The sequence below is a fragment of the Cinclus cinclus genome, chromosome Z (assembly GCF_963662255.1).
Source record: "Cinclus cinclus chromosome Z, bCinCin1.1, whole genome shotgun sequence".
Classification (NCBI taxonomy): domain Eukaryota; kingdom Metazoa; phylum Chordata; class Aves; order Passeriformes; family Cinclidae; genus Cinclus; species Cinclus cinclus.
In genome coordinates this window covers 76249111-76388900 of record NC_085084.1, presented here as the reverse complement: position 1 = coordinate 76388900, position 139790 = coordinate 76249111, and the positions used below count along the sequence as shown (strand labels likewise).

General features: G+C 52.0%; 6 protein-coding genes across 14 annotated transcripts; 1 reads left to right on the top strand and 5 right to left on the bottom strand.

The window, feature by feature from the left end:
- Positions 1 to 15092: 15092 nt before the first annotated feature.
- DNAJB5 (DnaJ heat shock protein family (Hsp40) member B5) lies at positions 15093 to 25752 on the top strand. The gene is made up of 4 exons (XM_062513225.1): positions 15093 to 15160; positions 18130 to 18374; positions 20578 to 21176; positions 25286 to 25752. Exons 1-4 carry the CDS (start codon positions 15093 to 15095, stop codon positions 25517 to 25519), a joined length of 1146 nt encoding a protein of 381 aa, XP_062369209.1. The 3' UTR covers positions 25520 to 25752.
- A 7718-nt stretch (positions 25753 to 33470) lies between these two features.
- VCP (valosin containing protein) lies at positions 33471 to 56431 on the bottom strand. The gene is made up of 17 exons (XM_062513208.1): positions 56327 to 56431; positions 51373 to 51484; positions 50830 to 51002; positions 48890 to 49032; positions 45717 to 45847; positions 43887 to 44018; positions 43382 to 43484; positions 41518 to 41651; positions 41115 to 41250; positions 40014 to 40126; positions 39240 to 39404; positions 39011 to 39133; positions 37735 to 37947; positions 36112 to 36420; positions 35104 to 35259; positions 34634 to 34788; positions 33471 to 34232 (listed from the first exon to the last, which is right to left on the bottom strand). Exons 1-17 carry the CDS (start codon positions 56341 to 56343, stop codon positions 34127 to 34129), a joined length of 2421 nt encoding a protein of 806 aa, XP_062369192.1. The 5' UTR covers positions 56344 to 56431; the 3' UTR covers positions 33471 to 34126.
- Positions 56432 to 58218: 1787 nt separating this feature from the next.
- Positions 58219 to 68002, bottom strand: FANCG (FA complementation group G). The gene is made up of 14 exons (XM_062513196.1): positions 67841 to 68002; positions 67717 to 67768; positions 66078 to 66209; positions 65102 to 65295; positions 64314 to 64467; positions 63041 to 63171; positions 62533 to 62679; positions 61620 to 61780; positions 61328 to 61394; positions 60531 to 60868; positions 60320 to 60375; positions 59602 to 59739; positions 58638 to 58770; positions 58219 to 58381 (listed from the first exon to the last, which is right to left on the bottom strand). The coding sequence occupies exons 1-14, from the start codon at positions 68000 to 68002 to the stop codon at positions 58264 to 58266; spliced, it is 1983 nt and encodes a 660-aa protein (XP_062369180.1). The 3' UTR covers positions 58219 to 58263.
- Positions 68003 to 68591: 589 nt separating this feature from the next.
- PIGO (phosphatidylinositol glycan anchor biosynthesis class O) lies at positions 68592 to 85203 on the bottom strand. Of its 2 annotated transcripts, XM_062512920.1 has the most exons (12): positions 85191 to 85203; positions 84312 to 84805; positions 82278 to 82421; positions 81060 to 81183; positions 79859 to 80018; positions 78776 to 78949; positions 75371 to 76940; positions 74669 to 74872; positions 74193 to 74395; positions 73343 to 73413; positions 72626 to 72742; positions 68592 to 72416 (listed from the first exon to the last, which is right to left on the bottom strand). In XM_062512920.1, exons 2-12 carry the CDS (start codon positions 84802 to 84804, stop codon positions 72335 to 72337), a joined length of 3342 nt encoding a protein of 1113 aa, XP_062368904.1. In that variant the 5' UTR covers position 84805; positions 85191 to 85203; the 3' UTR covers positions 68592 to 72334. The 2 variants fall into 2 exon arrangements, with proteins under 2 accessions (XP_062368904.1, XP_062368905.1); XM_062512921.1 differs by having other exon boundaries at positions 72400 to 72742.
- An 804-nt stretch (positions 85204 to 86007) lies between these two features.
- Positions 86008 to 93466, bottom strand: STOML2 (stomatin like 2). Its single transcript, XM_062512917.1, has 10 exons — positions 93371 to 93466; positions 91481 to 91633; positions 91109 to 91208; positions 90081 to 90139; positions 89726 to 89827; positions 88974 to 89108; positions 87700 to 87844; positions 87295 to 87374; positions 86949 to 87077; positions 86008 to 86265 (listed from the first exon to the last, which is right to left on the bottom strand). The coding sequence occupies exons 1-10, from the start codon at positions 93419 to 93421 to the stop codon at positions 86134 to 86136; spliced, it is 1086 nt and encodes a 361-aa protein (XP_062368901.1). The 5' UTR covers positions 93422 to 93466; the 3' UTR covers positions 86008 to 86133.
- A 141-nt stretch (positions 93467 to 93607) lies between these two features.
- On the bottom strand, positions 93608 to 132177 carry ATOSB (atos homolog B). Of its 8 annotated transcripts, none has more exons than XM_062512972.1 (11): positions 132150 to 132177; positions 126831 to 126927; positions 103131 to 103223; positions 102374 to 102575; positions 99467 to 100745; positions 97813 to 97871; positions 97403 to 97499; positions 96826 to 96984; positions 96369 to 96437; positions 95730 to 95935; positions 93608 to 95431 (listed from the first exon to the last, which is right to left on the bottom strand). In XM_062512972.1, the coding sequence occupies exons 5-11, from the start codon at positions 100577 to 100579 to the stop codon at positions 95278 to 95280; spliced, it is 1857 nt and encodes a 618-aa protein (XP_062368956.1). In that variant the 5' UTR covers positions 100580 to 100745; positions 102374 to 102575; positions 103131 to 103223; positions 126831 to 126927; positions 132150 to 132177; the 3' UTR covers positions 93608 to 95277. The 8 variants fall into 8 exon arrangements, with proteins under 8 accessions (XP_062368956.1, XP_062368954.1, XP_062368950.1 ...); XM_062512970.1 differs by lacking the exon at positions 132150 to 132177 and adding an exon at positions 107952 to 108217; XM_062512966.1 differs by lacking the exons at positions 126831 to 126927; positions 132150 to 132177 and adding exons at positions 107952 to 109389; positions 109857 to 109990.
- Between the last annotated feature and the right edge of the window lie 7613 nt (positions 132178 to 139790).

Below are 139790 nucleotides of genomic sequence, written 5' to 3'. Positions count from 1 at the left end.
CCTGGCACACAACAAAATCAAAGGAAGGAGAAGGGGATACAAAGAAAAAGGGCCTCTGGGACCAATCCCTTCTCCCATGAAGGAAGGGACCTCACCAAATAAGCTATTGCCAAAGCCAAAAGGTACCAAATCTATTTTGTGGGGTCAATCTAGTGCTTTAGGAGCTGGCATCAGGATGAAGAACAAGTGAAGTACTCAGAGCCACACAACTCAAGCTAATACTTTGATTGGGCCACCCTGTCTCATTCACCTGAGGGTTGCCACCCTGCTACTCACTTTGCAAAGATTTTTCCAGCATAACCATAGTACAAACATCCCAATGCAGCTGGCACATGAAGTTGTGGGATTAGGCTGCTCCATGCATGGGGAGCACAAGTGACACCTGTGCCCTCCAGACCATCCAGCCCAGGAGGATGTTTGCTCGGCAGCATCATTTTTAGCTCAGAAAGTCCCCAGCACTTGCACCCAGGAGTCCCATCAGTAGATCTCAATAGGCTACAAGAGCAGGATCATACCTCAGGATGGTTCAGGAAATTAAATTAAAGAAGGGGCTATAACCCAGCATGATTTCACGCCCACATATTCAACAGGGCTTGTCAAATAATCCTAGTTTTATTTTATTACTTTACAAATTCAGTGGCTAAAACACCATCAAGGACATACTAGGCTGCTGTCAGGTCGGGCTGTCATGCCGGGGGAGCACTGGGCAAGGTTGTGGGAACACCAGGCAATGCTGAGGGAGCACCAGGCAACACCAGGGAAGAACCAGGCAATATCAGAGGAGGAGATGGCAATAGCAGGGGAGCCCCATGCAACATCAGATGAGCATCACAAGGCCAGTGACCTGACAGGACCCAGTCCCAGGGACCTCCACCCATCACACTAGCTCCCACATGCAGCAACAATTCTATCACTGCCCAGCACCCTCTGAGATGGTCTGTGCCCAGCACATCCCTAGGCAGGCAGCAAGGTGGGATTCAGAAGCCACAGCATCACCCTGGTTTCATTTCTTGTCTTCTCATCTTCAAAGCAACCTCATGTCCTCTTGCAACACCCTCAGTGTAGCCTGGACATGGCAGTACCAGCACAGAAACAGCTGTACTGGTATGAGAATGGTAATACTGACATGGCAACGCTGTGACAGAGATAAAAATGTCAAGCAGATCCCCTTTTCTGCTTCCCAGAGCAACAGAGCTGCCCCGCCTCCCTTGGATACCTCCAAAGGGTTCTGGGTACCAGACAGGATGAACCCTGCCAGCCTCATCTCCCCTCCTCATTGTCCAGCATTGTGTGAGATGAGTTGCTGGGTCTCAGCCAGGGTCTCACGGTCCTGGCATACAGGGAGCCTGGCAGCAGGCAGATACCCTTTGTGGGTCCCTACAGGGGAAGAACCATGCTCCCACCCCTTACCACTTCCAGAGCAAACGCCTGGTTTGAGGAGCACAAATCTGTAAGATCTGAGAAGATGGTTCCTGTTTTTTTGGCTGCATTTAGATTTTCTCTGCAGCCAGTCCCTCTGAGCTGCCGTAGCTGGCCTGTCGTTCTCGGATACCCTCGCGGTGGGGAGGAAAGGCGCACGGGATATTAGGATTGACCTCCTCACCCCATTTGGATTAAGAGAAGCCTCCCCGGCGGCAGGCAGGGAGGGCAGCCCGAGCATCCCACTCTGCCGGGTAAGGAGATCCGGTGGGGCATCGGAAGTTACACAACCCTGCGCTATGCAGACAAGGCAGCGAGCGCTGCGGGGGCGCACGGCAGCCCCCGCAGTGAATTCCCTGACGTGGCAAACATCTCCCGAAGCCCCCTCCATGCCCACCTGCACACGCAGGCAGGAGCCCACGCACATACGCAGGCAGGAGCCCACACGCCGGCACACGCCTGCCTCTAAAGGAAAAGCCTCGCCGGAGCCAGAGCTGAAATAGTGAATTGCCTCATTCATTCACCCTCTCCGGAAGCTTTGCCCGTACATGCAAACATACGCGCAGGCAGACATGTGTGGCAGACACGTGCGACCATCCCTACGCCCTCCAGGAATTCCGCAAACCCCCTCCACCCTCCCCCCCCCCAGCCAACTTCTTTACCACTCTCTCCAAACTGAAGTATATTCTGCACCTGTGAATGTCCCACTCCCACCAAGAGAACCCCAGGTCCGTAGGAGGGCAGCCCCGACCAGGAATTCATGGTATGGTGGGGGGTCCCATATTCCCTGGTGGGGAAAATGCCCCGTCACGTTTTGGTCACAAATCCAGAAACTCTACCTCCTTCGCACACATAAAAGCATTCCTAGCCACATTTGTCCCCATGGCTCAGTGGAGACCCTTCTACAGGGATGCTGCTGTAGCAAAAACCCTCACCGTGGCTACACAGGTCACTCTGCCCCAAAAACCCGGAGCCAGACCTGGCAGGAGCTGTGTAGGGCCTGGCACATGCATAACAAGGGTGTTGTATATGTGCAAGGCAGGTGTGTGAATGCCCACTGACACATCCACATGGGATGGGTGTGGACAGAAACCTCCACTACTCAGCCAAAAGGTCTGGCCTGGGGTTGTCACACAGCAAGCACTCTCCAGGATGCATAGGCTCACAGGTGCCACAGCACACACCAGTGTGCAACCCCTGGCAGATGCAGTCTGTGCCACATGAGTGTGTACATACCTGACACACTCTGCTGACCCAGCACATACAGGGCATACACAGGCATGGGCAGGCAGCAGTGGGGCAGAGTCATGCCTGCCTGTGCCTCAGCACAGCCTCATTCTGTTAGTATGTCCTCACATAACTCCAGCTGAGTGTGGGACAAGCCACCGCACCAAGCTGGGAGATGGAGCAGATTCAGCTGATTACTTTTCCTAGAATAACTTCAAGTCCCTTGAGGTGCTCAAGAAAACATCCCATCTCCACCTCCCTCGCACTCACTCAGCAGCACCAACCTGCAGAGCAGTGGTGGCAGCCACCACAGTGTGTGCGGCATCCATGAGCACATCATCGCATCCTGGCATAAGACTCTTTCCCAGCCCAGAACCAGGTCACAGGTCCTGGCATCCATGATGCTCAGTTGTCATGACACATCCCCAATCCTATTCTCCCTCCCTTCATACAGGAGTGAGACACTGATGTACGCACAGGTACCCCAGGACCTGCAGGACAGGTACCCAGCTCAGTTCTGACTGACTTTGAGTAATCATATTTTTTCCTCAGACTTACCTAGAATTCGAGACTGGACACAGGACTTGTATGTGACCAGACTGCTGGTTTGTCCTGACCTAGCCTGCTGTCTCCCTTGCTGAACCCTCCTCCTCCATGAACACAGATCATTCAGTCCCATGCCAGGCCCAGCTTGAGCGACACTTTATAAGGAAGGTGATTTGCCAAAGAAGAATCCTGCAAACATCATTGTGTGGCAGCAATCCTGGGTCCTCTTGGAGCAGCTCGGCCTCTCTCCATAGGCCCAGTACATTGAACCTTCTGTGGTTTTGTTCCTTTCTGGCAGGAGCAATTTCTCCTCTCCGCCTCCCTCCCACTCCCCATCCTCTGGGCTGTACTTTCAGTGCTGCTGCCCTTACTGAAAGTTGAAACAAAGCAGGCAATCAATTTGGGACTGATTTTCTGAAGCATTAATTCTTCTATCTCATGTGGAGATGCTGCTGCTCTCCTCATTTACTCCGTAATTACACAGCACTCTAACTTTTCCCTCTCCATGATTTCTCTCCCAGAATCAGAAGTGAAGGGTGTCCAAGTCTCACTTTCACCCACCACCATCCCTGACCAGGCTTGGATGCATTTTCTCTGTATGTACTTGATACTTGGATGTATCAGCTCTATCTTGGGGTCCCACATCATGTGCCAGGCTGAATCCTCTCTGCAGTCCTCACCACAGGAAATAGGACACGGCTTTGGGAATGAGAACCCCAGTGCTTCACACATGGGCCACACAACAGGTCAGCTGTGCAGTGCTTCCAGATATCTTTGCATCCCCAGGGATTTGGCCTCTCTGGAGTCCACTTTGCAGGGCTGCTGGGAAGCACAGATGGGTGCTAGTGAAGGGGCAAACCCCTGTCCTGTCCTTTGGCCTGGGCTGAGAGGAGAATGCAGGGCTTGCTCTGCTCTTGGGGTGTCCTCTCATATCTGTGTTCCAAAGGTGGACAGGCACAGACCCAGGCTCTGCCACTAAACCTGAGTGGTGGAGGTGATGAGCAGGAGCACCATTCCAACCTGAACAAGTGTGGAAGAAACAGGACACTTCAGCAGGTTAGTAGACACCTTGAAGCCCTCTGGACAAGACCAATCTCCTTTTCCCAAGAAAGAGAGCAGCCACTACAGACATGTCTGCCAGGCAGGAGAGCATAACTGCTCAGATACCTCATGATAGGCATCCAGGGAGACCAGATCCAACTGAAACCCCAAAGGACTGCCCTCTGGATCAGAAGGACATGAGAAAGCTACTTGACTTGCAGATGGTGACCTATAACACACTCTTAACCACTCCTCACTTCATACACTGCCTCCACACCCTGCCCCATCTCCCCACCCTCTGTCTCCAAGTAAGAAACAGGCAGAGAGGAAAAGCTTTCTTGCTACAGCATCCAGCCAGACCATTACATGCTCAACTATCCCCTGCCAGCATCCTCAGCTCACTCACTACTGCATCCCCTCCCATTTCAGCATCAAGACTGGCTGGTGTCTTGGGCTCCTGATGCAAAGCTCTAGGCAAGACTGTTCCCTGCCAGGAGCAGATAGTGACCTGGAGATCTGCAGAGCCATCACACGACCAGCACAATGCCACACAGCAAGTCCAAGGGCTGAGAGGCACAAAACCCCATGAGACTGAATGAAGATGCCCAGAGTCAGGCAGCTCCACATGTCTGCTTTTGCTTTTAAAGACAATATAGGGTCACCTCAGCATCCGCTAGCACTCCTTAGGGAGTGCTTAGGAATCTTAACCCTGTTCTTTCTCCTCTATATAGGGTTATAGCTTTACCTGCCCACTATCCATAAGAAGATGGGATACTAAGGAGGCAACAGAATCAGAGAGATTGTAGCTATGGGTAGACAGGGAACCAGACCACTACCACTGCAGCACCAGCAGAATCTTCTGCCCTCAGAAAAACATCAAGTGCATCTCTCTGAGCACTGCCTGCCATGGGGCCAGGGCAGACACAAAGAAGGAGGTTTTGTAGGCAATGGAGAATAGCCAGGACCAAAATAACAGCAAGCTAGCCTGTTCTTTCAGGAAACTATCCTTGCAGACAATCACCATGATATTTTCATTTTTATTCCAGAAGTCACACATTTGGTAGCCCCACAGAGGTATGAAGCTTCCTACAGCAGTCAGCTGGGCACCAGTTGCTGTCCCAATGAACTCCTCACAGCCCATTTGGCATATCAAGAATTAGATACCAGGCAGATCTGCAACAGAAAGGCATCATATGGACACGCTTCCAGTAGATGCAGCAGGGTTTGTCTCCAACCTGGACACTACTCACCTCCAGCTGTGACATGCAGGGACAGCTCCATTGCTGGGAGCACCTGGGGACACCCTTGTCCTGGAAAGGATGTTTCAGGGCCAAAATTTCCTAAATGGGGGGAAGGGGGAGGAGGAACAGGAGAGACACGTGCTTGACACCCAAACACAGCAGGAACAACTTGGTCAAAATGTAACTTGGTCAAAATGTAACTTAGAGAGAGACAAAGAAAGAGACAGAGAGAGAGAGACAGAGATTCCCTAGAGAAACCAAGTAAATATATTGGCCAAAATGTAACTTGGGAGAGACTTGCCCCGGAAGAACCAAGCGTTGCAGGACAACTTTGCTGAGGAAAGCAGGGCAAAGGCTGGAAGCTGAAGCTGAGCCAATCCAAACTTCAGCATGCGTCCTCCACGTGCAGATGGGTCCCCAGGGGTGGCTGATATTATCTGGGCTCCCTGGCACAGCTGGTCTTCCTTCCAGAGAGATGTGGAGGTCAGAGGTGACTTGCAAGGAGGATAACAGGGGCTGTGGGGTACTGTTCATTATCGTCCTGCCTTGCTGGATAGCATCACAACCAGAGTCAAGACAGCCTAGATTCTAGTCCCTTGTCTGCTGCTGATTCTCGCTGCACCTTGGGACAAATTGCCAAATTCCAGCATGCCAAGCTGGGATGGGGACACTGCCTTTCCTCCTTCAACTGCTTGGATACAGGGCTGGCAGAGATGACTCCAGGAGGGGCTTTCCCTGCCCACGAAATCTGCATGCCCAGTTTAGACCTGTGTGTTGGTGGTTCAGCAAGGGACAGAGCAGGCTAGGTCAGGACAAACCAAGGTGTCCAAAGGCAGGATCTGCCTAGAGGAACCTTTCTTTTCCCCAGGCTCTACCACAGAAAAAGCACTGCAACATCCCCCATGCCGTCCTTTCCTCCCACTCACTCCTGCCTTCAGGATTTGCCCCTCCAGGAGAGCACGAGCACAGGTGGGGACAGCAAGGGACTGGAGAAGACCGAGTCCTCCCACACACTGCCACTCAGAGCCGCATACATCTCACCCGCACACTTGGTGTGGGTGGCAGGAGAGCCCTGCTGTGTTCATCCAAGGGGGTTGGCAAAGGTCAGCCCAGGAGATGGTCTCCAGCAAGGGCTGCCTGCCAACCACCGGCTGGGAACCACTCAAGAATAGCGGCAGGAAGGAAAAAAAGAAAGGAGAAAAAAAAAGATGAAAAAGAAAAAATAACCCAGCTGGCAGCACAGACGCTGCCGGGAGAGGAAGCGGCAGGTTGAGACAAGGACATGGCTCATTATGCCACCCCCGCAGGTGCCGAGTGCTGAGCGGAGGGCCGGCTCGGCTGCCACCGGCGGCGCTGGCAGCAGGGAGACAGCGGCCACCACTCTCATCCTCAGCCCCAGCCGGGGAGGACAAACCAAACACCATCATTATGACTGAGAGTAGCTTCCATCCCACCTCCTCCCGCATGGCCTGGGAGGCCAGTCAGGCTCCGGCAGAACAAGGACATGGAAGCTCTGCTGGAACAAGCTCTTCTAGTGCTGCAATGACTGTCCTTGGTGGTTTGCAATGTTAGCATGGATAGAGCCCCAGGCAGCACATGCTGACCTTGTGGCAGATACTGCTCACAGTACGAGACTGCTGGGGACCATTCCCATCTGGTTTATCCCATGCTCAGACTGGGCAGACACAAGCTCACCACATGCTGAGGCTATCAACACAACCAGGATGACTAGGACCTGGTGAGAGCTGGTGATTTCCTCAGAGGACAGGCCAGGGATTGCACGAACCCCAAGGATGCTAGTTCCCAGGTCTCCTGGACAGGGTTCCCCTGCCAGTTCCCCAGCAGCTTCTGAGCTTCTGTAGGACATAAGAGCTCAGCCTGTCCTAGAAGGCGACCCACCAGCATCTCCAGCACCACCAGCAACAAGCTCACACCACAGCCAGGACAGCAGCAGGCAGGGACTGGAGCATGAATCCTACAAAAAAAAAATTAAAAAATTGAGCATAGATTTTCTATCCTTGCAGCCTTTTCCTCCTGCTGCAGCTCAGGGTGCTGGAAAAGGCGGGTGACATCTCTGAGGATGGGAACAGGCAAGGAGAGACAGCACCAAATGCGTGGGTGCTGCTCTTGCTGAGGAGAGCAGAGCGCGCAGACCCTGCTGCTGCCAAGCCCGGTGCTGTCAGATGCATCTCCCCAGCTCACCCAGCCACAGACATTGGAGAGACTTCCCTGTGCTGTGCTGAGCGGGGGAGTCTGAGCAGGACAAGGCAGCAGTGCAGCAAGGAGTCAGTGCCTTATTTCTGCCCCATCTGTTCAGCCACAGAGAGACCCAGATGCAGAAGGAGGTGGAAACAACCTGGGAAAGATCTTTCTTGCAGTGGCATGACACTCGGTTAGGTGGTTGCAGAGCTAAGTGGCCTTCTTCTCTGCTGCAACCTTCAGACACCAGTTAATGATGCTTTTACAGGAAAACAGCCCAGGCTGTGGTTTCCCACCTCCCCATCACCTCTTAGGTCAGGCACAAAGCACCAGGAAGAGCTGAAGCTCCAGGTGAATAGAGTATGCTGCTCACTCCTGCAGTCTGGGAATTTCCTGCACCAGAACCAACATCAGTGGGCTCATCAGCCCTCGGGGATTTCTCTTTTCAGGAATTTGCTCAACTGCCTTTTCATCCCAGACAATTTTCCTTCCTCTTCCCTCCACCACTTCACCTAAGGCCACCATTTCCACAGGTTAATCCCAAACTGCTTCAGAAAATGCGTTAATGTCCTGAAAGGTCACTGCATTTCTGACACGAGATGCCCAATTACAGTAACTCAAGCAACCCTTTCCTGCTCACCTTCCTTCCCCCCACCACACAGGATTTTATTATTCCCCATCATGCCTCCCTCAGTCATCTCTTCCCCCAGACGGAAGAGAGCCAGTTTATGTAATTGTTCCATCTATGGAAACGGCTTCGTACCTTTAATTACTCCTGCCACCCCTCCCTGCACTTTCCCGGCGTGTCTTTAAAAGGGTGCGGATGTGCCAGCAAGGGAGACGGACTGCGAAGGAGGCGCGGTTTTGGTTAAAACACCCTCTGCCCCCAGGAGGGGAGGCTGTGGTCTGCCCTGACCCCGCTCCTGCCCAGCGGGGCCGCAGCCAGCCCCTGGCCCAGAGCCCTTGTTTGTCCCCGGGCAGGCTGCACACCAAGCAGATCATTTGTGAGCACGGGGACGGCCAGCACCAGCTACCCCACCCCGGGGCCTCCAATGCTCCCGGCGATGAAAAGCCAGAACAAAAAGCATTTCCAAGGCCGGGGCATGGGCACGGCGCGGGACACGCAGCACGAGCTTCCCACCCCCCCGCCACGGGGACGGGGCCACCGAACAACACACAGCAAAACAGATGGGCAACAGTAAGTGCTGGTTCAGTACCGCGATGACTCAGCCCCTCCACGGGCAGAGCAGAGAGAACTCCGACTCTCCCAGCTCAGAGGGGCTCCACGGACAGGCCATGGTGGGAAAGGAGGAGCCCAGGTGGTTGTTCACATCCTGCCAGGGGATTCTGGAGAGTCAAAGACCCCAGCACAGTCAGGACAGAGAGACGAATGCTGTGATCAAACCACAATGGACTGCCGAGATGTGAAAGCGCCCTGTTCAAACAATCCATCAGTAAGGAAGCACAAAGAGGTTACAAAAGGACAAACAGCTTCACCCATGAGCTGCAGCACCTGCACAACCAGATGCTTCCCCCTTCAGTCTATGTGCAGGTGTGCAGGCAGGATGCTGTCCCCATGTTCCACACTAACTCGACAGCATCAAGAGATGGGTTTTCTTGTCAACATAGATAGATTTTCCAGGACAAAATCCAGGTCACTGGGTCCAGACAGGTCCTCCAACCAGGAGCCACCACTCTACCACTCTAACTCAGGCTGGGATACTGGAATGATCAAGGGGGAGACTCACATGGCAAAAGCCGAAACACACCCTCACCTCAGAAGGAGACGCGTGACATGGCTTTGCAGAGGGACAGCATGGGCAGTGTGTGTGGCTCAGCTACCCAGCTTCCCTGCTAGCTGGCCACAGATGCTGCAGAGCTGAGATGCACCGATGTCAGAGCAGAAGCTGCTTTAAACACAGACACTGACCCTCCCACTGGACCAGGCCTTTGGAGTCCAGTGGCTTTTCCACAATGAAAAAGCATAGCACAATGTCAGCCCTCACAGCCTCACATGCCTGAAGAGTCTCAGCCATCCTCTGTTGCATAAGGATGCTGGCCCCATCGCACTGGGTGTTGATCTGGATATGGCACTGTTCCTGGGAAGTGGACACACCCATCACCTTGTCACACACCTCAGAGGACCCCACAGAAACACAGAACCAATTAGGCTGGGAAAGACCTTTGAGCTCATGAGTCCAACCCATGACCAAGCACTTCCCAGATCATGGACCAGCTGCCACGTCCAATCTCTCCTTAAAACACCTCCAGGGCAGTTGACTCCACCATCTGGAGTCCACGAATGGGCAGTCCACTCCAATGTCTAATCACCTTTTCTGTGAAGAAATGCTTCCTAATATCCAACCTAAACTTCCTCTGGCACAGGTTGAGGCTTTGTCCTCTTTTCCAGTCCCTGGCTGCCTGAGAGAGGAGACTAACCCAATCTGGACAAAACCTCCTGTGTGGGAGTTGCAGGGAGTGGTAAGGTACCCCCTGAGCCTCCTTTTCTCAAAACACCCCCAGCTCTCTCAGCCAATTCACATAGGACTTGTGCTCCAGAACCTCCACGAGCTCCACTGCCCTTCTCTGGACTCACTCCAACACTGCAATGTCCTTTTTAAGCTCCTCAGGGACTTGCGGTCTCTCTGCCTCCACCAGTCCCACACCTTACGCAGACAGGGCTCTTGAGATGCCTGCACTGCCCTGCATTCCCACAGCACGGCCCCAGTGCTCCAACTCCTTCCAGACACCTTCTCCTGACAGTTCCCACCCTGGATCCAGCCCTCCCAAGTTCTTCCAGGACCTTGAACCTCCTTCAGCAGAGAAGGGTGTGGGGCACAAGTCTGATGAGGAGCAGCAGAGGGAGCTCAGGGTTGTTAGCCTGGAAAATGCTCAAAGGGGAGTCTTAACACTCTCTACAATGACCTGACAGGAGGGCGTAGCCAGGTAGGGGTCGGTTTCTCCTCTCCGGGAACAAGTGACAGGACAAGAGGACAAAGCCTTGACCTGCACCGGGAGAAGTTTACGTTGAAGTTTAGGAAGAATTCTGTCACAGAAGGAGTGATTGGGCGTTGGAATGGGCTGCCCAGGAAGGCTGTGGAGTGATCATCCCTGAAGGTGCTCCTAAAAAGGCTGGACCTGGTACTCAGGGCCATGGTCTGGTTGATAGGGTGGTGCCCGGTCATAGGCTGCACTTGAGCTCAGGAGTCTTTTCCAAGCTCATTCACGCAGGGATTCTGCACCACGACAGCCCTACCTGCACCCTGTCCTGAGGAGCTGCTAGGCCATGGGGGATGGGGAACGGGCCCTGTGTAGCCCCCAACGACCGACAGCATGCTGGGTGCCCCCAGCGGTCTCAGAACCGCCCACGGCCCCCGTGCCACCCCGGGCCAGGTCACAGCCCCCTCTCCCCGAGCCCCCGCACCTGCGGGCGGCGGGGGAGGGGGCGCGCTCACGAACGGCTTGAGGCGCGGCTCCTCGGTGACGTCACGCCTTTCCAGAAGATTCCCCCCGGGGATCCCGCCGCTGCCTGCGAGCGCCCGACCAATCAGAGAGCGTCAAAAGGGCGGTGCAGGCTTGAACTGGCCAATGGAAGGCGGCGACTGGAAGGCGAGCGGGGGAGAGGCGGGCAGGTGAGCGGCGAGGGGGCCGCCTTCGCCCCGCCTCCCCCTTCAGGGATAGCCAATCAACGTGGCGCAGCGCGGCGATGGACAGCCCCCCGGGCCAACGGGGGCGTGGCGCGCGCGGGCGGGACTCCCCTGACGTGGCGGCCGGGGGGCGGGGGCGGGGGCGGCCCAGCGAGCGCGCGGCGCCCCGGGACAGCGGGAGCGGTGAGTGCCGGGGGCCCCCCCCGACCGCCCCCGCACCCCCACACCGAGCCCCCGCACCCCGGCCCCGGCTGTGCCCCTGCGCTGTGGGGTAGCAGGGTGTCACTGTGGGACTGCCGTGGGGTGACAAGTTGTCGCCGTGGGGCTGGGAGGAATTAGTCCCCGTGCCCCGTGGAGCGAAGCGGCTCGCTGTGGGGTTGGGGGTGGGTTCGGGGTCGTGTACCCCACCCTGCGGGTGTAGCAGGGTGTCACTGAGGGGTGGGGCGTCACTCTGCGCCGCGGGGTGACGAGGGGGTGTCACTGTGGGACTGGGCGGGGGTCGGTCCCCCCCACCCCGGGGGTGACAGGGTGCCCCTTGGGACCGGCGGGGTCTTGTCCAGTGCCTGGAGGGGACAGAATGTCACTGTGGGGTGAGGGCAGTGCCCCCGTCTCGGCATTAAGCAGGTGTCGCTGTGGGGTCTGACCCCCTGCCCGAGGGGTGACAGGGTGTCGCTGTGGGGCGTCGCCTCTCTGCGCCCTGCGTTGACGAGTTGTTGCCGTGAAGTTGGGGGCTCCTCAGTCCCCCTGCACTGTGGGGTGGTCGAATATCATTATGGGGCTGGGCAGGGTCCGTCCCTCTGCCCCGACGGATGGGAGGCTGAGGTGGACAGTCCCTCTGCCTGAAGGAGTGACAGGGTGTTACTGTGGGACTGGAGGCGATTGGCCCCTCTGCCCATGAGGTGACAGCATGTCCCTATAGGGCTGGGAAGGGGTGCTTGCCCCTCTGCACCCATGGGGTGACAGTGTGTCCTGATGTGGGGGCTTAAACCTCTGTTTTTGAAATGGCAGAGTGTCCCCGAGGGCTGGCAGGATCTGCCTCTCTGCCCCCAGGGGTGACAGGTTTTTGCTGTGGGTCTGGGAGCTTAACCCCTTTGCCCCGTCATCTATGAGGAACACAGGGTGGCCACCCTGTCCTGTCACCGTGGGGTGACATGAAGTCTCTATGGAGGTGAAGGTGGGGGGAGGAAGGAGTTGGCATCTCTGGCTCTTGTGGGGTGTCAAGGTTTCTTGGTGGGGCTGTGAGTCAGGGTTAACTGGACTGCCCTGTCTGGTGATTTTGTGTCCCTGTGGGTCTGAAGAGTGTATCAGGAAGGGGTTAATCCCCCCCTGCCCCATAACAGAGATAGTGCATCCAAGTGGGGCAGGGAGAGAGAGGGTAACATGCCCTGCCATGGGGCTGCAGTACAGCCCTGTGGTACTGGAGAGGGTGGTGAGGTTTGGGTTAATCCCTCTGTCCTGTTTTACTTTGGAGGCAATAATGTGCTGTGTTTGAGCTGTGTATTGTGGCCTGGAAGGGGTCAACACCCCTCCAGCACCGAACTGGGTACCTGTGTATCCCAGTGGGGCTGAACTGGCTGGTGAGAAAGTTGGTAACCTCCCACCCAGGTGACAGTAAGAGGGTTAGAGGGACCAGCATGGAAGGGGTTAACCCCTGTCCCTAGTCGAGGTGACAGTGTCTCCTGGGAGGGCTGACCAGGAGGAAGGAGTTAACTGACTTTCCTCTTGAGGCAGACAATGGGTCCCAGTGGGGCTGGATCATGGCAAGGGGTCACCCCAGATCCGTGTGGGTCTGTGCACTGGGGCACAACGCATGAGTGAACCTCCATGTGCTTGACAGTCTCTAAAAAGGATAGTGCCTCTGGGCTTGGGAAGGGAATAAGCCCCATCCCTATGAAATTCTTAGCCCCACAGTGGGGCTGGGCAGGGGACATGGGGTGGCGATCTGCAGTGAGGGGGTTTAACCCCTTCCCCATGCCATTGTGAGTATCCTACTAATTCTGGAAACCTAGTACCCTAGGGTACTAGGTACCCTAGTACCCTAGTACCCTACACGGGGAGGCAGCATGGGGGGCTTGACCCTATCTCCTCACAACTGTGAGCAGCTGGAAAGAGAGGAACCTACTTGGGAAGACACTGAGGGGCTTGACCCCATCTCCACTCAAGAGCCAGCACCAGATAGGTCTGGAAAATGGGGGACCCTGTCGGGGGGGATGGCAGGTGGTACTCGACACCATCCCCACGCAGGATGGCTTATTCGTGGCTTATTCGTGGCTGTGGAGATACGGGACCCTCTCTGGGGAAATTCTGAGCGGGGGTCCTGCTCCGTGCCCACGCAGGAGGCAGCCGCCGGCGGGGCTGGCAGCGGGGGCTGTGCTGGCAAAGGCAGCGAGGGGAGGGTTAACCCCGTCCCCACGCAGGTGCCGGCACCCCAGTGGGGCTGTCGGTGGGGAGGGGGAGGCGGGCGGTGCGTGTGGGGGCTCGGGGAGGGGATGATTCATTGCGGGTAGTCATGACATTGCTGCCTGGTTGCCTGCGGCTGCCATCCAGCACGGGCACGGGTGGCTCTGCCTGCCCCGGCGCGACAAGATCCCCAGCAGCTCCCTGACTGAACCCGGGATACGCTACCATGCCGGCCATCCTGCTTTTCTGGAGCCGCGCCGAGAGGTATGCGCTGCCTCGGCACCCGCGCCTCGCCGAACCTGCCCGGCTCGGAGCCCGGCGGGACTCCAGCCCCTGGGGACACAGCGGGATGGGGGCTGTCGCTCGCCCGGCTGTTTCGCTTGCCGCGGGTGGGATGCAGGAGCTACCTGGTGATATCCCTAGTACAGCTGCCTAGTTTTGGTGTAGAGTTTCTGGAGAGGATGCTCTCCCGTGCCCTGCAAGTGAGGTGACAGACGAGGGGACGCGGTGGCATTAGCTTTCTTTGACGTGTCTGAAGGTGACTTCCCAGAAGTAGGTTTTGCGCTGTGGGCTCAGGGGACGCACCGTCCCCGTCCAGCTGCCCTGCCACCACGGGGAGCCCCGGACACCGGACGGGAGTGCAGCACTCAGATCCCTTCTGCCAGGGGACCAGTGCCAGCGTCCGGTGAGGGGGACACAGGGACCCCCATGCATCCGAATGGGAAAAGCTGGGGAGGTGCACATTGGTTAACGTGACTTTTTTCCATATCAACGCCGCCCTACTTTTCTCCCTACCCGATTCGCCTGGCGGGTGCTCAGCCCTGGGCGTCAGCAGAGTCGTTTCTGGGGACACCGGGGGGCTCCTGGCTGTGCTCCCTGCGTTCCTTGGAGGGGGCTGCGTGGGGGACTTGACGGTGCCAGGCAGCTGGGTGCCTTGCGACAGCGGAGAAGAGGAATGCTGACGGATTAAGCAGAAGTGTCTTAATCTGTCGGTTTAACAAGAAAGCGTCAAGAAACCAATTAAAAGGAAAATTACGGCACGGCGAGTGGCTCCATTGAAGGGTCTCTCTGTGCGTGGCTGGGAAGCACACAAAGGACGGCAGCTCCCCGGCGGCACCGCGTCGACCGGAGGAGCCCTTTCGGAGCCATCCTGGGAGTGAGGTCAGAGCCAACCACGGCTGCCGGGCTGGCGAAGAGCTGCCCTTCGGGTGTGCCGGAGGAGGTGGAGGGGGGTATTCACCAGCAGAGCATCCCTTGGCGGCGCCGGCATCCCCGGCACGAGCCAGCACCTTTCGCCCCGCCATCCTCCTCCCGCCCTGCAGTGCCTCCCGGCCGGGCACATAACACCTGCCGCCGCCTGCGGACAGCCGCGATGTTTAAAATAAAACTAGAGCCTTTAAAAATGACAGCTTGGACTATGAATGTGTTCGTAAAGTTTCGGTAAGTGGGTTTCCGCCTCTCGACCTTGTGTCCTCGTTAAACCATCAGCGCCTGTCCCTGGCATCCCACGGTGACCTTGCACCTCGAGATGGAACAAAAAAAAAAACCTTGTGCCGTTGCCAGGATGGGTTTGTTCCCTTAGATGACTGCCGAGCGGGAGAGATTATGTCAAACGATCGCTATTCAGCTGGTGCGCTCGCCCAGTGGTTGCTCCGGCTGATGTCATGTGCGGGGCTGGAACAAAGATTTATTCTTTATTTTATTTTTTTTTTCTTTTGGTGGTTGCAAGAGGAGGATGGAGGCTGGGCTGGCTTGGCAGGGCGCAGGAATGCTTGTGGTTTTCACCAAGGCAGGGTGGCCGTCGCTTCTCTGGGGGCTTCTGATTTGCAAGGGCGATACAGGAATGCCTTTGCCTGCGTGAAACCCCCCCAGTGCTCCCGAGGGGGTTAAATGAGAAGTCAGGAGAGGATGACTGAGCAGAAGGGGGAGAGGATCGGTGGCAAAGCGCAGCTGATCCCAGAGAGGTGGGAGGGAAGGAGGGAGGCTCTGCGGGGACAGAGTCGTGTTTTACCACCATTGTGCATGTGAGCTGAGTATCGGGAGTGTGCCTTAACCCACCGGATCACCCGCCAGCACCTGGTCCTCTCTGGCATGGTAAACCGCAGCACCGGGATACATTTTGGTACAGAAATTCCCTTCCCCGTGCCCAGCTAGCGGAAGGGGTCCTCAGTCAAGTCAGAGGTTCTCATCAGGCATCCCCACCCTGCAAAGACCTCTCAGTGGGCAAGTCCAGATATCTTGTGGGGAGCTTGCCAGTATGGGATGTGTTTCCATAAGAAGTGCTGTGGGGTTTTGGCCAGGTGAGGGTGTCCCAGTGGTGCTTGTCAGGCTGGGCTGTGTGGGGTCAGAGCCAGACACTGTGGTCCCTGGGCAGCAACAGTTGAAGGTTTGTCAGCTCTGTGTTGCTGGAGCGAGGGTGTGATGGTGTTGTCTTTAGCACTGGTTGGTTTGCTCTCACTGTGGGAGGGTGAAATTGTCATCCCAGTACTGGTCTCAGGGAACCTTTGCCCTCCACTGGAGGCTGCTGTGGAGAAGCAGGGTGTTGGAGGTAGGGAGAATGGACCGGATAGCTCTTGGTTCTCCTGCCTGTTGCTCACTCCAGGGTTTCCTGTATCCTCCCTGCCACTTAGGAAGGGCACATGGGGAGGTGGATGTGGGCTGGGGCTGGGGGCAAAGCATCCCCCAGCACCTGCATGGGATGGGTGCTGCTGGCATCTCTGCACGCAGGAGCTGGTATAGAAATGTGCTGGCATCTGGGAGCTGCCCCAGGAGATGCTGTCAGATGCTCTTTATGCCCCCAGGGACCTCCTCCCACTTCTGTGCTGCCTGAGCTGCTATAGTGTTTGCAGATGCCCCCATCCCCCCTGTGTCCTTCAGGGGTGCCTTAGCCCCCCTCCCCATCTACAGCAAAGCTTCTCCTCCATGGCTAGAGCAAAAAAGAGCAAAAGTTGGTGGTTTGGATGGAGGTGGCCAAATATGGGGCCAGTTTCTAAGCTCCTGTAGGTGGTCATTGCCCAAGGCAAGTGTTGTATGCTTGGTGTGGCTCCCAGATGCTTAGAGTAGCACACAGCCATGGGTCCTAGGGGAGCACAACCACCCTTGATGGAGCTGTGGTGGTTTGAAGGTCCCTCTGTGATCTCCAATGGGAGCTCATGGATAGAGTAAGGATGGGGAAAACATCTGGTAGCTTGTATGATGGTGAAGAAAAGGGACAAGGCTCAGATCCCATGCCACAATCTGTCTGCTGGAGTGGCACAGTGGGTTGAGGCAGCTCAGGAGTGTTTGGAGCAAGGATGGGGTGAAACTTGGATTGTAGCAGGAAGCAGGATGTGAGAAGTGGGGGTGCAGGTCTGCTAGGACAGCACCTGGGAGAAGAAAGGTCAGCCCTGAGTGTGAGGGGCTAGGCCAGACCCTGAGGTTCAGGGTGTCAAGTGTTTGCTGTCAGATAATCCGAAGTCGAGGAGCAGTGGGAAACATCCAAGGAGAGGCATGGGACTTGTTAACTTTTGCTTGGAGAAGCAGCCTTGCCATTTCCCCTGGCTGCTCCCTGGGTGGCTGTGACTCCAGCAGTGACTGGGGGATGAATTACGGCCACTGGGTTTTCCATGCCTTAGTATAGGCATGGGCATGGCCTCAGACCCCGCGTGATGGAGCGAGTGAGCCCTGAGTTCCTGGCTTACTGCAAGATCCAGTTGGAGGCTCTCAGGGAGTGCAAGTCAGGCTAGAAAGTGTTGGTTTTTTTTTAAACAGAAAAAAGAAAAAAGCCCTCCCACCATCACAAGATGTTTCTGTCTAACGGCTCCGTTCTCTCTCTGCTAAATACAAATTATGGCTCTGACAGCCGGAGGCGCTTATCTCCAGCTGAATGCCAATTGCTTTCAGGAACAAAATGTTTGAAGTTCCTTTAAGGTGAAGGCACAGTGTGGTCCCTGCCACTGCTTTCAGCCTCCAAAACCTGCTGTCATCACCCCAACTTGGGTCTCAGGTCCGCAGCTGGGAGAGGACCAGGCAAGGGGGTGGACACAGGCCGGCAGCTACATTTGGACATAGCTCAGCCCTCCTGGCTCAGCCAGGGGGGACGGACAGGGACGTGGTCCTGGCCTGACGTTAGCAGTGTCGTGGCCCCTATAATAGCGCTGTGCCCTGACTTGAGCTCTCTCTCCTTGTCAGCCTCAGAGATGAGTCTGTCCATCCCAGCCTTGGGGCTCAGCGGGATAAAACCAGAGCTGGGATACATTCTGGCACTGGGGCTCTGACCTCTGTTGGGAAGCGTGGACTTGAGCTGGCTCTGGTGCTGCTGGCCCGTGGGACACAGGGAGCATCGGCTCCGTGATAAGTGTGTGCCAGTCCTGTCCCCAACTGCCCCTGTGTGATACTCACCTTACGAAGAGCTGTCTCTCTCCTTTCAGGAATAAGTACTCGGCTCCCGGCAGCGTCGCCGTCATGGGGAAGGACTATTACAAGATTTTGGGCATCCAGAGCGGTGCCAATGAAGATGAAATCAAGAAAGCCTATCGGAAAATGGCCCTGAAATATCACCCCGACAAAAATAAAGACCCCAATGCTGAGGAGAAGTTCAAGGAGATTGCAGAGGCTTATGATGTCCTGAGTGACCCCAAGAAACGAGCCGTGTACGACCAGTATGGGGAGGAAGGTAAGGGGATATGCACTGCCCACTGGGAGGCAGGGATGTGGGGTCCAAATCAGTTTTAGAGGTGGGGGAGGGTTTTCACAGAGAGATGTTTCAGTGTTTCATGCCTGCTCCTGAAATGGGACTGGTTGCCAAAGAATCCGAGAGAGTGAAGGCTCCACAGGTGTCAGAAATCACCTCTCATCCCACTCCTCCCCAGGCTGCTTTACTTTTCCAGCTATTTGCCACCTTGCTTCCTGGGGTGGCTGGGCTCTCCCTGCCCTCTGCCCCAAAACTGTGGGTGCCAGCTGAGAAATGGAAGGAGCTCACCTCCTGGGTTATACCTGGGGTAATTTGTTAGCAGTTCTTTAAATGACCTAAATAACACACCAAAGATGTACTGCTCCTGCCCACATTCCCCCTGCACTTGGGCACTGGTCCCACTGTCCTCCTTGGTACAGGCTGACCTACAAGATTCAAAGCTTTTCCCAATTTAAGTAATAGACCCTTGTTTTGAAACCAAGCGGCTGCTGTTGTCTGGTGGTTGGCATGGAGGAGGAGGAGGAGAGGCCTCTCCAAGGCAGGCGGCCTTATTAGTCGATGATGGAAGAGTGCAACTCCATTCGAGGAGAGTGCCGAATAGCATCTGCATTAATCAGCCCAGGACTTGGGTACTTAAAAGAGCAGAAGGTCTGGCAAGAGCAGGCTGCTGGGTGGAAGAGGCAGCTCCTCTCTTGGGCAGGTGCATCCCCTCACAAGCCACCGGCAGAATTAAGCAGCAGTGGGTTAATTGTTGACCTGTTAGTTATGTCAGGGCTATGATGGATGCACCGGGTACAGTGATTTGCTGCCCTGTAAAATGAGAAGAGACTCTCTCAAGTGGGAAATCAGCTTTTCCCAGGAGGCCTCAATGAAATCGGACGCCTCTCAGGCTGGCGTCATGGGATTAAAGGTGAAACCTCCTGGCTGTACAGTCTATTAGGAATGGGGCTCACTGGAGATTTGGCAAAATCCCTGTTGCCTGCAGGCATCTAAAATAAGAGTGAATTAAGGAAGAGGGTAAGAGGTCCCTCGCTGCCCCATTAAGTTCCCCCATGTCCCATCAGTGTTGAACCTCTCATGCTATGACCTTCCCCATACCTTTCATTTCCCATTTTTTCTGGGCAATGAAAATCAGCATTTTGAGGAGTTTCAGGGTCCCACATGCTGTGTTCATAAGGTGAAGAAGGAAACCCACCCAGAATACTGACTTCAGCACTCAGAAGAGACCCCTTAAACTTGCCCTGCTGTGGAAGGGGCATGGGGGGTTGGGACAAAGGACAGCCTGTCAGAAATAGTCCTTCACTGTCACTGGTGTGCCCTGAAAATAGTCCCTGAGCTAGGCTTGGATTAACCCTTCCCAACCCTCCTGGTCAAAAATAGCCTTGCAGAGTATATGTGACCTCTTTGGGGGGCACTTGTCATGTGCATTGACTCCCTGGGACTTGGGATGAGTTGCAGTGACATCAGGCTCAGCCTGAGACATGGCAGGGGAGTTTCCCATTGGAAAGGTTGCCAAATGATCCAGACCTGGAGTTTATCTGGCATTTTATACAGCAAGTGTGCAGGGACCTGCATGCTGACCTGGATGTCTGCTCACCTTCACCTGTCCATAGAATCACGGAGGGTGGAGAAGATCTCTAAGACAATTTAATGAAGCACTGCCATGTTCACCACTGAGCCATGTCCCTAAGTGCCACATCCACACACCTTTTTTAACGCTTCCAAGAATGGTGACTCCATCACTTCCCTGGGCAGCCTGTTCCAATGCCTCACCAAATCTTCTGTGAAGAAATTTTTCCTAATATCCAGGCTCAGAGACAAGGCTATTGGGAGGAGGAAGGAGCCTGCTCACAGGGAAAAATGGATATGGGCTGATCAGGGTATGTTTTAAATTAAAATTAGGTGAATTGAATGGAGAGAATCAAAAAGGTCCTTCAGTAGGGATAAAGGGAGCAAAACCTGAATGGATTCTGAGCTTGCAGAGTGTAGGGCTAGGACTGTGTGTCAAGGATGGAGATGGTACCTTCACGGTGGTTGTGCTAGAGGGGTGATCTGCACAGTCAGGGGAGAGTGGAAGAGCTCCCTGGAGGTGGCAGAGGCCATTCTCTCACTTGGGCAGTGCAGTCCTTGCAGGGCATTCCCCCACAGGCAGCATTCATGTCTCCTCGTCCCCCTTCTCTTCCAGGTCTCAAAACTGGAGGTGGCTCTTCAGGTGGCTCAGGGAACACCTTCCACTACACCTTCCATGGAGACCCTCATGCCACCTTTGCGTCCTTCTTTGGAGGCTCCAACCCTTTTGACATCTTCTTCGCCAGCAGCCGGTCCCGGATGTTCAATGGCTTTGACCAGGAAGACATGGATATGGATGATGACGACGACCCTTTCAGTGCCTTTGGCCGGTTTGGCTTCAATGGCATTAATGGGGTTCACCGGCGGCACCAGGAGTCCCTGCACACGCGGAGGAAGGTCCAGGACCCACCTGTCATCCATGAGCTCAAGGTGTCCCTGGAAGAGATCTACCACGGATCCACCAAGAGGATGAAGATCACTCGCAGAAGGCTCAACGCTGATGGCAGGACCATGCGGACTGAGGACAAGATCCTAAACATTGTCATCAAACGGGGTTGGAAGGAGGGAACCAAAATCACCTTCCCCAAAGAAGGGGATGCCACTCCAGACAACATCCCTGCAGACATCGTCTTCATCCTCAAGGACAAGCCTCACTCGCACTTCAAGAGAGACGGGACAAACGTGATCTACACGGCAAACATCAGTCTTAAAGAGGTGGGTACAGGTGATAAATCCCATGGGATGTGAGGTAGCACTCATTCATGGCATTTGGGCCAAGATAGGAGTTAGTCCTTCTTCTGCTTTGGCTGGGAAACACCAGGTAGGTCACAAAAAAGGAGGCCTACTTGGTCTTGGCTTTGGAGGTGCTTGTCTTCCATACTGGGTGTGAGACACCAATGCTGCAGTCCCTGCTGAACACACCTCACTTCTTGAGCCAATTCAGGTGGTATTTACCCATTTTCTCCCTCCATATGTCTTGTTTTTCTATTTTATTATAGGGTATTTGCATATGTAATGAAGGCCACATCCTCTGTAGGAACAAGGAAAAATCCAGGTTGGGTGGCATCAGCCTGATTCCTGCTTTTCTTGTAGATGAGCCCACTGTGGCTTAGTTACTGCCTAGGGTTGCACCACGTGCCTCTTCCATGGGAAGAGTGCAGGATCACGTGGAGGAAAGTGATCCCTTGTCCCCCCTGAGCAGTGCTTTAGCTGTATTTTGATTCTGGCTTTCCCAGATAAGCAGCCAAATAAATTAAATACCCAGGCAATAAGTAAAACTCAGTACTTCCAGGCTGCCAGTCCTGGAGGTCACAACGGGGTTGGATGAATGCATCAGATCATCCAGCAATCTGCGCGAAGGTGGGAAAGGAAAGGGGAGATTACTTCAGTACAAGATGTGCTGTTCACCACTGCTGCTGTAAAACTACCTTTTAATAAATCCCAGCTGGCAGCTGCATTTAACATTGACATTTTTGGCAGCTGCCATTTGCTGTTCCTTTCAGACGGTAGACGCTGTCTGTCTTCTTAATGAGCTGATTTTTTTTTCCTTCCTGAAGGCAGATTTATGTTCTCAAAAGCATTTAATAGAAATAAGCTCAATGGGCCAGACCTGAGGCAGGAAAACGTGATCTTTTGAAGTGTGCCAGGGAGTCAGGAGAGCTCTACGATAGCTCTGCATCCCAGCTTGGACTGTGACCGGGTGTACTGAGGGCAAAATGCACGTGGGCAAGACATAGCTGGGCACTCTTGAAGCAAACTCAGCTCCATTTAACTTGCAGACTCTGGAGCAGAGTTTCCCTCACAGTGCAAAGTACAGAGGTTTATTCCCGCAGTAGCTGGTTCTCCTGGCTGATCCAGAAATACTTGGAAAAGACTGCCTTATTTATGGAGCTGTGCATGCCATATCTCAGATATTTCCCTCTCTTCATTCCTCTTATCTGTAAAGTTAACCCTGACCTGGCTGTGCTAGTGACCAGACCGTGTTAGACCAAATATGTGCACTGGTCAGGCTGGAAGGACTCTTGCCTGGAGTTGACTTTTAAGCAGCAACTGGAGAAACAGGCTCCAGCTCTGTGTACTGTTGCACTACAAGTGTTGGACACTTGTGAACTTCATGAGCAAGGCCTTCATGCTGGTTGTGGGTTTGCACAATGCAGACACAAAACAGAAAATTGATGGTCCAGGCAAATTCCTTATCTCTTTCAGCTGGAATTTCTGGTCTCTGACCTCCCCCAGCACAAGCCCAACATGCTGGGCATCCTCATGGAGCTGCTGGTCTGGCTGTCATCCCCAGCCTGCTGCTTGCCAGGGCAGTGTGATACTCTGCTGCATTTGTCTTCCAGGAAAAGAAGTTCCTTAAGTGCTCTGGAGCACAAGCAGATGCTGGGAGCTCTCCAGTTCTGTATGCTACCACCTCAGTATGTGACAGAGCACAATTTCTCCATCTCCTCAGCCTCTGGCTGTAGCCTTAGGTCTTTCCTTGTACCTTCTGCCTTGCAAGGCTGCCTTTTCTAGCCCAAGTTTTGGTCTCTGCCACTGCCATGAGAGAATGTAGTGCCATCAGGAAAGCTGGCAGGTGATGGGTGCTGGAGGGCCCTCCCAGCCCTCAAATACTGGCCCTGCTGCGTGCTTGGCCAGGGCAGTACAGGCTTTTTGGCCACCTGTCTGCTGCAGAATCACGGATGTAGGAGTGCTTTTCCGGGGATTCGTTGTCTTCCTTCCTAAAATCAGAGGCATGTGCCAGAGCGTGGAGCCGCAGGGGGAGGAGACACACAGCTCTACCAGCAGCTGCCTCTGCCGGGAAGCAGCGCTGCCGGCAGGGCGTCCTGCCCTCCTGGCTGCTGTCTAACGCCTGCCCTCAGCACCATCCCTACTTTGCATCCTTTACCTGGCGTAACCTTCCTCGAAGCATCCACGCCTCGGCTCATCCCGGCTGGGACGCGGCCGATGGCGATGCCCGCCCTGGCGGCTTCGCTGTGAGTGGAGGAGGACCCACCGGTGACCTAGATAAAGCTCTGCTCGCACAGCACAGTGCTCAAACACAGGGTGATTTCATCCCCAGGGATAAACCAAGCCTCTTTCTAGGATGCAGGGTAGCTCCCATGGTTGCTGGTGTTACTTCAGCAACCGCTTTCCCAAATGCCAGCAAAGTTGAGCAAGAAGAATGAAAAACAGGGACATACGGTGGAGGAGCGATCGCCTCGGATTCTTGCATCTTGGCTCTGGGAAGGAAACATTAAGATCCTGTCTGCCTTCGCTGTTACCGCCCGCTTCTGCTCACATCTCTGCCTGCTTTCCCCATCCTTGTGTTTGCACAGGGAGTTCTTGTTCTCCTTTCTGTTTTGTGGCTGGAGGTGTCCTTTCTTGGCATGCTGCACTGGGCACCAGCGAGCAGGAGGGCTTTGGCATCCTTGACTGAATGCACAGCACAAACCCCTTGATGTTGGAAAGATAAAGATTGTCCTTTGTTTTATTCCCAACCTGCTGGAGATCAGCCAAGCACCTGCTGCTCACACAGAGCTGGTGATGGCATTCTCCTGCAGGCTGAAGACTTCATCCCTGGACGACACCCTGTCCAGGAGGAGGCCTGTGCTGATGAGCCATGCAAAGGAGACAGGACCTTTTTCCCTGTTCTCCACTCAGCAGAGACCCCGAACCAGCTGTGGCACAGATCACACTGCAAACCCTCTGGTTCAAAGCCTTGGTTCAGCTGCAGAAGCCCCAGCAATCATCTCAGAGACAGTGGCCAGCATGAGATGTTTCTCTTGGTGCCTGTGGCTGCTCTGCCTTTGGAGGCTTTTTGTGGGAAGGGGAATGCAGAACATTCACCCACCTACTCCAGAAACTGCAATTCCATCCTTCTCCGCTCCTTTTGCAGGGAGTTTTGGGAGGGCTGGGACCACAGGACCCAGTGCAGAGGGACAAACCTGTGCCAGCCCCCATATGGAAGCTCAAGGCTATAGCTCAGCAACCCCCCAGCCCCCACCCCCTTCCAGAAGCATCGTTCTGCAGTCCTCTCACTCAGCCCTTGCAGAAAGCCTGGAGACGTTCCTGCCCACATGTACGACAGAGCTGTCTGAGTTATTTAAGGACACAAGGATTTTCTTGCTGCATTCCTGCATCACGTGGCTTACCAATGCAGGCCGGTGTGCGGCTGCTGCTGGGAGCTGGGGTACAGCAGGGTGGCACCCCCACACCACCTCCTGACTGTGCAGTGGGGTAGGAGATGGCAACCAGCCACCCCCAGCTCCCAGGGAAGCTCAGTGCCACAGCCATGCCATTGTCCCATCCTGGCATAGCCTTATGGGGGCTGTCTGTGATGGGGATGGGACGTGGGACATGGGCTGTGCTATAGATAACCCCAGCACCAGGCAGAGCTGCCGTGCTCTGGAGGGTGACAGCTGATGGGCTGTGGCAGCATCCCAGGATCTCAGCTGGATTTTCGGCTGCCCGAGGCTGGGCAACGACGCTGGAAAGGGGCTAAATTTAGCCTGTGCTGTTGCTGTGGGTGGCTGGGTGCTTGCTGGTGGTGCCTTCTGGGCAGCCCAGGGGGTAGGGAAGGGAGTTCTTCCCCTGCATGAAAGCTGGGGAACCCCTCTCCTGCAGGGCTCCTGCAGCCCAGTTCACAGTGGTTGGATCAGGCTGGTGCCAGCAGAGAGCTGTGTTCGCACTGCTGAGCTTCACCCAATGCTCTTGGGAAGCATCCAGAGGGAGCTGGGGGGTTCAACAGGGGGAGCAGCCAGTGGGGGGGACAGGGTGTGGCTGTCGGGATGCTTTGGGGTGTCAGCTGCATCTCATGGCCTGTTCCCTCTTGCTCCCTTCAGGCCTTGTGCGGCTGCACAGTGAACATTCCCACCATCGATGGACGGGTGATCCCACTTCCCTGCAACGACATCATCAAGCCAGGGACAGTGAAGAGACTACGTGGGGAGGGGCTGCCCTTCCCCAAGGCCCCCAGCCAGCGAGGAGACTTGATCGTGGAGTTCAAAATCCGCTTCCCAGACAGAATAGCTCCCCAGACAAGACAGATCCTCAAGCAGCACCTCCCATGCTCCTAGAGCCCAGGGACTCTCCTCCAAAGCAGCAATACTCCAAACGCATGTGCCACAGTACCTGGCCTGCACAGAGCCAAGGTGCCACAGCACTTTTAAATGCAAAAAAAAAAAAAAAAAAAAACAAACCAACCCCTCACACTACATTTTTCCCCCAAAAACCCCATTCGACCCACCCCCTATCCATCCATCTTGGCCAGTTTTTTACTCCAGCAACAGGGAGACTCCTGTCTACCACAGCTCTCCCAGCTGCCAAATCTTTTCTTTCTCCCTAGAGGTCCATTTTTTTTGCCTCGCACAAGCGAGAGCCATGGGCCGTTTGCCTGGGGAGGTGTGTCGTGTTGTGGGTTTTTTATGTCACCTGCTTTTCAGGCCACTCTTCCCACAAGAAGCTGGACTTGCTGGGGTCCGGCGCTGTGTAAATAGGACTCCGCAGGATCTGGCTTCCCCGCTGCTGGTTTTTCTCTTCCCCTCTTTGATACTTGCTGCTGTTTGGGGTCCCGGGTGTACCGTGGTGCCAATCACTCCTGCCCGCGGTGGCCCTCCCAGTAGCCGGACAATTTCTCACCTGGGGCCACGGTACCAAGTCCAGCCGTGGTCCACTGTCCTGTGCCAAGCCTACACCGAGCCTCGGCTGTGCCAAACAACGGAGCACGTGGGGATGGTCCATCCAGCCTCCTGCCCCTGCCCGGGGATGTCCCCAGTGCCCCTGGGCAGCACTTGCCTGCACCTGCTGCCCACAGGGCCCCAGCCAGCAGGAGGAGGGGGGAAAGCCCAGGGTGGAGCTTTCTTTTATCAGATGTGTTGAGTTTGCATTGCTGCTTTTATTTTTTAAATACATATATAGAGAGCTCATTAGATAAACTTTGTAAAGGTTTTTCTCTGCCTGTATTGGGGATACTGGCCTGATGCACCCAGGCTTTTTTTGAAAGGGGGATGATTCAGCCACACGAACAGCAAACCCCTGGAGTGGGGTTGTGTGTGCGTGTAGCACTAATCTGGGTGCCTAAGCAGAGCCAAGTGAGCAGAGCTGTGGGTTTCACTAGTGTTTCAGGTCAAATTAGGGATTCTAATAAGAAGAGAGAGGCGTGTGTATATATTTTTCTACAGGGACAATTCATTCAGGAGGACATCAGGGTGGAGCTGGGAGGTGCATGAGGCAGTCTGTTTAGTGGCTACATTTTCAAATACTGTATTTTTTTAAAACCTTTGGATTTCCATCAGGAGAATTTTTATATTTCTTACTTTTCTCAGCCCACTCTGCCTCATGCCCATTTTTTTTCCCAGGAAAGGGCTGCTGTGGAGTGGGAGGCGCATTCCGCCTGGCTTTGTACAGCTCTTCTTTCACCTCAGCACTGCCAAGAAAACCCCTGCCAAAATATTCCCCCAGGAATCTTTTTGTTTGTTTGTTTGTTCGTGTTTTTTTTTTTTTTTTAATTCCTTATAAAATTTACTGACTTGAAGCAGGGGGTCCCTTGTGATGGGGGGAGCTGTGAGTGGGGTGTCTTTGGGACTGGGCATACAGCTGTATGGTGTTACCCTGTGGGGTGAGGAGACCTGTGAGGTGCTGCTGAATCAATCACCTGCTTTGGCCAGTGAGGGGAGGCCTCTAGTTCCCTCCACTGGTCCCTGTGGAGTTCAATGTGGAGAAATGTGGACGAGAAGACAGGCCAGCAAGCAGATGCAAGCTGATTTGTTTTTCTCAGTTTCAATGAGACCTGAATGTTTTATAGTGGGGGTTTTTTTTGTAATTTTCTTTTTTTCTTCTTCTTTTTTTCTTTTTTTTTTTTTGTAATGTCGGTATTGAGAGAAATAAAGAAGTATTTTGAAAAATACACTTTCTCAGGGTGTGTTGTGGTAGGAGGTGCCAGGCTGGGTTCAGCAGGGAGCAGGGACAGGGCTCTGTGCCAGAGTCATTGCCACCACCACCCTGGCCAGGTGCCCTTGAGGCTTGCAGGGAGAGGAAGAAGAAATCTTTGTTTTGGTACTTGGTGCACAGAACCTTCAGTGCCTGATAACAAGGGGAAGGGAATGAATACATTACCTGGTGGGGCACAGAATGTCTGCTCCTCTCATGCATGACCTCAGTTGTGCTGACCACATTGCCAAGGACTGGGAGCAGTGCTGGTGAGGGCCTTTGTCCCCTCAGGGCTCTGGGATGTGGCTAACATGGGCCTTGGGATGGGCACTGAAGGGCTGAAGGGGGAGGCTGGTGAGAGCAGTGCCCATCTCTTTTCAGAAGGGCCCTGGGGCAGGGTGGGAGCCAGAGGCATTGCTGGCACCCACAGAAAGTGCTGCTGATACCAGGGAATGTTTGCACAGCGCTCCTATCAGGAGCAGTGCACAGGTACAGAAGATCAGAGCAAAACCCATGGGACTTGTGCCCAACTCTCAAGTCCAGTGTGTGGCTCAAGAGGGTTTGATTTTGGGTGAGAATAGTCAATAAACTAAACTGGATTATGTTAATTGCTACATAGTACAGTATATAGTTTCCTTGGCCGCTGTATGCCCATTGCCATCACTTGGCACCTTGCCTCTGAATTTGGGTATCTGAACCCAACTCTCCTTTGATTGCCATGTTAGTGAAGGGTGTGCTTTGGTGAAACAAGCCAAGCCCAGCAGTGGTGGAATCAGAACTGATTTCTACATGTGACACCACCACACACCATCTTTCCTGCCCTGAAAGACTCTTAAGAGAGTTGAAGCCCAGGGTCGTGGACTAAACAACCTTAAAGGATTTTTGTGGGTGTGGTCCATTGACAGGGGGAATGATGTCATCATGGAATCAAAGAATGATTTGGGCTGGAAGGGACCTTTAACTCACCTCATTCCAACCCCCTGGACATGGGGAGGGATACCTTCCACTAGACCAGGTTGCTCAAAGCCCCGTCAAACCTGGCCTTCAGCATTTCCAGTGATGGGGTATCCACAGATTTTTCTGGGCAACCTGGGCTAGTGCTTCACATCCTGACAATAAAGGATTTCTTCCTGATATCCAGTTGAACCCCACCCCCACCTTGCACTTTGAAGCCATTACTCTTTGTCCTGTCACTACATGCTCTTGTCAAAAAACTCTCCTCATCCTTCTTATAGGCTTTCTTTAGGCAGTGGAAGGGATAAAAAGACTGGTGTCAAAAAATAGGAAGGGTGATAGGGAGGCAGGGGACCTGGAATGATGTAAGTGGTATGGAATAAGTGGTGGTTTCAGCTGGGTTAGAGTTCAGTTTCTCCCTAGCAGCTGTTTCAGTGCAGTGATTTGGATTCAGTATGACAATAATGTTGATAAAACACTGATGTACCAGTTGTTGCTCAGCAGTGCTTACCCTAACTCAAGGACTGCTCAGTTTCCCATGATCTGCCAGTGAGCAGGTGTGCAAGAAACCAGGAGGGAGCATGGCTAGGAGAGCTGACCCAAACTGCCCAAAGGGATAATCCATGCCATAGAACATCATGGCCAGTGTATAAACTGTGGGCAGAATGAGTGAGTGGCTGCATGGCACTTAGTGAAACCTCAACAGTCCTTTCTGGTGCCCAACAAGGGCCGAGAGGGTGGAATAACAATAGGGTCTAAGCAGAGCCTGTTTGACCAGGTTTGTTTTAAGTATTTGCTGCATTAGTTGAATAGTTTCTGGTCACAAAGCAGTTTTATTTGCACTCGGATTTCCTGTGCGTGTGCTTCCAGGAGCACCTTGCTTGGTGTGTGTCCCCTGTGTGACATTGATCCTCCATGGGGTCTGGGTAAATTGTTCTTTGCAGTAGTGGCTTATAGGTGTCTCTAAGTGCTACATCTGCACCATTCCTGAAAGTTTCCAAGAAGTTGTACAGATCTGCTTCTTAGGAACATAGTTTAATGGTGGACTTTGAAGTGCTGGATTAATTGTTGGACTCAAAGACCTCCAACCTAAATATTCTGTAGTTTGATGATACACATCTTTTAAATACTCCCAGGGATGCACAAAGGCCATGGCAGCCTGTTTCAATGCTTGACAATACCTTCCATGAAGAAATGTATCCTAATATCCAACTTAAACCTTCACTGGCACAACCTGAGGCTATTTCCTCTTGTCCTGTTGCTTGCTGCTTGGGAGAAGAGACTGACTACACCCTCCTTTCAGGTCACTGTAGAGAGTGATCAGGTCCTCCCTGTTTTTCCCCAGGATAAACACCCCCAGCTCCTTCAGCTGTTCCTCACAGGACCTGTGCTCCAGACCCTTCTCCAGCTCTATTGCCCTTCTTGTCCCATCACCTCAGGGTCTTTCTTCTTGCGCAGAGCCCAGAACTGGACACAGCTCTTGGAGCATAGCCTCCCCAGTGTCCAGTACAGAGGGGCAGTCACTGCCCTGGTCCTGCTGGCCACCCCATTGCTGATACATTCAGGATGTCCTTGGCCTTCTTGGCCACCTGGGCACCACTGGCTCATGTTCAGCTGCTGTGGACCAGCACTTCCAGGTTCTTTCCCTCTCAGCAGCTTTCCAGCCACTCTGTCCCAGCCTGGAGCAGCTGGGGTTTGTTGTGACCCAAGGGCAGGACCCAGCACTTGGCCTTGCTGAACCTCACACAACTGGCCTCAGCCCACGGATCTATTGGCACAACAGAATCTGCGTTTGTGAGACAAATCTGATACAAGCACTCAGCACTGCCATTCCCTCTGTATTTCGGGAGCCATCTGTTGGGAACTGTTCATAACTGCACTTTTGGCCTTTTTTTCCTTGGAGACCCAGATGATGGCAGAAACATTTTCCTACATCTCCCTTCTTTTGCAGAATCAGTCATAGAAAGATTTGGGTTGGAAGGGATCCAAAAGCTCATCTCATTCCAAGGTGCCCCAGTTCATGTCCCCACTGCAATGGACTGGGACACCTTCCACTAAACTAGGTTACTCAAAGCCCCGCTCAGCCTGGCCTTGAACATTTCTAGGGATGGGGCATCCACTTCTATAATTCCTTCCTGCCTTCCCTCTTTGGAAGCCCTCCATTCCCCCAGGCTGGTAACAGTGGGAATCCTTTTAGGGAAGAGGGAAGAGATAGGAGTACCTGGTGGTTTCACCTGTGAGAATATGGAAAGGACACAAGAACATGGGAAGGAAAACTGACCTTGACCATAGAGACACAGATATGGGAACTGCAGAGGAAAACAATCACAAATGAGGGTTATTCCAGAGTATTTGCTGCCCAGTCTCCAGTGGGTGGTTTTCCAGGCAGACTCAAAGGGTATAGTATTCCTGATCCTATGGCAAGCGTGAAACTGTGTCAGTGGAGATTTCGGTTTGAAAAGGTTTTTTTGCTTTGAGGGGTTGGTGGGCACTGGAATAACTCTCCAGGGAAGTGGTCACAGCACCAAGCTTGACAAGAGTTGAAGTGTTGGGACAATGCTCTCAGGCGCATGGTGTGTCCCTAGGAGTGTCCAGTGCAGGGCCAGGAGTTGACTCAATGGTCACAATGGATTCATTCCTACTTAGGGTGTTCTGTGATTCCATTTCTACAAGTGAGTGGCAAATCCAATGACCAGGACTAGAAGGGCCCTGCCTCTGTCCTCTATCCCACACAGTGAACCGCAAAGTGGTGGAGCTACACAGGGAAGAAACCATACATATTTCTGGAGAGACAAAGGAACTTTTCAGTGTCCTATGCTCTGCCAGTGAGCAGGTGCACAAGAAGCCAGGAGGGAGCATGGCCAGGAGAGCTGACCCAAACTGCCCAATGGGATATTCCATACTGCAGAACATCATGCCAGGTGTATCAGTCATGGGGTTGTGGCAGGCAGGGTGTGAATGGTACTGATTTGCCAGCTGGGTTCAAACCTCTACAGGAGGGATGCCCTTGGAGTAGGAACATACATACGAAAGTGATACACATGGGGCAGGAAACATCAGTGAGGAGGGCACATCCATAGTGCAGGGGATGCCCATGAATAGCGATAAGGATGTCCTCAGGACAAGGATAGCCATGGGGAGAGGATACACATGGCCTGGGGGGCTCAAGGGGAAGGGATGTCTTGGGGGCCAGTGATGCCAATGGAGCACATCCATACCTGCCTGGAGCAGGATGGGGACCAGCTGAGAGTGGTCACTTGTGGCCCCCTGCTGATTGGAGCACCTGCTGGGCCCAGAGGGTTTTGGGGTGGTGCAGGAGGGTTCCAGTCTCTTGGATCAGGGACCAGCCTCTAACCCAAACACCACTGGGTTTAAAGAGGTCTCCCACCCTGTATCAAGCATGGCTGGACTGTGGCTCCTATTAAATCCAGTGGTCCCCATGGGACCTGACTGCAGGGGTTGTAGGGGCATGAAGGGGTTCTGGGGCCACAGATGGAACCCATTGGGGCACAGGGAGGTGCTGATGTCAGCAAAGGAAGGGGACGCCCTCATCTTCCCCCTCATTAATCCCACACCCTCCTGGGCCAACAGCGTCTTCCTCCCTCTGGCACATTTGGGAGCTGCCCAGTCCCCCAAGCAAGGATCTGGGCAGGGCAGGAGGGTGCTGCAGAAAGGCTCTTGCCCTGGCAGTGACTGACCAGGGTCTCTGCTGGAGGAGTCCTGAAAGGGGCAGGGCAGGGGCCAAACCCAGTGCTTGATACCAGCTGCTTTCCAGGGACTGCTGAGGTTGACAGAGCAGGGGCTGGGAGTGCTGATCTGGGGGACACCCTCAGCCCTCCCACCAGGTTCACACAGCCTCAGAGCAGCGGTAGATGTGAGTGCTGTCCTATCACCAGGAGCCACATCCCACAGATGGCAGGGAAGCAAAGAGGAGGTTTTCCAGCCCCCCTGCTGAATTAAATTAGCATTTGCAACTAGGAGAAGCAGTAGGGAAGGTTTGGGCTGCCAGGAGCTGGGGCACACACCCCTCCATCCCATGCCCTCCTTGCCCCAGCCTCCACAGCAGACAAAGATATCAGGATGGATCGACTTGCTGAGTGGTGATGCTCTCACACTAGCAGGGAGGAAGGAGCTCCTGTACCAAGTCATGGGGAGTCCTGGAGAGCTCCTTTACTGGGTGGCAGAAAGCACCTGGGTCTGGCTCCCTGTGGCCAAAGCAAAGCTGGTATCTCTGCCCCTGCATAGCTCAGGGAGGAGAATCAACCCTAGAGCATCCAAAAACGGGATGGAGTGAGGCAGGGGAAGCACTGGCCCTCCCAGCCTCATCCCTGCTGACAGAAATGTCCCCGCCGGAGCGATTTCCCCAGCAGAAGTGGTGTGAGGACAGGGGCAGTTCCCAAATAGGACAGTGCAGGTGAGCTGCCAGCACCACCTCCTCCCCCCCACGGAGGGTTGTGCTATTTAAACGCAGCATTCCTTATTCCATTGTGCTGATCCCCACGGCTCCACACAAGCCCCTTCCCAGGCCCAGTCCTGTCCTTCTGCCATTAAATCCCCTCCCCTTAAATACAGAGGGCTCGATGGAGCTCTTCAAGATGTGCCAGGCTTTGGGACAGGAGCCCCACAGCCCAGCCCCACAGCTCCTGCTTTCCCTCTCATGGCTCAGCCCCAAAGGCCTGGGAAGACATTCTGCCACACAAACTGTTTTACCCTCCATGCACAAACCCTCAGTTCCTGCATTCCCCAAGAGTTGCTCTGTGCATTCTACTGTGCCTGTTCCCCTCAGCCTGAGGGCTCAGCCATCTCCAGCCTCTTGTCCTGCTCCCTAAAACCCAGGGCTTCCCTGACATAAAACAGCCAAGTACAGCAGAAGGACATTTTTCAGTTCACAGAAGGGAAAATAAAGGAAGCAGCAAGGCAGGGAGGCAAAACTGGTGAAAAGGAAGAAAAACCATGATCATAACCCAACTACTGAGTCTGGATCACAACATAAGGCCAGTTTTCCACCAGAGATCCAAGACAAGCATCAGAAACTGGGACACATGGAATGTGTTCAAGGTCCTCTGTCCCCAGCCACAGTGGTGTCACACTGTGCCACAACCCCAGACACCCAAGAGCACCTTGTGCCTGGATGAGACGGGGATGGTGAAGAGGTCCTTTGCTGCAGAGCCACAGCAGCAAGAGACCTGACAGGTCATGGCCAGCCTTGGAAAACAATAGCAAGTACCTGCTGCCAGGCTCTTCCTGCCAAGCCGGGGCAGGGCAGAGACACTGTCAGCCCCATTTCTTCCATTAGCAGAACTAAGAGCTGCTAAACATGAAGAGCAGCCCTGTCCACAGCAGGGGAACACGCACACAGACCGGCTCCACTGGAGCAAGGAGTGCTCACACAGCATCAGAGAGACAGGTTTAGACAGTGCCAGCACCACACAAATGAACTGCCAGGACCTTGCTAGGGTTTTGTGGGATTTTTATTAATTTTTTTATTATTTTTTTGTGGGGCTTTATTTTTTTTAATACAGGCTAGCGTTGTACCCTTGCTAAAGCTGATTCTGCCACATAAACTAGAACAGAAATTTCTCAGAAATTAAGTCAGTTCCCCTCCTTGTTAATTCACTGTCTGCCTCCCAACTGAACACCGCTCTGGATTTGTGTTTGCAGAAAACATTTCCTGTACAAAGTCTGATGTGCGGCTACACTGTTCTGACTGAGGAATGAAGAAGCCAAGAGTCCACTGAACATTGGATTTTTCCCTGTACAACGTGGCCTGATGTGGAGTTTGGTCCACCGAGGACAACGAGTTAACCGTAGAGATCGTCGTCATTGTCTTCGCTGTACACATTGCCCCCGCTGCCACCTCCCGTGCCTTGGCTTGGACCAGCACCGCCCTGGTTGCCTGATGGGAACCTGCAAGCAGCAGTTCAGGACAGGAGAGAAAAAAAGTTGTTAAAAAGCCTCCTTGCAGCTCAGCACCATCCCCTCCCTCCAAGCAAACCCCCAGTGACAACCAGGATGGGGCAAGGAGGAACGGGATGAAGCCTTAGGAAAAGTCAAAGGGCTCATGGCTGCTGCCTGTTACTTGAGTTAAAGGAAAAAAGGGACTTCATGAGCACCAACAGAGCAGCTACAACCAACCTGCAGCACAGCCTACACCTGCCACACTGTGTAGTGGTGCTCTATGCACTAAGTTGAATGGGAATATGCAGGGCAAAAGAGGTTTGTTGCCCAGAACCCATCAGGAAGTTGCCTCAGTGCTCTGCTCGGAGGCGGCTGAGCCACACTGCCCACCCCTCACACCCCACAGTTACCTGAAGCTGCCAAAGCCACGGCTCTGCTGTAGGGTCTGTGCAAACATCTCGTATTTCCTGATGTCGTTGTCACTGACAGAGCGGCGAGCAAAGCGCATGGCCTCCTCAAAGTGATCCCTGCGGATCTCGGGAACCGGATCGTCCTCCTCCACCTCCTGCAGCAGGACAGAGCGACCAGGTGAGCTGTGTGCCCAAGCTCCACAGGCCCAACAGCTTTCCCTCCCAGGTCAGGAGGCTCCCAATACCCTCCAAGGCGTGGGCTGGAGAGGTGTGCATGAGTCAGGGCTGCAGAAGGCACCTCCTGAGCAATGCTGACCATGAGGCATCTCAGGAGGGTCCTCAACCTCCCACAAGATGAGAACAAAGTGCTCCAGCTCCACGCTCTGCACAAAAGCCCACTCATCTCCAAGGATGACAGAGGAACACATCACACCTCACATGTGGGTAGGGAGAGCTCCTGTCCCACTCACCATGGCAGAAGGGTTGGTCTGCCTCTCACGCTCTCGCCTGATCTCACTCTCGATGGATTCACGGATGGCCAGTTTGCAGGCACGCTGGCAAATTTCTGTCAGGTCAGCCCCTGAGAAGCCATTAGTCATCTTAGCCAGGAAATCCAGGTCAACGTCCTAGAGAAAAAAGGAACAGAGGCCTTTCCTTTACACCTCACATCCTGAAGTGAGAGAGAGGTGTCTTTAGATCCCAGGGTATCAAGGTGCTGCGCTAACTATGGCCAATTTTGGAAAGATCAGCTGTTAAGATTCTTATTTTCAGTAAAAGTTTATTACATACAAAAGCAGGCTACACTCCTCACACCCACCAAGAATCCATGGAGTGGCTGTAAATGCCTCTGCACTTACAGATTTAGGATATGACTTGCTCAGGTCTCAGCACGAGGAGTCAAGCAAAACACCATCAGACTGGAAATAGAGATGGGGCACAAGCAGACCAAGACAGCTGACCTCCTCCTCTCTTCCCCCTCAGTTGAGAAGGTATTACTGCAACCTCCTTTGAAACTAATTAGGCAAGCTTGGCATAAAAAAGCTTGGGCTTTCACTTCATGTCTGTTTTTCTTTGATTAACTCTCAGCTGCATTATTGCCCCTTCCCAGGCAAGGGACACAGCTCTTGCCTATGACAGGGTTCTGCAACAACTCACTGCAATGGCTCCTCCTCAATTTGTATTTCACACTTGTGTGTTCTACACTTGTTTTTTCCCCAGAGTGCAAGAATCTTTTTCACCTCACCAAAATAGGCTTTTTTGATCCTGCACTGTGAGCAGAACTCTATTATGTGACAAAGAGCTGCTGTGCTTGCAGACCAATTTCCAGCTTTGCTGACACCTAACCTCAGAGCTCCAGCTTCCTCTCCCACTCTACTACACAGATGTGCCTCCAAAACTCTGTGCTATCCACAGGCTGTGAGGAACACGAGCAGCACACAGCAAACCCAAGTAAGAAGTAGTCAGAGTGCAGATCCTACCTTTGCAACTGGTGATTTCCTCAGATTGGCCTTAAGAATTGCAACCCGGGACTTCTCATCGGGCAGGGGTATGTAGATGAGCTGATCCAGGCGGCCGGGGCGCAGGATGGCTGGGTCAATGATGTCTGGCCTGTTGGTGGCACCGATGATGAAGACGTTTTTCTTGGTGGACATGCCGTCCATCTCAGTCAGGATCTGGTTGATGACACGATCTGCAGCACCACCACCATCACCGATATTCCCACCTCGGGCCTTGGCGATGGAGTCCAGCTCATCAAAGAAGAGCACACATGGGGCTGCTTGGCGAGCCTGCAAAAAGCAGTGGGCACCATTATTCCATGCTAATACTTTGCAATAAGGAGCACGTTGACTTCACACTATATTGACTATAATGAAGGCTGACTAAGCCTTTCTTATCATTAACACAGCTCAGGAGTACCACAAGCTCTTCACAAGGAAAGCTTGAAAGAACTGCTCCAGAGTTGCCACACAACCCCTCCATTAAATTCTCTTGAACAAGTTTAATTTCCCATAAGTGGGGACATTGTGAACCAGGCAGAAAAGTAGTAATTCCAACGCCTAGAGCAGAAGATGGAGCCATTTTGCGGGACTAGAACTCTCTCTGCAAGACCTGAAGATGTCAACTGATTATTCAGGCATTAGAGCAGGTGAGACATACCCAGTGGAAGGGAGAAATCCAACTGTTGTTCTCAGCTACCTAATGTGTAGTTAATAGGGAGCTAGATCTTTCTTTACAGTGTGCAGTGAAATGAGGGAAGACCACAGGCACAAGGAGGTGCCTGTTGCAGCTCTGACTCATGCACACCTCTCCAGTCCCCACCCTGGAGGGTGTTGGGAACCTCCTGACCTGGAGACAGAGCTGTGAGCAGCTGAGAAAATCCCAGTGAGAAATAAGGAAAAGAAATTGCTCACAATGAGAGTGCTCCAAAACCAGCACACAGGCCCAGAGAGGTCAGGGATTCTCCACCCTTCACCTATGTCCAGAACCCAGTGCACTGAGCTGACAAAATTTCAAGGTTACCACCCTGCTCTGGACAAACAGCTGAACTAGACAATCTCAGAGGATCCCTCCCATCTAAATTTTTCTTCACTCTCCTGCCAGCTTTTTTGTAATAGCGCCATCCCTGACCACAAGAGCAAGAATTTACAGGATAATCCATGCAGACACCTTCTGCAACAGGAGATGACACTATCGGACAACTTAGGATTGAGCTTCTTTCTAACTGTATATATTGCAGGACAAAAACCTACAGGATATTCTGAAAATCTGTAGATTATGGCAGTTAACGAGGTGTTGATTTAATCAAAATTTCCAGGGGTGTGGAACATACATGTGCCCTCCTAACCATAGCTTCTGCCAAAGGCACTGGGGAATTTATCACCCTCTACTGACAGATGCCAACTGCAGTCAGAGAAAAGAGTTTCAACAGCTTTGTTGCTGAAGAGGATTAATTCCAACACCAGGAAAGACATCCTGCTCTCAGTGCAAGTGGGGAAAGCACAGAAGACACAAACAAGAAGCACTAAGACAGATGCAGTGGAGACAAAGTTCTGGGGGTACCTCAGCACAAAGACAGCACAGGGAATAGGAGAAACACTTACCTTGTCAAAGATCTCGCGCACGTTGGCTTCAGACTCACCAAACCACATGGTGAGCAATTCCGGCCCCTTGATGGAAATGAAGTTTGCCTGGCATTCATTGGCAATGGCTTTGGCCAGCAGTGTCTTACCACAACCAGGTGGCCCATAGAACAGAACCCCTTTAGATGGGGTCATGCCAAATTTCAGGAACTTATCTGGGTGCTCCACAGGATACTGAAAGAGGACAAAACAAAAACCTCTCATGATGAGCCACAACAGGCTACCTTGGAAGTACAGAATGGTTTGGGGGGGAAGGGACTTTCAAAACATCTCCAATCCAACTTCTCTGACATGGGAAGGGACACATAGCTCTGAGTCAGTTTTGGTTCTATCAGAAGCACTACCTGAGATTTCTGGTGAATTAAACACAAGATCCTGCCAGATGCCACTGAAGTTTTCAAGTGGACACTGGCTTGGAAAGGTGCTTAAAACAACCTATTTACCTCTAGGAACTAAGTACAGTCCCCAAGTACAAGTTCAGTACTTTCGAGCACACTTAACCTCAGCTTCACTATGCCCTGCAGAAGCAAAAGGGAACAGCTCATTACCTAACCTATTTGTTCTGCTCTCCAGAGACAGCAAGGTGTCTGATGTGAGCCTTTATCCTCAGCAACAAGGTCATATGCAAGACAGGTGATGATTTTAACATCAGAAAACTAGACTGAAAATTTAGATTATCTATTCACAGACAGGATGTTTCTACAGTGCCACCTGAAAGCAGGACTGTATCAAACACAAACCATGCTACTGCAGACACCAGGAGTTTCCACAGACCATTTGTAACATTTTGTCCAGCTCTTTCCTTTGTACAGGGCTTCACAATTACTTCCCACCTGTCCCTGTGCTAAAGCTGATGGGGAGCCCCTCAGAATCTCTCTGTATGAGCACCTTCAACCACTGCCTGGCAGATAAAGCTACCATGTAGGATGATTCTCAGCAGCGGTCCCACTGCTGGTCTCCACTTAAGAGGCAGAACTGTGGCTGTTTCTGCATGTTGCACAACACCCACATAAAATGTCACTGCAGACTCAGCTCAGGAAAACCTGATGCTGCTTCTCAGCATCTTCCTCCCCGAGTTCACCAGGACGGAACAGCATGGTATTTACAGTCCACTACAAGTAGATGCCATAAAGCCTCTGCATTTACTCTGTTTGCAGCCCAAACAGGAAATAGAAGATATTCTGGATTTTGTACTTTTTTAAGATGGCTAAGCAAAATATCTGTTGTAAAGCCTTACCTGTACAAGCTCCTGAAGTTCTCTCTTTACATCTTCTAGGCCACCAATATCTTCCCAGGTAACTTGTGGCACCTCTACCACAGTCTCCCGAAGAGCAGAAGGGTTGCTCTGGCTCAGAGCCCACTGTTATTAGAAGAAATGGTATTACATGAAATTCAAACGTTACGTACTTTTGCTTCAGACAAGCAATTAATTGCATTCAAAAGAATGAAGGGCACTCCTGCATTACCCTGAAGTCATCCATAGTCACAGCCAGAGAGTTCATCACTTCAGCATCGATGGTTTCATCTTCTAGGTCTATGAGATCCATCTTCTTTCTGATAGCCTGAAGAGCAGCTTCTGAGCAAAGAGCAGCCAAATCAGCACCAACATGGCCATGGGTTTCATTTGCCACCTGAAAGCAGAGCATAGACCATGACTCACAGGGATACAAGCAAGGGCAACACATGCTCTGGGGTCCCTGACAGGGAAGGGTGCAGAACAACACCAGGGCTTTGCTGCATGTCCAAGACAAGTGCTAACACTCAGGCAAAGACACTGCCTTCTGCTGCCTAATCTGCATCTGGAATTCAGATGGTGTGCAGAAAGGTAACCCTGAGGATTGCAGTTCTTCATTCAGGACAGAGATGACACGAACCATTTAGCTTACAAGTGGTGCAGCTACAACACAATGCTCACCCAGCTGTGTGTGAGCTTTTTCAGGGCTGCTGTACTTTTAAAGGAAATGACACAGCAAACGAACCCAGGACAACAGTGGCAAGGCACTTCCAGATTGGAATGATACACATTTGTTTCACTTAGCTGTGCTATTCCTAACTAGTGAGTGAGGACTTTTGGTCACTGGTAAAGCGATCAGAAGGAATTCCAGAGACCACACATTCATGCAGTTCCATGCTGTCCTAATGGAGCCACTGCACTTGTATGATCAAGCCTTAACAATTCTTCCACTAGGAAATAGACCACAGGTAAAGCTTGTCTCATTCCCAAACGGCACATTATTCACCTGTTCCAGATCTACATCATCAGCCAGTTTCATATTTTTTGTGTGGATCTGCAGGATCTCCAGGCGTCCAGTGGCATCAGGGATACCAATATCTACCTCTCTGTCAAAACGACCTGGGGAGTACAAGCACACGTTGAGCTGTTGATCCTGCACACCACAGGAGCTGCAGTTGCTGCCTTCCTCTGACTGAACAAAGTGATGTTTTCCACAAAATATCAGAAAATGACAGAGTTTTGGGGTTGCCTGCAGCATCTATCAGCACAGTAGAAGAGACAGATCAGAGCAGGATAGGCATTAGGCACTTAGGGAAAATGAAACTAACAGTAAAACCTTGGGATTATACAGCACAGATGATTGCTCATTTAGTAACTTTTTCTGAACTGCATTTTTGTGAAAATAGGCTTCACAGAATCAACATACCATGAGACATTTTTGTTTATTTCTACTTTTGTGTCCTCGTCACAGGAGTAAAAAAATACAGATTTAATTTTTTAGAACTATCACAGCATGACCCAAATGGTGAAACAGGAGAACAGGGCACCACTGCAATATTCACTAAGACATGTGCATCTCTATTTTTCCTCCAGCCACAGCCGTGCTTTCAAATGGCTCACTGCACATTTAAGAGGCCAGTTCCCCCTGCACACTTGACAGGTTTACTATTACAGACTCTACCAATTGGTCATACACCAGACATTCATGTTTCCAAAACCTGAGTCTCAGAAGCTACTGTACTGCTCATTAATAAAAGAAACCCAAAAAAGGTAATTCACAGCCTTCTGCAATCTAATGCATGAACATCCCCTTAGGCATTTCCTCCCTAAGTGTGTCCTGAAATAGCTTCACCAAATAGAGGCTAGCACACATTTTCCCACTCCAAAGTATTATTTTATTTCTACACATTCTCACCTAACATGGCACAGAAAATGACACCAAAGGCTGCAAGCCTGGAAAAGAATTTCTAGCAAGGAGCTGGAGACAAGTCAATAGTTTCTGTAACACATGACTTTCAGCATGACTTTCTGGTCAATTCTCTTGGGGCTCCAAAATAGCCTGTCACAAGTGTGTTATATACAGGGAGGAGAGGGCAGGGGCAGTTACCAAATCGCCGGAGCGCTGGGTCGATGCTGTTGGGTCTGTTGGTGGCTGCCATCACAATCACATGTGCCCTCTGCTTCAGCCCGTCCATGAGGGTCAGCAGCTGAGACACAATGCGACGTTCCACCTCCCCGTGTGTCTGTGGGGACAGAAATCAGCGCTGAGACCAGCAGTCCTACAAGGAGCACGGCAGCCAGCACTGCATCCGAGCCGGCAGATACAACAGCCACAAGAAGGTAACAAATGCTGTGAACTGTATCTGACCATCCTCATCATCCTCATGTCCAATTGAATTCAGGGATTAAGGAAATGCTGCTTTACCCTGTAGTGATATGCAGAGACTCATGCCAGCTGCTACCAAAATAAAAAAGGACATACTAATTTACCTCCTACAGGCTCTCTTTACCTTTTCTCTCTTAGGAGCAATGGCATCCAGTTCATCAATGAAGATGATGGCAGGAGCATTCTTCTCTGCTTCTTCAAAGGCTTTCCTCAGGTTGCTCTCAGACTCACCAGCCAGCTTGCTCATGATCTCAGGACCTAAAAAACAGCAATGCTGTGCCACTCAGAAAGGAGGCAGCTAGCCCCAAAAACACGCGGTTGAATTTTTTTTAGTACAACATCCACATGAGACAAGCTATATTTCAAGCCAAAGCAAATACTATCAATCAAATTCACTAAATCTGCAGCTGAAAGGCAAGACCAGCATGCAGAATTAGTTTCTTTCATTATTTTGGTGTTTCCAGTTTACTCTAAAAGAATGCAGCACTAGTCAATGAGCTACCTTTAGCTGGCTCTTTCCTTACCCTATTTCACACTTGGTGGGCTTCTCTGTAATGTGCCACCGCACACAGTTAATGCCAGTCCTAGCTTGCAAGAGAAGCAATTAAATCATAAGGTGATGAATTATCAGGATAGGGAAGGAAAAAGCTCTATGAAGCCATCTTTAGCTTACATTACACAGATATACAATTACCTCTGTATGATGCTAAAAATTAGTTTAAAAAAGTCAAAACGACCAACCACAAACAAAAAAAACAGCCCCCACCTACTCTCAAAGGTTAAATACAAAATAAAAGCACATAAACACACCAATCCCAAATGGATGGACAGCATTTCCCTGACATCTAAAACTGCTGAACACTAGTGCAGATTTAGAGACTTATTCTGTTTTCACAGATTTTGCTACCATGCTGATGGCAGTGGTAATGAAGAGAAAAAATGCTTCAAAAGCATCCAAGAAAAATGAATCTGACTCTCAGGCATAGAAAGCTGCCAGCTGCAGAGACACAGGTGTGGGCAGGTGCTCTGAGCATTTCATTACAGGTAGTTCACCAGTTCTTATCAGCTCTGTCTACAGCACTGCCTGCAGCTCCAGACTGGGGCCAGGAGGCAACAAATGCTAATTCTGACAGCGTTATTTTTATTATGCAATAGATGCACAAGCATCAAAAGAAACGGCTGGTGCATTAGCATTTGGTAACAGCTACCACACACTTGAGGAAGGATATGACGAGGTGACATATAGCTAAAATCAATCAATTTACATCCACTATCTTGAGAGAAAAGCAAGTCCCTAATCCTACTGTTGGTCACTGCTGTGCTGTGTTATACTGTCACTGCCACGTGATTGAAATCAGAGAAGAAAAGCTGCATTCTTTCGATAAAAATGTTCCCTTATTCCAGCACCAACTAAAATGGAACAGAAAAGCAGTGTGGAAAATTCAGAATCTGGTCCTTACTAGGTATCAGCTAGTAGCCACCTCAACTGCTACAGATGAGACTTATCAATAGGAGTTCTGTCACTTGTAGTTAAGTCCAAAAGACCTCCTTATAGTTTTCAGGGAAGTTTCTTCCAAATAATGTACTGTGAAACACAAGAGGTCTTTGTACTTTACTTGAAGGGAAAGGGGAATCCACAGCAGCAGCTTTTTTCTGAATGGAATATGGTGGGAGCAAAGCCAGAAGCTCTGCCAGTTCTGCCTTCACCAACACAAACGGACAGACAGACAGACAGACACTGAATCCCTGTGTCTCAGCACAATCTTCCAAGCACTCTACTACAACACAGTCAAGCTTCAGGGAAGTGCCAATACTGATACTTCCACACAAAGGGCTTCCAAGTGTCCCCAGAGGCATGCTTGAAAGAGGTAAGGAAGGATGTCAGGAAGACAAATGTGGCTCTACAAGCCCTATTAACACCATTCTTACCATAAGATGGACAAATGAGCACACAGCAGAGCTGGGGCCAAAGCAGCCACAAAACTTACCGTTGATCAGGAAGAAGAAAGCCCCGGTTTCATTGGCCACTGCTCGGGCAATCAGTGTTTTACCAGTGCCAGGAGGACCATACAGCAGGATCCCACGTGGAGGCTGAGGATAAAGGCAAGCAACTTAAGAACTACTTAAACAGCTTCACTTTAAATTTGTAAGCATTTGATAATGCCAGTCTGAAATTGTGATGTAAACTCATGCAACAGCTGCCATGTCAGCATTGCTATCAACACCCTTACTACTTCACACAACACACGACAGAAACCTTGCCAATAACTGGCAACGCTGATTCAAAGCATCACTCTGCTTTACAAGCTGACAGAGTTTCAGTCTATGTCCAGAACACATAAGTAAATACCTTCCAAACACTAGCACTAAAAAAAACCCCAAAAACCCACACCACAAATTATTTATTCCCCTCTCCAACACCTCCTAAATCTCTGTTGTGGAGAGACATCTCCCTGGGCAAGCCCACTTATCCACCTGTATGTGGGGACATACCTTCACCCCTATGGCCTTGAAGAGAGCAGGGTGTCGGAGGGGAAGTTCCACCATCTCTTTGATTTGAGCCAGCTGCTTCCGGCAGCCACCAATGTCATCATAACCCACTTCATTCAGTGACTCCTCTTCATCCTACCAGGAGGAAATACATCAAACATCTGAGTGAAAACAACAGTTCAACAACCCTCCCAGTCTACAGAAGCCAGGAATATGGCTTTTTAGACACTTCTTGCCTGTCTTGAGATTCTCCCTTTCAAGTCTTCCCGATGTCTTCTGTAATTGTTTCTTAGCTCTATCTTCCCAGACGTACAAAGAGAATTGCCTCCACATACTCAGACTTCACTGAAGCCCACCCTCTGGAATGACAGCCTCTGCTGCCAGGTTCCCTACAGACCCTAGCACAAAACAAGCTCTGTGACTCTTAGATGGGACTAATGGAAGTAACAAGACACAATGTCAGTATAAAATACACTCACTCCTTACAGTAAATGCTATCTAACTATTTGGCATATTCTATCTGTCAGTTACTCAGGCACAGTGTCACCTTTTGAGACTGACTCCAATTTAGCACAGAATGTTAAAGGTCCAGATATACGGATAAGATCACTTGTAACCAATTCTTCCTTCATAGTATCCATTCATTCAGCTGTCCAAACTTTTACTGGCCTCAGTTATTTAGGCCACACTAAAATAATAACATAGCCTGGAATCTCACAGGGGCTCACTTCAAGTTTCACCTCCCTCAAGCAGGTCACTCAGGGGCTGGACCTAACAAGCACTGAAGGTCTCAATTTTGGAGATTTCTGCCCTCTCTGGGCTCTGCTCCAGGGTTGGGGGAACCATTTTTCCAATAATCTATTGGGTATTTCCCTTGATCCAGCTTATGCTGCTGCATCCAGTCATGTCCCTGGGCACAGCTCTCAGAAAAGTCTGTCATCTATCCCTTCCCATCTGGCAGTTACCAGTAAGCCTGTCCCTTTGCCTTCCCTTATTCAGGCTGCATCATCCCATGATTCCAGTCCCCCCTCCTTCATTCTTGACCGCCAGCTCCACATAATTTTGGTGGCCTAGGCTGAACTTACTCCTGTCTATCTCTGCTGCACACTGAAGAGGCCAAGTGGGATTGATGGAGTGCCCAGGTGCAGTCTCACAAGGGTCACAGAGGTGTTTTTCCAAAGGCAGCTAGCAACAAACCAGGACTCACAGCATTTGCAGGCAGAAAAAAGTACATATTCTATGAAGTAAGCACCCACTTTAGCTCTTCTTCCTGAGATTTCCTACTCTGTACAGTGTACAGTTGCCAAGACCTGTCAGACAAGCCCCTCAAGCAGCCACAAGATTTCAACACTAAAAGCTAGACACCTAAATAAACTTGGTTTACATTAAAAAAAAAATGAAAATTCCCATTTGGAGATTCCAAATTCCTCTTGAGAAAGTGCCCATTACTTTCTTTTCACATGGCATGAAATTTAGCACCATTGTAAGATCTCTCTGCTATGAATCAAGGGAACACCGGAATTAAAAGATGCTTTCAAGCACAGTGTGAGGTATCTGGAAGCAGATGCAAAACAGCTGCTGCCAAAGCATGGCATCTCATCAGCAAACCTACACCCTGATGCTTTCAGCATATAAGGATGACACTGGATACCTTTCTCTGACTACCTTCAGCAGCAGCTCATCTCCTGAAACCATAGTTTCTGACCATTACATTCAGTAGACAACATATCAAAAGAGGAACTTCAAACACTGCTGCCCTCAAGCTCTGTCCCAGAAAAAGGCTTTGGACAGAGGAAGTCCAGCAGGAGAATGACATGGCAGGATTCTGCTCACCTCTCTTTTGATGGGCTCTCCCTCACAATGGATCACTGTGTCTGGAGCCACTATGCAGTACGGGCTTGGGTCTGTCTCCACCACTTTGAACTCCACTGCACGCATCCCTCCACGCACCAAGAAGATGTCACCTGTAAAACCCCACATATCAGTGGCCTCTTACAACCCACATCTGCAAAATGCCAACCCCTCTATGACCAGCAGCCCCAGAGTTTAGGAAGTAGGTCACACAAGCAGACACTGTGGCATTTGTAACTCTGCCTTGCATGTTAAACTCAAGAGCTGAATCCACTGCGATAGCCCAAGCACTGTTTCAGTTCTCAAATTTCATCCAGTAAAAACCAGCAAACAATAGAAAAGAATACCCTGCCCAAATACAAAACATATAGGCAAGAAATCACTTTTTTTCCCATTCAGTTTCAATTTAACATTTCTAGAACAGGCAAAAAGCCTTAACTTAATAAAAATTCACTTAAAATTCATTGTAACTAGTTGCTACTAGTTATAAAAGTTTGTCTCCAGAAGCAGAATAATATATAACACTGCATTGTGACTCCTGGCTACACTGGGTGACAGACCCTGGATAACTTGCGTCTATAGTGTACTTTCATCTATGGTAGAGCAGAAGTGTTATGAACACAACCCCAAAAGTGTTTGGTTTTCTACTCACCCTCCCAGTTATCCCTTAAATAGCTCTGAAGAAGTTAATTTAGTCAGAGTGACAGCTGGTGTAGATGTCTTGGTTTCAGCTGGGATAGAGTTCAGTTTCTCCCTAGCAGCTGTTTCAGTGCAGTGATTTGGATTCAGTATGACAATAATGTTGATAAAACACTGATGTACCAGTTGTTGCTCAGCAGTGCTTACCCTAACTCAAGGACTGCTCAGTTTCCCATGATCTGCCAGTGAGCAGGTGTGCAAGAAACCAGGAGGGAGCATGGCTAGGAGAGCTGACCCAAACTGCCCAAAGGGATAATCCATGCCATAGAACATCATAGCCAGTGTATAAACTGTGGGGATTTCACTGGGAGATATCACACACTGATGAGGGACAGGCTGGGCATCATTCAGCATGTGGTGACCAGCTGTTTCAGGTGTTGTGCAACACCTGTCTTTTTGGGTTTCATCTCCTGTCTTTTCCATTACTATTATTAATATTGTTATTATATTTTACTTTATTTCAATTAGCAATATGTTCTTAACTCACAAGTTTTTCCTTGTTCCTGATCTGGTCCCCTTCTCACAGCTGTCTGATATTTAGTCACATGCTGGGATCAAAGGACAACACTCCTTTTTGGCAGCTAGCATGTGGACAAAGGGTTGACATAACAACAGATCTGAGCAGAGATGTTAATGCTAAACCAAATTTATTATAAGCATTCGGTATATAATAGCAGCTGGTGATGGTGTTTACTCAGGCTTGATCTCAGGGTGTGTTTTTTAACACCTCACTCAGTGTAGGTGTCCCCCGTGGTAAGGTTTATTGTCCTTGCTGCCTGGGCTAAGGCTATCTTTGTGTTGTTCTTCGCAGTAGCGACTTATGATGCAACAGAATGGCTGGTCCCGAGTCGAATCCGAGGAGTGAACTGAGCACTGCCATCAGCTCTGCACTTCGGGAGCCATCCACTGGGAACTACTGGTAACTGCATCTTCCTACATCTGCATCTCCCTGCCGGTGTCTTCAGATGCCAGGCTGGTTACAGTAGCATTTGAGCATTTTAAAGATTTTTTAATATCCTCTAAATACAGCTGAAGCCAGCCTGGTTCTTACCACAGAATTTCCTGAGCTGGAAGGGACCCATGGGGATCACTGAGTCCAACTTCTGGTGCTGCACAGGACAGTCCCAGGGACCACACCGTGTGCTTGAGTGTATTGTCCAAATGCTTCTGGAATTCTGGCAAGCCTAGTGCTGTGAAACAGCACGTTGCTATATGAGATTCTGATCCTGTTTAAAGTTAATGTATTTAAGAACATCACCCAAAGGGTGAAGTGTCCATGCCAGTGACTACCTAAAACACTTTGGAATTTCACTCCTGACCAAGTGTAGAATCCTGAAAAACTAGTAAATATGTGGAAAAAGGTGTGCTGTCACACGGGCAATTCCAGAGAGATACAAATCACTGCCATGTGCTGGGACCTGGCCCCTATTATTCTGTACTCTTAAGAGGAAAAAAGGTCTTTGGATCTGATGACAAAACATCAGGCATTGAGGCTTCTCCAATTCTAGGGACGGGCAAAGCATGATTTTGAGAGGGTGTATGGCATTCCCTATCATGCATCAGCCTGTGGAAAATCAAATGATGCAATGGACTCCTCATGACTATGTGGAGAGCAAAGGCTGGTGGGACCAGCAAACTTTGGGACACACATTTAGCAAAAGCTACCTGGTTCCTCCCCAGCCAACACTTTTACATACTGCAGAAGGAGACAAAGTTCCTGTAATGCACATAAAAACATGCTGGGATAAACAGTCTAGGTCACTGCTACCTCAGGCAAAGGCAAACCCACGTGTGGGTCTGCTTCTTCACACATGGTTTTGCTTTTCCTCAAGGACCTGGGTGTACTCTGTGGGTGATGTGGGAGTATGGAAAAAGTCCAGTGTATGGGTCAAGGTGATCTGATTTTAGGTGAGAGTAGGAAATTAACTAAATTGCATGATGTTAATTGATCACTTCTATGGCAGCTATATGCACACCACCACATTCAGCACCTGACAGCAGCCAACTCCACCACTTCAGATATGGGGATCTGAACCTCAGTCCCCTTCAATTACCACATTATGAAGGATGGACTCTGATGAAAATGGATAAGCACAACATACACCCAACCAATTCATTAATATACAGGCAACTAACCAATTACATCATATGGTAGCAACTTAGCTTAATGAGATTTTCTCCCAAATTCCACCTGAGCCTTTCCAATATTCTCCCATCTCATATAGAGAAAAAAAAAAAAGAGGGAGAACTGCCAAATTGTTCTGCCAGCCAGCAGCAGCAATTACTCCTCCTGAAGATCATATAAAATTTAAATCACCACTACCAAAATTTCCCCCTACAGATGCTGCTCTAATGCTTCATGGAGATATGTGCAAGGTTCTAGAAATTCTCTGTATTTAGTCTCAGCACTAAGTCACACTTGTGGCTGCAAAGACTTCAGTGACAGGCATTATTACCTTTCCTAATAGGTCTGTAAGCTTCCAAGAAGTAAGGCTTGAGATAGACCTCAAAGAGATTCCCTGTGATCCCTTCTACCGTGTCATCAATTGGCAGCACATGGATACGTTTGCCATATTTCACATCTGGGCAAGGCTGGATGCTGCAAAAAAAGGAAACACCAGTTAGCCATATTGTGCTGGACTTGCATCTAAGTGTTACACCTGAACAAGAAGAGACATGCCCTTTCCCAGGAAAGAACATCCAAAGACCATCAAAAGCCCCGGTGAGACTTCTTACTCACACAGGAATGTCAATGCTAACAACACAAAAATCGTACCCACCAAGAGCTAGTCCTCACAGCACACACTTGCCTTCACTCCTTTCAGCCCTGTCCAAGACCACTGGATGTTTTAAAAGTTTCTTCCTAGCCTTCTGCTCTTCTGCAGACCCCCTCACCACATGCACACATGTCTAATGTAGCCTAAAGGCCTGCAAGAGTCATGAGGTAGCTTTTATTTCAAAAAGCTACTGCAGAACCAGCTGCAAGGAATAGTGAGCTGGGGAAAACTTTCTTCCCTCCTCTCTCCTACTACATTGCCCAGAGTCCCTTCTGCTGACAAATCTGATTTTAAGCAAAGGCTCTCACAGACCAACTGGGGGTAAACACCTTTGTAGCCAAGTGTCTGGCAGTTCCGATTTGTAAGGGCTGGTGATTAGGTTAAAGGCTGAAAGCACTTTCCTCTTTTCAAATACATGCTACTGTTATTATTTTGCAGTGTAGCACAACAGTCTACTGTAGCAATACCTGAAAGTATCCAGCTGTGGCAGAAACTGGCTTCACCAGCTAAGAAAAGCCATGGAACTGCAGCTGAACACACTGGTTATGTGACTTTTTCCATATGTGACTTTTGTTAGAGACTCCTAACAGATTTTTTTACCACACGCATTAAGAGAGGACATGCCAAAAGGGTAAAAGGAAAGAGAGACTGTCCCAGAAGGAAAATATTTGACAGACTACAATCAGGAAGCGATTAGCACATGAATCTGGATTTTGGCAGAAACCAGGACACAGTAACACTATAAGCAGTTTAAGATCGGCAAGAAAAACTTTGAGGGCAAGTGTGTTAAAATTCCCTAACCTCACAATGAGTCAAGACAACTGGTAACACATTTGGGAAGCTAAGAACCACTTCAGACATAGTGGTAACAGAGAAGATGAGAGCATGGGCTGCCATGCTAGAAGAGACTCCAACACGAATCTCACATCAGGTTAAAGTAAGAATTCACCTGTACTTTAAATCCAAAGACACAAAGCACCATTCTGAACCAATTACAGTAGTGTTTAAAACTGGCATTTAGTGTGGTATAAAAAACTGGTGGTAGAGGGATGGGTGGAACAGCCTCATTTCTCCCATCTATGTTTGTACGAAGCACGTTTTGCATTTAAAAATTATTACTGATATCACTTTTGGTGTCAGAACCAGGGTCTCATTTTCTCAGAGATAATGCTTAGGAGGAGGAGAAGCTGTCAGCCCTCCCTATTTAAACCTGCAAACTACCATTTTTATGTTCAGGAAATGCTAATGTGCTATTGTTCTACCCTTTCCCATCACAGAATGACCTCCTGTAAGCAGAGATCCATATTTCCAAGTTTTACTACTACTTTTAAAGTCCCTTCCAACTGAAATCATTTTATGATTCTACTTCCTGCAAGTGCTGCACAACAAAATGCCTGCAACATTTTTTAAGCATTCCTAATTTAAAATTCACGTTTACAACAAAAACTGGAATATAAACATCTTTGCAGGATTTTTAATCATGCTATTTGGCTGTTCCACTTTTTTCTGCCATTCACTTCTAACAGGTTTTAACTTGTTTTTGCAAAAGGGCACCTCAGATACTATGAGAAAATGTGTGAAGCTTTTAATGTCTTCCACAGGTAACACTGTGTCCTCACCTGATCACATCGCCCAGGCGCACTCTCAGGTTGTTGCGAACAACCCTATTCATGCGAATCTTCTCATCTGAGCAGGTATCATCTGACAGAACAATGCAGACTGCTTCTCTCCTCTTCTTTCCTTTCAGCAGGACAGTGTCTCCTCTGAACAGCTGCAGTTCATCCATCTTTGCCTGTAAACAGCGAAGTGTTAGAACAAGCTTTTGAAAAAATAGGAATTCAAGCATTTGAAGGAGAATTGACTTTGGAAATTACACCTTGGAAGTGATATACTAAATCCAGAGGACAGAGATACTACAGCTATATAGAGCTAATCCTGAAACCAGAGGAAGGGCACAAACTCAACTGAATCCTACAAACTGAGGCTCAAAAAAACATTTTATCAAGTAGGAGTGCCAGGAAGCAAGACAACCCTCCCTGTTTGGTAACAGCTGTAGCTTCCAACACAAACACTTGTACTCATGTTGCAAAGCAACATTTCAAGTTAATAGCAGCAGCCTGCAAATTACCAGATGAAATGCTTTGCCTCTATAGATGACGCACCTGGGACAGTGACACAACACTGTTGTCTTCATTGATGGCTTCGTCAACAATTAGCCGATTGGGCCTGTTCTTCTGCTTCAGAATAGCAGTCGATAAGTCATCGGCCTTAGAGCTGGGAGAGAAAACACAGCTTATGAGCCTAAGAGATACTGGCCTTGTCTAGCCACCCCCGTTTCCATCTCCACTTTCTGCAAGTTTCTTTGTTGTCTTTTATAAAATGTACTTCCTTGTAGCACAAGGGACAACATTACTTCCCAGAGACCAGTTTGCAAGAGTTCAAGGGAGTATGTTTTCTGTCAGTAAATGTAACTACGAGCTTGCAATGGATACAGCTATGAAGCTATCTATGAAAAGAAGTGGTCAGTGAGATGTTGCTGACTGTAAGATGTTTCTCAATGAATTAGTCAGACTCATCTGAAATCACATGTAACTGCTGCCAACAAAACAAAAGTTAAAGTCTATCTGGTGTCAAATCCCAGATAAATAGAGGCATTAAAGGACAATGCTGCAGCAACCCTGACAGGAAGAGTTGTAAGAGTTCAGCCTATCCAGGCCAGATTGTTTAACCTAGCAAGTTGTAGAAATATCCAAGTGCTCATAGAAAATGATTTTGTATTCGCGTTTTTTTAGCTCTTTTCTATAATACCTTCACAAAAGTCACTACAGCTCTGGCCTACAATGCCACAAGAAATACAAGAGATAATTCATTTGCCTTGACAAAATGGAGCAAGCAAAACATCAAGCAAAATGGAAGAAGGACAGATTAACTGTTCTTCAGAATTGAAGAGAGAAAATAATTCACTCTATGACAGAATATGAATTGGAACCAGCTTATTTTTGAGGAGCTCTTGGAAGCTGTACATTAACCAGACACAACAGTGGTGGAGTGCTGTAGCTTCCCCCAGTGGGCTGATAACTTTCTCCAATATGTGGCTGTGTCAATGTTCACGGTCAGAAGAGAAAACTTTGCATAGTCTGACCTGATTCTGAAAGAAAATAAAGAAAATAAAGTCTTCCTTTTATCTAAGCATGCAGCAGGTGCTGGCAAAGCTTAGGGAGCTTTGTGCACAATGACAGCAGTCATAACTTTGGCTCCATCTCACCCTTTTAGAATGATGAGAAGAAACCAAACCTTGAGTGGAAATGGCAGCACTTTGCATGTCCACTGCATTTTTAAGAGTCCATCAGAGAGGGGTGACATACCTATGGTGTGATGTTACCCAGGTCCCTCTCCACCTCAAGGCAGGGGCTTTTCCAAGATAGGCTATGAAGGAAGCATTGTCTCCCTTCTCTGACATGTAAAAGGGGAAACAATACCAAGCAATCCTGTGAAACCAGGCTTTCAAAAGATTTTCAAGTTTCCCTTAAATACTGGTAGCACAGGAAACATGTTGCAAAGAACAGGCAACATCATTTCAAGTGAACAAAACAATTTGTAAAACACGTTCTTTCCTGGACTGCCAGCACCATTGAAAGTTACCTTCTTTCCTCTCTTTATTAAAGGGTGCAAGAGGTAAGACACTGCAGATCTATTGTCTGAACAAAAAAAAAAAAAAAAAAAAAGCACAATAAAGGCTGCTGGAAAGGGCTCATGAATTCCACAATCAGTCTAAAAGTGTGGTCTTGCTGTGAGTCCTAAAAAGTCTCTGATTTCCAAGAAAACCAAGAGAGCAGTAAGAAAACTGAAAAAATACATTATCAAGGGCAAATTATGGTTAAACAGTGCATAAAACCAACAACCTACTTGTAAGGACTTTGCCTCCTCACTAGCTCCTGGCCACTGGAAACTAACTCAGCAAACACATTTCAATATTTCAGCTAAGGGACACCAGGGAGACACAATACTCGTTAGTTGGATTATTCAGACTGTGACTGTAACTCCTCCCTCTGCACACAGGATGTGAATCCCAAGGCCTTTTTATAAGAAACAACTGTCAGACTTTGGCTATGTGAACTGTTGCTGAAACTCAGTGTCTGTCCCTTGAAATGCAGGGACTGCTATTACAGCCCAAAAAACAGACAAGGGTACTCAGAGCTGATCAAGGGTGATCAAAGACAAATGGTAAAGGAAACCAAGGGTAACAAATGGAAGCTTTTCAATCAGCACTGTACATAAAAACAAGCTGAAAAAATGGAGAGCAAGTCTGGATAAGTCCTGACATACAGTAGTGCAGAAGAACACAGCAAGAATCCACTTGGTTCTTGTAAATAAGACAAAGAAGTTTTAGTATGGAAGAACTGAACCTACAGTTCCCTAAGAACTGAATGCTGGATCAGTATCAGATACACTTAGAGAAACTGAAAAGGACTGGAGGCATTAAAAATGGAACAAAAGTGTCCAAGAGCATCCAGGGAGCTAAGTGCGCACGGTCAGCATCAGTGCTCTGACCTGACAGTTCAGCAGAGGAAAAAACAAAGGTGCTACAAAATTACATGTCAGCTAGGCAGGGAAATTATATTTCTCCTGAAGACAAGGTTAAGGTATAGACAGACAAGCACTACCCATCTTAAAACATCAATTCACAATATTGTTATAGACATCATTTGCCCTCATTGCATCTCTCCAGAGGTTCCTCATGCTGCAGCTGAAATAACAGGGCAAAAGATATCTGTGCACCTCAACCACGCTCAGACAAACTCCAGCATCTGTGGGAAAGAGAGCACGAACAGAAAATACCAAGTAGGAAAGCCCAAGGCATGGGTTGGGACTCTCTCCTGCCAACTTTCCCACTCCTGCTGGGAAACTTCAGGAAAGCAGAGGGACAGAAAGGTAACAGGTAAATTTTAAGGCTCCTTGATGAGCTTCTAGTCAGAGACAGCCTGGTGGAAACCTTCCAAATCACCTCCCTGACCCAGCTCGTTTGTCAGCTCCCTCACATACTTTCCTTCTCACCTCTTTCTTTCCCTGACTTAACAAAGAGAGAAACTGAACACAAAATGTAGTTTTAGAGCTGTTTTAGAAACAAAAGGAAATTCAAGGTCTGTATTAAGCTGCCCATAGACAGACGACAGAAGTGAGGACACAATCACCAGCACAGCAAATGGCCAAGCTTGCATATAAAGTGAAAGACATATATAAAACTGAAGTAAATATGTACTAGCCCTAAAGGCCAACCATAACAGGTTCCCTCAGCCTCCTTTCCTCTCTCAGTAAAGCAGTTCAACAGCCTCATTTTACACATGGCAGAACCAGGGGGACTTCCTACAACTTAAAGAATCACAGAATATCCTGAGCTGGAAGGATTATCAAAACCAGCTTCTGGTCCTGCACAGGACAGCCCCAGGAATCACCATATGCCTGAGATCATTGTCCAAACGCTTCCTGAACTCTGGAAGGCCTGGTGCTCTGACCACTTTCGTGGGGAGCCTGTTCAAGTGACTGACCCCAACCTAAACCTCCCCTGACAGCTTCATGGACTTAATTACACTACTCAGTGTTTTCTCTCTGTGTCAGAGCTCCCCTCACTCAGCAACTGATAATGCCCAGAAGCATCACAGGGGTGGGTAGGAAGAGCCAGAGCAGAAAGTAATTATCAATTAGTGATCTTTCGGAAAATGAAAGCCAACCTCCAAAGCCCTTAAAGTAAGGAAACAAGCTGCTCCTTCAAGTCAGTGCTAAAATAAGCAAAAAGTCACTTCCTAGAATGAGCCAGCTGCAGTAATGAAAGTGAAATCAGCCCTAACTTCTGCACACTGCTGTGTCTTTTTACCACCACCCTCATGAAATCACTTCCCAGATAAAACCCATGAACAATTTCTTATCAATCTAAACATCTGATTTACAGACTGAATTGCTTTCTCTTTTTTAAAGAAAAAAAAAAGTCATAAAACATTTTTATCCCCAAGTGAAGTGTCTGAGGTATGTAGTGACTGTAGGCATTTACTGAAACAAGACAGCCATGAGGAGAGTTTAGACTACTGTGAGTAAGCCAAGTTTTCAACACTGTTTCAGACAGGCCGGGAGAGGAAAACAGGATACCTCACTCCCGTAGCTTTTGGAATGCTACTTGCCATGCTGAGGCTCAGTTCAGCAAGATGGCTGCCAGCAGATGTGACAAAAAATGGCATCTAAAAAGTAACCACGTTCCAGCTGCAAACCAACTTTTGCTGGCTCCTGCGTGGGTGAGAAGAACTTTGCTGAAGTAGAAATCCCTTTTTAAAAACACTGTTAACCCCGCCCAGCTGCACAACCGCAGTCTGGGAATGTCACTTCCACAGCAGATAGGAATGCCTGGCACACCTCGCTGGAACTGACCCAGCAGGGCCAAGCCGGTTTGGATTCTAAGAGTTACAAAAGAAAAGAGAAACATGCTCAAAGAACACCAAAAGACACCAAAATGGACCGAAAGTGCCTCTAGTGAAGTAAAAAAATATCTGCAAGAATTCTTGGATTGGGAAAATTTATCTTTGGATTCTATTTTACTCCGCTCAAAATGCACGTGGGCTGCGTGCAGAGACTGTTACTCATTCCTGAGAAGCACGGAAGATGATCCTCAGCCTGTAACTGAGTAGAGCCAAGAAGAGTGAGGCAAGACACCCGAGACGGAAACACCGCCGATGGCCTCGGCCATGCCCGGCATAACATGTCTGCCTCGGCCAGCGCCGAGTCACTCGCCAACCCTCGGCCCCAGAGCCGCTGCGAGCAGAAGGAGCCTGGGACGGGTCGAGAAAACAAAGCCCTCCATAGTTCAGAGCCCGGCAGGCGGGCGGCCCTAGGCCCGGCGGTGGCACGGCGGGAGGCCCGGCCCGGCCTCGCCCCCCCGCCATGACTCGACACTTCCCGGCGAGGCCCGGCCGTGCCGCGGCAGGCGGCGGGAAGCGGCTCATCCCCGTTCCGGCACCGCCTTCGCCCACCTGAGGCTCGCGGGCCGCCCTGGGTGAAGCAGGCGGGCCGGACCGGGCCCAGGCCGCGGCGGGGCCTAGGCCGCGGGGAGGCGACGGGGCCCGCACTTACTCGGATCCCGAGGCCATGGCGCTGCGGGTAGGGGCCGAGGGGCGGCGGACGGCGGCTCCTCGGGGCGGGCGGGGGCTCCGGAGAGTCGCAGGGGTCGCGGGCGGCGGGCGGAGGGTTCGGGGCGTCCGCGCTGGCTGAGCCTCAGCGCCGACTCATCGGCGAGGGGAGCCCCGCCCACGCCGCCTTGCCTGCCTAGCAACAGCGTGCGCCGGCCAATCGGAAATTCCGGCCGGCCGCCGCCTCGGCCAATGGGAAAGGGAGGAAAAAAAAAGACCTAAGGCTCCGCCTAAGCCCCGCCTCTACGTGTTCACTGGCCAATCGTAACCAGCCAGGCGCCACTTCCTGCGGCCAATCGCAGAGCGGCTCTGCCTTCGATCGACAGCTCCCACGCGGCCAATGGCGAAGATCCACCGACGGGACCATGCGGGAGGGAAGTCCCGCCTCCATAGCCTCTGCTGATTGGGCAGCTCTAGAGAGCAGGGCCAATCAGAAAGGGTGTGACAGGCATGCGCGCTTCTTCCCGCCACTCAGAGCAGCCTCGTTGCTGCTCGTGGTCAGGGAATAGCCGGGCCCTTATTCCTTAGGGAGGGTAGGGTCCTGCCCCTGCCCTATGCATGGGCACCGCACACCAGACCAGGCTGCTCTGAGCCCCATCCAGCCTGGCCTCGAGCACTCCCAGGGATCTAGGGACAGCCACAGCTTCTCTGGGCAATATGTACAGGGCCTCAACACATTCACAGGGAAGAATTCCTCCATAATACCGCATCTAACCCTGCCTTCTGTTGGTTTAAAGCAGTTTTCGCTCATCCAGTCACATTATGTTATTGTCTAAAGTCCCTCTCCAGTGCCTTGAAGGTCTGGAGGTCCTGGAGCCTTTCCCAGGCTGAACAAGCTCAGCTCTCTCAGCTTTTCCTCACAGCAGGGGTGCTCCATCCTTCATCATTTTCGTGTCTCTCCTCTGGGCTTGCTCCAGCAGGTCCCTGTCCCTCCTGTGCTGGACCCCAGCTCTGGATGCAGTGCTCCAGGTGGGTCTCAGCAGAGCAGAGCAGAGGGGCAGAATCCCCTCCCTGCCCTGCTGCCCACGGGGCTCTGGATGCAGCCCAGGATATGCCAAGGTGTTTTTCTGAAGGAATTGCAGAACGAAGCCCATCCAAAGCCCCTCCAGCATTGAGGGGAGGCTGCAGCAGCCCTACCTTGCACTCCACAGAGTTCTGTCAAGCCTTCTTTCCTTTCTGCTCATTCCTCTTTTGCTTTCCAGCTCCCAAGCACCCCTGTCCTCTTGTGGGAGGCAAGGCTTGGCAAGGGCTGGGGTAATGGCGTCAGGGACCTTCCCTAACCAGAAAAAGCTCCACCAGACACTGGGTAGGGATAGGTGCTCCTTCAACCCTGGAGGTGCCTGAAGCTATGGCATTGGCACTGACCCTCAGGGACACAGGGAACACACAGGTTTGGGCTGGCTAGTGCAGCATTGTGAAATTCAGACCTGAGTCACATCCTTCCGACAAAACCCCTTCTCTGGGTTCCAAACCACACCAACTGAACAAAAAGCCAGTATACAAAGCATAGATAGGACAGACTACAAGCTCCCTGGAGCCCAAGTGCAGAGCCAGCCCCACCACGCGCAGGGCGCAGAGGATGAAGGTATCTGCCCTTGATCTCTCACACATCCAGGGCACACAGCCCATGTACTGCCTGGAGCTGGAAACAGTGTCACGGCCATGACTGCAACATTTCACTCTGGAAAAAGAATGTGGAAAAAAAACAAAGCTAAACAGAGCTGAGGTTTTCTTATTAGAAAAGGAGATTTATTCTGTTTCAGTCCTTTGGGAATCCAGCTTCATCACAGAGTAATTCTGTCATGAAGGAGTCCATAAAGGCCTTGTTGAGAGCCAAGTGCATGGAGATCTCAGCAGATAGGTACAGGTGTCATGATGAGGTCAACTTGAGGTGTCCTGGGCTGCTGCCCCAAGGTAATCCTGTATGCTTCTGGAAAGAGGTTCACTGTGAGGGAACACTGCCTGCTCCAGGCATGAAACCAGGTATAAAGGGAGTGGCCTGAAAGAGAAGGGAACATGGCAGCAGTGAGGACTGCAGCATTCCTTTGCAATGCTCTAAGACATTCATTCTGCATGTCCCCCTGTTCTACCTTCAGTCTGTGCCCTCCCCATTTGGCTTCATGTCAGCTCTTCTGTGCCCCGGGAACTCCAGCCTGTGGCCCTTGGAGCAGTCATCAGGGGAAGCTCCTCAGACACCTGAACTGCCTAACAGTTTGCACTGCTGGATATGTGATCTCATTCATCCCTCTACACACCTTCCCTGCCCTTGCTGCTGCCCATCCTCCCCGGGGCAGCTCTGGGAGAGCTTCTGCCACTGAGCAGCTGCCTCCTGCTTTCGGTTCAGCTTCCACAAGGCCTGCACCAGGTAGGAGCCAGCAGCTGGGTCACCTGCAAGACAGGAATAAGGATCAGCCCTTAGCAGAGGAGGAGCAGGTCCCTCAGACCTGTTGTAGGTTGGGTATTACAAAAGAAGCTCAGAAGCCAGACGAGGGCAATGACTGTGTGGAGAGGTGGTGTAATGGGGAGGAGGCCATCCTGGCTGTGTCACAGGCTCTAATTTCCCCCAGGGCTGGCAGCCAAAGCAGATGGCATCAGCCCTGCAGCACAGCCTGCCACACCTCTCTTTGGACACAGGCTGGGGTTTTCCTTGCAGGCACATCCACACCCCCAAAGGGAGGCAGCCACAGGCAGGGCTGGGACCAGCAGGTCTGACAGATCCTGGTGAAGTTCACATCTTTTCAGGATGTCAGAGTACTGAACGGGAGAGCAGCCCTGTGGGCAGCACTAGCCATGCTGTGGCTGAGTTCAAGATATGAATGCTCCCTTAGAAGGCCTCTGTACTGCCAGGCACGAACATGCTGCTTCCTCAGGTGAAGCACAACTCCACTCCTCTGTTCTGGGAAAGCAGACCTCTCTGGGAGACAGCTGAACCAGGCTGGGGTTGAGGCAGGAAATTTCCAAGCTATGTGAGGGCACAGGCTGTTGTCAGGATTCTGATATACTCTTCTGACAATGGTTTTGGTCTGTTTCTCCATGGCAGTGAGCTGATCAGGCTCCACAGAAGTATCTCTAGTATGTAACATTGCTAGTGGCTCTACTGTTGTCCTTGACTTCTGAATAGATCTGGTATCAAGCCTAAGAACTTCCTGCTGAAGACAGCAAAACAGCCTAGGACAAATTTGTGGAAATCCCTTGTGTTCCTCACCAAAATAAGCCTACCTGGCGAGAGCTGCAAACTGTGCTGGAAATCCAACAGGGCTTGTTTGTTCCTCCCCAGCTCCAGGAATTGCATACCTCGCCCAATGAGAGCAAGCAGCCTGATCTTCTGGAGCACCTCCACTTCTGGCTGGAGATTCTCTGTCACAGGAAGACACATGCACCTGAAGACAGCATCCTCCAGAGGTTCCCTGTTCCAAGCAGGCTAAGCCAAGCTAGCAGTCAGGACAGGCCAAGCATTTACTTGGGCTGCTCATTTTCCAGCTCCAGAGATAGATGGCAAAGCTCAGTCTCTCTGCCCAGTGGAAGAGGTTGGGAGGCAGAAGAGGGGGAGAATGAAGAATGTCAAAAGAGCCCAAAACGTCACAGCTGTGGTGAACAGTGACCTCAGCAATAGCCTGGCCTTTGGCTGACCCTCTGCACCACTGGCATGTATCCTTCGCTTAAAAGCTGGATTGGAGAGGCTTTCCAATTCACGGCCCATTTAACTGCTACCTAGACAGTGAAGAAGGAGGCAGAGCCAAAGCCAAATTCTGCTCCAAAAAACCAGCCAGTCTCTTCAGAGGCTTCAGCAGGGCCCAGAGCTTTGCACCCTGAGACAACTGCCTCTTGCCAGAGTGATGCTGGGCCCACCACCTTGCTTCTGTACCTGCTGCTGCCAAGCACACAAATCCTGACTCAGCCGAGGCCCCACACAAGTCTCACCTGTGCAATGTCTTACCTGTCTCTTTGATGCCAGACCCATGAAGCTGAACACGCAGGAGATCACTGAGGCACCTGTGGGCAGGAGGCCAGAAAAGCTTTTGAACTCCTGGGCTGTCAGGAGTGTCAAGATGTCAGGGCAGCCCCAGTGCCATGCTGTGTCCTGCCCTGGCCCCACCATCCATTGCTGCCTGCTGGGGAGGCCCCTTCTCCTGGCAAGGCTTTATCACCTGCTGAACTGTGTTACAGCTTCCTTGCACTCGCCTAGCTTGGCCCATGCCCAGCCCTGGTGCAGGTATCCAGCTGCTCTCCAGGAAAGGCAGCACAGGCTCTCCTTCTTCTGGGACAGGAGTCCACCTGCCAGTTCTGCCCCTGGCAATGAGCACTCTGGCTTCTCCAGCCTTTCCTCGACTAGTAACACACGTGGAATGAGGTCAGTCGTCCGGTTGATGACCTCCTCACACACAGTAATGGCATCTTGGTGCCTCCCAGCCTGCTCCAAGGCAGATGCTGCTTCCAGGAACACCTCTGGGATCCTGGGCAGAGCTGAGCTACCATCCAGGGGCACCTGGGGAGCAAAAGTGACATCAGTGCTGCAAAACTGCAGAGTTCTCAGGCAAGCAGAATGACTCTGTGTAGACTAGGAATGTGGAGCTGCTGCCCAACAAAGCTCACACATTCTCTGGTGGAGCAGGGATGGAAAGCACTCACAGCTCAGCAGAGTCAAGGCATGGAGTCCCTACTCTGGAAGTGAAGGACATCCAAAATCAGGCTGACAGCTGCTCCCCACAGGGAAGGGGAAGCTGTCTCTCTAAACAGCAGGGGTGAGTGCTCTCTGGTATGAATCCAAAGGCAAGGCCACAGGTCAGGGGTGCCAGCCCCCACCTTATTTCCTTCACATCTCAAACTTGACACTGAACTTTGGAGTCCAGGGCTGATGCCCAGTCCCAGCTCTTGGGACTGGGTTTGGATCCCCCCAACCCTCATCCTCCAAGTCACCAAGGGAGCTCTTTACCAGGACACCTACCTGCTGCTGCAGCCCTTCCTGAAGGAGAGACAGAAAATCCAGGTAATGTTCCACTGCATCAGCCACCCTGCAACAGGAACAGGACATGTGGTGAAAGGAGAAGTGCCATCAGCCTGTTGAAACGTGGACTGACAACCCATAGTCTCTCCCCCTGCACCACATGCCCTGTTCACAATCTCCATGATTTGAGCAGACCGACAACAGTACTGAACTGGACCATTTCCAGGAGCACAATGAAAAATGTAGAGCCCAAACAGGCAGCATGTTGCAAGCAGACCAGAGGCACTGTTACCTCCCATCCTGGAGACACCGCTGTGCCAGAAGATACTTCACTTCAGAGGGGTGGTGATGGCAAAGCAGAGAAGTGAGTACTGGTGTGTGGACAAGCAGCTCTGTTTGCATAAGGAAATAGGGACCATAGGAAGCAACTGCTGAAGGGTTTTTTCCCAGAGCCTGTGAAACAGAAGAGAAAATACTATCAACACTACACTGGTCAAGTCTCAGACAGCTGCCATCTTTTGTCACTTCTGATATCTGGAGATGCACCCAGGCGAGCAGAAGTGCTGCACTTCATAAGCACAGGTACATTATTCTCACAGCCACTCCCAGCAAGACCCATCAGGATCACACAGGAGGAGGCAGTCTTCTGATCTCCACATGGCACCAGATTTGCAAGATCACCCAGATCACTTTAGGTTTTTAGTTCAAGGTGCTTTGAGGTGCCTGGAACACCATCTCCCATTGCAACCACAGACCTAGTTAGACAATTTTTAAGGAGTTCCCTCTCCCCTCTGTATGTATCTGATGGTTTTCAAACAGCTGAAGAGATAATTCAGGGTCTACTGCTGTGACCTATTCTTCCAGGCAGGTTCACACAGCTAATGCACACTGCCTCACTGCAGCCAAAATCTGCCCTTAAAGGTCTCTTTACCATTACATACTTTACAAAGAGATAGACGCTTTCTGACCTGAGACCTCCCAAGACACCATGAACATGAACGAGGACCCAAGGTCTTGCCACATCCAAACACGGTGCTGAGCAGGAATTTCAGACCTTACCGGACTCCTTTTCCTACCCACTTGCTAAAGGCAGCACCATGCTATTCTGAGGACCCCTCCCAGGGTCAAACAGCCCCCCAGAAGGAAGAAGCTATGCAGGCTCTGCTGAGCAAAACTCATCCCAGAACTACAGGAACCAGACAAACCTCGTAGAGCAGGGTCAGCGCCTGCAGCTCTGCATCAGTGTCTCCCAGTTCATGGAACACTGCTGCCATGTGGGACAGGGCAGAAAGGCACTGGAAATCCACCTGGAGGGCCCATTTCAGGTGCTGAAGGGCTGTCTGAAGCTTGCCCTAGGTGGATGGGAAGAAATGCATGTTGAAAGGACATCCTGCTGATGTCTTTACTGTTTGGTGGGATCCAGATTCTTGTTCTGCTCCCCCAGGAGATCCCCACTAAGCAGGGTGGCAGTTTAGCCAACGGCAGCCCTCCTCAGGTTGGTTTTTGAGTTTCTCTTTCTGCAGCAACACTTTGCAATCAGCCAAAATCTTTGCATGGATTTTGCAGTCTGTCCAAGGAGGCTGGGGCCACGTGGGCAATTTCTGCTCAAGGCCTTCCCTCCCTGCAGAGGCCTTGGACGACACCAAGGCATTGTGAACATCAGGCTGAGGCTCCCTACCCCATAGCTGCCTATCCCCTCTCTGCTGTCATTACCATTCGCTGAGTGCAGTAGCTAAGGCAGGTGTAGATCTGGGCCAGGATCTTCTTGGAGCAGAATCCTCCTGCAGCTTCCTGAAGGAGGGAAAGGGCAGTGGGGAAGTTCCCAGCCTCCAGCTCCTGCAGCCCTAGGACAGACCCAATATCTTGGCTCTATGGCTTACCTTCCTGTCCCATCTGGCCTCAAACAAGCGTGGTGCCCTTTTCCTCACGGTGCCACAGGGACTTGCCTGATCCCCTCCAAACCCAGCAATGCACAACAAGATAGTGCCAAGCTGCCATCTTTGCTTTAATGGTTTTGCAAGAGAACAAACCACCAAGTGGAAATGGCCAGCAGAAATAACAGCAGCTTCCAAGCCCAGGATGCCTTCTTTGGCCCAGAACAAGGACAGGGGTATGTGCTGGGCAGGTTTACCTCCACATCATCCACAATGACTGTAGTGCAGATAGGGAAGCACACAAAGAACCTCAGATTTTCCCCAGCACATCTGGGTCATTTCCTAGCAGGATGCTTTGGGATATTAATTAATATTTATCACAAGTAGTTATTTGCTTTTCCTTCAGTCTTCTTTTCAGGTTTCCCTCTGAGGCTGCTCTCATATAGCAGCATCACACTCACATCTGCCATGGGCCTGCTGGAAGTGTTGGTGCCACCCTTGAGTATTTTGGCTCCAGTGCTGTGGGCCAGAGCTCCTGCCTTGCCTCTTGCAGGAAGGGGCTGTATAAGCCCAAGCACAGCGAGGCAGTGCTGGTTGTTCCCAGAGCTGCTGGGGTTGTCAAAACAGTAAAGGAGAGAAAACAGGCAGGATGGAACACAACAGCCAGAGGAGATCCTTTGCCTGCTGTGATACCTGCCTACAAAGCTTCACAACATCTTTGTGTGACTCTTGCAACACCAAAGGAATAACCCAATGGGAACAACGTGCTTGCAACAAGGCATGTTCTATATGACAGACAGAAGAAAGGAAAATCTTCATAAATCCCCTGACAGCCTTCTGCTTTAAGGTCACTGCAGGGCTCTGACAGACAGGCAGAGGAGCCCTGTGATAGTGCAGACAAAGGATGAGCTGGGGAAAAGCAGGGAAGCTTTCTAAATATGGAATGTAAAGGTTGAGACTCAAGAGGCTCAGCCCAGACCCGCTTCCAAAGGAACAGCTCAAAAATCCCCAAAGGCCAGTTTGCTTGGGAATAGAAAGGATAAGGGCAGGGAAAGTGGTCCTGGGACAGAGCAGGAAGAGACTGCTGGCATGAGTACCTGCCCCCCACAAACCTTGCAGGAAGGCTGCAGCAGTGCAGAGGATTTCCTTCAAGTCCCTGGCACTTTGTACCAGAGGCAGGGAGTCCCTCTCGGGAGGCACCTGCCATGCCTTGATCACGGTGAGGAGTTCATTCTGCCCCTCACTGCAGCAAGCTCTTCCCGCATCCTGTGAAGGGCACAGAGGAGAAAGAGCAAGGAATGCTGAAGGGAAGCAGGAAACACCGTCCAAGGGCACAGAGAAACACGTCCCACCAAACCACTCAAGACTGCTCCCTGCAGACTGGGGAGCACTGTCCTACCATCTGTTTACCTCAGCTACAACCCCCTTACTGCAGTGATTCCTACCTGGCCTGGGGCAGCACCTCTCCACCTCAGAGTGGGGTGCACCTTCAGGGCTTCCTGGCAGGCAATGGATGGCTGTTGGAGTTAATTCAGGAAGATGGGATCCATCAGCAGCCTTTTGATCAGCAGGGAAGGTTCTGCATTCCACTGCTGCTCCCTACAGAGTCTGCAAGTCCATCTGCGGCCCTCTTCCAGCCTGCCCAAGTCTCCTATCTGACACACAGAGGTCCAGGGCCCACACAGGCAGGCAGAATATTCTGAGATCCATTAACACTCTCAGGGCCATTAGGCTATGCTGGGAGGAGGGATGAAGGCTATGCCCAGGGAGGATTACTCATGCTGACTGGGAAGTACTGATGAGCTCAGCTGTCCAAGTGCCACAACCTTTTGCAGAGTGAATTTTATGACAAACACGGTATTTATGCCAGCTCTGCCACCATCTGCCTGTGGCCAGTTACCTCAGCAGTGCTCAAGAGATGGAAGAGGCCAGCAACACTTCCCAACTGGCTGGCTGCCAGCCACCAGGCTGCTTGCAGGGCCCCGAGGTGGTGCAGAGGTGCCTGCAGCTCCTCCATGGTTACCTCCTGCAGCACCTTTTCCCACAGCTCCTCCATGCAAAGATCCTGTCCGCAGGCCCCACAAGCCTCCAGAACTGGAAAACAACAACAAAAACCACGCAAAAAGACCTAGAGCTGTGAGACAATGGGTTGGTGCCCTGTAACAGACAGCCTAGACAAAGGAGGTAGAGAAAGCCTCAAGCAAGCACAGGCTCCTCGTAATGATGGAAGGAATGGGGTTGCAGGACTGGCCTGGCCTCAGCAGAATGGAAAACAAGCTCTAAGAGAGTAGAGCTGACAACAGCACACTCAGGAGACAACACAGCACAACTCAGAGCTAGACTCCAGCTCTGCTGAGCCCTCTTGAAGTCATTTGCCCTCAGGTAAGCATGTGCCAACTCTGCAGATCCATCTCTGAACTGCAGCCTGTTTCAGTGAGTTTTCTTTGAAGCCAGCACACCATAATTAAAGAAAACACTAATTTTCTACTGTTACTAAAACTTTGCTAGAGACTTAGCACCTTATACATTAAAAACTCTGGTTTCCCCTGAAACCTCCTGCCCATCCCTGCAGGCAGCAGCAGGCAGGAAACTGGACACTGTCCCTGGCCACATGCCACTCCACCTCCAGCCCTCACAGGCAGAGCCTGCTTGCACTTCTCCCCATCTCCAGCCTCTCCAAGCACAGCCAGGGGTGCCTGCCCACAGTTTCCAGGTGGAGTCAGGTGTGTCTGCTCACAGTTCCCCCCATCTCTGGCAGAACCAGGAGTGTCTGCTCACACTTCCTGCACCTTCAGACATTCACCAAGTAACTCCAGAGCACAGAGAACATTCTCCTTCACCCCAAGAGCTTCCTATACAAAGAACCACGTCCTTACCCCTGAGGAGCCCCTGGCGTATTTCTTCTGCTTCTCCTTTGATGGCAGAGTCAGATGCACCCACAGTGAAAAGCAGGGAGTTGTAGAGGACAGTGAGCTCCAGAGGCAAGGCAGGGAGGGCAGCCGGCAGCCCTGTGAGCACAGCCAATCCAACAAGAAATTTAGCTGGCTAAGGATAAACAGCCATCCATGCTCAGGTAGCAACACATGGCTTAGTGACAAGAGAAGTGGCCTGGCAAGAAGTTTTTTGTGATTGTGGTGTGACTTAGCTACCTGGGAACTGAAGAGCCCAGACAGACAGCATGTGTCAGCACTCTGGGTGCCAACACTGCTCTAGACATCCCATTCCCCAGCTTGCAAATCCTGCAGTCCTCCAGGAGTTAGGCCTTTCAGTTCTCCCAGAAGAGCATCAATAGCCTACTCTGTTCCAGTATACATCCACCCTTTCATACACTGTGTCTCTCTCCTTATCACAGAATGGGTAAGGCTGGAAGGGACCAGTGACTCATCTAGTCCAACCTCCCTGCTTAAGCAGGGCCATCTTAGAGCATGTGGCACAGAATTGCATCCAGATGGTTTCTGAGCATCTCCAGTGAGGGAGACTCCACAACTTCTCTGGGAAATTTATTCCAATGTGCAGACACAAGGGTGAAGTTATTCTTCATGTTTAGGTGGAACTTCCTGTGCATCAGTTTCTGCCCACTGCCTCATGTCCCAGTGCTGGGCACCACAGGGCAGAGTCTGGTCCATCCTCTGACACTTCTCTGCAGACACTGACAGACATTTATGAGGTCCCATTTCAGTCACCTCTGCTCCAGTCAGAATATGCCCAGATCGCTCAGGCTTTCCTTGTAAGAAAGATGTTCCAGTCCCCTAATTATCCTCCTTTCTGTCTGCTGGACCCTCTCCAGAAGCTCCGTGTCTCTCTTGCACTGAGGAGCTGAGAAAACTGGAAATAAGGCTGCCTCACATGGCGTTTTCTCTGCACCACACCTGTGTCAGAGAGCCTCTTCCCTGACTTCCCACAGAAAAGGCTGCCTCCTTTTTTTGTTTTACAGAAACCCCAAAGCACTGCCCAGCAAGTTAAGGTAAAGTCTGTGGCTGGACGGTAACAATTTTACAGGCCCAGGTCAGCATGGGGAAACAGAAATCATTTCACCCTGGCTTGTTTCCAGCACTGGGATACTGGAGCTGCAACTGGAGGAGCAATATTCATAAACTAAAACACAAGAAGCTCCACCTCAGCATGAGGAAGAACTTTATGCTGAAGGTATGCAGAGCACAGCAGCAGCTGCCTAGGGAGGTCCTGGAATCTCCCTCTCTGGAGACATCCAAACACCACCTGGACATGTTCCTGTGTTACCTGCCTTGCCTTGGCAGAGGGGTTGGACTGAGTGATCTGACCTTCAGAAGTCCCTTTCAGCCCTGATGATTTTGTGATTAATTCCTGTGTGGGCTCCGCTCAGCACTGGGAACCGTTTCACCTCGCCCCCTTCACGCGTTTGTTTCCAGCAACCGGGATACGGGAGCTGCATCCCGGTGAACAGAGGCGTCAGGGAGCCAGAGCTTCCACGACCATACACTTCAGGCCCGGGACAGCAGTGGGAGGTGAAGACGGGGCACGGCGGCCGCCACTCACCGCGGATGTTCAGGAGCAGCTCCCGGAACTCGTCTCGCAGCTGCCGCCGCACCTGCCGCGCCTCTCGGCCGCACCGCGCCGTCTGCAAGGGACGCACTTACCGCAGGCCCGACTGGGGAGCGGCACCGGCGGCATCCCCGCGGCTCGGGGAAGGGGGAGAGGGGGAGAAGGAAGAGGACGTCCGTACCATCCATCGCCCGACCAGCGCCCGGCTGTGGGTTACCCAGGCCCGCAGGCAGCCCCGCTCCGTCTCCGGCTCTGGGTCCGACCCGCGCCGCCGCTTCATGGCCGCCGCTTCATGGCCGCCGCCCTCGCCCGCCGCCGCTTTCCCGCCCTCGCCGCCGATTGGCGGAACGGCCATCACCAAGGCAACAGGGAAGAGCGGGGCCGAGGAGGTGGGCGCCGGGAAGGGGGAGGCCGCGGAGGGACAAACCCCGGCGCAAGGCGAAGCCGCCAGTCACAGAACCAGCTAGACTGCCACGAGCTGGAAGGGACCCATCAGGTCAGAGAGTCCAACCTCTGGCTCCATGCAGAACCCCACAAGAACCACACCACGTGCGCTGTCCAAACGTTTCTTGAACTACAGGTTTGTAGCTGTGACCCCTACCCTAGGGAGCCTGTTCAGTGCCTGACCACACTCTTGGAGAAGAGCCTTTTCCTAAACCACGAAAGTCCTGGACCCCAGTTCAACCTAAACCTCCCCTTACACAGGTTAGGGTGTTCCCTCGGGTCCTGTTGCTGGGTTCCACAAAGAAGAGATCAGTGCTTGACCCTCCATTTCCCCTCAGGAGGAAATTGCAGATGAAGGTCCGAATGAAGGAGACCCTAGACAGGTCAGGAAGGAGACGACAGAGCACACAGCTCTCCTTGGCTCTCACAGTTTTATTTGCAGACATCATTTTCACAGCTGCCCAGAGCCCCGTGCCACCCTCGGACAGCAAATCACGCACACCTCCCCCCACTCCCGATTAATTAATTAATTATGCAATTTAATAACTGAGCAACCACTCCATGGCTGCCTCACGGGATCGGTCATGCCAGGTGTGCCAGGTGAATAAGCACAGCCAACTTGCCTGCTTTGTAGGGTTTTTTGAAAGGAAAAAAAGACTCTGCTTCCCAGCAGAGATTTGAGCATGGCTTCCACCTTCCAGGTGTAGCTGCTGGATGTGAATGAAAGCATCGACAGCCAGATATGTAGATACCCAGAAAAGTGTAGCACCATGCTGCATGCAGAGCTCCCAGGTTGCTTTCCACAACTGGGTCCATCCCCTTTTTTTTTCCCCCCCCAAATGAGGGACTGAGGTACAAAGAGGTTAATAAAAAAAATAAAACAACAATGTTGCTCTAAGCCACTTAGTGCACTGAGTCAGGGTTCAGAGGAGAGAGCAGGGCTCTCCCTCCCCTCACACTGGCACTGCTGCTTCCTGATGGGAAAGGGGGACATGCACACTGAGACTTGGGACTGTGCCTTGGCATAGAAAAGCAGCCTGAAGAGTTGAGGGAAAACCACAGAGAGACGGGACAGAGGAACGGCTGTGGGAACAGAGCTGAAGCAAGCCCTGGGCTCCCTAAAACAGTGCCATCCCTTGGGATTTGAGTTACCCCCCAGACCAGAGCTGCGGGTGCACCCAACACTCACATCTCTTCACAGTGGCTGCAGCTTTTGGTCACTATTTTCTAGGCAGCAAAAAAGAGACACAACTGAATTTTTGTTCTGTGCCAGGACCACGGGACACACAAAGGCCTGAGCCATGGAAGTTTCCCAATGGCTCTCCCCTGCCAAGAAACACATGCACAACATTTGCAAAGCCCAAAGTGCAGAAAGATTGTGGAGTGCAGGATGAAAACTGCTCAGCTGAGCACTCTGTCCCCTGTCACACTCAGCCCAGGGACACAGGGATCAGAAATAAACCGCCTGGAATAACTCATCCAGGAGAGCCAAGTGGGGGCATACGACAACCTCTTTGGAGGGATGTGGGGCAAAACCCACTCCCCAGCACAGCAGATTTCCCAAAGAACCTTGGTTTGGACTAGGAGGCAACCCCCTTCTGGGGCTTTAAATCAGCAAACACAGCCCTGTCTGCTCTAGCATCAGCAGCATGATTTGCTTCCAAGGTCGCCAAGCCCTAGCCTGGCACTAACTCTGTAATCCCCAGCATGCTCTGAAGAATGGCAGCCAAACAATCAGCTGGAAGGCAGCTGAGGAAGGCTGACAAAGACTGAAACAGTCAGTGAGTGAAGAGAAGCAAGAGCATCTCCAGCCCTTGGAAAACTCATCTTTGTGAATGTGAAATCTTTGGTGTAGCAGCCAGTCTGCCATGTCCAAGCAGCCAGCATGCCGTGGCATCTCTGCAGTGACAAGGATATACTTGCAGCTCTTCTATTTCAAGTTTTGTTTAGTCTCTGGCAAGATAAGGGTGTCCTTTGAAGACACTACAGCTCTGCTGTTCCCTCTGCTCTTCCTGGTCTCCAGGGTCCATGAGCTCACACATGGCAGAGGGGTGAGGAGAGGATGCCCAAGCCCCGTGTGAGTGCTCCAACCATGAACAGTGGGCATGGGAAGGCTCAGCTACAATGAAGTGACCACTGAAAAGAGGAACAAGTCCCAGAGATGGAAGCCAAGGGGCCTGGGTAGCAGCTGTGGGGATGTCAGGGGCCAGTCCTACACTATCAGTGACCACAGGGACTTCTGCCAGCAGAAATGCAGGCAGGCAGAAAGCTCCTGACCAAGTTATGAAGTTACAATGAGACCAATTTGAGCTCCAGCCTCAAACCTCAAACCTAAACCCCAAGGTTTAGCAACATGTGTTATCCAGATAAAATGAAAATTTACTGGGTGACTACTACCTCCACCCCCTTCCTCCTCCCCATATTGATACACCCCTTGTTACTTCAGAAGCCTACAGCAACCAGGGAGTCAGCTTTAACCAAATAACCTATTTTTAAGGGTGTAACTGCCTAAGCCCATTTTAATTGTGGGCTGATGCATTCCTGTAGTTTCCAGCTTCTCTCACTGTTTGCCATTACCCTTTCCTTGTCCTGGCACGGGTGTTGTGCATCCAGGCAGTGAGGCAGGTCAGGGTGTGATGCCAGCTACAAACCAGTCCCTGGCTGTGTCAGGTGAAACTGAGCAGGACCACAGAGGAGACAGCATGAGAGGCTGAGGTAGCAGAGCACAGCCAGCAGACCAGAAGCAGATCAGGCAATGGAAACCTAGTATTAGAACAGTTTAAGCCTTCCTGGAATTGCATCTGAACACCTGAGCAGGCATTTTGCAGGGGTAAAATAAAAAATTCCACCTGCCCTCAAGAGCCACAGCAACAGGGCACTTGCGAAAAATGGCAAGGAATGAAATAGTGAGAGGGATTTTCCCTGGGACTCTGCAGGGCAGAGGAGAGGAAGAACCTGCAGTTCAGAACTTGCTAACAGTCTGCAGTAAGGAACTCAAACAGGGGCAGTCATGGTGCATGAGTTAAAAATTAATGGTTTCAGGCAAATATCATTGCAGAAATCACAGGCAAGCAGTCCTTGGCTCCTTCCAGAGAGGAAAGAGACAAATAGTTTCATAGCACCAAGTAATGCCACACAGTGGTTCAGGGCAGTAAGGGATCCCACCTCCAATGGAAAATGCAGGAGGAATTGAGCTGGGATATGGCCAGGCACCATGGTCACCACCCTCTACCTGTGCCCACGAAGAAAGAAACACCATGTCTCCTGACAGTCAAGGGCATATTTGGCATAGCTTACTTGTGCCATGAAGTCTCACAGAGAATGCCAAGGCCAAGAGGGAGACAAGCCCCAAACATGGGATCATGGATGTGATTGACTGCACCTGGTCCATAGAACCCAGCACACATACAGACATCAGAAAGTTAAACCACTTCCCAAAAGAACTGGTGCCTGCTCCAGGCTTTCAAGTGGCTGTTTCTGTGCTCTGGAGCTCACATCAAGGTTACTCCTGCAGCTGGGACAGCTACTCAAGGTTCCCCTTCCCTGCTGGCCAGGCCCAGTATGGGTATCAGCCCATATTCTGTCACTACATCCTCCTGGCATCTTAACTGTTCAGTCAACAGCCAGCATGCAGCAGCACACACCCAGGAAGAGATCAAGAGCCTTGGCTGCTACCACCCAGCCCACAGGGACCCTGAAGGTTGAGAACGTAAGTTGAGAATTTCTTGGCCATGCACACAGTTGTCCCTGCTACTACAGGCCCAAGCTAAGCCTGCTGTACAAGGCAGCCTAGAGTTCTCCTCACTGCAGCTCACAGGGCTGAGGGAACCAGGAAAGTCGGACTGAGTGTAGGGCAAGAGAAGCCTCACTACAGAGCAACTGACTGGCTTTACAGAGGAGTAGCTGCCACTGAGGCTCCAGGAACCATCTGCATGGAACCATGTGCAGTGCGATTCCAGCATGAAAACTGAGCATGTGAAAACAAGTGGTGGGTGTGGGACATTCCCTCCTCTTCCAACCCTGCCCTCCTCAGCAGGCCCCATCCCACAAGTCTTTGCACAGTCAAGGTGACACCTTGCTGGCTGCTGAAGCCTACCAGCTGCACATTGTGGCAGGTATCAGGAAAGGAGCAGCAAGACCACTCTTGGTGTTTCTCCAGAGGAGCACTTCAGGACTCTTGCTTCTTGGCCTCCTGCAGCAGAGCCCTCCTGCTGCAAGCAAAGGCCCAGTGAGAGCTCTGACCTCTCCTGCTGAGAAACACCATCCCCGTGAGCCAGGAACAGTTGGCTCCAGTCCTTTTGTTCAGCACAGAAGCAGGGAGCTGGGGATAATCCCTGACTGCTGTTGGCAGGCACTGTTTGCTGGTGGCTTGTGTATCACTCCCAGCCTGAGGGAGGCAAGGAGGCAACCACAGCCTTGGCCGACGAGCAGGTCAGGCTCCTCATGTCTCCAAGGCTACCTCAGCCGAAGCTGGCTGAACCAGGTGCTGACAGCACAGTCCACACGCATCACCAGGGAGATCCCCAGCAAGAGGCAGATGCTGCTCACCACAAAGCCCAGCGACTCAAAGAGGAACCTGCAGGCACAACAGATGCAGTTAAGGATACAACAGCCAGTGTGACTACAAAGACAGGATGCTGCCCTCCAGCTGACTGATTTTCCTGACAATGAGAGGCTGGTAGCATTCCACACCCTAAAACATAAATTATATTCACTCCTCAGCAGCTGAATCTGCCTGAAACCTGTAAGCCAAGCACTAGTCTAGTTTAGAGGCCATTCAGGACCTGCTGATTCAGGTGAGATTGTGAATCCCTCAGAGGCTGAGGCCACCCTTCACACTGACTAGTTCAAAGGTTTGCTGATTCAGCATTCCTGGGTTTATCATTTCTGGTCTGGTACCCTTACCTTTGGCTCTCTGACTACAACATTCCCAGCTTCCAGGTGGGCTCTGTGTATCCTTGGAAATTAAGATGAGGAGAAACTTCTAGGCTCTAGCTCAAGTCTAACTTCTAAATTTCATGCAGGAATTAGTTAGGGACATTCCTACAACCACTAGTAGGTAATGAGTCAGAAGATCAATCACAGGGTCTCTTCCAACATTACTATCTGTGAACTCTAGTCAAGGTGTCAGGGATATGAGTCTTAACTCAGCATCACAGCAACTCCTGGGACTTACTTTGGGGCAAAGACCTTCCAAACCATGAGGTGTCTCCTGAGGATCATAGCTGCACAAACACAGGCCAGAAGCTGCAGGGAAGATCAGGAAAAACAAGTTACAGGTGACTGTGGAGAGACCTCCTGGGCACTAGGTTCACATCTGAAGGTGGTACTAAACTGCACATGCCTGAAAGGCTGGCACAGGACACATCAGGAATGAGCATCCTAAAGAGGACTCCCTTCTATGATGTCCTCAAGTCAGGAAACAGAAGCTGAATGCACACCCTCATGGGGCAAGGCTGGGGCAGCACAGGAGAAGAAGGTTCACACTGTGGCTAACCTCACCTACTCTTTCACTGAGAGGCACACTGCTGCTCTCCTGCTGCAGGGCCTGCCCCTCCCCTTGCATTGTGTCTGGTCTGACAACACAGGAGAATGATTTGAAGATATAAATCCCAGAAAACTATTCACTTATTTCACAGGATTAAAATTTCTTGTGCTTAGCTCCCTGTATCATCACAGCACATATGAATACCAGAACTGGTGTGAGATAAAAACGCAAAGGAAGACAGACAGTAGGATTACAGCAGCTGTAGGTCCTCAGCAGATATTCCCACTCTGGGCATATGGGTATGAAAAGCATCCTAATCTGTATGGCAGCTTCCATGCTGGAGCCCTTCCCAAAGCACAGAGTAAACAGCATGGCTGAGAAGGGACCTGCTCTTCCATCTGCAAACAGACACTCCACCCCTGGGCCTGTCTGTGTCCTGGCTGACCCCTTTCTCTCATCAGAGTGCCCTACAGTTATCACAGCATACCAATTTCCTCCTAGACAGCCTTTCCCACAGCCACCCTCCCTCTGCCCGTACTTGTGCCCCAAGGACAAAGAGGTACTTCAATCCCAGCCGAAGCAGAGCAGTGGAGAACTCCTCTGGAGACTCCCGCAGCCTCATTTCCATCATGCGCTCCTCCACCTCCTGCAGCTCTTCCCGGGACTCCTTTTTGGGCTTCTTCCTCTGTGAGTTGGACATCTCACACACAAAGGGCCACAGCAGGAGCAGCGGGCAGCCAACTATCTCAAGGACAAAGGCACATGAAGTTATCAGCGCCCAGGAGGTAAGGAGCAGTCTAGGCTCTGCCATCCTGTCCTGGATATGCAGGATGTACATACTCCAGCTCCAGGCCAGGCTACTGTGGCCCCACAAGGGGAACAGTGAGGATGCTGTTGCTCCAGTGAGGTGCTGGAGCCTTTACTGCCTCGTGCTCAAGCTGCAGAGCCCCAGACAAGACACTGCAGTGAGCTGTGTCTGCTCGGGCTCCACAGCCCAGAAAGAAATTGATTTACCTGCAAAGAGGATATGGGAGGCAAAGGTGTTGGCGCCCACCAGAACAGCAGGCAGGAGGTTTGTGCTGTGATCAAGGTGGAAGCCAACAAAGGCAGCATTCCAGTGGATGGCTGGGAAGATAGGCTGATGGCCTGTGGAATAGAAGAACTGTGAAGCAGCAAGGAGCCAGGAGATGACTGCATACCACGGCACTGAAAACAGCTCTGAGAGAATAAAAGATAAAAATAGAGGGAGGGGTTATCAGCATCAAACAAGACAGATCTATGGTCAAAAAAAGCCTAGTGACCTTTTTTCCCAGGTTTCCTTTCTGTGTTGGCTCTTTTAAGAGACAGAAAACAGTCCAGCTCCCCCCACAGATACAACAAAGAGCCAGCATTCCCGTTGCTGTTGCCAGTAGGCTTGCTACTGCACTCTGTCAGCACCAGTAGGATTTGGTGACTGGTCACACCCTGGGAAAAAGAGAGCTTCTTTCCCTGACCCAAGACCTCCTCCTCCCATATTCACATCACTGCTGCATGAATCTTTCTTCTACTACAGGATTTAAGCAGCTTTAAAAAAGCTAAGAGTATCCCGAGGATCACTGCACCACTATTTCCCAAGACTAGAAACTAGATCCTGCTTCTCCCACTGGAATTAAGGCAAGGTCACTGCAGGTGAGGCCCAGGTCACACATCCAGTTGTTCTACTCAGCCCAGACTCACCAGCATCTCCAGCAAGGCCTCTGGCACACGTGTGGATGTGCAGCAGCACAAAGGCCTCCACAAAGAGCAGAAGGAAGGCAAAGCTCAGCCGCTCACTGTGCAGAAGCATCAAGAGGAATCCCAGGAGGGTGAGTGCAATGACCAGGGCTGCTGAGTACACACTGCCCAGGCCATACGCTGCAACAGTGGCCCTGCAGCTGCCCCGCTCCAGCCGGCTCTTCTGAGACTCCTGCATCCTCTTGTAGATCTGAGGGATGACGTGAAGGAAGTCGACTTCGGAGCCAGGGACCCCTAGGTAGGGAGTGACGATGGATCCTGCCAACTCCCGTGTGTCCTTCGCAAACACCGTCATGGGATTGCACAGCAGGAGCAGCAGTCCCACGGATGCTAGTCCATAGACAGCCCTGGGAAAGGCAACAACTGCAACCTGCACCAGCTCCTGCAGCTTGCCAAGAGAGTCATCAGCGCTGGAGGCAACGGCCCAGTAGCAGGCAATGCAGAGGACCAGCAATGGGAAACCCCAGCGCACAAAGAGCACGAGGGGGTCGGAGCTGTTCAGGTTGCCATAGTGCCTTAGCCAGCTCTGCACTGCATACACCAGCCCAGCCAGCAAGGCCACACACAGGAGGTAGAAGAGGTTCTTGGCCCGTGTGTTTCTCAGGCTGGCAAGTGGGGAGAGGAAAACAGAGGGCCGGCACTGAGGGATTTCTTCGCGGCACTGGTGGAAGAAACTGGAGAGGCGCACGCAGACCAGGAGCATGGCCACGAGGCACAGCAGGTACCAGATCTCTCTCCGGTAAGAAGAAAAGCCAAGGAGCTGCTGCTTGGGACCTTCTGGCACAGTCAGGCGACCATCCCAGTGGAGCTTCCCTACTAGCAACATCACCAGTGAGGCCAGCAAGAATGGGGCCACCCGTGCCTCAGCCACAACAAAACTGTCGGAGAACATAGCTCCACAGCGGAAGAACAGAATGCCCATGGGGAAGGCCAGCCCCAGCCATGCTTGCAGCCGCTGCCTCAGGCCACCACTGGCCAAGGGTGGCTGGCTGCCTGTCAAACGGGCTCTCTTGAGATGCTGGCCCCACCAGTGCCAGAAAAAACCCAGCTGAGAAGCAGCGGCTGCCCATGATGACACAAGGAGCAGATCCATCCCCTCCTGGGTGAAAATGTGGACCAGCCATAGCAAAGCAGCCCCCACAGGGCCCCACAAGAGCGGGTACAGGAGGCAGCTGTGACAGAAAGATTGTGAGGATGCGGCCAGCTCTGAGGCCATGTAGCAGAGCAAGCAGGAGGAAGCAATAAGGATGCAGCCCCCCACCATACGCAGAGGGTGGAAGCGGGCCCAGGACTGGGTGCACGCAGCCCGTGCCTCCCGCAAGTAGCGCTGGAAGCGGCCGATGAGGCTTCCCAGCCTCATCTCGAGCTCTGGAGGCACCGTTGTCCCCTGCACCTGGGTCAGGAGCTGCATATGCTCCTCCACAGCACTGGAGAAGAGCTCCTGAAGGTGCTGGAGCTGCTCTGCTGGCAGGTCCTGTGCCACCAGTGAGTAGGACTGCAGGAAGCGATCCACCTACAGGAGAGAAGACACAGGATCAGACAGCAGCACTGGGAAGACTGGAAATTGGATTCACTGCTTCACACTGCTCCTTCATAATGGAAACAACCCCAATTTACTACACCCTGCCAGGGCAGACCTTTCCCCCATCACATCACCCACAGCTGGTCACACAAATCCAGGATGTCACCATCAGGAAATTCATTCTACCAAACTGACATCCCTCTCAAGAGATCCATAGAGAAAGCCACAGTGACTCCAGCAGCTACACCTCTGCTAATGCTGTGCATCACTAAGGACTATTACAGATTCTTTGGCAGCAATAAGGCAAATATCCTCCAGAAGATCTAGTCATTACTATTGGTGACTTGTTAATCTGCACCCCATGTTCAGTTTTACGTTTTTGTCTGAGGAAAAATACATTAAAAAATTTATGGTGCATGAAAGCAAACTGCTTCTCTTTCTTCAATCCCAGCACATTAATACACCACACCATAGCTTAAGGAAAGCTCATTCTTTTTGCTTTCTACTTCAAGAGGACATGAACAGAGGCGGCTATGATCCGAAAGTCATAAAAGAAGTCTTATGGAGCATTAGCAGGGCAGAGCACCTGCATACACATCCATTTGCTTAGCAGTGTAGATTTGCTCCAGTCTTGAAATGCACCCGTAACTTCACACACCTTCCATGTGCCTCACAGCACAGTCAGAATCAGTCTGCCCCTGCCCAAGGAAGGCAGACACACGCACTGGCTCTCACACGCCTCCCTGGAGGGGAAGAAGCCACGGCTTCTTCAGTATCACCGTTATCAAGCCAGAAATCTCCTCATGCAAAGAGTGCAAATATTTAAACAGGCACAACTTGATAACACTAATTCCTAACAAATGATGATTGATATCCTCAGTGATTAATGGACAATAACGCACAGTATGATCTTTAAACGTCAGAGCACTCTGCTGCTCTGCAATTACAGATCTGAGTACTTCTGTCTTCCCATCAGCAATTGTTCTTTCCGGCTCCTCACTGGGTTGCACCAGTGGTGTGGAACTCACACTCCAAGGAGCTGGTTGGGTACTGGAGGAGTTATTCCTGTGCTCCCAGCAATCCAGAGTCCCTCAAAGGCAGATTGGCCCTTAGCTGAGATACATGCCTTGCAATGCCTCTGGCAAATCTGGCTCTGTAGCATGACCAGTCACAACAGATGGCCCTGACATCAGAGAGGCTTGCACTTAGCCTGCTCCACTGCCTAGGCATCTTTAATAGCTGGTGTAGAGACTCTCATTCACATTTGTCAGTCTGCTCCTGGGGGGGTTCTGTATTTTCTTACACTTTGTGTAAATTGTTTCTTTCTTTGGTATCCTACTTCAGTATTACCTGTTACATAGTTGTTTTTTAAATTTGCTCTTTCATTACTGTTTTCCTTCTTTCACCAATCTAGAATAGTTTTTTTAACTTGTTTCTCCTTCAAAACTGAAGCAGCATCAAACTCTCCACTTTTACTTCCAAATCTCCAGTCACAACACTTGCCTCTGCTTATCTTCAGACTTGAGGAATCAACATCATCTATTACCTAATCCACTTCTGGCCATCTGGGTCCAACCACCCTCCACCTTCTCAGACAGTGTTTTCCACACCACAGCACTGAACAGGTGGCTCTCATTTATCTTTAGGAAAAATGAGGCTGTCTTTTACTGGAGCAAACACTGAAGCATTTACATCCTTGCATAGTAAGTTCCCCATGAAGATAACAGCATGTTACCATCTCACCTCCACCTAACAGAAGAGATTTGTGCTTAAAAAACCATTTCTTCTCCCCTCTAAATCAATGGGAGGCCTACCACAGGCCATACCTGCTTGGCATTGATGTGATAGACTGAGAGCTGCTGCAAGGCTGCAGACACAGCATCACCGTCCCCAGCAAACAGCTCCGCCATCACCTCCCCAATATTACTGTAGGGGATGGGCACCCCCAGCAGCAGGGCCACAGTGGGCACCAGGTTCACTTGGGGAATGGTCTCAGGCTCCTGGAGAGACAGGGGAGAAATCAGAAATTCAGAGAGAACACAGCAATGCAGAGGCCGATTTGCTCTCCCCAAGGGTCCTATGGTGACAAGCATGCCTGCTGGGAGCTGCAGGTTGATGGGGAAGGCACTGGCTTCCCAATCAGGCTCACACAGCTTTGCACAGCTTCATACAGTTCACCTGGCCACACACAAACACCCCTCACAGCTGTAGTAACATGAACATGCATTCCAAACACTTCAGTCCTCTGCGTCCTGTGTCAGCCCTTCCACTGTTCTCTTGAGACAAGACCCCTCATCCCTCTCAATCAAGGTGAAAAGGCTGGAAAGCATCACCATGGAAAGAGACCTGGAGGTCCTGGTTGATGACAAGTTGAATATGACTCAGCAGTGCCCTGGCAGCATCACCAGCAGGGCAAGTGATGCTTACTCTGCTCTGCACTGGGGCAGCCTCAAGTGCTGGGGGCAGTTTTGGGCACTAAAATACAATATGTTAATCTAGTAGGAAGCATCCAAGTGACAGCCAGCAGGTTGATAAAGGGTCTGCAGGGGAAGCCATGTGAGGAGTGGATGAGGTCATTTGGTCTGTTCAGCTGGGAGAAGCAGAGACTGAGGGGAGACCTCCTGGTGGTCTTTAACATCCTAACCAGGTGAAGAGGGTCAGGCACTGATCTCTTCTCTGCGGTAACCAGTGACAGGAACAGAGGGAATGGCACAAAGGTGTGTCGGGAGAGTCAGTTAGACTTGATGATCCTGATGCATCCCATCCATTATTCTTTTTCTATGATTCTATGACAGACTCCTCATCCCTCCCAATCTAAAAAAATCCCAGTCAAACTGTTACTCTGTAATTCCAGGACACAGTTTTCAGGCACCAACTTGGGAAGGGATAGCTAAGAGTCAGCTTCTCACCTCTGGAGGGCCACTGCCAAACAGGGGTGTCCTGCTGTACACAAACAGCGCTGCATTGACTTCCTTCTCACTGTCGCCACCATGGTCTCCAGTTTCTGTCATGCCGTGGTCCCCAGCCACCAGAAGAAGAGTGTCATTCCCCAGGTGATCCACCAAGGACCTGTCACCAAGGTAAGAAAGGTCAACTCCTCCCTGGGCAAGGGCCCCACTATCCTAGGTGGAAGAGGACATCTCCCAGCAAGCCTGTCTGCACCACAGAGGTGAAGCCTACAAAAGGATACAAGCAAAACTAAATGCTGATGCAGAACTGTAACAAGCCAGGGACCAGGGAGTTTTAAATTGTTGTTTTAAAGCCTGAAAATTCAGAGAAATTTCAGTTGCTTTTAAGTTCAGAAAATTTAGAGCCCTAAGACAGAATGGATCAGTGTTGCTTGTTGCAAGCAGTGTTGCTTGCTCCCAGTGCACAGTGCCTTCAAGGACCTTGACAAAATGCAATTCAGAAGAAAGGTTCCAGACAAAAACAAAATTTTAGGCTGCTTCTATTTGGGTCATGTATCATGTTACGTGAGCCATCTCCCACTTCAAAGGCAAAATGCAGGGATTAGTCCCTGAAGGATGAAGTAAGTATGACACAGTATATGCTGTCCTCTCAGATACAGCAGGGCAAGTTACCAACTCCTTCTAACAGCAAAACTTAAAGCAGTCATAAGAATCAAAATCTGCAGCATTTTGGGTTGAGACACATCTGCATGACTGAAATCTTTGGATCCCATCCTGCCCTCTGACTCAAAGGTGTGCTCATGGTTCTGTGTGATAAATGCAGCAGCACTCATTCACTGGCCAGCATCCTCCATCTGCTTCTCAAATGTTAGCCAGACCTCAGTGGGACAATCTCCATGTTAAAGATGGAAAGAGTAAAGCTCAGTTGTGCTCCAGCTGCACTATCATCTCATGGTTTGTTAGAGAACCAAGACCTGAAGGCAGCCTTACTTATGAAACCAAACCTCTCAACACTCATCTATGCAAGCAATATTGCCCATAGCTGGAGTTCCAGTTACTGCTGGCCAAAGCTGTTTTCCATGTTAATAGGCTCAGTAAGCACCCCCTGTTTTCTCTGCATCTGTCAATTCCCTGGGAAGACCCCACCAGTCTGGCTGAAGGAAGGAGCCAGCTAGCAACCCCTCAGCCCCACACCAATCACCTGAGCATCTCATTCATCTGGGTGAGCTTCTTCGCCATCTCGGGATGGTCCGGTCCATGTTTGTGCCCACAGTGGTCCACGCCGAGGAAGTGAGCAATCAGCACATCCCATTCACCACTGTCCACTGCAGAACAAAAGCAAACTTTTCATGCAACAGCCTGGAATTCTAAGCCTGGATACTCCTGCCAGAATTTCCTGCTTGCCTCTGGATATTGCTGTTACTTCCCCTCCTGCCACTGTCACTGCCAGCTCTCGAGGAAATTGATGCAGGTTTTAAGAGAAGCATACTCTTGGCCAGAGATTCCTGGGTGCAATGGCACAGGATCTCAAAACCTGGCCAACATCCCAGGGCCCCTGTTTTTTTCTCCCTGTCCCTCAGGAGTGGAACAGTACAACATTACACAAGTCATCCTGACCTTACCTCAAACTGCCACAGACTGAGCTAAAACAGAGGAATGCTCTGAAAAAGGAGAATCCAGAACTCCCATCTTTCCCTGGACATATTTTAGGTTGGACCCATCAATATGCCCCTCTGCATATGCCCCAGGACATGGGCATGACAAACCAACACAGTCCTCCCTAGTTAGAAAGTTACCCTGGGCTCTTACCTCTGCTTCAGGGCCTGAAATTAAATGATGAACTGCAGCTCTCACACAAGGTATACTGACTTGCCTGTGAAAGGCCACTGCACTCAATTTGCTTAGTTTCATACACAGAAAAAATGAAAGAGCATTTCCCTTGGTCCCAAGACCTCAGGGAGGTGGAAATCACCTAAAATTCACAAACCAATTTCATACTTCATCTTCTTCCCATGAATAGGAAGTACCAATGCTTTGCTGAGAGCAGTGCTCTGTCTCAGCCTCCTAACTTGTGTTTTCCCCAGAGCAGTGTGTGCCTGCCTAGGCAGCCATGTCTCAAAGTTAAGCTGCTCCTCTGTCTCCATCCTGCCAATGTATTTTGTAAGACAGATGCAGAAGTCTAACCTCATCCCAAAAAGCCAAATTCTGTCCCAGACAGAGGAAAGGTATCTAAAGAAATGGTCTGTGGGCTCCAAGAACTGGCTTCACAGCTACAGCACTGTAATCCTTGGGCAGCAGCATGTAACTGCCCAGTGCTGCTTTGTAACAGAAAAAAATCCTTCAGCCCCATCTCGAATTTGCAGTAGGACACCCACATTAGGCCAAGGTTTATATCCACCCTGGTGAAACAGCTACTTACCAGTTGGATAGAGATGCTGCAGGATCCCATCATCCACAGTGTGAAGATCTTTCACATTAAAAGAAGGGAAGAAATACGAGCGGAAAAACTTCTTTGGGAAGAGTCCTTCCCACGTGTCATCACCCATGAAGACCACTCTCCTTCCTGAGCCAGAGACAAAGGAACCAATGAGAGATGGAGCCCTCCTGAGTCATGCTCTTACCACAACAATCCAAAAAGCAGACCTAAGTCAGGGTCTGGACCAATGGCTCCTCTCCAACACACACTCAAAACTTAAATTTTCACAGAAAAAAAAGACCATCTGTCTGTAAATGACTTTGAATACAGGGTAGGACCAGCCCACAAGTATCTCTAAGCCCATGAGTGTCCCCCACACCAAACCCACTGCATAACCTCAGGACTTATTGCTGACCTGACATGTCAACCCTGCAGAAAGACTCTTGGGCCACCACAACACAGGTGGGTACACAGGCTGCAGCATGAGGCAGACAAAGCCTCACCCAAGGCTGTGACCCTACTGCAAAATGCAAGTGAGCAAGAGATGTGAGTCCTGAGCTCTGTCTTTTAAACACAATGGCAATGCTGCTCCAGATTTGAAAAAGAGAAGGCAAAAGCACTGATGCTTCCCTCTGCCCTTTCTCTCCTTGCTCTGCCTGCCATCAGCCAGCTGTGTTTCCACAGAGCCTCTTCAGCCTGGGAGCAGGAACCTTTTTCTCTGAGACCACTATGTGGCAGAGGATCTACTGGTGCATTTTGCCTCAAATGATTTACTGCATTTGCCCACCTTGCTCACACAAAGTCATGTAGCCTTAGCCCACTCTGAGCCTTGGGAGGAAGTCTTTCTGAGTAACAAACCGCTGTGGCCTGTCCTCTTCCCTCTACTCCATTATCCCACCATAACAAGCCCTTTACAACTGCAGTAAGCACCCCCCAGCAGCACCAAGCTACAATGAAAATGGGATGAGGTTTCTGCCTCACAGCTGCAGGCAGCTCTCCAGGCAAGTTGGCTGCCTGAGGGACACCCCCACAGCACACCTGGCACCACCTGGCACACCTGGCTCCTCCCCCATCATGTACCTCACACGGCACAACAACATGAGGAACTGCCCTTGGCTTCCTACAGGGATTCTTGTGGGTGACCTTGGGACAAACACCATCAGTGCAGCCACTTTCACCTGCTTTCTCATCATCTTTGAAAATGATGAGGATGAAGCCACGGTCACAGCTACGTCTCACTCCCAACCCAAGTTGGAGATGTCCTGCCTGCATGACAACCCTGCCTTAGGTAATTGTCATTAAGTAGAGCAAAAGAATCAGCTCACAGGGTGTATCTGTTGTTAGCAGTGATCTTTCCCAGGGAGAAAGAAATCGGTGTTTTGAATACAGGGTAAACTGAGCAGAGGTTTGCATGTGCCCTGTCCCAGTGAGCTGCTGCCCTGCCCACAGAGAGCCACAGAACATTAAGAGGTTGGAAGAGACCTTAAAGATCATCCAGCTCCTTCCCATGGGTAAAGACACTTCCCACTAGATCAGGTTGCTCAAGGCTTAATTCAGCCTGGCCTTAAACATTACCAGGGATGGGGCATCCACAGCCTCCCTGGGGATCCTGTTCCAGTGTCTCACCACCCTCATAGTAAAGAATTTCTTGTTAATCTCTAGTGTAAATTTCTCTGACAATTTTCCATTGCTCTTCATTCTATCACTACAGTTCCTGGCAAAGAATTACTTTCCAGCTTCTCTGTAGGCCCCCTTCAGGTACTGGAAGGCTGCTACAAGGTCTAAGCAGCCTCAGTAACAGAATCATCAAGACTGAGAGACCTCTAAAAGTATCCAATCCAATCATCCACCCACTACTATAAATCCTAAACCATACCACCCAGCATGAAATCTGGAAGCCTCTTAAGCACCTCCAGGGATGGTGACTCCACCATCTCCCTGGGCAACCTATTCCTATGCCTGTGGAAAAATGTATTTTTGTTTCTTTCTAAATCTAGCCTGAAACTCCCCTTCCTGAGCCAAAGCCCAGGAACTCACCATTCTGCACCAGCTGTGCCAGAAGGTTGTCCTCCTGGATGGCATAGGAGGCAAAGTTGCTGCCCACATCGATGAAGGTGGGCAGTGAGCCAGTGGTGAGGCCCTTGATGCGCTGCATGGTGGCCGTGGGGGGATCGGCTCGGAAGCGATAGAGCCGGGCGTGGCGGGGCTGGGAGGTGGCCAGCTGGTGCAGGACACCCAGCTTGTTCTCGTAGGGCAGCGGGCTGGCCTTGGCAGGGTCAAAGCGAGCAAACTCAAAATGGAGGGCATCAATAATGACTAGCACGGCCTTGGAGAAGCGTTGGGGAGCCCAGCAGGAGCCTGGTGGGAGGCTCTGCCTCTCCCACGGTGGAGGCACGAGCGGGTCTGCGCAGGAACTGCTGCTGGCAAGCTCGATCCGGGTGAGCAGGAAGCCACTCATGAAGAGCCCGATACCAGCAAAAAAGAGAAAACAAACCCAGGCCAGGAAAAGCACCACTGGCCACCGCTGCATCCTAGAGGGAAGGACAGGCAAGCTCAGTCCCCAGCGGCTCTGCCTGGGCAGGCAGCACTCCCTATCACCACCCACCCCTGGCCCAACACCCCTCACACCCACCCGTCCCGCAGTAACCCCATCAGCATGACCTGACTTTACTTGGTCCCACTCTATGTCCTGGCAACTGCTCCGCGCACCTCTTCGTATCCCCTCCCGAACGGGAACCGAGTGCTGCTCCCTCCCGACTGCACAGCGCCTTCTCGGCACCCCCAGCTGCCCTCACACACCCTCCGCCCGCCCAAGTACCCCCCACCCCCTTCACACACCCCCCAGCCCCTCCCCTGCACCCACGACTCCCGGTCCGCCACCTCACACCCGCGCCACCTTTGCGTCCCCCGCGCCACCTTTGCGTCCCCCGCGCCGCAGACTCTCCTCCCGCCTCTCCAGCTCCCCTCAGCCTGTTTCTGATCCCCCGGACCCCGCTCCCGTCCCGTCCCACCTGCGGCTCCCGGCGCCCGTCGCTCCCGGAAGCGCCGCGCGTGGCGCCGACCGTGCTAGAGCGGCACCGCGGGGAGCTGCGTGGTGCGGCGGCGCCCCCTGGCGGCCGGGAGGTCCCGGCGCGCCGCCCTACAGGCAGCGCACACTCGTAACGGCGAGAAGTGTTTTAATTGATCAGTTGATTAATTAATCAACAAGAGGCGCTCCCCGCCCTATGGTGGGCGTTGTAAGGAGCTGGCTGTAGAGAACGCACAGTCATGCACTATATGGGCAGCTCTCGGAGCTGACAGAAGAGGGGATGATGAGAGCAGCTCACACTCCCAGAGAGGCGATGCACTAGGAGGGGCATCCTTCACAGGAGTAGGGTTCCCAAAGTCACAGAATCATAAGATAGTTTGGGCTGGAAAGGCACCTTGAAAATTATTTAGTTCCAACCCCCCTGCTGTGGGCAGGAACACCTTCAACTCGACCAGTCTGCTGAGAGCCTCATCCAACCTGGCCTTGAACATTTCCAGAGATAAGGCATCCACAACTTTCCAGGACAACCTGTGCCAGTGCCTCACCACCCTCACAGGAAGATTTTTTTCGTAATATCTAATTTTTCACTCTTGTATGTCACTGCATGTCTGTCGGAGATCCCAGCCTGTTGAAGATGGATGGTTCCCCTTAGGCATCAAATGCTGGGGTCAGGCACCCAAGAATGAGGAATGTGCTGCAGCAGCACTGTTACCATTTATTACATGATTTAAATCCAATACAAAATAGGGACTAAGGAAACAAGAGCGACTGCCTGCAGCAGAAGGACTGCTGGCAGGCCTCAGAAGAGGGTATGGGGTCCTTCCAGCCCTGTTAGCTGGAGCTGCCCTGTTCTGCCTTCAGCATCTCTGTGGCAGGAGAGTGGGAGTCCTCGTGGGCTGGGGGCATCTCATCTTGGGTCTTCACAGCTTGTGGCTTGGTCAGTGTGGTGTAGATCCCCAGGGCCTGGAGGGAACAAGACAGTCAAAGGGAGGGAAGGAGAGGAGAGGACCAGGCCCCAGCATGTGGGCTCTCTTCACCTCCCCAGATTAAGACTCACTTGGGTGAGAGCAAAAAATGGCTTGGGTTGGAAGGGACCTTAAAATCCTCTTTTTCTAACTCCTCACCATAGGCAGGGACACCCTGCACTGGACCAGGATGCTCAGAGCCCCATTCAACCTGATCTTGAACACTTCCCAGGATAGGGCATCCACACCTTCTCTGCACAACCTGTTCCACCCTCACAGGGAAGAATTTCTTTCTAAAAGCCAATCTCAACCTACTCATTCAGTTTAAAGCCATTCCTCCTCATCTTATCATTACATGCCTGTGTAAAGTATCTCTCCATTTTCCTTGTAAGCCCTTTTTAGGTAGTGGAAAGTGCTACAGAGCCATCTCTTCCTCAGGCTGAACAATCCAAATTCCCTCAACCTTTCCCCACTGGACAGGTGCTCCATCCCTCTCATCATCTTTGTGTCCCTCCTCTGGGCTCGCTCTGGTTCCTCTTGTGCAGGGACCCCAGCTCTGGATGCAGTGCTCCAGGTGGGTCTCACCAGAGCAGAGCAGAGGGCCAGAATCCCCTCCCTGCCTATGGGGCTCTGGATGCAGCCCAGGACACTGACACAGGGTTACACTGGGGTTACACTGACCTGTGCGACCATGTTGGTGACATCGCCAGTGTTGGCGGGCAGCAGAACAGTGTTGGAGTCTTTGGCAATCTTGGAGAAAGCATTCACATACTGCTCTGCCACAGACAGGGAGGCAGCAGCATTGCCGTGCTGGGGACAGAGGGACAAGTCATGTGCTACCAACAGCTCATACCTGCTTGCATCCCCAGCCCACCCCAATCCAGCAAAGATCCTCACTCCCTGCTGCTGCTAAAGGTATCAGGGAGTGTCCAGGAGAAAGCCAGGTGCCAACCTGCTCGTAGTTTCACCTTCCCCAGTGCCCCCAGCAGCACCAAAGCAGTGGCTGCTTCATGTAGCCATTGCTCACCTGCTGTGCCAGAGCAGCTGCCAGGACCTGAATTGCCTCTGCCTTGGCCCTGGCCTTGACCAGCATGGCATTAGCTTCTCCTGCAATGAACCACAGCAGGGTGCACATCAGAATCATGACAAAGCACTTGCAAGGACTGAATCCCGACCATTTCAGGGAGCGAATCAAGACAATTTCATGCATGAATGGCTGTCTCTTCCCCAACAGCAACACTATCACACACCTCCTGCTGCCAGGAGGCTGGGGTGGAGCAGCAACATCAACTGGAGCTCAGCCTGAGGCCCCAGCAGGGAAGGATCAGAATGACTGGGGAAGCAAGGCTCACAGTGATGCAGTCTCTCCCCCGCAGCAACATCCCTCAGACCAGAGGGCTACAGAACCCCACGTTTTAGCCCCAGGCACTACCAGCAGCTTTGTTGATTTGTTCGGCCTTTTCAGCTTCTGACGCCAAGATCTGGGCCTGTTTCTGGCCCTCAGCCACATTGATAGCTGACTCCCTCGTCCCCTCTGACTCCAGCACTGTTGCCCGCTTCCGTCGCTCTGCCTCCACCTGCAAACACAGGTCAGACACCAGCCTGCCATGCCTGTGCTGGAGAAATCCTATCTATGGGGCAAGGACACACTCCTCTGTTCTGCTGGGGGAAGCATGGCTTAGCAAAGCATGAAAGTACAGCCACAGAACATGTGTGGTCTCAGTGAGAGCTGGTTCTGCTCCTCATGCCACACAGCCCTTCCCAGCCCTGCTCCCAACTAAGTGGACAGTTGACTCCCCCTCCTCCTCATCCAGCCCAGATATCTGGCATCCAGCTTTTCTCAAGGGGAGCTCTTTAGCTCTGAGATTTGCTTCCCCACAACGCCCAGTAGGGATTTTAAAGGGAGCTGGCAGGGCTTGTATACTGCAGGCAGGGGCCAACACCACAAAAATTATTTGGAGTTACTTATTCAGAAGCTGTATGTCTACAGCCAAAATGCCCTCCCAAGGTAAGGGGTGGGTATTGCCAGGTCTGGGCAAGTAACAATAATGAACCATAGCCCGTATCAGCAGTAGTGTTGCCAGCAGGACCAGGGAAGTGATTATCCCCTTGTACTCAGCACTGGTGAGGCCACGCTTTGAGTCCTGTGTCCAGTTCTAAGCACCTCAGTTCAAGCGGGACACTGAGGTACTAGAGCATCCAAAGAAGAGCAGTGAAGCTGAAGACTTGGAGCACAAGTCTGATGAGGAGCCCCTGAGAGAGCTGGGGTTGTTTAGTCTGGACAAGAGGAGACAAGGTCTCAGGAGGAGACCTTATTACTCTCTACAACTTACAACTACCTGAAAGGAGTCACGCAGGGGTTGGCCTCTGCTCCCAGGTAGTCAGCAACAGGATGACTGGGAACAGTTTTAAGTAACACCAGGGGAGGTTTAGGTTGGACATTAGGAAGAATTTATTCACAGAAAGGGTGATTAGACATTGGAATGGGTTACCAGAGAGGTGGTAGACACTGTTGATAGAGGTCTTTTAGCAAAGACTGGACATGGCACTTGGTGCCACAGTCTGGTTTACAAGGTAGTGGTTGGTCATAGGCTGGACTTGATGATCTGAAGTATTTTCCAACCTTTTTGATTCTGTGATTCTGTAATGCAATGTGGAAGAGAAGGCTTCCCTCTTGTTCCAAACCTGTCTCCCAGAGAGCCTCACCTGCATCTGCATGGATTCCTTCACACGTGGGGGCACGTGGATGTCCTTGATCTCGTAGCGCAGACACCGGATGCCCCAGCAGTCTGAAGCCTGGTTGATGGCATCCACAATGCTGGCATTGAGGGACTCCCGCTCCTGGGAGGCACAAAAGAAATGGCAGAGAGCAGAGAAGAGGGGCTTAGCATGATAGAGGCTGTCAGGAGGGAAATAGACACCGTCCTCACAGGCAAAGCCTGCCAGATAAAAAACACCTCCACCAGGTGTCAGGCAGGACCAGGTGCTTCCTGCAGCTCTTCAAGGGGTCACCATATCCTAGGGAGGGCAGTGCCCCACACTGGAACTGCTGGGATACAACATCTGGATACATGAGAATGCCAGCAACTCTGGTTTCTTCCCAGCAAATGCAGTACAAGGATTACACTACCCCATGAACCCAGACAGGGATATTCACCCCTGGGGCTCCGCAGAGTCACTGACTCAAGAAAAGCCGCTGGACCAGCTGGGTCTGGGCACATGCCACCCATCACCCCATTCAAATAACCCAGGGCAGGGCAAAAAATAGCTCCTATTAAAAAAAAAACAACCAAAACAAGACACATGTCCAAGGATTCACCTATAGGTCAACTAAAACAGAAGCCATAAGCCCTTTAAGCAAAGAGCGTTTTGCTGTGAAGCACATCAGCCTGGCCATGCAGGCTATCCTGGGATTTTGGGACACACTGTCAGCTCTGTGATCCACCTGCCCAGCTCACCCGGAAGACTCTGTCGAGGGAAAGTTTGCCAAGTTCAGATCTCATAGTGGTCTGGGCCAGCTGGGTCACTGCGTACTCAGGATCTTCCACCCCATAGCTGGCCTGAAGAGCAGAAGCACAAAACAGAGTGGATAAGGATGCCAAGAGGGACCCTGAACGAGGCAGGAGAGACAAACAGTGCTAAAGCAAGAAATTTGCCAGACACCCCTGCTGAAAACGTGGAGTCTGGAGCCTTGGGAGGAGCCAAAGTGTCCAGCCCACCTGTCAGTCAGGACACAGAGGCTGGAGCACACATTCTAGGGAGCAGGGAGTGAGCAGAGCCAGGAGAGAGGTGCCCAAGGGGTAGGGATGCTACCTTGTAGGGATCCATAACCCGCAAGTAGAGCACACCATCGATCTGCAGAGTGACGTTATCTGTCAGCAGAGAACAGACCGTGTTTACTGAAGCAGCACAAACAAAACATGGAAACCCATTCTTCCATAGCACAGCTGAGCAGGCTCATCCTTTTTCACCATGACATAGCAGCGTGGCACAGAAGAGGATTGGCTGAAAAAGATCTTCTTATCTAAAGACTTTGTAAAAAGGACCTTCTGTTCCCTGAACAACACTGTGATGTTTTAATATACAACAGGTCTTGATTTTTCAGATAGAAGCATTTCACACTATAGCTCTTGTAAAAGAAGATTTAAGGAGGAAAAAAACAAAACAAACCACTTAAAACTGTCCATTAACTTTACATCCATTAACCTGTTCTAAGATGTTTTAGTACAGAAACAGAAACTTCTTTTGTGGTTCAATAAAGAAAATCACCTAAAAAAATTATTTCTGGCCAGGTGCATTCAACTCAGCAAGAAGGGGCAGCTGCAGCCCAGAGAGAGCAGTTGGAATTTCCTGGGGTGCCCCCACTCACAGCAACAGCCTTCCAGTACCTAAAGCGAGCTGGAGAGGGACTTTTTTCATGGACATGGAATGATGGAACAAGGGGAAATGGCCTTAAGCTGGTGGAGAACAAGCTTAGATTAAATGTTAGGAAGAAGTTCTTTATTGTGAGGGTGGTGATGCACCAAGTAAGTTGCCCAGAGAAGCTGCAGATGCCCCATCCCTCAAAGCATTGAAGGCCAGGCTGGACAGGGCTTTGAGCAACCTAGCCTAGTGGAATGTGTCCCCTGCCCATGGTGGGGGGGGGTGGAACGAGATTAACTTTTTAAGGTCCTTTCTAACCCAAATTATTCAGTGATTGTGTGATTTTATGGCCAAGCCTGGGTACCAAGGGACAGGGCTCAGTGCAGGAGCTTGGGACAATTCCACTCATCCTCACATGTCCCTTGCTCACCCCAGATGCAGCAGAAGGGAATGGGCAGGACACGGAAGTTGTTCCTCACCCAGTGTAACAGCTGACTGCTCTGGGACATTAATGACGATTTCTTTGAGACTCTGGACGTAACGAATCCGATCCAGGAGAGGGATGAGGAAGTTCAAGCCCTGGGAAAAGGGTGGGATCAGATGGCTGATAGACTAGAGTCATGCAAACAAAGCCCACGCCACACACTGAAAACACATTTTACACACAAGAAATTTCAGTTACCCAGTGCTTTTCACACCCCACCAAGGAAAATTAGTCTCCAGGCAGCCAGAAGGATTTCAGCTGGGGAAACTAAGCCCACCACCCCTCTTGGATCCTTGTGCAAAGGACGCGCCTCACTACAGCTTTAGGAACCTGCTGAATCCAGAAGGGGAGAAAAGCTGCTCCTTACAGGCTCAAGGATTCGGTGGAACTTGCCCATCCTCTCCACCACCCATGCCTCCTGCTGCGGCACAAAGAGCACCCCGATGTTCATGGGCAGCCCGGAGTTCCAGCGGCATGGAGCTGGGGCCAGCCGTGCCACATGCTTCAGCTGCTGGGAGTGCTGGGGGGAGGAGATGGAACAGGGTTGACACCAGCTGCTGGCACCTCAGAGCCCAGCTCCACACCTGTTACTCCATCCGGGCTCAGGACCAGGAGACCAAGGCAGGAAACAATGCACCCAACGAGCCCATGCTGTAAGGGTGTTCCCACAGGAATGAGGCCTGGGCGCCAGGGACAGTCTTCTCCACTGGTGCAGAGGGGCTCACTCCCAAGCCAGAGCTTTCTGCACATCTCCACTCCTCTCACATTCACCCTGGAGTGGGGAATAAAGCCTCCCTGCCACTGTAAGGGCAGTGAAGGTGTGTGCATATGGCTCCCTTCTGCCCCACTTAGCTCTTATAACCTGCTCAGGCCCATTCCCCCCAGTCTTCTCCCTCACCTCAGTCACATGCCACCTCTTTGCAACAACCTGTCCCTCCCCAAGTCTGGCTGCCTCCAGGGCTTTCCACAAAGAGCATGTCTGGGCATTCCCCCACCCTCCTCCCAATAGACTCTCACTCACACCTCAACCTCCCTCATCCAACTCCCTTCCCTCAACCTCCCTACACCTCAACCCAGCTCACACCTCCACAGCCCTACACATTAATTTCTCCTGCAACAACCCAGCCCCACCTCACTACTCCCCATGTTCAGACACTGCCCACTGGCCTCCCCATACCCATTCATCCACAGCCTTTTTTGCAATGCCCCCGCTGTACCCTAGTCCCTGCCCAGCTCACTATGACCACCCCAGCATTTCCCCAGACCCCCAACACCCCACCCCAAGCCCCTTCTCTCTCAGTCCCCCTCATGTCCCCACTTGTCCTCTGCACCCCTCCTCCTCTGCCCAGCTCCTCCCCATGCACTATGTTCCCCAAATCCTCAACACCATCACCCCACTGAACCCCCACATCCTTAGTTACTGCCTCACTCATTTGCCCTCTGCACCACTGCCGTCTCCCTCCTTACTCTCTATTCCTGTCCATTCCCCTGTCCATACCCCAGCTCTTCCCAGCCCCAAACACACCCCCACTGACCACCTTCCTCAGCTTCTCTATACCTTTTCACCATTCTTCACCTCAATCCCTGCTCGGCTCTCCCCAAACCCCCAGTACTACCCCCACTACCCCTGTTCAATCCCCCACACCCGTCTGTCCACAGCACACCGCACCCCTTTTCCCACCCCTGCCCAGCTCTCGCCCGCCAGCCCTTTACTGGACCCAAACTCCACGGCACCCACTCCCTCTCAGTCCCCCCGTACCCATTCATCATTTCCCCCAGCCGTGTCCCCGTAGCCCTATTCCTGGCCAGCTCCTCACCACCACTCCAGCACTTTCCCGGAGCCCCAACACCACAGACCGGATAGGAGACAGATAGGAGACCCCATCTCCTCAATCCCCCGACACCCATTTGTCCACAGCCGTGGACAAAAGTAACTCCCCGCCCCGTAATTCATCCCTGCCCAATTCCCCCTCACCTCCTCCTCGGACCCGCGAAACCACCACCCCACTAAACCCCATCTTCGACCCCCTATGCTCCTCCGTCCTCAGCGTCCCCCCAACAACGCTTTATCTCATCCCTGCCCAGATCCTCCCCGTAACACTTCCCAGACCCCCCAACACCACCCCCCTCATTTCAGTGCCCCCAGCCCAGACCCATTCTCCCGGCCCCTCCAGTACCCGCTACCCGGACCTTCCCCACGTGGGCACCCACCGAGTTCTCCCCGCTCCCTCCTCACCCGCCCTCATATTCCCCGCACCTGCAGCAGCCCGAGGCCGGGCCAGGCCCGCATCCCCGCCCGCGACAGCATCGCCCCCTTCGCCCGGCCCGCTCGGCCCCGCCACTCCCGCACTCCCGGAAGGCCCCTGAGCCGCGCCGCTTCCGGGTGCGCCGCCCGGATCGGTCCCTCCGCCTCCTCCGGCCGCGGTCCCCGGTTCCGCCCGCCCGCGCTTGAGACCCCCTCCCGAGGGCGGCAGCCCCGGTCTCGTTCTGGAGTTCCAAATGGACGTTTATTAAATTAGAAACGAACAGGGAAAGTACCAGCACGGCCTTCAGGAGCCCGCAGGGCCACGGCCGGAAGGGTAGCCCCTGTGATCTGGGGGCGAGGGGGACTCCGGTATCATGGCGGCCCCCGAGGGCAAGGGAGGTGGGGGGTTCAGAACCCTGTCTGGGGAAGGGTTCAGATCCACGGTTTTGGGGGTTTAAGGGGAGCAACTCCCGGTGTGAGGGGGGTTCAAAGCCTCCGTGTGGGGGGCTCAGCTCCCAGAGTATAGGGGCAGGGTCTGGCTTCCTCACCCCAGTGGAGCAAGGTCAGAGCCCCTCGGCTGCCCCCGGACAGGGCAGAGCAGGACCTTATCTCCACACCGCCCCAGTCCTGGCCCATCCCCACACTGAGCCCCCACACTCGGGTCTCAGCCCCAGGGCTGGAAGGTGATAGGGTCAGGCCTGTCCCCCTCTTGTTCCCTCTGTCAGAGGCTGAGGATCCCCACAGCCCAGGCTGGCAGTGGGAACCTCGCTGAGACCCTCAGAGAGCAGAGAGGCGATATAGACAGGGTATGTGTAAGCTCGTTTTATCTGTAGCCCTGCTCCTCTGGCTGCCCCAGTGTGGATTCTCCCAGTCCTGCCTCTGAAGATCCAGCCCAGCTCCCAGAGTTCAATGTCCTCTGTTGCTTCCCCACTTTCCAGGAACTAAGCTGGGGCTGCTGACCATCCTCCAGCCCCTGATCATGCTGCCAGCAGACCCCTGCCCAAAGCTGTCCCCTGCATGGGATTCACCCCATACCTGCAGACTGTGCAAGGTTCCTTTTTTCTTTTTGGCAATCTTCTCAGACACACAGCTCACGTGCTCTGGAGGCTCTTGCCCAGAGGGCTATCCCCATATTCTTGCAAAGAGCCCCAGGTCCCCATCCACGTGGCAGCTGTGTCTCTTACCTTTAGGAACCTGGCAGTGGCCACTTCCTTGACAGCCATAGGTGTCTTGATTTCTGGCTTGCCCTAAAAGACTTGCAGGCCTCCCCAAACTACTTGGAGTTGGCCTGGCCCTGCAAAGCTGATGCCAGTGAGGCTTAGCCTGTCACAGGGCTTTTAACACACCCCTGACCTGGGAGCTGCACCCTGTGTGAGCACTAGGTCATTCTTCCTACCATGGACTGAGGAATCCTTGGCCCTAGTCATCCTCATAGTCCCCACAGCCCTGCCCAAACAGGGGCAGCCTGGTGCAGGCAGGGCTGGGGGGAAGGACAAGCACAGCACCTCTGATCCTCTGCGTGAGCCTCCTCTGTGCTCTCAGCAACAATAAATACCAATAAATACAAACTCTTCTACACTTTCTGCTCCTAGACCCAGGACCAGTGTGGGTGGTCTTACAGCTCCAGTCCAACTCTTCACACCCACCCAGCTCAGCCACAGCCAAGTCTCCAAGGTGGGAACAGTGCCAGCAGAAGGCTTGGGCATGTCCCTGGAGTGCCAGGGCTGCTCTTCAGCCCCTGCCCCACTTGGTGAAGCGCCCTGGGAACCCAGCCCTGCTGCAGAGCGTGGTGTCTGTGCTGGTCAGGAGGGTGGGTGATATCTCTAAGCAGTGCTTGCTGGCCCTTTACTCATTTCTTCCCAGAGTGCTGGGCTGGAGGCTCAGGGCCAGTGGCCCGGGGGGGTGGGGGGTGAAGAAGGTCAGGCCCGGGGTGAATAGCAGGGGTTCCGTGGCATCTCTGTGAAGGATTTCAGTTCGTAGGGGATCCCCGAATCCACCTCGATCGACTTGCGGGAGAAAAGCAGCCGAATGTCATCATGAAGGTAGATCTTCCCCGACTTGGAGCTGTGAAACCTGTGTGGAGATGAGCAGGGCACAGGGACCTCAGGCTTTCCAGGCAAGGGCAGGGCATCCTCAGTGAGGGCACAACCCCCTTGACTACTTTGGACCCTGGTCAAGATGGCCAGCCTCTGGTTGCCTTCAGAGGGACAGAGATAGCTACCCTTGGGCAAGGTGGCAGCTCCAACCTCTCCAGAGGAGCATCTGTTCCCTGCTCCTCAGTCCCTCCTCCTGTCTTGCAGGCTTGGGACACGTTGGAGAGGAGTGCAGGGGTGACCTTGAGGCAGGTGCCCATCCCCCCAGCATGCTTTACCTTAGATGCATCAGGTAGCAGAGGACCCTACGGGGTGGGCTGGTGCCCAGTGGGTCACTGGGGGCCACTGTGGACCCCTCCTCCTCCCCCACAGGCACCAGGAAGATGCGATGGCGTAGGAAGGTCATGTGATTGGCCGGCATGTCCTGGAAGTCGTATGTCACCAAGAACATCTTCACCACAGTCTTGTTGGGGTTAAATAAGGTCTGGGGGCAGAGGGGTAGGGGGTGAGACTGGGAAGGATGCAGGGCAGAGATGGGGCATCTGGGAGCAGAAGCTGCTGGACCAAGGATCCAGAAAGCCCCGTACCAGTCCTAGAGGGCTTAGCCTGAGTCTGACTGTCATAGGTCAGTCATTTCCACCCACCTTCACACCTGTGTTTCTCTTCTATCTCATCCCATTCCCACTGCACATACACACTTTCCTGCCAAAACCCTCACCCAGTTCCTTCCGTGATTTTCCCATCACCTTGTCTCCCTGATAGTACCCTAGTTACCTTGTGCTCCCCTCTGCAGGGGACACCCCTTCCAGCTGCTGCCCTGCCTAAAACTTCATGGTGCATACCCCCCACAAGCAGGGCAACCAGAACCCAGCTAACACTATCCATAAAGTGCTACTGAAGGCCAGGGAATGACTCACCACTTGGATGGTTCCAGCTTTGGGGACACTGTAACCCTTCTTTCCCAAGGCCTCCAAGTCAATCACTCCCTGGGGTAAAATAAACAATATGTGAGAGAAGGAGAAAGCTGAGGGAGAGCCCAGCTGGGAACCAGCATGGGCCTGAGACTCCCTCACTGGGAACACCTGGCACAAATCAGCAAGAGGACCCCCAGCTCAGCCCCACTCCAAACCAGAAGCAGAAACAGGCAGTGACAAGAGAGGTGATGACAATGACAACCATGAAGCAGCAGGGCCTGTGTATGTTCCCTCTTCTTTCCCTTTTGGCTTTTTTGGGTTAAAGGCTGCTCCTGGCACAGGCAGCCATATCCATAAGCAGGTGATTGCTTGAGCCACCCTCCACTACCCCAGGGTAGTCGAAGGGACTACCCCAGGGTGCCAGGACACAGCCTCCCACAGCTCCCCCACATCCATGTACCAGGAAAGGTGAGGGTGCGCTGTGTTCAGAGATGTCGAAGTAGGTGACGTCGACAGGCAGGGTGACATGCTGAGGACAGTAGGAACCACTGGCACCGATCTCTGCTGTGAAACCCTCGATCCTCCCTGATGGTGCAAAGCGCCCCTTCAGGATGGACTCCTGAGAGGGGAGGGAAATGTTAGGGAATCTCAAACACCAAGCCTACCCCTGCCTCAATGCTCCAGGTGAAGTCATCCCCATCTTAACTGCACCCAAGTGACTGCTTGCCCTCATGTGCTCCGAGACCTCAGTGTGAGACAGACCAGCCCTGAGCTGCTGGGATAACACCAACCATCTAACAGGGAGAAGCAGCAAGAGTGCCTCAGCTCAGCCTCAAGGCACCTATTTCAGCAGGTTCCACCCAAGGATCTGCTGGCTGAGCCATGCTGCTTGTGGGTAGTGGCTGTGTGGTGGCCACTGCATACCAGGCCTTTTGGGGACAATCAGCCCAGCCCCACACACATCAGGTTCAGCCTCTCACACTCATTGCTAGCCCTGCGTGGAGCCCCTGGGACCCATTTCCCCCAAGCACCATTACCTCAAAGTTGCCCAGCAGAGCATGGCTGACAGTGGTGGTGGCCCAGGGTGCTGTGGGAGACCTGGTGCCTCTCCGGAGACTGGTCCGGAGGTGTCGCCTTGGAGTGAGGAGAGAAGATTGGGGTTCACTAACTGAAGAGCACACAGCCCTGGATTATTCACATCCTTGGAAATGTGGATCACTCTCCAAGCCCCCCTGTACCTTTGCTAGAGGTTGAATACACTTTCCTACATCCCAGGAAAAGAAGAAACCCCTCCCCAAGTCTGTGGTCTTGTGGAAGGGAGATACCTGGGCCAGTGCAGGAAAGAGGACACAACCCAACCTGAACCTCCCATGGGGCTGCAGGATGCTGAGGTGGGCAGGTACCCTGAGCCCCCATGCCCATCCCACAGGGCTGCCAGGACACTCACGATTTGAGGCGCAACCCACTCTTCAGCCTCCTCCCAACCGCAGTGCAATCTGAAGAGCTCTGGAGGGACATGAAATGGAGAACCACATTAGGGCAGCAACCAGGGCCTGTGCACCCCGGGAGGTGCCATCGCCTCTTGCCCCGCCCCATATTCCCATGAGGGTCCCAGCAGTTGGAACTGGGTCCTGTCCCTGGGGCAGCCATCAGTGGCCTCTGGAGGGGTGACCACAAGGGCAGCACAAGGACTGTGGTGTCTGGTGGGAACATGGGGCTGCCCAAACCCCAAAGTGGTTCTGCTGAGAATGATGGTGTTGGTACCCAAGGGTACAACACACTGTTCCCTCTTTACAAAGCAGGTCTCAGGAGCAGCCCTAGTGACAGGACACCTGTTGACAGACCCATGCAATGACACCTCCTTGCACCTCCCAGGGACTGGTGACACCTACAAGGATACTCCCTGACAAGCCTTGGAAAAGTTCCGTCCCCTGGTGATTCATGCAAAGCCCTCAGCAGTGCCACCAGGCAGAAGGATGTGTTGCCCATCCCTACCCACAGCTAGGATCCTAAAGCTATGGGGTGGGGGGGTTAAAGCCACAGTCACACTGCAGCTTCCTTTTAAAGATGTCCCTTTTTCAGGGCCTTTCCCTTCTGGAAGCCACACAAAGGGAAGCACAACACAAAGGGATGATGGAACTGGCTGGCATGACTGGGCGGGAAAACCCAGGGAAGCTGCTGGAGGGCTTCACTCTGCAAAGACAGTGCTGGGGGCAGTTGGGCTGGGGGACAGTCACAAAAAAGGCAGGGACAGAGCTGTGTGCCATGGATGGTGTGCCCCAGTTCCAAGCAGCAAGAAGCCAGGGTACCTCTGACATCAGTTCCTGTGGGTCCCCACACCATGGGATGCCCCAGAGAAAAAGAAGAAGGCACCAGGTCTGGCTTGAGCCTGCCGCAGCTTCAGCTGGCAGGACAGGGTGAGGGCAGGGGGCTGATAAGAAGGGCAGGGTAAGAAAGAAGGAATTGGAGACAGCTCCTGAGCTGCTAAGGGGGTTGCAAACCTCATGGGTCTGCCCCATTGCTGAGAATTGTGGCACCCTGGGGACATGCCACAGGCACCTCAAAATGGCAGAAAAGCCAGTGGTGCATATGCACACAGCACTGGGCTCCTTGGTCAAGGCATGTCCAGTCCCACTGCCTGCCACCAGACACTTGCTCTAATGGCATCACAGCCAGGAATTCGAGCCACCCCACACATCTGCCGTCCTCCTCATCAGGCAGGCAGAGGTCAGCTGTTCTTCCCAAGCTTGCTGGCATATATATCAAGGCTTAACACGAAGCCATCAGACACCAAATATGGCTTCATGACGTGTCCAGCTCTCACTGCCATGGGGAGGTTGTCTCCTGTCCAATCAAAGTTCTCCAGGAGAAAAAGCTGGTTGCATGCAGAGGATCCAGTGACTACAACATATCAAGAACTGTTTAAAACAGACCATGTGTGCCAGGGCTGACTGTCAGCTGCTGCCTTGCTCACACCAATGCTGCAGCTCAGGGACAGGATAGGGCATGGTGCCACAGTGGAACACACTGCCCACAAGCACAGTCCTGAGCTCTGGGCATCCCCAGGCCATTCCCTGCTTCCCCCCATGAGCAATGCTCACCTTGGCTGCAGGAAGCAGGTGATTCCAGAATGGAGCTCCCTTGGCATCAGTGCTGCGGCAGGCTGTGGGCACAGGATGGCATGGCAGGACCCTCTTCTTCCTTGCTGGCGGGGACAGGCTCTCATCCTCGGAGCAGGAGTCAGCCATAACCTCACCAGCAGGCAGCAACTTCCTTTTGGCTGGGCAGGTGCTGCTGAGCTGGCTGCTCCCACAGGGTGTCATCTCCTGGGAGCTCAGGCTGGTGGGCTCGGGGCTGAGCGCTGTCTGCAAAACTGGGGACTCCCTGCACCCATTGGCCACTGCTGGCCCTTCTGCTTCTCCACTAGCCCTGCTGGTGTGAGCTGGGCTGCTCCCTGGCTTCTCTCTCTTCCCACCAGGGTCCAACTGGGTTGTTTGTGCAATACTGTGCAATTCAAGGTGAAGTACATTGTGGCCACTTGCCAGCTCCCCATTCTCTCCATAGTCTATGGGCTGATCCCCTGATGAGACAGGGTAACTGTCTCTCATGTGCAAAGTACTGCAAGCAATGTGCCGGGGCCAGGAGGAGGAGGAAAAAGAGGAAGAGGAGGAGGAGGAGGAAGAGGAGGAAGAGGAGGAAGAAATATCCTGTGACTTGTTTTCTCTGCTGGCTTTGGGGCTGTGGCTAGGGCTGCCCTCACAGCGGTGCTCCACCACCCGCAGCCCACTGTGGGAGAAGTGCTGGGCAGAACCGCAAAGGGAGAGCTCCTCCACCAGCAGACCATCCTCAAAGGTATCATCATCATCCAAGGAAGGCTGCCCAGGGCCCCCATCCGCCCCCCTGTCACCCCAGTGAGTTCGTTTGGGATCTCGCCCCCCTTCTGAAGTTCGCTGCTCGGGGTATCCCCTCTTGACAGCTGGTCGGGTGCCTGCCCGCTGCTCCGTGCTCTCAGAGGAGCTGGAGAGATGAGAGAAGATGGACACCTGGTAAACCTTCTGGCGCTTGATCTCTGTCTCATTGTAGCCCATGAGGATGCTGCGGTGGGTGCAGCACTGTGAGGAAGGCTCCAAGGGTGTCTCCCCTCTGGGCTGGGACCGGCTGGGGTCTGTGCTCCGCTCCGGGGGCAGAGACGTCTCTGTGTGGATGTGCCGCATGGAGCCTCACTTGCTGGGACTCCGAGCAGAGCCCATGCAGCAGCGGGAGTGGGACTGTAAAGTGCCACAGATGAGGGTGCAAAGGGCAGGGGGTGGGAGCCAGGCAGTCTCTCACTCAGGATTTCTGTGTGAGCACTCTACTATGAGCTGCTCTTCAGCACAGCATCTGGAAAAAAGAGAGCAGAAAGATGAGGATCAGCCCAGGATCCCCATCCCCATTCAGGCTTCTGGCTGCAAGGGACCCACTGGGACATGGCTCCTCACACAGCCCACTTGAACCTCCTTCTCAGGACAGGAAGAAGAGCAAGGCTGGTGTGGCTTTCTGGGAAACCCTGAGGCATCACCCACCTGCAGGTTCAGCACTTCTTTCCTGGCTCGGGTAAGGAAAGAAGTCTCCAGACAGGCAGGAGACTCCTGTGGACAAGTCTAGACAGGTGGGGAGGAAAAGGCCTGTCCTCTGTCAGGGACATGCTTGTGCTATTGTGGAGCACAGGAGTCAGGCAGGTCAGACCAGTCCCAGGGGCTCAGGCCTGTAATCACCCCTTTGGGCAACTGCAGCAAGATCTCCCAGTGCTAGCCAAGACAACCTGTCCCAGCCACGTGCAGTGCATGAGGCAGTTTGGTAACAGCCCCATGGCAGGGACAGGAACCCAGCCTAACATCTCTGTTACCTCTGCCAGCTTGGACCAGACATCTCCAGCACTTTAATCAGCAGCTGGGAGGTACCAGGGTCACCATCCACCCACTCCTGCCAGCTCCAAGGGCCTGCCCCTCTCTGTGCAGTATGGTGCCTCACTTTCGATCTTCAGTCCAGTTTGAGAGCTGTGAGAATCCTGTCCACACATTGGCTTGTTTCAGGCATGAAAAAATACTGTAATAGCTGCAGAAGCTGAGGAGATGCAGAAAAAGTCACCAGGAGACTGAGGACAAACTGCCCATGCATGGCAGCTCTGCCTTTTGCCTGTCTTTACAGCTATGCCTGGTCTTGTGGAGCAAGGGCTTAAGGGCAAGTGAACCATAGGGAAATCTGCTCTCCAAGTGGATCGAGGCTATGTGGAGAGGTAGCCTGCACATGCTATTTTGACCCTGCTCCAATGTGGATGGGAAAATAGCAGGCCAAGGTGCTTGAGACCAGGAAGTCCACTTAAAAGGAATGATAAAAGGTACAACCATGCACCAGGATATGTTGAGGACTGACTGGAAAGCAGCACAACAGAAAAAGCCCTGGGGGTCCTGGTGGGTGCCATATTGACCATGAGCCAGCAATGTGCCTTTGCAGCAAAGAAAAACAATAATGCACCAGGCACAGCATTAACAGCATGAGCTAAGCAATTAACATCAATGAGCATGAGCTCAATTAACATTGATCTAACTGGTCCCCCCTCTCTGTTCAGTGCTGGTGAGGCCACAGCTGAGAGAGTGCAAAAAAAGGGACCCTAAAAACATTAAGGGAATAGAGCATCTGTCCTATGAGGAAAAGCTGTCAGAGCTGGGACTATTCAGCCTAGAGAAGAGAAGGCTCAATGAGATCTTATCTAGATATATAGATAAGAGGCTCCCTCTGAATATCAGGGAACACCATTTTGTTTTACCACAACTGAGCATTATAACCAGTTACTGAAAGAGATTGTGGATTCTTCATCCTTGGAGATATCCAGAAATCATCAATACAAATTGATGGGCAATAGCTTTAGGAGGGGCTGGTCCAGATAACCTCCAGATGTCCTTGCCAACCTCAACCCCTCTGTGTAGGCCCCAACAAGGCAGCCCATCCTGGCTGCCTGCCACACTTACCCCTCTGCAGCAGGACCCTGCTTTGCTCTGGATTAACCTCCTTGCTCTGCAGCGGGCGATTGTTGGCACAATTAGCTGAAGACACCTGCCAGTCAGGCACCCCCCAGAAGCGGCGTGGCTGCCGTGGAATGGCTCCCACCATCACGGTGTGCCTCCAAACCTCTGCAACGTCCTCTCCAGCTCTTCAGTGTCCACAGTGGCTCTGACGGGAGGGAAGGAAAGGGGGAAAGGCAGGGCTAGGATGACTCGGGTGCTTCCTGTCTGCAGGGTCACACAGGCAGGGAAGGCAGCATTTAGGCTCAGTCATTCCCAACCTCCCAAATCAAAGCCTCAGGCAGTGAGGCACCTTGCTTTCCATTTAAACCACAAATATTTTAAGCTAACTTGTGAACTCTCATACCTGGCTTGATTTTACATCCCTTTTGCATGCCATCCTGTATGAAACCCTGTGCATAGGAACAGATTTCTCTTTCTTTCTGGCGACCATTTCATGCCTTGCTTTCCAAGACACTGCAGCAACCTCTGGGCCTCCAGCTAGCTCCTGGTCTCATGTTCACCTCCGCCCCCTTCCACCCACAGCACAGGACACTTTCTGGCCCTACAGATAAGGAGAAGAGCTTGGAATTGTTTTCTTCCAATAAGAGACGCCTGTCAGGGAAGTCAGAAACAAGGACCCTGAGAGCCCTGAGCCATTATGGCCCCCCACTAGTTTTCCCCAGCACAAAGACAGCAATCCTTTCACATGCACAATACTCACCTGTTCAAATGTGCTCTTGATGCACAACAGAGATTTGCAGATGCAACACAGCTCCCCTGTGGTCAAAATCCATGGGCACTGCAGCTTTGATGCCTAGAAGAGGGAATGGAGAAGAGTCAGCTGAAACAGCAGCCTATGGGCACCTCCACCCTCAGCACATCTGTGGCAAAGGCAGCTCATGGGCTTCATCAGCCCAGGCAGCTCCAGCTAAAGCCTATCCCTGATGATCATGCCCTCCCCCCCACCTCACGCATCCCTCAAGTAGGGGCTCACTGCAGCACCCATCCAGTGGGAAGTCACTGTCTGGGCACCCAAGCCAGCAGTGCGTACTGCTCTGATGGCTGGAAACAGCAGGGCGAGGCAGATGAACAAAACCCCCAAACGGATGCTCAGAGGCAGCAACACTGAAGTGCAATCCCCTTCTGGCATCCTGGTCTGGCAAATTCTGCATCCCTGCAACTTGCACATGGGAAGCCAGCATCAGCTGTGCTCACTGCCTGACCTCACCTGCCCCAGAAAACAGGCTGTTCTTTCACTACATTTCCAATAAGATTTGTAATTACAGGCTGTCACGACCAGCTGTCCTTTTGAGCTGGACAGCCCAAAAGCCACCACCACTGCTGGGGAAGAGCACTGCCAGCCCTTCCCCAGCCAGAACAGGACCCGGTGAGATTCAATACAACTGCACCCAAGGAGCACTTGCAGCAAGGCAAATCAGTGATGCAGCACAGCAAACCTGGGTCCAAAACCTCAACAAAAGCTTTTTTGTAAAAACCAGCTCCTGCTGGCACCCCATGAGGCCTGCACCAAAGCAGATAGGAAAGCAAGTCAATACCCTCAGTTGTGGGTGGATGCTGAAGTGGTAACATGCTGTGTTCTGCCTGCCTGGAAGGTTGCTGTTTCCCTTCTCCCTCCCTGATGGAGACTTGTACCATGACCTGTGTGGCACTGTCAACCACTGGGAAGCAAAATCAGCAGCCAACAGCAAGAATCAGCCTGGTGCAGTGAAGAAAGAATGTGTCCATGCCAGAACAAAGAAAGTTCACCTGCGTCCTTTCATTCTCTTCCCCACGTCCCTCTGAAGTCACAGCCATTTTCTCCCCAGCAGCAGCTGCCTTTCAGGAGAATGGATGGATAAGGACAGGCTGACCTGCTAGCTCCACAAATCCATGCCAGCTTAGTTCTCAACACCAGCCATCAGGTACTGCCAGCAGCAGCCACTACAACACATGGCTAGAACAAGGGGCTGCACCACCTTTTGCCAAGCCCAGATACTGGTGCTTGAAGCATCATGCTGGAAAAGGCCCAGCCCCATGGCAGGGACAGAAAGTATCACTCAAAGTCTCTCCAAGTATACCCTAAAATCTCCTTGAACATCCTCCTGGAGGAATGCCCATCAGCCTGGGATGGGCAACCGCTTGGGCACAGCTCTGCTTCTTACCCTCTTTGAGATGTAAGGGGCTGTATCCCAGGGAGGTTCTTCTGGCAGTGCCAAGTGCCTCGAAGGGCAGTTCCTCCCTGCTGAGAGCCCATCCAGCTCACAGAAGAGCTCAGCCTCTGACAGCACCAAGAGAGCCCACCCCCTCCCCACCGAGCAGAACAGCAACCCTGTGACCACAGCCTCCTACACTCCAAGCACCTGGTCACCTCTGCCTTCTCCTGTCCTTGAGCCAGGCACTGCCAGAGCCCTAATTCTGGTCACATGGATAGGACAGAGCCAGGCCCAGGGCTTCACCAGCTCAGCTGAGGAGCATAGGTACCATCCCTGTGGACACAGCACATGGGGCTCCATGTGTCCACACCAAGGGTTTGGCTCCTCCTAAGCCCACCTGATGCTGATTATTATTTTTTTTTTACAGTATTTCAGTCCATGCTTGTGCTCTAATATAGGACTCAGAGAGCTTTGCCTCTTGAGAGAAGCCAAGCCAGAGCTCTTCCACTCTCCTCCCTGCTCCCTCATTGCACAGAAAACAGGCAAGTCCCTGTGCTTTTGCAAGACCTCCCAGCACCTGGATCTGGAGCTATGCCAGGCACAGCTTTCTTCTATTTCTTTGCCTGGGTAAGGGCACCACGCTTCAACACCCAAGAAATACCCAGTGCCAAATGACCTGCAGAGAGGGAGCGTGTCCCAGGCACTGGGGCAGAAATGCTGTGTTCCTTGGGGACACCGGGCCACCAGAGCCTGACGCAGAAAAACACAGACAGGCCTGATGGGGTTGGATCAGGGACTTGGCTTACCTGATGGTTACATTCCTATTAGCACATCCAGGGGGAAACAAGGATTAACAGATCATGGTCTCAGTCTGGAGGTGACAGAGCAGGATGGCAAGTGAGGACGGGACCCTGGCTGGGCAATAAAGCAGCAATGCACATGCTGGGCTGCAGCCTGCAAAAGGATCTGTTGCTCTTGGAGCTGTACTCTGCCAGCCAGAGAGGAAGAGCATGGAGCAGGGAGGTTGTCTGTCATGAGGCAAGGCCCTTGGGAGCCTGGCAGGGCTGGTAGCACAGCTCCAGTGCAAGGAAGAGAGCAAGAATGGCTTCCCAGAGCAACACTGCCAGCCAGTCAAAAGGGACACATGGCCACTGGATAAGAGGCTTTGACCTGGGCATTGCTTCCTGGGATAGAGCACCAGCCTCGTTGGCAAGGCCAATAGGGATCCTTGCACAATTTGGACCACAAAAAATCCCAAACCAACCCCTAAGTGGCTTTCACTGACTTCTCTCCTGCTTCCTCTCCTGGGAAGAGCTATGGAGGAGACACTGGTGGCCTCACTGGGGGTGAAACATGAACCACACAGCCAGGAAGGAGAAGGACCATCATTAGAAGAGGACAAATAATCATCCTCAGAACAAGCAAAGTACAAGGCAAGAGAAGAGGCAACAGAAACTGCTGGAAACACATTGGAGAATAAATCACAACTCTATTGGTTCTATCTGAACCCAAGGAGAAGGAAGGAAATCTAAGCAGTGTGAGCACAAACCCAGGAGCTCCCTGGCACAGGCTAAGAGCACAGCTCGTGAAGTGCCAGCAGGCAGAAAGTTTCTGTCACAACCCTGAAGGATGGCAGCACTAACAGCAATGCTGCCACTAGAGAAGGGCTCCTGCACAGTCTGACAGATCAGGCATCTCACCATCAGGAGAGAGACAGACACATGAGGCTGGGGACTACCTCCAGCATGGTAGCAGATGTGGCAATCCCAGGGAGAAGCTGACTAGGGAGATGTTGGAGGAGCAAACTGTACTTGAAAGGAAAATTGACCACTTGCCATGGCTCTGGCACTATCCTGGAATTCAGTTTGGGGAGGAAGGAGCTGACACTTGGTGGAAACAAGAGGGAGAAAGAAGGAGAAGGGAGGAGAGTGGATACAGAGGGAGGGAGCTTCCTTGCCCCACTGCAAGGGCAAGTACTGCTTCCGAGGGTCCTCAGGAGGCCTCCTGCCATGCCAGATTTATGCAGCTGCAGAGCCTTGCTCAGTGCTAGCCCCTGCTAGGAATGGAGAGGGAGCCCAAGCCCAGAGGGGAAGGATGGGGCAAGAGGTACTGCTCATGTCACGGGTGCAAGCTTCTAGAAACCACCAGACACAGCTTTTACAGAGAGAGACCCGACACCTCCCTGTCCCCAGAGCACCAAGTCTGTGAGGTGCTGCTGCTCCCTCCCATCCCTGGGGAGGTGGCACTGACAGGTTGCAGAAGCCCCCGGGGATAGAGCAGCCCTCTCTGCAGTGCATCTTGCTGGGGCTACAAGCTGCAGCAGCCTCCTCAAGGGTTGAGGTCTGCCCAGCAACATGCAGTGCCTCCCCAGCCCTAGCACTACACACAGGTGCCGCAGGGACTGAGTCCTTCCGCTCGGCCAAGTCAGGATAACACAATGAAACCTCTCCTGGGAGCTGGGGGAGCCGGAGCAGAGCTCCCAGCCCAGTGACTTACCCCTTCTCCCTCTGATGCCCCTCGTCCTGGCACGGATTGCCTCTGCACACCTTTCCCAGGTGCCTGGCTTGCAGACAGCGATGCTGACAATAGCCTGCGGCTGGGAAGGGGAGTTTACAGGGTCTGCAGGCAGATCCCACTATGCGACAGCCACCTGTGTAAAGCTTTCCCCCACGTCCAATCCCCTCCCCACCAACCTCCCCTCCACGCACGGCTGCCCCTCTTCCCAGGAAAGCGCAGTCAAAGAATGAAAAGCAGCTTAAAATCCGGCAGGACAATTGGGCAGCTCTCCAAGGCCGGCAGCACCCTCTGCCCACCCAGCCCAGCAGGTTCAAACCTCTGCGATACAGCCCACGGCCGCCCAGCTCCAGTGTTCGACCGGGAGCCCAGGAAACCCGCAGCAGGCAGTGCAGGGAAATGCCATGCAGCAGCCGCTTACGGGGAGGACAGCCCAGGTTGAGGACAGACCTTTGTCTCTGCCTGCCTGTCTCGCTCGCTGCCGGAGGAGGAAGAGGGGGGCGGTGGGGGACAGCGAGCAAAGATAACACCCCTAGGAGGGATGTCACAGCCACGTTAATCACTTGGAATTCCAGCCAGCGCGCCGCAAATATGGGCAGCAAATGGAGATGCTCAAAGCTCTAAAATAATTGGATCCTTTCACAAGAGCCGAGCCCAGAATCCAGCACAGGAATTCAGTCCCCGCTGGAAGTCGAGAGATCAAATACATGGAGAGGCAGGCGCAGCACAAGCAAATCCTCAGCCCCCGCGGTATCCTGCTCCATAGCCTTTGGCGCTGCTTTAATCTCAGGTGCCTTCCCAGCGGGAGCGAGGGGGGACCACAGCGAAGAGCCCGAGTGCCCAGCTGAGGACCGGCCCCTTTCCATCCAACTTACTCGACTTGGGGCAAGGTGCAGAAGCGCTGTCAATGCAGAAGAGGGTTTTGTGAGGGAGACCAGCTGCCTCGAAGCCTTGCTCCTCCGGAGGAACAGTCCATGGGAAGGAGACCCCTGAAGCCACAGTTTGGCCTCCGCTGCCCTGCAGGGGAGATGCCTGGCCCGGCAGGATTCCCAGCCCGCATCACATTCCCGGCGAGACGCACACGCGGCACATGTAGGCTCCTGCTCGGCGCCTCCACAGCAATGAAAAGGCACAGAGGCTTCTGCCAGAAAACAAAGAGGCAGCGGCAGAGCTGGGGGTGGGGAAAACTCTCCGCTGCCCAAGAGGATCCCTGCAGAGGCTGCAGGATGCTGCTAGGCTCCACCGCAGCTATTCACCCCCATTGGCCCGAGGTGACACCCACTTGCCCGGCATGGGCAATCGAGGGTGGGCAGCCCCCCTTCCCCTTCCTGAGGCAGTGCTGGGTAAGAAGTGCTGGAGGACACGAGCCAGGCCCAGGACAACAGCTGTCCACAAGCAGCAAATTCCTCTGTGCTGGCTCCACATCATAAAAAGCTGTGTCTTTTCACCTCGGGGTAGCTGCTGCACAGGGGAAGCTGCAGCCACCACCGCACCTGGAAGTCCTGGCAAGCCCCACGGTGCTGGACTTGGGGCAGCACAGTGGCCTCAGCAGTCACCTTGTGGCAAGAAAGAATGTGAAAGCAAGCCCCTGGTCACCTAGTCAGAGGGACACATCAGCCAGCTCCCTTCCAGCCCTCCTGTCCCTCTCCAGGCGTGGTGGCCCAAGGGACAGGTCCAGGGGACCTCAGACACCGATGGGCTGGCAGACTGGCTGTTCCAGTCCAGAGCTTGGTGCCAGCTGAAACCAATGGAAAATTTTCCACCGTGTGATTACCAAGTCACATGCCTGTGCAGCCAGTCACAGAATGGTTTTGAAAAGGCAAGTGTATTTGGCCAAGGGCAGGGACCACCTCTGGTCTGCACTTTCCTGACACCCAAGGTCTCTGGCCATGACCAGGGCACCAGTGTACTGCCACATTTCAAGTTCAATAAGGATGTTTGTCCAGGGGAGGCTTTCCCCAGACCAATCTGCATGAGGCCCTCACAATTCTAAATTATCTACAAATTTTAGCACCAAGATCACTTTTGATCTAGGACTGATCTCCCAAGAGGAGGAATACCACCCTGCAGTCATTGTTTGTATCAGAAGCCCTGCAAACTGTTTATTAACCTGTTTAACTCAACTCCAGTGGTAAGACAGTCACTTACAGTAACTCCCCTCCTGTCAGCGCCCTGCCCTGGGCTTTGCACCATGGGAAGCATGATCTAGGTGTGCACCCTGAGCAGCCCAGCCCCTTTTCCAGCACTATTAGCTGAGTACAGACACAGAAGCCTCTGACAGGGAGCTCTGGTGGTGGGGTGATGTTTTGCAATCTGGAAGAAGATAGCAGGGAAATCAGCAGGTGATGGCAGCCCTGTTGCTCCCAGCTCTGCCATCTCTTCTCTCCCTCTGTCACCACTGCATATAGCCACAGGCATTCAAAGCCTCCTTACCAAGCCAGCTCCTTCTGTACTCTGATACCCTCTAGCCATTCACACTGCCCCTTCCCCACATTCTTCAGCTGGGCTCAGTATCCCCACAAGTGTACTCCTCTTCATTCCCACCTCAACCACCATCAGACCCTGTCCTATTTCCATGAACCCCCAAGACAAGCCCCTAGCTCTTACATGTGCTCTGTTGCCTCCCAATTGCTGCAGTTCATACCTCAACTTACCCCAGGCTCCTCTCATTGCCCACTGCTACACACCCACAGCCCCACCAGCCCAAGCCTCCTTGCATTCAACTCCCCTGATGAGCCCCTGACATCTGACAGCCCCACGGCACCATCACCTTCCCGTACCTCCCCAAACAGTCACCAGGCACCTCAGGGAAGTGGAGAAAGTCCCATGGATGATGAACTGCTCTGATCAAGTCCAGGTGTCAAAGCTACATGTTTGAAGAGGGAGTAGGCTTGCAGTGGGGAGGGCAGCAAGGACTGTGCACTGCAGCATTTGCCCCGTGGGAACTGCCCCTCCCCACCGCAAGCCCTCTTGCAATACACTTCCTTTTACTGTAAGAGCCCTCCAAGGGAGGTGCTTCAGCACAGGCACTCGGGCCTCCTGCTTGGTTACCAAGCTGCAGCCTGTAGATAAGGCTGCAGCAGCTGACGGGACATTCAGCGTCTTTTCCACTCCCTGTACTGGACATGTACATGGCACAGGGGGAGGAGATACCACACACACACACACACACACACACACACACACACACACACACACACACGGCTCACCCACCACACCCACCCAACTCACCTTTCTCCAGCTGCGATTTAGAAGGGCTCAAGTCTAGCACAGGCCACAGTGATGACATGTGCTGGGCAGGTATTTGGGCCATAAGGGTGAGGCATTGTCCATCTTTGATTTTAAGAAGATAGAGACAGTCAGGGATACTGCAGGGAAGGATTATTTCCACCACGAATTCAATGTCCTGCACCTTGTCATAGAGAAGGAAAACATATCTTACCTCTTAGATTGAAGGTGAAAGACCCTGCTGGATTTAGAAAAAGGATGCCACAATGTCATCCAAACATTCACATGGTTGCCCATAATGAAGGCAAACACATGAGAGCAGCCCTAAGAAGGGAAACGTGGATAAGAGGGACTGCAGGCATATGCATGTGAAGGGCAGCAGGAGACATGGTCCAGCTCCTATTACATGCCATGAAACTGCAAACCTGATCCACACAGAGTGAACCACCCCTGGGGTCCCACAGACAGCAGAGGCAACTAAGTCAAAAACATCTTCAACCTGGTAGTTGATCCATACCCTGAGGACACAGATGTCCTTCTAGACCTGACCCTCCTAGGGAGACAGAGGCTGTGTCTGACCTAAGAGTTCTCCATAGCCTACCAGAAACCAGCTCATCCCCTGCCACACAGCATTTACTCCTGCAGCTGGGAACAGCCCTCAGGGACCTCTTGCCCCAAACCACCAGATCCTGCTGTTCCCAATGTGCAGGGGGGTGCTGTAGCAGAGATAACCAAATAAAGCCAGCATGCCCAGAGCAGTATTGAGTTACGTGTGGACTGCCAAGGAAGGGAGAGAAGAGCACACAGGGCGATGGCAGCCCAGTGTCAACAAGTCCAAGGGAAAGGCTGAAAGGAGCAACTTCAGAAGGGATCTGAGGACTAATATGGCTTATGCAAATGTTATAGACCTTGAAAACCCACATAACAAGAGCCTGGACATCCACCCAGCCTCTGCCAGATGAGAAAGCAGATGTAGCTACTGCTACAGGTCAACTTAACCTAGGCACCAAGGCTATGAGCAGACCCCTTTGCTCTGGTTCATTACACTTGAAGACAAGATGGGCCAAACACTGTAAACAACCTCTGAACACTTATACATCACACATGAGCTTCTGCAGGATCAGACACCAGGTCAAGGCTTGGAGACACAATAAATCACAGAGTGAAGTTGTTCCTGAAGACAAGGCTCATAAGACTGCCAACAACCAGCCTTGCAGAAAGACAGGATCAGGAAAAGAGCAGCCATGAGAATAAAAGGCTGGCAAAGAAACAGAAAACACTGGGAGCAACTAATTATTTCCAGACAGTCCTTTGGGCTCATCTCAGCATCCATCTGCTGAAGATGGTCAAGCAGCTGGAACCTTTAAAAAAGCTACCAGTGACTTCCCTTCCAATCCCCACTATCTCTGGAGACAAGCACCATGGGAAAGGTAAACTTTCCATCTGGAGGACTGGAGGCTAGCATCCTCATGACCATTCCAAAAACACCAGCATCCCCTATACATCACAGCTCTGTGCTTCCAGCAGAGCAAGGAGGATGCTTTACATCCTGCACTTCACTGCTCACTGGCTTCTTGTGCTCATGTGGGAAGGAAACTTACAGAGAGATGGGTGCTCCACCTAAGAGAGGCTGGGGCAAGTGAATGAGCTGAGCAATGCTCCTGAGGCAGTGCCTCCATCTCCCACCACTGCTAATACCATACAGAGGAGTCCAAGTGAGAGGGGGACAGACAGAACAAGACCCCAAGCCCCCTATGTACTTCCAAGCTGGTCAATCCAATAGTCCATGAGATGTGACATTGCCAAGCAACCTGAGAACTGCAGAACTGAGGAACCACAGTGGGAAGGGACCTCAGAGGGTTTGGGTTCAATCATGCTAACAGCAGGGCCAAATTCAAGCAAACTGCTTGGGGTTTGTCCATGTCAGGGCTGAAAGTCACCAAGTGTGGAAACTGTCTGCCTTCTCTGGGTCCTACTCCAGAGCCTAACTGCCTTAGAGGGAAATATTTTTCCTAATATCTAATTGGAATTTCCCTTGTGTACCATTGCTTCTCATCCTGCCCCTGGGCACTTCCCAAGAAGCTGCAGCTTCACTGCAAATTCACAGCTTGCAGATGCAGTGAGAGCCCCCCTCACTGCCCTCCCTCCCCCAGGCTGCACAAGCCCACAACTCCCAGCCTCTGCCCACAGCAGCACACAAGAAGCCAGAGCTCCAACTCATCTCTGGAGACTGCTGGAGCCTACTGAGCTCCATCCTGCCCAGCCAAGGGTGCCACCAGGGAGGACAGGAGGTACCTGTGTTTGCATACCTTGGGGATGTTGAAAAAAGAGACTAATCTCAACCTGAGATCAGCAGGAGCTGCTTTTGTTTAAGTATCTCATCCTTGCTCTGGTTGGTGGCAATACCAGAGCTTCTTGAAACACACCTATGTTATTCCAAGACATAATTCCCAAACACCTGCTCCAGGAAGTCTGGCCCTAGGCACAGAGGGCTTTGGTTGTGCTCCTGTAGCTCTGATACCAAGGCTGCCTCCACCATGCCCATGAAGGACCTGTCTGCAGGAGTGATGAGCAGGACAATTACGAGTCCAACTCAGTAGAGACCAACTGTGCTAAACGGAAACTGAGCAGCCCAGAGCAGGTCCCTCCATGAGGAAAGCAGCCATCTGCAACCCTTTCAATACCTTCAAGGGTCTGCAGCAGAGCCCAGATCACACAAGGGGTTTTGGAGCCAACAACCACCAACGCCCCGAAATCTCCAGTGTATTACCTGCAACCTAGCTCTTCCTCCATGCTGTCTTCAGTCCATCCAGAGCTACTTGTTTATCATTCCTTGCCCCAACAAGTATCATTCATTTTCCCATGCTGCATCTGCTCTCTCAGACAACTGAGCAGGATCTGACTAGTACAGAGACTTGCTCAGCTTGCCTAGAGCTGGCTGGACACCCCACTGCCTATGTGGGGAAGAAGATCCACCTGATCCACTTCAGGCAGGCATACCTGGTCCCTGCACTGCTCCCTTGCAGTGCTCCTCTTAGGGAAAGACTCAGCACCAAAGCCCTTCCAAGACAGCAGTATACTCACAGCTGGAGTTCAGCCTGTATCTAAGATCCTGGCCTGCTCCCAAGGCACAGGCATTGCCTCCACCTGCTAACCCCTGTGGCTCTCCCACCTCTCCTCTGGCATCCTCAGCCCATCTCCCAGGGACTCAGCATGAGCTGCCAGACCCTTGGGCTCCCTTAAAGCCCTGTCCTACACACACACACACACCTGCCTTCTGCTTCCCACTGACTCATCCCCCTGTGATTCAGCCCCTCCCAACTAACTCATTTCTGCCACAGCCCCATGCCGAAGGGAGAAGGGAGTGAGTGAGCAAAATGGGCAATGACACAGACTCTGCCAGGCAGCAAACTGGACAGGGAGCCTGGCCAGGCCATGCCTGAACCCCTGCCCCCTGCAGCACCCAGAAGGGCAGGGGTGACACTGCTGACTCAAGTCCATTGTGGGGAGAAGGGGCAGAGGCAGGCTGGAAGTGCTGCCAAGATAGGGAACAATGCTAGGGGAGGCCTTCCTCCAGGCTCTGAGGCTGCCTTCCAGGCAAACCCAATCCCTTTATCAGCCCAACCCTGCTTGTTGTGGGAGGGTTACCCAGCACAGCCACAGCTCAGATCTACAGTCTGTCAGCTAAGCTGCCCTTGGGTGCAGCCGAACATGCCCCCCCAGGCTGTGCCTCTCTCTGGTTTTACTCTCCAAGATGGACAGATTCCTGGGAGACACAAAGTTACTTCCACACATAGCTATGGTCAGCTGGCATCAACTAATGGCACTGTGCATGCAGGGCCTACAGGCTTGGCCAGTTCCTGAGTGTGAACAGTGCAAGTCACACACATGATCTGTGTACACACAGGTCCTCTGCAGGCTGCTCCTCTGACTGGCAATTCCCTAATACTTGGGGCTGAGGCTCAAATAGGCTTTGCCCCACATCCTTTCCCTCCCCTCTTTTCCACATCCTAGCCTGTTCCCAAGCCACACACGCTCCCTCCACCTGCTAAGCCCTTCCAAGGGCTGTCCAGGTAACTTCAGTCTCCTCAGAGAGACCAGAGCACACAGAGGTGACAAGAGGAAGATGGCACTGGGAAGCTGTGCCAAGCCCAGTGAGAGCTATGGCACACACAGGGGCTCTGCACATCCATCTGTGTGTGATCTGTGTGCACATCCAGAGCTGTGGTGTGAGTATGAGATGCTGCTCCATGCAGCACACCCAGTCACAGACCTGTCGGAGCTACAGGATCCATTTCCTAGTGACTACAACAGAAAATTACTAGCATCATATGGGCTCTTCTCTCACTCCTTCCACATCACATGGGTCAGAGTCATGCTGACAAGTGGCTCTGGTCCCTTCCACCCAGGAGCACTTGGACAGCTGCAGCATTTTGCCTGCAGCTGCACACAGGATACTTGGGACAAGTACACTGCAAAAGAACAAGTCAATCAAGAATTACGTCTTCAGCAGGGTCATGCAGCCCCAGCTTAGACAGAAAGCCCTGACACCCAGGAGTTAAGGCCAAAGTAAATCGTACTCTGGCCAGGGAGTGAGGGACAACACTTTGGGCTGGCATATCGCATATTAATGGGCACAAAGAATGATTTTTTGCCAAACCTTATGATTGTATGCCAGAACTGCTTCTCCCTGGACTTTTAAATTTTTGATCCTCATTATGTATACACAGAGCCTCTTCTCTCTTCTCAGGACAAGAAGATACAAGTTTTTGTCCCATGGCATCCTTATGGGCTCCTGCAGCTTCCCCTGCACAGCACCCTTCCTCATTAGGATGCTCCAGTACTTTAGGTCTCTTCTAGGGAAGAAGGGGGGAGATCTGCACTGCTCACCATATGTTACCAGGGCCAAGACCATGGTCACAGTGTCACTAAGGTCACAGTAACTGGGCAAGCTCCTGAATGAAGCTCAGCAGCCACCAGCAGGACAGATCCAGCAATTTAAATGCACATGCCTATATCAGCATTACCACCACTGAAAAGATGGGGTTATCTACAAACTCTGGGAGTCCCTGAGAGAGCAGCAACAAGCCTATATGAGCTCTTGGACATGGTCAGCTCCCTGAAATAGCCCCCGAGCAGAGGGGAAGCTGAGGGACTGCCCTACATCCAGTTAAGCAGCTGGGGACTAATCCTATTTTAGCCAGACTGACTGACTTTTGAGCCAGACCTTGCTGCCACACCCTCCTTTGTGACTAACAGAGGGGTAACATCCCATCTTCAACACCCTCTCTCCAGCTGGGATGGGAAAAGGAGCAGAGCAGAGATAAGCAAAGTGCTCTTGATTCTGACATCTTTCCCACACCAAGGTGAACACTTGCAAGTGCCTCATTTTCCCCTTCTGCAGTCCAGGTAGCTTAAAAGAGTGGCAGAGTATTCACCCAAAATACAGTGAGTAAACCCTGCTGTCTTCAAACAGCACATTCCAGGTCAGCCACCTTGGAACTACCAGCAGAGAGGAGCCCACTTATACATCCACACTGATGTTTGTTAGTGGCAAGCTTCTGCAGCACAGGTGAGGCCAAAAGACAGGGTGAGAATAAAGGATTTGGAGAAACAACAGATGAAGGAATTCAGGCCTTCTCAAAGTCAATGCTAAGCAGCAACAAGTCCATGAAGTTGATGCTTCTGCTGAAACAGTTCTGGTTTACTAGGACAGACACAGAGAGAGACACCAGGAACAGGCTGGCTACCAAGGTGAACAGATGTTTTGGTTTCTGAGAGCACCAAAACAAGCACCCCTTCTCATGCAGCTCTGTGCTCCCACAGTCCTGCCTTTCAAGTGGTTAAAAAAGTAGAGAAGCCTCTAAGCTGCTAACTTAGGCGATGGCTGCAGAGACCCTCATGGGATATTCCCTTGAACCAGCTTTCATCTCCTAGGCAGAGCCCAAACAGTCCTTTGCACCAAAAATCACATCTGAGGTCATGTGATCCAACATAAAGATCAGAAGTGGAATTACTTTTAAATAAAACATCAAATGGGGAAGCATGCCTATGCCAGTGGATGGAACTGAATGGTCAAATGCCTGCTAAGCTGGCACTTAAAACCTGAAAGTTTTAAGGACTAAACCACCTTTTTCTGTACACATCTTAGGTGCGTTGGGTGCATGGGCTCATTCCATCCAATGCTCAAGATGGGAACTACCTGTGTCCACTTTTCATCTTGCTGCAGGAAGGGAAACAGAGGTTTCTGCCATCCATCCCTCCCCTAGCTCCTTTTGCTGCACCCTCTGCTGCTGTGCCCCGTGGGACATCCTGAGCAGACAATATGAAGAAGAGGGGCTTAGAAACCAGCTAGAATTGGGTTTTCCTGCTCAACTACACATGCAAAATCCAGTTTTAGCTCAGGTGGGTATGAAACTTCCTCTTCTGTCAAGGCAAAATGCATCTGTAGGCACCACACTCTCCTCTTCAGCATTTTGAAAAGATCCTCCCTTACAGGCACTACATTTTACCCTCTGCTGCCTTCAGCAGCCTTAAGCAGGCTGGAGAGGCCCAAGTTCAGGGTACACTAGAGGTGTTGCTAAATCAGGTGCCATGTGTGGGGGCAGCTGTAAATGCAATAGGGGAAAGCAGGTGGAACAAAACGAAACCACCCAAAAATCCCAAGGAGAAGGTACCAAGCCTTATGTTCAGTCATTATTCACCCCAGGATACAGTTCCAGCTTTCACCTGGTTTTAAAGCTCTCCACTAAGTTGCTCTCGCTGACTTTCACGATTTCTTTCCTCTCTGCCCCACTTCCAGCAGGGATGTCAAAGGCTGCTGCCTCCCAGCAAAAGGGTCTCCATGACCTCTGTAATTCAACACACTGGGAAAGGCTCAATCAATTCCCTCTATTCCTAGGCCAGCACAGACCTTAAAAGCCCTCTTTGTTCCTGTTACAAACCCTATCCTACAACCATGGCTTAACCCTTAGGGCACTGCCTCAAATGAAGAGTTGCACAGAAGCAAGGCAGTTTGCAGCATCCATGGGAAGCTGGACCTACCCTCCACTTACAAAAGAGCTGTAGTGACAATCTGCTGGTGGCTCAAAGGAAGCATCACATACACTCAACAGGGTGGGAGGGATGTCTCTGGCCATGCTCATCATCATTACAAACTACTGTGCCTCACACTGCTGCAGCAACACAGGTATACACCTCTTTAAAATCTCCTGGTTTTGCTCTGCCTGTCCTCACTTCAGCAGTTTTATTACAAAACATGCTGCATGCATGCAGATCTGGGGCTGCACAGAGGAACAACTGGGACTGGGCACTCCCACTGTCAGTCTTGCAAGGACTCCTCTGCTCCTACCCCCAGGCAGAGCCACTGCTCCATGACCAGGAGCAAATCAGAGCCAGTGAGGGATGCCAGGCTGTTACCACACAGCCTGCATGCTGATTCTTGCCTTGTCTGAGATAAGCTCAGACCCACATCCTGACCAGCAGCCCAAAGTCACAAGCTGCGGAAGCAGTGCTAAGGGACTGTGCACAATTATACACCCTGGACATGGGAATGCAGAGGACATGGAAGGTACAGCCAGGTCTCACTTCCTACCATGATCCCTGGCACAGGAAAAGGCAGTATGGAGCAAGGGCTGCCAAAAATGCCAGCTCTGCAGCTGGAATAGAGCTGCCCAACATCTTGAAATGCCAGTTCCATGGCAGACAGAGCCAGCTTGTACCATTGCACCCCAAAACACCACCCCACCAGACAGGATGGGGTAAGGCCACCTTGCAGCACCCCTAAAATGCCATTTCCTAAAGCTGCTGTAACTTCCCTTCTGCCCCTTTCTGGTCCTGCTCCACCCCTTTCCTTCTCCCCAGGCCTCAGGGAAACTGAGTCACAGCATGCTGACCCTGCCCTGAGGCAGGAGAGTAAGTGGGCAACCCCCAGCACCTGGCACAGTGTGGGGAATAGAGTAGGAGGGGTACTGAGACCTCTGAGAACCCCAGTGATGGGGAGGGATTAAAAGGTACCCACATATTCTACATTAAGCAGCTTTACCAATTGTGAATGTCCTCTGCTCCCACCTCTCTTAAAGCAGAAGTTGGCTTTAAGAGAGTCTGCTGCTGGCCATATGGACTGCACCCAGCTCTGGTGGGCTACACAAACTGACCCATGTGCTCTCTGCCACCTGAGAGGACCAGAACATGCAGTAACTCAGCATAGCCCAGGAAAAAAGAAACAACAAAACAACAAAACCTAAGAAACTTAAATTAAAGACCCAGATAGAAAAATTTAAATCAGAAGAGTGCTGTAAGTCTCAAAAGGCTGGTAGGGGACTGGATACTTCATTGAGAACAAGTCATGGCATTTTTTACCTTAAAAGATTCATGTGTTTGAATAAAGACTTGATACTCTGGTCCAATTCTAGGAGCTGGTAAGTTTCCAGGTACTGACCTCAGGCTCTCTGTTTTTTATCACTACAGAAACCCTTTTGAGGACCTGCTAACCAGTAAAGCTTCCCAGGACCAGGTCTACAGCAACATTCACCCACAGCAGAACCCTTTAAAATCCCTGATTTTATTGGTGCAGTAACAAACCACCGCTCATCTGTCTGACTTGCAGACAGATAAGTTAAAGATGTGTTCATTCAGGCTCTTTAATGTTATTAAAGTTATAGTTTCTTGAGTATGTTTGTCAAGACTGCAGTGAGGTTAAGAGCCCAACATTGACCAGTTCAGCTGGGACAAAGAATAGGAAAACTGAACTCAAGCTGCAAAAAAATGCACAGCTATTACACACTGCTCATCTCTAAGTCTCCTGGCATCTTTTCCCAGGCTTCTTTCTTCTTGATTGCCTCGATCCACCTTCCTAGGGACTCTCTGAAAACTGACCCTTTCACTCCTCCCCAGGGAAGTGTGTTAAGGTGGTATTTGCTGTTATTGTCAGGCAAAGCATAACATTATTGCAATACCCTTGCCCCAGTTCTATCTCCCTGGACAACATGATACTAGATGAAATTCATTATCCCCTATCACTTTATGGTACTATCTTTTCATTTCTCTGTTAACATACATCAGAGACATATTGAGTTTCAGGCCAGCTCACTCCAAAGGAAAATCTCTCTTGCCTTACAGGGATTTGCACAAATTATACCTCTTCAGTACCAAAAAAAAAGCCCAAACCACCACCAAAAAGTAATTTAAAAACCCCAAACCACAAACAAAAAAAGAAAACCTACGCTCCAAAAATAGCACTTGAAAGTTCACTTAAGGACAGAATTTGCCTTTTCTCTCCAGAACACCTCTTTGGTTAGACCTTTCCCAGGCTCTGGAGGGCAGCATTCTCACTGCTGCTGCTCCAACGGCTTCATCAGCAATGTTTGGAGTCCTGTAGTGAGGAAGCTTGAAGGGTGAGATGCCTGTTCCTTCCCAAAAGTGCCCAGCACACGAACACAGGCATTTCCTGGTAAACTGTTCCTCCTTGCTTCCAGCCTCTGCTACAGGGGTGGCCTCTGATAGCAGCCTTCCTCCGGAAACATCACCGCATTTTACTCAGTTACTCCAACACTGTCATATTGAAGGGAAACAGAATTAAACAGCTGAAATCTGTAATAAATCATTCCTACTGAGCTGCCAGGGAAATTGCTGCACAGAAGAAAGAGAAGAGCTGTAAGTCTGTTTCCTCAACAAATTTAAGCCACAAAACAGCCTTTGGTTACAGAGAACAGGCACAGCAGCAAGAGGAGCACTTTCAGGGTGGCAGATTGATGCCACCAATTTTTCTGTTCTCTCTCTCCAGATTTATCACATGGCCAGGACAGATCATTACAAATACCTTAAGATCCCAGACTGTCAGCCTCGGAAAGAGGTTGGCAGACCAAACCAAGATGAAAAGCCTGAGAATATTCTACTTCCTCAAAAACAGCTTATATTTTTAGCTTTTGCTGCTAAAAAGATGAATTGAAAGCAAAGCTCAGACTCCCTACTTGATGCCATAACTGCATTATTTTGCTGGCAGCCACAGCAGAGAGGATCTTGAGAATTACGCCCTTTGTCCACTGCTGGCCCAGCTATGCTAATCTCATCAGCAATGCAAACGCTGGTATAGAAAGGGCTGAGTGGCAGTGCTGGCCTGACAGCTCCAGCAGCGCTGACTGGCAATAAGCAAACCCTGGTGCATGGCACCCAGGCATTTTCTCCCAGCCTGAGTGGAGCTAAGAGTTGGCTCTTGCAAGCCATTCTTCATGCATCTTCCAGACAATCTGTACAGCACAGCTGGACTCAGCTTCCTTCCCACAATTAAGGGATTGCAGGTAGAAACATCCACAGAGTCAAAGTTTCCATTTGATCCCACTGTTCTATCACCTCTCTGCTGAAATGTCCACCACTCTTCCCACAGCAGCAGCATTTGCAACGGGGCACTGTCCAATTTTTCAGAGTGACACTGCTCAGAATGGTGTCCCCACCTGATTGCAAGTAGGCATGCATGTCCTCAGGTAATGCCAGAGGCAAAGCCAAGCAGCACTCTCGCAGCTTCAACACCATGGCTAAGCCAGGAGGAAATCTCTCTTAGCTGCCTCTCCCTAAATGTTTATTCCAGTGCTCTCTATCTTAACTCCTCCCCAGATCGGCCGCAGAGTGTATGACCCCACTGTCTTTGGGGTTTTTCTTGGTCCTTTGAGCTTAAAAAAGAAAAAGAGGGGGCAGCACTTCAAAGATGACATGGCTGTAACTCATGGGGTCACAGTACCCATGAGACTGAGCCTTGGGCAGTGATCTTGGCAGGCAAGGTGTTTTACAAATGATAAAAGAGAAAACATTCTCTGCCCTAGAAAACAGCAATTCCCACCCCAACACACACATGCGGCCCAGAGCCTCATCTGCTGGACTCTGCATCACTCCACGGTATTTCATAGCACATCCGGGGGCCTCGGTCTACAGGAAAGATGAGAAACCACCAGTGTGAAAGTGGGGTTAGAACTACAGTGTGGCTCAATGGACTTCTTACCATGCTCTGCCACCACCTGCACCTAGAATATAATGTAACACCAGCTTTCACACCAAGTGCTGAAGGTCACATATATGGAAAGCAGTGCTCAAGCTGCTGATCCAAAACTGCCTTTAGTATCAGGTACCAGATTCCTCCATGAGAAGGAAGCTCCAGCTCCCAGTGCAGAGCAAGCTGTTCCACTCTGAAAGTAGAAGGAACCTGCTGGAAGTGAGAGGGACGAAGGAGACTGTTGTCTGGCATGGGCAGCTTTCCCAGAGCCTCCATGTCCCAGCTTCCACCTCCTTGTTTGCTCTCCCTTGGGAACACCAGGGTCTGGAGTCCAGGGAACATTGTGCAAACAAGTCTAGACTATTTGGGAGCTTTAAGATGACTGAAACTGAAGGACTGGACAGAACTGATCAGTCCATAGAGATCTTACAATAACCCTACATCACAGAAGGACACTAGGGCATATTGGAAAGGGTGAAATGGTTTTCAGGGCAACACATGAGGCCTTGTACCCTGGAAAGGAGGGGGTCACATCTTAGACAAGGATTATGACATTTGTTAGTGCAGAGCTATTTGGGTAGCTCACAGACAGGCATCCTTTCCCATCCATTTTTGACTGAACACCCTAGTCCCAGACAGACTCTGACCACAGACACTAGAGCAGTGTGTGCCAACCCATGGCAAGCCCACACAATTAACCTCCATACATCTCCAAGAGGATTGTTCCCTTCTCTCTCTGGGCTGGGCACAGAGCTGTGGCAGGGCGTTGTAGCTTGCTGCCAGCAGTGACCTTTGAGAGGTGTAATGAGAGAGGTTTACAGCTCACACAGCCATCCATGTTGACACAAGCAAGCTGTGCTTGCTGCCAGCAGGTCCTTTTCCCTGGCTTACATCCAGGCCTTTAGGCATGTCATGGATGACAGGCTGGGTCTCAGTCACACTCACATCATGGCCAGGCTGGAGATGGCTTCCTGACCATTCCCTCTGCTAGTGAGTGCATGATTTCCCCTTCACCAATAGGAGCCAGCTGTCTTACCAGTATCTGGTAAGTGGTCTACCCAAAGGCAGCTTCAAAAATGTTTAACTTCTCCTTTACCTGCCCCAGAGGATGGTCTCAGACCTTATCAGAGGGGTTACAAGAGTGCCTGCTCTCCTTCAGAGTACAGATACTCTGGAGCAAGTAAACTGGCTGTGCAAGGTGGACAGAACAGTACAGCACAGGGCCAGGCATCCGGGGAAGGTGCAGTCGTGGCTGGAGCCACTTAGATTGATTAACTGAGGATAAGCAAGGGCAGCAGAATGACTCACTTTCTTCCATGGTACAGTGAGAGGGATCAAGAGACTGGTTTGTTCCTGGCTGGGCCTGGCCCTGGCTGGGCCTGCTCTGCAGCTCAGGGCTTCAAACCAAACAGGTTTGTGAACAGGAGCTGCCTGCCCACACCCCAGCAAGGGGCAAAAGAGGGGAGAAGATGGACAAAACACCCCTGCCCACTCACCCTGAGGCTGCTGCCAGACAACAGTTCCAGATGATAGACTGTCAGGCAGGAGTCCAGGGGTGCCAAGCCCCTGGCACAGCTGAGCTGAGGGCTGTGGCACCTTGCACATTTGCCCAGCTGCTCTTCTGCCTTGTTGGTGATGCTGCCAGTGGCAAGCTGACATAGCAATACCCTTCAGCATGCTCCCCTATCTTCCCTGTCTCTGTTCCCCCTTGCTTGTCCTCTCCCTCCTGCCCACACACAAAACACCCACAAGCCTCAACATACTCCTAAAAGGCAGCACCTTCACCAAGTAAGGAATGGGGTAGAGGTGGATGTCCACTCCTACAAGCTCTCATCCCTGCCCACCTCAGGGGCAAGGACCCTACTCTGGACCCAGGTGAATTGCACCCCACCTTTTCTGTTCTCAAGGCAAGGCACAGGAGAGCCATGATGACAACGGGGGAATAGAGGGGGAATATTGGGGAACAGAGGCTTTTTAAACTGCATCTCCTTCATGCTGTGGCAGGCAGAGATGCTTCAACATTCTCACCTGTCCTATAGGGCCTGCTCCATGGGGGTGACATGCAGCCCCTGTCCAGTCCACAACACAGCTGCCCACAGGTCAGAAAACCCCAGGAACTATGTCTACATTGGAGTAGCACCAGATCTGAAAGGAATGGGGGTCTCAGACTCTTCTTGCTGCATCCTGGCAGGCAGCTTAGCCTAAGCCTCTGTTCTCCAGTGCCAGACTGTACTGCTGCACCAAACCCCACTGTGTCTTGAATTGGAGATATGATCCTGCTTTGTTTCTTGCCCTAAAAAACTCTTCCCTACCATTGCTACATGGCACTAAACAGTTACCCAGCCTTGGCGGTAAGCAGAGCTCCTCTACCTTTCAACTCTCTCACACAGGCACAAGTCACAAGGGGAAGACAAAGGACCCTCTTGAACCACACTCAGGAGTTTTACCTGTCAATATCCTTCAATGTGAAAATTCAATAACTTTGCTCACAAGCGGAAAAAAAAGAAACAACCAACAAACTCCTAAAAGCTCTGTTTCTCTCTCTGTTCTGCCCTTTCCCACAACCAGTTACATTACTTGAGGGTTATAGCAGAAGCTAGCAAAGCCTCAGTCCTGATCCAGGATGAGTCATGGAGCTCTGGAGGCCCTGCAACTTCCTTCTGATACCATCAACCATGCCTTACACAGCTAAAAATAAAGATGGGCCAAAAGAGCAGAGCCACATCTTGCCTCAACATGAAACTTAGCAATGCTCAGCACTGCTGAAAAATTACCCAAGCAGGTGGAAACCAGAAAGTGCAGGGAAGCCAAAAGTCTTGGGTGTACCAAGAAGGGAGAGCCCAGGAGACCTCACCCCGTGCCTCGCTGGAGGGCTGGAGGATGGTGGAGGCAGATGGCAAGTAGCCATCCAGCATACAGAGGTGGCCAGAGCCAGGATCTCATCTCATCTCATCTCACTCAGTTGTGGGCTTTGGAGTATTTCTACACCTAGAGGTTTTGTGGAAGACTCTTTTCAGCAATACATGCTCCCATCTGAGACAACAGGAATCAACTGCTGCAAAAAGGAAGGATGATGCCCTTTTGGCAGGAAAACATTGGAAAGCTGCAGCCTGCTTCCCACCAGGCAACACATGGGCATCTACAAAGCAAGGTCCAAGGGATGTTCAGAGCTAAAGGTTAGAAAAATGGGTCACAGATAAAGCTGATATGGCTTAGACGTTGAGGTAAGTGAAGAATTCAAAGTTCTTCCTAATCCCTGGGATGCAGTGCCCAAGCAAAACCTTCACACATGAGGATACAGAATTCTCACACAGATCTTAGCAGGAAGTCGTAGGATTGCACGCAAATAGGAGCTCAGAGGGACACCAGCAACGCTCAGAAACCTAAAATAGCCTCAGCAGATGATCCTCTGCTCCATTCTTGGGAGCAGCAAGAACTGAACAAGGATCCAGCTGTCCCAACACTCCCATGAACAGGGTCTTTGAATGCCCAACCTATTTGCAACAGACATGGTAGGGCAAATAGGGGATTCTTTGCATAACTCCAGTGCCAATATCCACAAGAAACTCAGAGCCTCAGTTCTGAAGGAGAAGGCAGCATTTTCTTGTGGTTTTCAGTGGAAAGATGACCTAGTGCTACATCAGCTGGTCAGACTCTGGGGCAAGGGCAGCATACATGCATCAAGAGAAGGCTGGAGAACGTTAGGTTGACTGCTTTCTGTTGAAGATATAAACTCCACTTTGCCCTGTTGTTAAGTTTCCCAGCACAGGGTTCCATCCCATTCCCAAGAGAGGCACTGCAATTCAGTCCATGGGTCTGCAAGCTGTATCAGTTTCCAGACCACCACCAGCTGCACTAAACTGAATCAAAATTGCTAATTCAACCCAAATATAAACTCAGTGATATCACCTGGGTAAGGTAATATGCAAACCAGAGAATAGCTTCATGCTGTGGCCAACCAACAGGAAAAGCTGCTGCTTTACACATATATGGGAGATTTGCTGTCCATTAAGATATTAAGTTAATTCATTAGCAAGGAGGGGTGGGAGAAAAGTGAATCCAATACTATGCCAGAGGGGTGTGAGGCACTGGCACAGGGTGCTCAGAGAAGCTATGGATGCCCCATCTCTGAAAGTGTTTGAGGACAGGTTGGACAGGGTCCTGAGCAACCTGGTCTAGTGTGTGGCTCCTCTGACCCATGGCAGGAGGGTTGAAATGTGACCTTTACAGTCCCTTCCAAAGCAAGTCTTTCTGTGATTCTATGGTAAGCCCTGTGTTAAAATACCCCTTGTTAGAAGGCAGGGGAGCCCTGAGGGGATGCTGTGAACTTAGTGGACTGGGATCTACAAGCAGCTCCAGCAGAACTGAGAGCAAACCTTTTCTCTGGTCTTTGTCATGTCTCTCATCACTAAGAAATATATAAAAACCCATAATGGAACAGGTATTATTGGTGCCACAACCCAGCTGGATAAAGGGGCTGTTCTGCTGTCACTGCATTGTGTGATTGGCAGTCTGCAGCACAGAGAGCACTGGCATGAGCAAAGGACTTCTTCTTTCCTTCCTTTCACCTTCACAGATAAATCTATCCCTACCTCACCCACTATGGGTACCACCTCAGCATCAGGCTGAAGGATGAGATGGCCTGAGGCCAAGTTTCTAGCTGCCTCTGAACTGGTCCCAATTTCCCTGGCAGACACTTCAGAGGAAGAGCTGCAGAGCCTGGGCAGCCATGCATCCTAAACTCTGTCTTCCCCATATAATCTCTCCTGGCCAAATCACACCTGAGCTCTGAGGTGAGAGAAGGGGTCAGCCTGCCCTGCTGTAGGCACAGTCCTGATGAGGGCTCCCTTCCAGGTGAGAGCACACCAAGCAGGTGGGGCAAGTGCTGCTGGATTCTAGGCAGGCACACAAGCGTCCATGGACAGGGCAGGAAGAACATAGACATCTCAGGCTGCTCCAAGCTGGTTACCTCAGAGCAGGTAATATTTCTTGCCAGTGGCAATACAAAACTGCTTGTCCTCCTAAAACGTTTCCTCTAGGCCTCACACACCAAAGCCAAGCTACAAGATCCTGGGAAAATGCAGGGAAAACCAAATGCTTCTAATAGAGAACATGAATACATCTGCCACAAGCTCTGGGTAAAGTCTCATCTGGGTTCAGGTGAAAGACAGCAGGGACTTGCAGCTGGAAAATGCTCCCAATTCAATCCTGATGGCATGCAGAAGGATGCATTGGCACACAGCACAGACTGCAAGTTACCAAGGGTTTAGAACACACCACCCTTGAGCTCCTGACAGCTGTGTGCAGGGTTCAACAGTCTTAGCAGCACTGGTTCCACACATCCAGGCTCTCTTTGCCATGTGACAGCCAGGTGGGATGCAGGAGCACCCAAAAACCTTGGCTGTGGGAGAGCCTCACCTGGGTGACATCTACTTTACAGAGTTATCCCTGTGAGCCAAGGGGAGAAGAGTGCAGAGATCCCTGTTTCTTCACATTGCCCTAATGAGGGAAGAGAAATCAGTGATGTTTGACAGTTGCTAACCTCCGTGTAGGGCTGAAGCAGACAGAGAAGGCAGCTCTCAGCTTTCAGCCCTCACAGTGTGGCCTTGAGGTTGCTTGTTCTGGCTGTCTTGGGTCACCTGGAAAGACAAGTCCACAAGCACAGGTTTAGCTGGATCACTGGGTAGGCAGTAACTGCTCATCCAAGCCAAGTCAGTGACCCCATGCACACAAGTGTGAGACCCCAGGCACCCCATCAGCTCAAAGATCCCACCACATATTTTACCAGTGCTGAGGCTGTCCCTCCACCTGCAGCCCTGACTCCCTCCTGGATGCTGGCTACCCCGAGTTCCCTGCACAACTCCAGGTGGGCGCACAGTTACTTCTCCAGAGAGGGCTGCTAAGGTCACATCCACAATCTCCCTTCCCAGATTTAAATGGGAAATAAAGGCTTTTCTGTGCCTTTGGCTTTGTTCTTGTCCACCCATGCAGCTGTAGGTTTCTCCACCACACAGGCTTTGCTGTACTCAAGTGGGTGCGCTGGCATATGGTTTATCTGCAAGAACAGGCGTTGGCTGTGGTCTGCCTGCAAAGCCACCCCATAGAGACACAGAGCCAGGGCAGGGAGGGACAAACTCCACTGCTGGAGAGACACCCCTCCCAACAACCCAAACAGACCAAGACAAATCCAACGCCGCAGCGTTTCCCAGGCTACAGGGAAGGGAGAAAACGACAATTGCTTAATAGAAATCTCCAAGAAGCCTGCCAACACCATCACAAAGATGTTTTTTAAGCCTCCTCCCCAGGCTCCCAGTGCTTTAATTGCAGACCACTGGAGATCACACTTCATGAGGGCTAGGTCCTCGTGCATAGCAGATCCTGAAAACCAGGATGGTATCAGCCTGCCCAGGATCAAGTCTGAACGTGCCCTGGCTGCAGGCATCACGGGCAAAAGCTGCTGTGAGGCAGTTCCTGCTCCCCATCCTGACCATCCACACAGGCAACCACCCTGCAGCACCACACAGCACAGTGCAGCTGTGACCAGAGATGCCACGCCAAGGAGCCGAGCACTGTGGGCAGACAGGCTGCCAGTGCTCCAGATGAACAGCCTTCACTTCGTGGTGCAGGGAGGCATGACCACATTACCTACTGGGGTTTCAGCCCTTAAAAGAGTCCTGAGGGCACCCAGAAAGTTTGTGCTTAATGACACCTGCATTGGCATTCCAGGACAAGTCCCACCTGGAAACTGTACCAACTAGACATGAGGGTTATTGTTTTGGAGAGCTTATAAATAGAACAAGCCCCAGTAAATGCAGCATGTGTATATGTAAATACACATATATTGAAAACTCTCCACCAAGTCCCTGCTCTAGCACTCTGTCCTTCAGAGAAGGCTCAAAAGGTGCTAAGCCTAAGCAGTGACAAGAATTGCTTTGGACATGGCTGAAGTACTGCCACCCACAAACTCCAGCAGCACAGGAAGCGATGGCAATGTATCTGACAGGGATGGGTTGAAAACACTACCCAGGAAGAATGCAATTACCTCAAATGGACCAAGGCCAGGAGATCTGGATTACCACCTCAGCTCTTGCATAAAGGGCTTTGCATCTTTGTTCACTTCCAACAAGAATAATCTCAGGGTTGACATCAGCCCTGGCCTGGGACACAGACTCATTACTAAAAAGCACTTTCAGCTGAATCACTAACTTCCTATTTTGCAGTACACAGGACTCCTTTGAAGGTTTCCCATCCAAGTATTGTTCTACCATCATACTGCTTAGCTGGGGGATTGTCCAGGCCACAGGCAAGTATGACTGCAGACCACTGGCTGGTCCTGAAAAAGGTCTCTGAAATGCAGAGCATGTGAGCCCAGCTGCTCTTCCTTCAGGATTCACAACCAGCTGAAGATGCAGATGGAAGCAGGGGGAAAACACGTTAATTGGCAGCTGGGCATTCACAGGCCAAGGAAGGGAGACTGTGAAAGAGAGGGGCAAAGCCAAAGGGAGGATGAACAGAGACACTTCCCTGTCAAAGAAAATAATTCTCAAAGCAGGCCTCAAAGTTTGTGAGACCAAGTTCTCTGGAGGTTATAATCATCTCAGGAACAAAAGCAAAATGAAATAACAAAGGAACTGAGCTGGTGAGAAAAATAGGCTCCAGGGAGCAGAGATGCCAGGCACTGCAGACAGAAGAAAGGATCAGAAATACAGTAACATGGCACTACCATGACACAGAGACCCACACAGCTCCCTAGAGCAAGGGGCTCCCTGAGAAATATGCAATGTGGAGAGACATCAGGCAAAAGACTCTCACAAAGTAACCTGCAACAAACCATCTGCCAGCATACAAATATCTCCTTTCAGGATTTCTCACATGCTGCCCTTCACACCTGTCCTGTTTCAAACCCAACACATTAATTCCTCCAGCTACCAAAGCCTCTCATAATTTGATTACAGCTCCATTGACAGCATGCTGAGGACACCACTTTTCTGACCATATGGCTTCACTTTCTCCTTCCACGTCTGTGGTCACATACCTACAAACAACAGGTTTTCTCGCTCTGCATCAGGAAGTGTCCAGGCCCCCAGGCACGGTGCATTTCCACACAGCACACAATGGTGCCAACCAGATCTAGGAGAGGACAAACATGGGCAGGCCCAGAGAAGTATGAACATGCAAAGGACTTGGGAAGAGCCTAAACTCTTTGACCTTGAAGACTGAGATCAATAACCATCCCCTTCAATTACCCTCAGACTCAAAGAGCAAAGTTTGGGTATCTCTGGCCTCTGCTCCTCAGCACAGTCATGCAGAAATGTGCCAAGGCAAGCAGTCCATAGCACACAACAAAGAGGAAGACCAGGGGCAAAGATGTGCTTCTCTTCCTTCATAGGTCTCTTGAACATAGGGAGGGAACTTCCTTCTCCTGCTCTGCATTCTCAGAGAGAGAAGAGAACTGAGGGCAGAGGGGTTGAGAAAGCACAGCACCAGCTGAGGGACAGTGTAGGGGCTGCAGCCTTCATCCAGTCTGGAGTAAGCCAACAGGAGGCAGGCCTACCAGTAAAATTCAAATTATCCATAATTCCCTAAAGGCCACTTCTGGAGAGGCCAGACATGAAAAATAAGAGCGTGGAGAGCTGCTCTGCACAACCTGCTGCAAAAGCAGGGAAGCAAGAGAGCTCCTCAGCAAGCTGTGCCTCTGAACAGCAGAGTTCCCAAAGTGTAGAGTGACCCCACCAGCTTTCCTTCTTTCAGTGGATAAGAAACCTCTCACATGGGGACAGAAACAAGGCGGGCGAGTGGCACAGCTGAAATTGCCCCAGCACTGCTCCAACTGTGGCTGGACCTTGGCCCACAAGCCCAGCCCACCAAGGGCCACAGCTGTACAGCTGTGGTGACAGCAGGGCTGTGCCATTGTGACCACTCCAGGCTCCATGTCCAGGCTCCATCGGAGTCAGCAGGAATCCAGAGTCACCACTAAATGTTATGGGAGCAGGGGCTGGAGGTCAGCCGAGGGCAAGTGTTGACTCCCTGGCAACAAACACTATGGCAGCAGCATCCCTCGGAACCAACCCTGACCGAACCCCTCAGCCCTGCCAACTCCCACCAGTGCCTGCCCGAGGGCAGGGACTGCATGCTGGGACACTCCGAGTCCCCATCAGGGCCCCACCACTCATTCGCTCTGCTCAGAGACCCACACCATGGGAATTGCTGCTGTGAAACAAGGCCCTGACGAGGCTTTACAGGATGACTTCATTCTCCCAGTCTTCAACTTAAAGCCCAGCCCTGCCAAAAGTAACTCCAGCACTATCACATCGGGAGTTTTCTTCTGTGTCACCTGCCGGACCTTGTTCACCTCCTCGTGTTAACCAAGCTTGCCAAGACACTGCTTTGTGTCAGGGTTCAAGCCTGCTACGCTCTCCACAATTTCCCAACTTCCCCTCTTTGCTGATGCCAACAGACACGATTCAGGGAGAGGGCAGGTCTGTATGCAGATCTCTGCTTGTCTGATATTTTAAAAAAGGCAGTGAGTGGAAATTACTTTTGAAATTTAAATTTAGAGCACAACATTCCTCTACCATACACTTTCCACAGCAGCTGCAAATTCCACACTCCTTCTTTCAAAGAAAAATAATAATGGGAGTGTGGAAACCCCGGAGGTAAGTGTCAGCCCCTCGTACTGACGGATCATGCTCACGGGCGAGCCGTGAGCAAGCCCACCTGCCCAGCACCCACCACGTAGCCATTCCCTGTGCCTTCCCTAACAGGCCACCTTTCCAAACATGACACCCGGGCTGCGGAGCGCACACAGCCTGCGTGATTCCTGCATAAAACCCGCAAAACGCTTGAAAACCACGCTAGGTCTGCAGCTGCTGATTTCGGGTGGGTGACTGCCCCGACGGGCCCTTCCGCCCGCGGCTGGCTGTCACCAGAGGGCGGCGGATGCCGGGGTTCACATCCGCCCCGGCGCCCACCCCGCAGCCCCACGCCGGGACCCGGGAAGGGACCCCCGGAGCAGGTGCCCCCCGGTGGGACCCGGCCCCACCGCCGCGGGCCGTCCCGGGGGACAACCCACCGCGTCCCAGCTGGGCTGGAGCTGATGCCGGCGGGAGGAAGAAGAGAAGAAGAAGGAGGAGGAGGAGGCCCCACCGTGCGGGCAGAGCCGCGGACAGGCTGTCCCTGCCCATGTCACAGCGCAGAGGACGTGGCCCTGGTGGGCGAGACCAGGGGCAGCGCAGCCTCCCTGAGCTGCGGGGGGAATGGAGAGCCAGGATCGGGGACACCCCGCAGCACTGCCTGCACCCCGCTTCGGTCCCTCCCCCCACACCTGCCTCTGACAGACGCAGCCCTCCCGAACCTTCAGTTACCCTGGGCACCCTCCCCCCGCCCAGTCGCTCTACGGTGACACCGCCGCCTGACCCCCCCCCCCAAACCCCCCATCCGCCCCGGTACCTCCTGCTACAGCGTCCGCCGGTGCCAGGCCCTTTGCCTGTCCAAGCGCCCCGGCTGCAGCTCCCCACCTTGATCACAATCCCCCCCCCAAACTCATTGACCCCCATCCCGCTCATCATCTCCCCAGCTCAGAGACCCCCATCTCGGTCACGGTCCCTCATTCCGTTTACAGCCTCCCCCGTACTACCCCATCACGGCCCCTCCTGGTCGCGCCTCCCCCAGCTCCCGCTCGCCCCTGCGGTCTGGGCCCCCCAGTCCCAACGGCCCCCCCGAACCTTCTGGAACCGGGGGATTGCGGCAGAGATGGGGCGCACGAAGCCCCTCGTACGCCGCACGGGCGACCCATCCCCGCCGGAGTCCGGTCATGCCCCGCGCCCCCCGGCCCTACCCGCCGCGGCCCCGCCGGACCCACCAGCGCCCCCTCCGCTGCTGCCGCCGCGGCCCCGACTGTACGCGGTTCCTCCGCTCCTTCCGGGTGCCGCCGGGGACACGCCCCCCGCGCCCGCCTCCCGCGCGCTGATTGGTGTTCTGGGCGGGGAAGGGTGCGGGGCGGGGCGAGCCGCGGGAGAGCGTAGCCAATGGAAGGGGAAGCACCGCGCCCAGACCCCGCCCATGGCCCGCCCCCTCCACGTGCGGGAGTGTGATGACAGCGGGGAAGGGGAGGGCCCAGGCGGGGCGGCTTCTCATTGGCCGGCGGTGGCGGTGGGGGCGGGGCCTGTCTCGGCGCTGGGCTGGGACTGCCACCCCTCGACCCCGCGGGCTGAGGGGGAGTTTCGGGGCCGCGGCGGGGCTGGGACACGGCACAGCGGCCAGGACACGTCCCACCCACGGGCACGGCCCCACGGGCAGGACACGTCCCACCCACGGGCACGGCGTGTCCCACCCACGGGCACGGCCCCGCGGGTGGGACATGTCCCACCCACGGGCACGGCCTCATGAGAATAGTGGGTTCTTCACCCACGGGTACGGCTCGACCGTCTCGTTCCTAACGCCTCCCACCCCATAGGTGCCCCTGGCTCCACGGCGTTTCCCACCCCCGCACACACTCACGGGCACAGCATGTCCCAGTCCCACAGCCACCCTTCACCCAGCCCCAGAGACAGCCCTCCCTGGCCCCATGGGTATGGCCTCTCCCGCGGTGCCGCTTGCCTCATGTCCCCAGCGGGGTCACCCTGGTGTTCCCCACTCCCCAGGTGGTGCCGGTGCCGCACAGGCCGGGTCTGCCACCCAGCCGCGCTGCCAGGCTGGGAACGAGCGACGGCAGCCTGTGCCAGAGCCCACCGTGGGTGCTGGACCCGAGGGGGCAGCTGCCCCCTGGGATGCGGCTGCTCAGAGATGCCAGAACACCCAGCAGCCGTGGGGCACCTGAGCACTGCCACTTGCCTCTGGGGATCCTCTGCCCCGAGGGCAAGAAGCCCACAGCTCACCAGCCTGACTGCGGGCCACTCGGGTCAGGGAAGAGATGCCTTGGCTTCATCAGTTTCGGGTGAAGCTCTGTAAAGATCCATCTCCCAATTGACTCACCTCGCTCCTCAGAAAGCTGCAGCTGCAACACCACTCTAAAAATAGTGGGGACCAGTATCGTCAAATGATAAATATAACCAAGATCTCGTCTTCTGACTGTGTTAGCACACAGTGAGCTGCATGTGAACCTGCAGTGCACCAGCTGCTGTGTCCCAACACTCTGCTTGCCTTGCTGCTGATCCTGGGGCATTATTTTCATCAGTGCTGTCGTGGATAAAGCTGTGCTGGTGCTGTCTGGGAATAGCCAGACAGGACAGACAGTCCCCTGACAGCCATGCCCTGCACGTGCCTATCTACAGGGAGAAACGGCAGCTCTGTGTCCTATGGACAGCTATGTGGCACGGAGCAGCTGCCAGCACAGGACCTCATCTCCTCCTGGGGCCCCAGGTTGCTGCTCTAGGAGATTTCCTGCTAAATAACCCCTGGCTGCCCCCAGATTCAGTTTGTGGGCCACTAAAGGGTATTTAATGTATGGAACATTTTAATTTCTGAGTGTAATGACAGGAATATGCGATCCTTCAGTGCACCTGGTGACTTAGGAGTCGCTGCCTCAAATCCATGTATGCAGATACTGGTGTCAAGGAAAAGCCCAGGAAGCTCTGTCCTCCCACATACCTGCTTGTCCTTCACAGTGCAGGTTTCCTATAGACTTCCAGGGCAAAAATTAGCTTTTCTGCCTTTTGACCTTGCATGTCATCTCTGCTGAGCTGGCAAGAATCTCTGGAGTCCAACCAGGAAGGCAGCAGAAGCCATGGAAACCAGGGATGGGCTGAAAAAGGCTCAGTCCCCATCACATAGCTGGTTCCACAGGCTGTGTTTTCCAGTATGAACTGGCTGAAATGAGTTCACAGTTAAAAAATAGTTAATGAACCTTTATTGGTCTGAACAGGAACTCAACTGGAACAACTTCAGTCAAAGCTGAACCCACTGTGGAGCTGAATCAAAAAAATTTGCTGGTTCAGCTCCTTGGCTGGGGGGAAACTTGGGCTCCTTTGTCCTTGACAAGAATAACACATATCTGTTTATTGTGTGAGCAGTGAAGGATTAATAATATCCCAAGTTATTTACCTCCTGCTTTTGAGTGCTGAGGGTTTGTGAGTGATGTCCCTGCTGAGCACACTGTCCCTTAACAACCTCCCCTGATTTTTGAAACACGTTTTCACTTCAGAAGCAGGATTAAGAAGCAGGACTTAAAAGTCTCTTTTAGCAGTCTGATGGGGTGAGGCTGCTCCCACTGCTCTTCCCATGGGACAGAACTTCAACCACAGTCATTTGATGGGCACAGTAACACAAGCTGTGGTGGTTCGGAGAGCATCTGGAAAAACTTCCAGAGGCTTGGGAGGGTTGGGGATGGGGCAGATTTACTGCACAAGCTGTACTACTTCTTTGCAGAAGGCAGCCCACCCTAGGCCTTGCCAGGAGCAGACTTCATCTATTCCTTACACACTCTGGGGGCTTGAAAAGGGCTTTATAAGGGTTGATGAAGGGAAGCGAGGGGTTTAAGCACATTAAGCATGGCTCTGCACCACAGCTGGCCACTTTCCAGAGACTCACCTGCCGGGAGGGCCAGGGAGAAAGGTGTTTCCAGAGGAACATGAGGTGTCCCAAGCAGCACGTGGTGGAATGACGTCCTTCCGTCTTGAGCCTTTCTGCCTGCAGGGCCTCCCTTTGAAGGGTGCCCTGGTGAGGTGACTGAGTGGTGGTGAGTTCATCCCTGGGTTAACTCCCTCCTGGAGCTGCCCCAGCCTGCCTGGCGGCGGGCTGGGGCTGTTTGGCCTGTTTGCCAGGCTGGCTGCTCCCACCGGAAAGGCCGTAAGGTGCCAAGCTCCAGGATGCTGAGGAGCTGACACAAGCAAAGCTTCTGCCCCAGTTTTAATTTAATTTAATGGTTTTCATCATGGAAGAGTGACATCCCCAAGCACACACTCATTTTGTTGGTGTGGGCAGGTTTTGCAATCACAAAAGTGCCTTTGGGAAGTATGTGGATCATCTCCCAGAGCTGATGGGGCAGGATGTGTCTCCAGAGGGGTGATGCTACCCTGCATCACCTTTATTCTCTCTGTGCCAGCAGGCTGTGCACATCTGATCCAAGTCCATAGGTAGGTAAAGCAATAAAGGACACATGTGCAGAAGCAAGTCTGGAAAGACCTGGAGTCCTTCCAGGGAAAGATTGTAAGGATTTTTAAAAAGACCTTGGAGGAAGCTGGTCGAAATCAGCTGTCACATTGCTTGGGGGCCCCTGGCAAGTGGTGCCAGGTTGGATAGGATATGCAGCAGTGGCAGGGCTGGACCAGGCACTGTGTGATGGCTCATGGCCTCATCCCAGCTGGCAGAGAAGCCGGAGAAAGCCCATTGGGCACGTGTACTAGAGGAGCATTGGCCATCACTTCTATTCTTAATGGTGTGTTGCCACAAAAAACTTGGGTTTTTGTATCTCTCACAGCCTCAGTCCTAGGTGTTCAACACAGGCTGTATCTCCTGCAATGCTGCCTCTGGGGGTTTTCATGCTTCTTGTCCTCTCTGTCTTTTGCAACTAGAGGAGACAGAGGCCAAAGCCTGTCCCTCTTTCCCTGAGACTGTCACAAGTAGAGGATGCACTGTAATGCCCCGTGGTCCCATGCTGGAGCCAGGGAATGTTCCTGGGGGAGTGTGAACCAGTGCTGTAGGACCTTTTACTCTGCCAGAACCTGTTTCCATGATGTGCTTGGTATACCTGTTTGACCGAAACAACTATAAAACTGGAGATAGAAATCAAATTTGGAAAGTTTCCTGTTGGAGGAGCCCTACTACTCTCGGGGGTAGGGGTGGCATTCTCTTTTGGCACTGTGGGAATCTCTTCTGGTACAGCTCCAGGCAGGGCTTGGGATCACAACTGAGCTGAAGTCACTGAGGTATGCTGACCAAATCCCAAGGCCCATCAAAGCCTCACCCAAAACTGGGCATGTCTGACAAAATTCAGAGTCCTGATGGGAAAGGGAGAAGTGAGAATGATGGATCTGATATCACTTTAACAAGCACTGGGTGGTAGGGCCAGGCAGGGCTGCTCTTTTCCTCCCATACCCACACCACACTCATACTTCCAGAGCTGCCTCTCCCATCAGCTGTGTCCCAGCACCTTTGTAGAGGAGGGGAGCATTGTGGTCCCCAAGGGACCATGGTGGGACTTAGGCACCAAGGAACAAAGGCTGGATTATCTGGAGCCTGATGCAGGTCATTAACCCAGTGCTACAGACACCAGACTTCAGTGTTGCCTTGTGTCTGAGACATACATGGGACTTCCCAGAATTAAACAGCAGTCCTGGCTATGTGCAAAACTCAAGAGATCTGTCCTGGAGCTGCTGGTAAACCATGTTCTGAGGGATGAGGGCTGTTGGCTACAGCTTAGCAGGCTGAGGATGCTCAGCAAGAAGAATTGTTGTGCATCTCTAGTCCTGGGGATTTGAAGTACAAAGCCATCGCAAATATGATGTGTTGGTTACACACTGCACTGAGCAGGAGGTCAGTCTGGGGATGTGCCTGCCTGTCCCTGTCACCATATATCCAGGGCTGGAACAACACCTAGGGACTGCATGTGCCTGTTCAGCACCAGGGAAATCGCTGTTCTCTTTTCACTGTTGGAAATTTAGAGCTCCAACTGCTGCCACTTCACCTCTCAGGGTCACTGGACAGTTGGATGTCACTTAATGCCTCTCTGCCCTGACCTGCAGCTGGGAACTGGGGGACAGGGTGTGGATTCGAGGTGGCATCAGGGACGTGCTCTGAAGAGGATGCCGGCGACCTGGGCGGGCCTTGGGAAGAGAAGTGCCTGGCCTCACCACTGGATGTGTGAATGGGTCTCTCCCCCTCATTCCCTTTTTCATGCCTAAGGGTCTCCCCCTAGAGCTTCCCTGCAGAAATGCCTCTTTTCTTTCTTGCCTGCCTTGGAAATAAAATAATAAAAAAGAAAACCTGAAGGAACTGATAAAGTCTGTTTACCCACCCAGATAGCACCGGCTCCAAAGAGCCAGCCGGTGTGGGCTGTGCCAGGTCTGGTGCATGCCAGGGCTGCCCGGGCTGGGCAGTGACGTCTCAGCCTTTCTGCTGCCCCCCGACCTCCCCGTCAGCCTTCGCCGGTGCCAAGTGTGCAAACCAGGGCTGATAGCACAAGGCAAAGGTCTCCTTCGCGTCACCTTGGCGAGGTGGCAGAGCCTGGGGCCACCCAGCAATGCTTCTCAGCACTGCAGGCTGCACCAGCTCCCCAGGCTTCCTGTTCATTGCCTGCACCCGCCTTTTGGAATTTTGGCATTTCTCCCTGGCCATGCTCGGCATTTGGGGCAGACCCTTTATGCTGAGCTCTGTGACTCAGAGCACTCGCAGGAATCCTGTGTCCCACACAGCGCCAGCACCCTGGGCTGCTGTACCTTCTTTTCCAGCTCCCAGGTATTTCCTCGAGGGCTCGGCTGCTGGACGACGGGGCCAAGATCTGCACAGATATGGGAATTTTGAAACCCGAGGTGTGAGCGAAGATGAGTTCATAGAGGGAAAACAAAATCCCTTGCCTGCTCAGTAGAGAGCTCCTGAGCTCCATGGGCTTCACTGGAAACTGGGATATTCCAGGATATATACTGAGGGTATATCCCCATTTGGGTCACTGAAAATGTGGGGTGGTGGAAAATCTTTGGATGGATATGGAAACGTCCCATGCCAGGCTTGGTCAGTGGATGCTGCCTGTTGGCACAAGGTGGCAGCCCAGCCCAGCTTATTTTCAGCACCACCTTTACGGGGAAACCTGGACCTTGCCGTGACCTGTCCCTGTCCCCGAAATCTGGGGTGCGTGTCCCCCATGGGGTGCTGCCCTCACCCTGCCAGGGGACAGAATTAGAGCAGGGACAAGTCCTGCTGTGTTGGGCAGCCCTGCCCATGGGCACACAGGGGTTGTATTTTGGCTGTCCTGGCTCTGCTGTACCTTCCCTCTGTGAGGGGATGTGGAGACAAAGGATGTGGTCGTGAGCAACAGTCCTTCAGCTCCTGGACTACAGAGGGCTTGGGGTGAGGTCACACCAGGTACACAATTGCTGACAGAATCTTCTTCCAGGGGTTTGCTGAGCAAGAAGAAGCAATGTAAACAGGGGGGAAATCAGCCAGCACAGACAAAGGGAATTATGGGTTCTTCTCTGTCCTCGTGAGAGAGCAGGGACACCCTGGAGTTTGTGATAAGCAGTCCAAGGTGAAGGTGTTACAATGCATTTAGAGTGTTCATGAACTTCTCACCCTGATGTGCCCATGCACCTCCAGTAAAGGGATGGAGAAACTTCTTACAAAGTCTGGATGCTGTGGGGATTCCATTGTTTTGCCACCAGTTCTTCTCTCTTGGTGTCCACTGTATTTCCATATCCTATTGCTTCCCTCTGAATGTGGCAGGTTGGAGGCTGGTTTGTGCCTGAAATTCCCTGTGAATATGTTCAATTATACAGCTGTGAGGAGGCATGGCAGATTCCCATTTCTTCCCTCCATCCATGATTGCCATGCAGATGCATTTTTGTAGGAACAAGAAGAGCTGTGAAGTTCCTGATATGAGATTGTTCAAGGGATCTCCGTGCTCAGTTTTGGGGTTTATGCATGTCTCTGGTGCAGCCAAAGCTGCTGTTTGTGCATGCATTGCTGGACTAACTCTGTTTTGATGTGCATCCTTTCACATTTTTGTTTGCTTATCTGTAATGAGAATGCTGCTGATGTGACAGATCTTGTTAGAGGCCTTCTCAGAGACCAACTAATATTTCCTTTGAGTTTACAGTCAAATCTTATGCCAGGACTGTTTATGCGTTGTTTTCATCATCATCTGAGCTTTGACTTCCTAAAGCTGAGAGCTGAGCACCCCCAACCCTTCCTGTCTTTGGAGGGCCCCACTTTCCAGGTGCTGCACCTTTATATTAAAAATATTTTTTTTTCAATAGGAGCTGCCCCTAGCTTCTATAGAAAACTATGGCAGAAATATGCCTCTCTGAGCAGTTGAACTTCCCTTCTGCACATCTAAAGCTCATCTGCATCTACATTTATAGAGAAAACCAGGTCAGAAGGAGCCCATTGAGCTGCGTGTCAGACCTGAGTAACTGGGTATAGTGGAAGGTGTTCCTGACCATGGCAGGGAGATTGGTGCAAGGTGATCTTTCAGGTCCCTTCTGACCCAATCCATTCTGTGATTTTATGGTCTGAAGGAGGGACTGCCAGGATTATCAGGGTGGGCTGGGCAGCACCAGCAAGCTCCTGGATTTCCAGAGTGCCTGTGAGCATCCAGAAAAATCCTTTCTGAACATATATGTGCAGATAACTGCTTAGTGTGCTCAGATGTGCAAATACACCTGGCACCACAGTGTGGGCATCTCTGTACTTGGGGGCCAGCACATAGCAGAGAGGACAAACATCCCTGCCCCAAATCACAGCTCCTCACAGCCTGTCACTTCTGCTGCACTGGGCTGGGACCCTCCCTAAAATTTCAGTGTGCTGCTTGTAGGCAGGATTTGAGCTGCTGGCTCCAGCTGGTTTGCTGGAC

Excerpts from the sequence above, each read along its gene's own strand:
- STOML2 (XM_062512917.1), bottom strand. The coding sequence starts at position 93,421 with ATGCTGTCGCGGGCGGGGATGCGGGCCTGGCCCGGCCTCGGGCTGCTG. Across the intron at positions 91,634-93,370 it reads CCGGCCTCGGGCTGCTGCAG|CACTCCCAGCAGCTGAAGCA; the intron begins GTGCGGGGAATA and ends TCCTCCCCCCAG. Across the intron at positions 86,266-86,948 it reads TCACCAACATGGTCGCACAG|GCCCTGGGGATCTACACCAC; the intron begins GTCAGTGTAACC and ends TGTTCCCTCCAG.
- VCP (XM_062513208.1), bottom strand. Across the intron at positions 36,421-37,734 it reads TGCGCGAGATCTTTGACAAG|GCTCGCCAAGCAGCCCCATG; the intron begins GTAAGTGTTTCT and ends TGCTTTTTGCAG. Across the intron at positions 35,260-36,111 it reads GGAAATCACCAGTTGCAAAG|GACGTTGACCTGGATTTCCT; the intron begins GTAGGATCTGCA and ends TTTTTTCTCTAG.
- DNAJB5 (XM_062513225.1), top strand. The coding sequence starts at position 15,093 with ATGTTTAAAATAAAACTAGAGCCTTTAAAAATGACAGCTTGGACTATG. Across the intron at positions 15,161-18,129 it reads AATGTGTTCGTAAAGTTTCG|GAATAAGTACTCGGCTCCCG; the intron begins GTAAGTGGGTTT and ends CTCTCCTTTCAG. Across the intron at positions 18,375-20,577 it reads CGACCAGTATGGGGAGGAAG|GTCTCAAAACTGGAGGTGGC; the intron begins GTAAGGGGATAT and ends CTTCTCTTCCAG.
- FANCG (XM_062513196.1), bottom strand. The coding sequence starts at position 68,002 with ATGAAGCGGCGGCGCGGGTCGGACCCAGAGCCGGAGACGGAGCGGGGC. Across the intron at positions 62,680-63,040 it reads GCTACTGCACTCAGCGAATG|GGCAAGCTTCAGACAGCCCT; the intron begins GTAATGACAGCA and ends CCATCCACCTAG. Across the intron at positions 61,781-62,532 it reads CGCTGACCCTGCTCTACGAG|GCTCTGGGAAAAAACCCTTC; the intron begins GTTTGTCTGGTT and ends TCTGTTTCACAG.
- ATOSB (XM_062512972.1), bottom strand. The coding sequence starts at position 100,579 with ATGCGGCACATCCACACAGAGACGTCTCTGCCCCCGGAGCGGAGCACA. Across the intron at positions 97,500-97,812 it reads AGTGGGTTGCGCCTCAAATC|GCGACACCTCCGGACCAGTC; the intron begins GTGAGTGTCCTG and ends CCTCACTCCAAG. Across the intron at positions 95,432-95,729 it reads TGCTACCTGATGCATCTAAG|GTTTCACAGCTCCAAGTCGG; the intron begins GTAAAGCATGCT and ends ATCTCCACACAG.
- PIGO (XM_062512920.1), bottom strand. The coding sequence starts at position 84,804 with ATGCAGCGGTGGCCAGTGGTGCTTTTCCTGGCCTGGGTTTGTTTTCTC. Across the intron at positions 82,422-84,311 it reads GGCACAGCTGGTGCAGAATG|GAAGGAGAGTGGTCTTCATG; the intron begins GTGAGTTCCTGG and ends TCTCTGGCTCAG. Across the intron at positions 72,417-72,625 it reads TTCAGCCAGCTTCGGCTGAG|CAGGAGAGGTCAGAGCTCTC; the intron begins GTAGCCTTGGAG and ends GGTGTTTCTCAG.